Source organism: Labrus mixtus, chromosome 20, assembly GCF_963584025.1.
Source record: "Labrus mixtus chromosome 20, fLabMix1.1, whole genome shotgun sequence".
NCBI classification, from domain to species: domain Eukaryota; kingdom Metazoa; phylum Chordata; class Actinopteri; order Labriformes; family Labridae; genus Labrus; species Labrus mixtus.
The window spans coordinates 12218556-12359712 of record NC_083631.1 but is presented as its reverse complement, the minus strand read 5'-3'; the positions used below and the strand labels follow the sequence as shown (position 1 = coordinate 12359712).

Below are 141157 nucleotides of genomic sequence, written 5' to 3'. Positions count from 1 at the left end.
TCACAAACACAGCAACAGGAAGGCCTTAAACTACTCTGATTCTGAGATCAAATGAGTGTATTGTTAAAGATACTTTAAATAAATATTTCAACCCCTTTTGAGATGTCTGAAGTTTGATTCTATCTTTTTCCTTTTTCTTCTTTTTTCAACACCGTGGCTTTTTTAAAAACGTTAACCATTATGACTGATATGTTCCCGTTAAACAGTAATGTAAGTCCTGTTGTGTTTATCATCTTTATCCATCACTTTCATTCATCGTTAAATATCCCACTATATCTCATGAACTCAAATATTGACAACATGTTCTTAGTAACATATCTCTACAATGACATAAAACAAGCAACAACTCTATGAAGGGAAATTATGTTTTTTTTCTTTTATTATTTTTTCAAGTGCAAATTGGAGGACAATTAAGAGTAGCCAATTAACCTATGGTGAATGTTTTTGGATGTTTGGCAGGAAACCGGAGCGTCCCGGAGAAAAACCTACAAAGGTTTGGGGAGAACAGACAAACTCCACACAGGAAGTTCCCCGCTGGTCAGCAGGTTCTTCCTGTGAGGCCACAGTGCTAATCACTGTAACCACCATGCCCCCATAAGATGACGTGAAGTTTTGATATGTCACCTTTTATCAGTTAGGGGGTTTTAAGGTTGGGGTGGAGGTGGGAGGGTCGAGGAAGAAGGTTCTTTTCTTTTCTTCCAGCGTTGAGGTTTTACGAGCCCCAGTGAGTGTCTGAATTGTTTCAGCTTGGACATCTGCTTCACTGGCTCTTGAGGCTTGTCTTCAGATGCTGCTGCACCCTCCTCCACAGGTTCCAGCTGCAATGTTTCTTCAGCTGGAGATCCCTCAGGTCCTGAAGTTACATCAGGGACGGTCACCTCCATGCACAGCTCATCTTGAGTCTCCTCGCGGCTGGCTCTCTTTCTTCTTGGGAGCATGTAGTCCTCCCTATTGGCCTTCAGTTCACTGGAAAGCTCCATGTTTTGTGAGGTGAGAAGAGTGATCTGTGTTTTGAGCCCCTCCACCTCTTGACATTGGATGCTCTCCTTCTCCATGAATAGCTGCTGCAGTCCACTGATCTCCTGCTCCATCTTTTGCTGGAGGGCACCATTTTTAGTCTTCAAATTCCAGATTAAAACTTGGCTCTCTGCAATTGTGTTGTAGAGAGACTTGTTTTCCGTCTCAAGCTCTCGCTGGTGGTTTTCAGTCTGCTGTTTCAGAGCGAGAACATGGGTTTGGTCTCTCTGGCTGAGCTCGTCCGTGGACACTCTTAACTTCTCCTGTTCTTGTTGGAGAAGCGTTGTCTTGTCCTTCTCTTGCTGGAGCTCAGCTGTGAACTTCTCTTGGCTGGCTTTATAAGCCACTTGCAGCTTCTTATACTCCTCCTCGATGGGCTTCTGATTGCTGAGCTGACTTCTGAGGTCGTCCAGCTCAGTCTGGAACTTGATGTCCTTCTCAAAAGCAGCCTGCTGCAAGACAGCAATCTCCTCGGTGGCCTTCTGACAGAGGGCTTCCTGCTCAGCTCTCAAGGTCCAAATCAGCTGCTGGTCTTGGGACACTCTTTCTGCGTGAGCCTGGCTTTGCTGTTCCTTCTCGCGCAGAAGGGATTCCACCAGCTGATTGGCGGCGACCTTGTCAGCTTCATACTTGAGCTTGAGCTCATGGTGTGAGACTTTGAGGTTGTCTACTTCACCTTGAAGGACATTGTTTTTCTCCTTCTCACCCTGGAGGTCAGCAGTGAACTTCTCAGTACTAACTAGGTGTGCCACCTTCAGCTCCTCATAGTCAGCATGAAGATCTTTCTTCTTCTTCTGCCTGGTGGTGTCATTCACCTTCTGGGCGATCTTAAATGCGGAGAGGGTCTCTTCGTTGCAGTACTTTTCCAGCCTCTCTAGCTCTCTTCTGGTGTCCTTTCCCCTGTTGATGTACATTTCTTTGAGGGCTTTCTGCTTTGCAAGATTTTCCTTTGTCTCCTGCAGCTCTTGGATCATCAGGATTCTTTCGTTCTTCTCCTTGCAGCAGTGTTGCCTCTCTCTCTCCAACAGTTCAGTGAGCTGCCCCACATCCCGGCGGAGTCTTTCAAGCTCCATCTCTTTACCGTTGCCCTGCTGTCTGAAGTAAACAGTTCTGTTGTTCCCTCTTGGTTTGGTTGGTTGCTGCATTTTCTTTGGCTGGTTGTCGTAGACACAAAGAAATGCTGCTGTTAGAGTTTGAAGATTGTCTCTGATGAACAGAAATATCTAGACAAAGTCTTGCTTAGTGATCGTTGAGTAGTCTCTCTCTAAGTGCTGACACTTGTTGAAAGGAACAAAACGATATGACTGTCTGGACAGCAGCTGTCTTATTTAGAGACCTGATGATGTCATCAAAGACAAATAGAATGCAATCTGTCCTTTGAAAACTCAGAATGATTCCATTCTTTGTGGCTTTGAGGAGTTCTGAAGTTCAATTTCTTCATCTACTCTCTTTTCCCAGCGTGTTTACATTTAAAATCACAAAATGTGATCTAAATGTAAAAACAAGGGCAGCCCCACTAACAATATATGTATATTATTAAAATCTATTACTGATCCCAGATTGACTGAAAACTATGTTTTATTTTGAGAAATCTTTCCTGTATCTCATGTCAAACATGCTGTATAATGGCAACACATGGTAAACGAATGCTTTTGTTTTTTGTAATACCCCAATATGGGTGTAATTCACACCAATGTGCATAAAACATCTGTAGAAGTAACACAACAGTTTTCATGTAGCTGTAAGTGTACAACCCAGTCTTAATCATAAAGAGTATGTCATAATGTGTGCTTTATATTGCAGACAAACATTGAAGTATTCCACATGAAGCAAAGAAAGGATTTATTTCAAAGTCAATTAGTCAGTATACAGTTTCATTTTTTTGACACAAAGACTACAGAAGCCTAAATGACGCTTTCTATTTACATAACCTGTTCACCTGATGAGAACAAATGTCAATATTGTCACAAACACAGCAACAGGAAGGCCTTAAACTACTCTGATTCTGAGATCAAATGAGTGTATTGTTAAAGATACTTTAAATAAATATTTCAACCCCTTTTGAGATGTCTGAAGTTTGATTCTATCTTTTTCCTTTTTCTTCTTTTTTCAACACCGTGGCTTTTTTAAAAACGTTAACCATTATGACTGATATGTTCCCGTTAAACAGTAATGTAAGTCCTGTTGTGTTTATCATCTTTATCCATCACTTTCATTCATCGTTAAATATCCCACTATATCTCATGAACTCAAATATTGACAACATGTTCTTAGTAACATATCTCTACAATGACATAAAACAAGCAACAACTCTATGAAGGGAAATTATGTTTTTTTTCTTTTATTATTTTTTCAAGTGCAAATTGGAGGACAATTAAGAGTAGCCAATTAACCTATGGTGAATGTTTTTGGATGTTTGGCAGGAAACCGGAGCGTCCCGGAGAAAAACCTACAAAGGTTTGGGGAGAACAGACAAATTCCACACAGGAAGTTCCCCGCTGGTCAGCAGGTTCTTCCTGTGAGGCCACAGTGCTAATCACTGTAACCACCATGCCCCCATAAGATGACGTGAAGTTTTGATATGTCACCTTTTATCAGTTAGGGGGTTTTAAGGTTGGGGTGGAGGTGGGAGGGTCGAGGAAGAAGGTTCTTTTCTTTTCTTCCAGCGTTGAGGTTTTACGAGCCCCAGTGAGTGTCTGAATTGTTTCAGCTTGGACATCTGCTTCACTGGCTCTTGAGGCTTGTCTTCAGATGCTGCTGCACCCTCCTCCACAGGTTCCAGCTGCAATGTTTCTTCAGCTGGAGATCCCTCAGGTCCTGAAGTTACATCAGGGACGGTCACCTCCATGCACAGCTCATCTTGAGTCTCCTCGCGGCTGGCTCTCTTTCTTCTTGGGAGCATGTAGTCCTCCCTATTGGCCTTCAGTTCACTGGAAAGCTCCATGTTTTGTGAGGTGAGAAGAGTGATCTGTGTTTTGAGCCCCTCCACCTCTTGACATTGGATGCTCTCCTTCTCCATGAATAGCTGCTGCAGTCCACTGATCTCCTGCTCCATCTTTTGCTGGAGGGCACCATTTTTAGTCTTCAAATTCCAGATTAAAACTTGGCTCTCTGCAATTGTGTTGTAGAGAGACTTGTTTTCCGTCTCAAGCTCTCGCTGGTGGTTTTCAGTCTGCTGTTTCAGAGCGAGAACATGGGTTTGGTCTCTCTGGCTGAGCTCGTCCGTGGACACTCTTAACTTCTCCTGTTCTTGTTGGAGAAGCGTTGTCTTGTCCTTCTCTTGCTGGAGCTCAGCTGTGAACTTCTCTTGGCTGGCTTTATAAGCCACTTGCAGCTTCTTATACTCCTCCTCGATGGGCTTCTGATTGCTGAGCTGACTTCTGAGGTCGTCCAGCTCAGTCTGGAACTTGATGTCCTTCTCAAAAGCAGCCTGCTGCAAGACAGCAATCTCCTCGGTGGCCTTCTGACAGAGGGCTTCCTGCTCAGCTCTCAAGGTCCAAATCAGCTGCTGGTCTTGGGACACTCTTTCTGCGTGAGCCTGGCTTTGCTGTTCCTTCTCGCGCAGAAGGGATTCCACCAGCTGATTGGCGGCGAGCTTGTCAGCTTCATACTTGAGCTTGAGCTCATGGTGTGAGACTTTGAGGTTGTCTACTTCACCTTGAAGGACATTGTTTTTCTCCTTCTCACCCTGGAGGTCAGCAGTGAACTTCTCAGTACTAACTAGGTGTGCCACCTTCAGCTCCTCATAGTCAGCATGAAGATCTTTCTTCTTCTTCTGCCTGGTGGTGTCATTCACCTTCTGGGCGATCTTAAATGCGGAGAGGGTCTCTTCGTTGCAGTACTTTTCCAGCCTCTCTAGCTCTCTTCTGGTGTCCTTTCCCCTGTTGATGTACATTTCTTTGAGGGCTTTCTGCTTTGCAAGATTTTCCTTTGTCTCCTGCAGCTCTTGGATCATCAGGATTCTTTCGTTCTTCTCCTTGCAGCAGTGTTGCCTCTCTCTCTCCAACAGTTCAGTGAGCTGCCCCACATCCCGGCGGAGTCTTTCAAGCTCCATCTCTTTACCGTTGCCCTGCTGTCTGAAGTAAACAGTTCTGTTGTTCCCTCTTGGTTTGGTTGGTTGCTGCATTTTCTTTGGCTGGTTGTCGTAGACACAAAGAAATGCTGCTGTTAGAGTTTGAAGATTGTCTCTGATGAACAGAAATATCTAGACAAAGTCTTGCTTAGTGATCGTTGAGTAGTCTCTCTCTAAGTGCTGACACTTGTTGAAAGGAACAAAACGATATGACTGTCTGGACAGCAGCTGTCTTATTTAGAGACCTGATGATGTCATCAAAGACAAATAGAATGCAATCTGTCCTTTGAAAACTCAGAATGATTCCATTCTTTGTGGCTTTGAGGAGTTCTGAAGTTCAATTTCTTCATCTACTCTCTTTTCCCAGCGTGTTTACATTTAAAATCACAAAATGTGATCTAAATGTAAAAACAAGGGCAGCCCCACTAACAATATATGTATATTATTAAAATCTATTACTGATCCCAGATTGACTGAAAACTATGTTTTATTTTGAGAAATCTTTCCTGTATCTCATGTCAAACATGCTGTATAATGGCAACACATGGTAAACGAATGCTTTTGTTTTTTGTAATACCCCAATATGGGTGTAATTCACACCAAACATCTGAGATAAACATATTTGTATCAAGTTATTTACTAAATTATGACAACAAATTTAATTTCATAGTCCTCACTGTGACTGCTGGGGGATATCCAGCTTTCCACTGATCCTCAAGTTAACAATCAACAAGGGTCATGGGGTCAGCAATTAGCGCAAGTCTAGCGCAATTTCAACATACAGTTATTAAAAACATACAAATAGATTTTAAAAAACCTAACAGGGTGTTCTTTCGAAAGGTCTCGCTAATCCCAAAAGATAGTCACAAAGCAGAGCCCTTAATATAGCCTATTATTGTGCGAGTGTGTATTTAATGGATCAGTGTTTTATACTATCTGTTACCATTAGCCTACATATAGCCTCATACAATAGTTATTTCTTCAAAGAATAGCTCAGCAAAAATTATTTAGTAATGTGTTGGGAGAATATTGTGGTTTATTTATTTTTTTCGCTTGTATATCATTGTGTGTAGATTTCATTCGAGTAGGCCTCACAGTTGTTTGGATGTTTCTTCAGTAATATTTAATTATTCGGGATGGTTCTGGGTTATACCTTGATTTAATTAACTGATGGCCCTGCCCCGACCCCTTCCCCCCCTGTCTCCTCCCTCCGGGCGTTCCCTGCGTGAAGATCCAACACCCTGACTTCTGGAGGCAGCCAATCAGGTTGTCTCCTTGCTACGTCACCACAGCTCTGACACAACAACAGCTCGTATTGATTTGTTTCCTCTTTAGCATTAGCATCCGCGACGTAGCCACTGATAAACTGAACGTTTAGAAAACTTAATCGGAGGTCCAATGTTAATCTGTGGTCTATGTTATCTGTGTTTTGGCGTTACTGTCCGCTAAAGGCAGCAATAACAGAACTGCCGACGCGCTGTTAGCTGCCAGGCTGCTAGCTAGCTAATAGCTAACATCGGTGATCCAGCAGAGAAAGATGGGGTCCATCCTGAGCCGCAGAATCGCTGGTGTGGAGGATATCGATATCCAGGCTAACTCGGCCTACCGTTTTCCACCAAAATCTGGTAAAAGATCGACAGTGTTTCCTGGTTTAGTTCAGATTAGACACACGCATTCATCATGTGAATGAGAGGAAAACATCACGAACGATAGCTTCATGTTATTTCTCTTCTGTTGAGTCGCACCAACTAACTGTACACAATATTGCATTTGTGATTGTAAAGATGTGACGTAATGAGCCTGACTGTCGCTTAAATGTCATGCTTTATGCTGGAAGTAAGATATTTACAGTATACAGACACAATGCTTCTGATGGCGACGTTCAGGTGATCTCCGTAATCACAAGGCATGACACATTGTATGAACAGCACTGTTGCAGAATATACAGACATGTACCAAGTTTCTTTTATTATTTTAATTTTTAGTTTAGATGTTTATTGCCATTTGCACAGGTACAGGACAGTACAGGTACATTGGAATTCTTGTGCGTTTCTCCCTGAGTCAGCTTCTACAAAAAAAGTTAAAATTATATATAAAATAGACTAGCATTGTAAGAAAAAAAGAAAGAGTGCAAAAAAGTAATAATAAATAAGTTGTATTAACAGCTAAGCAAAGATATAATACAAAAAAAATAACAAGGGGAACACTGTACAATGAAATGAAAATATAAATAGGTTTTCTTATTGCACCTGAGGTTATTGCACACATATATTTTCACATTATATAATTGCACTGTTTTTTGTTTTTAAGGTTAATATTGCACACTTGTATTGCACTGTGAGGTGGTCAACTGTCCATTTAGTCTGTGAGGTGTGGGGTGATGTACTTCCTTCCCATCTTAATGTCCTGTGCTTACAAGTCTCACGGCAGCAGGGGGGAAAAAAATGAGTTATAGAATTGCGTATATCCATAAACATGCCTCTCATTTCTCTAAATTATTTCAGCGTCCTAAGAGGCACGTTTTTCTCATGTCAAATCTGTGCAAAAGAAATGCCTTTTGGTCTTTTGTTTGAACTATTTCACCTTGCAGAAATGATTCCTTCAGGTGGTTTAAGCCTAGTAGATGGAGATGGGTGTGTCACTGTGAAATGAGGAAATGTGACTCAGCTTAAACAAAGTTTAACACCATAAAAGACCAGGAGACATTTTATTGTCACCTGGCATTTCAGGTGATCATATAATCTCTGTAGCCTCTGCATACAAACACGAACCAATGTGCTGATAATGGACTTCCTGGAAAGAATAAATTGTGTTTTTAAGGGTGGTTTAAAAACTACATTTGAACAATAAAACATTTTGAGTAATTCATTTGATAATTAGATTCAAGCTACGACCCATGTTGACCCAGTTTAGTTATTATTTTTCAGGTACATTTTAATTGTCTTGAACTGTATCTTGTCACTAAACTGATTGTAGCACATTTATAACACTGTCCCTCCTGTTATCCTCAGGGAATTATTTTGCAAGCCACTTCTTCATGGGAGGAGAGAAGTTTGACACGCCACATCCAGAGGGATACCTCTTTGGAGAAAACATGGACCTGAATTTTCTTGGAAATAGGCCGGTACAGGTGAGAATGGATGATACATTTTATTCATCCCAGAAGAGCAGTTCATCTTTTTTACACTCTGTTGTTCAGACATGCTACGCACACAAAGGCTGAAATACACACACACACACACACACACACACACACACACACACACACACACACACACACACACACACATGCACAAACAGGTAGCCTATAGAGATGTATCAATGGAGAGATGTAAAAGTGAGAGGGCTGACATGGACGAGTGTCTCGGCCTGGACAGTGCCCAGGAAGTGAACTTGCACCTGGCTGCCCAGTTTCAAGTTATTGAAGAGGTCTGAGGCACTCAGAGGGGGAGTAGACAAAAAGGTTTTATTTCATCAGCACTAAAGACTAAAAAGAAAATGCCAACATGTTTCAGGCATACAGGCTGTACTTTGCCCTGGAGAAGGCAGGTATGGCTGTGACTACCCCTCTGTGGCTCAGACCTAATCAATACTAAGTTGGATCCTCACACTGAAGACCACCAGGGGTTTTATCGTTTTCCACACCCATGCTTTTTTTTGCCAAATTTCAAGACTTAGACTGTGCAGAGACTTGAACTGATGACCCTCTGGTTTCCAAGCAGAGTCCCTACAGACTGAGCTACTGAGTCCTTGTTTCCTACAAGATCTTCTGAGATTTAAGAACTGTATTATCGCCACAGCTTTAAAGCCCTTTTTTTTTTATAAAGGGCTTGTTTTTGCTCATAGAATGAGTCATGATTTCTAATCATGATCCTTTACATTACTCTCATTATTTCACCAGTTTCCATATGTGACACCTGCACCCCACGAGCCAGTGAAAACTCTGAGGAGTCTTGTCAACATCAGAAAGGACTCTCTGCGTTTGGTCAGGTAACGACAACAGAGCAATACAACATTATGAATCACCGAAAAAGTCGAGTCAACACTAAAGTTTTGACCAACCTTTTGATCTTGATTCTAGATACAAAGACGACTCTGACCCAGTGGCTGAAGACGGGGGAAAACCAAAGGTTCAGTACGGCGTGGAGTTCACCTTCGATGCTGATGCCCGGGTGGCCATCACGCTCTACTGCCAGGCGTTTGAAGAGTTCTCCAATGGGATGGCAGTGTAAGGACTAAAGCGCTTTCATTTTAGACAGGAGTCGCAGAAAGTGTTTTCTTTTCTCTCTCTCTCTCTCTCTCGCTCTCGCTCTCTTTCTCTATGAGAAGACTGTTACCATATAAATCATTAACCCATTTTTAAAATTATCTGACACAGCAGGATTTGAGTGTTAAAAACCAGAGACATCTTAACTCTGTTTCTTAGAGCACAGCGACCAGAATAGATACGCTGGGTCCTTAGCAACCACCGGTAACCATGGATACTGCAGATATGATTTAGGAAAAGATGAAAGCAATATTTGAAACTGAAGTTCTTTTTTTCATAATGAGAGTGAAAGATGAGATATTCCTTCAGGATCATAGAGAACAGATCCTGCTCCTCTTGTGCTCTGCTCTTGAGTTGTTGTTGTTTTTTTTCTTTCTTCCTGTCAGTCAAACTCTTGTTGTCTTTAACGCTCTGTGTAACATGCTGTCTGCAGGTACAGCCCGAAGAATCCATCACTGGTGTCTGAAACTGTGCATTACAAGCGAGGGGTGAGCCAGCAGTTCTCCATGCCGTCTTTCAAAATCGATTTCAGCGAGTGGAAGGAGGAAGATGTAAGTATCTGCTAGGGATGCAACAATACAGTCGGTTCAATACGTACCTCGGTTTTTTGGTCACGGTTCGGTTCTGACGGGCCCCCTATTTATTTTACTTTGAAGCAAAACAAATTCAGGTGCTCTCCTTTCAGCCTATTGCAAAGGTCAGATTAGATTTGAACATGAAGTAAACTACAATTAGCTCAATGAATGTCAACAAAAATTGGTGGCATACTGTCATATTTCTCTTTTAGTTACGATTATCACGCCTCTCTTATTCTTGTAATGTTCAGTATTGTAAATATTTTGAGTATTAACAGCAGCTCAAACGATTTAAGAACATTTCAAAAGACATCAAACCCCAGTTCAGACGTGGTTTATGACCAGTTTAGAGTTTGTAATAAGAGCAGTGAGGGTGATGCGCAGACTCACAGACAGAGGAGCACTCAGTTGATGTTGAAAGACATCAGTTAGTGAACAGACAGCAGCCTGCCATGTAGTTCACATACTTCACTGTTTAACATGTAAACTGTAGAGCAGATGATCAATTTCACTTTTTGTTTCTTGTCTGTCCACTTATATGCGTAATGGCACGTTCCCCGACTCTCGCTCACCCGTATAGCTCTCTCTCCCTCTCACGTTCTCGGACCCGCAGTTATCTTTTAATGCATGTTTTTGACATAATGAGGGAGAGAGGCTTTCGGAAAAAAGGGTGTTTGTGGTCATTAATATACCTGGACGAGTGGGAAACACTGCGCAGTACATCTTTTCCAGGCGCACACGCTCGCTCCACACTATCAGATACTGGTCTGTAGTGTAACGCTACTTGAGCAATGACTGCAGCCTGTATGATCTACAGACTGTCACTGTACCGGCCCTTCAGGCAGCCCGGCCCACCGGGAATTGTCCCGGTTCTCCCAATTAGCCACTCCGGGCCTGTCTGCTCCTCACTGCTCGCCACGCTAAAAGTAATGTTGTCAGCGTCACCAAACTTTAGCGCGTGGTGATTGGCTATTAACTCACTTGGTGGGCAGGGTTTCGTCATCCCTGCGCGCTGACTCACAGGCACACACAGACAGAGCCAATTTAGAGAGAAATACAATGCGCGGAAACTAGTTAAACGCCAAACTGTTAAAACCGCAATTCACAAGTCAGCATTGAACCGTGGATGCCGTACCGAACGGTTCAATATTTTATTGAGAATTGTTGCATGCCTAGTATCTGCAGCAGTAAGTTTATCGCCAGTGTTGTTGGCTTGTTTCTGCTGATACTGAGGAAGCACATAATATGATATACAATATTTTTCCCTTGAAGCTGAACTATGACCTGGACCGAGGAGTGTTTCCCATGGTGATCCAGGCCGTGGTTGATGAAGGCGACGGTGGGTTACTATGGCTACATAACATTCAGATAGTTTCTATTCTTTATTGATACTGGCTTGCAAAAAGTTTAAAGACTCAAACAGCTCAATATTTGTATCAAACATTATTCTGTCTTTTCTTTTTAAGATTGCCTCGGACATGCACACGTGCTATTGGCAGCCTTTGAAAGAGTAAGTATGCATCATGTGAAATTAAGATACTTTCAGTCATACTGAAACAAGATCTAATCCATGCTTGTTTGTTTTCTCACCCTCAGCATGTTGATGGCAGTTTCTCAGTCAAGCCTCTGAAGCAGAAACAAATCGTACGTTTATGAGTGCCATTCTTAATCGATTTATTAAGATGTATTGTGAATTTACTGATATTTCACTGATTTTTTTTCAGCCGTAATCCTTGTCTGTAAATTAAGAAGCACATTCTGAATGTGCTCCAGAATGTGGTTAATTCAGTGCTTGAAGTTTTTTTAACACAGAGCATCAGAGGCCCTCGTTCTCATCTGCAGCGTTAGAAAAATCTGTGCCGAGCCTCGTGGGAGTCGCAGTAAAGCAGATCTTCACAGACCATGTTGAATGTAAACTTAGATTGCAAAGAGCTCAAAGATTTTTTTTTTTAAATTTAGACTCTCTGGTTCATTTGGAAAATGGACCATCTCAGCGATTTTATCACGGCTCACAACATTCAGAAGTGAAATATGTGAGCTTTGGGAAACATGAAACGTAAAATACTTAAGTTTGCGTCCCTTTTTTCCAGGTGGACCGTGTGAGCTACCTTTTACAGGAGATCTATGGCATCGAGAACAAGAACAACCAAGAAACAAAGGTCTCGATTAAAATGCTTCCTCGTGCTCAAATCACTTTGCTGAAGGAGTCAAATCAAAGTTGAATCTCATTCGAGTGACTCTGGTTTGATTTTTCTTTTCTGTCTCCAGCCGTCAGATGATGAGAACAGCGACAACAGCAACGAGTGTGTCGTGTGTCTGTCCGACCTGCGAGACACACTCATCCTGCCCTGCAGACATCTGTGTCTGTGCAACTCCTGCGCAGACACTCTGCGTTACCAGGCCAACAACTGTCCCATCTGCAGGCTGCGTAAGACCTCTCACTTTGTTTTAATAAATCTTTCTTGTAAAGCTTTATTTGTTGAATAGCTAATGGTTCATATATATATTATTTACAATGTTGTGGTGTTCATTTTAAGCTTGTGTTTCTCTCCTCAGCTTTCAGAGCCCTGCTGCAGATCAGAGCGGTGAGGAAAAAGCCCGGCGCTCTCTCCCCCGTGTCTTTCAGCCCCGTTCTGGCTCAGACCATGGACCACGACGAACACTCGGTGAGTCTCATGCACACCTGAGTATAATCAGTTAAAAATCTGCGTGAAATTTGCTCGGATGTGCAGCGACATCAAAGGGAATCTGGAGATGATTTAAAGCGCATACCGTATTTTAAAGGTTTGTTGTGATATGATGTCCTGCAGTAAAAACGATGAAAGGGACAGCGTCCATAGAACAGCTGGAAAGCCTAACTTAAATGATGCCAACACTTCCAAGTAATAATATACAGCATGCAGCTGCTTCATAGCAAAGTCCTGAAGCTGCCAAACTCCTGATTACACTTTGTTGTACATTGGCAGAAAACACATGCACATGAAATGCAGCAGAATGTTTCACACTCATACTGCAAATTTTGAGCCCTGTGAAGCACGTAGCGTTAGCAGTGAAATGGCTATCATCATTCATTTTGCTGATTGATTTTTTTAATCACCACTCCTCCTCGACTATGTTCTTCTCTGCAGGGCACAGACTCGGTCCCTCCCGGCTTTGAGCCCATCTCACTGTTGGAAGCTCTGAACGGTCTGCGGTCAGTGTCTCCTGCCATTCCATCCGCCCCCCTCTATGATGACATCAACTTCTCGGGGGGTGTGGGAGGTGACGGCCGGCAGCTGAGCTCCCCCGAGCATTTAAGTGACGGCAGTCTGCAGAAAGGCAAAGTCAGCAAGTCGCCTGACAGGTAAGCATCTCAGATTGAATGTGAAAAATGATCAGGATAGGACGGGAAATAAAGAGATATCCTTGCATGTGTAGTCTTAGTGACACCTCACATTACATCAGACTCTGTGAGTTCAGTTAGTTCTGAGGACAGTTTACTCATGATGTATATTTTTCTTATGATTTTCTTTTAAATATTGATTCTAAAAGCTACACTTTCTGGAGGCCATTGTCATTTTTTTTTCAACGGTACAACATCTGTCCATGAAGGAAGCTGAGATTTATCCTAAATCTTTGTTATGAATTTTCTGTTTTCTTTAACCTTTCTGCTTTCTTCTCGACTGCAGCACCCTTAGGTCTCCATCCTCTCCCATCCAGGAGGAAGATGAGGAGAAGTTGTCCGAGATGTCCGACGCTCAGCCACACACGCTGCTGTCCAGCAGCCCCGCCCCCACAGACGTAAGCTGCCACTTCCCTTACCACTTACCACTTACCTGGCATTTAAAGAGGTCATATTATGCCCTTTTTGGGGTTTGTATATTTAATCTATGTACCTACTAAAGTATATTCACAAAAGCTAAAGTTAAAAAAAAGTGTCTGTTTTCATGTACTGCCGCTCCATGCACCGGCTCGCTTCTGACTCTCTCTCTAAGGCTCTGAAGTGCCCACGTTCAGAATCCCCACGTGTGCCAAGTCTGATCTGATTGGTCGGCTCTGCCGTAATTGGTCAGTCGCTCAGCACGGTTCTCGGAAATGTCACGCCCCTTTTACCACATTGGGAATGAAGCCACTTTGGCTCCGAGGAGAGCAAAAACATTAGCACCTTAGCACTACTGTGCTACCGCAGGCTACGGCATATCGTGGGCGTGCTACAGAAGTTAACGGGCGTGCAACATGAGCTGCAGGGCTTGCCACAACGAGCCAATGGGCTTAGATCAGTGATCTCACACTGACAAGACATCACACTGGCAAATGTTTTTCGAGGGGGGCTAGAACCGAGCGTTACATGCGGCTAATGCTGCAGCTAACAGGAGGACGTAGGAGAAGCTGCGTTTCCACAGACTTTGAATTTTTGCACATAGATGTGCCTAAACATGCACAGGACACTTGGAAAACACACTAAAGGGCATATAAAACCAGAAAAAGCATAATATGACCCCTTTAAACTCACACCCTGCTGCTAACAAAAAAAACTTCAAAAGGATTTGTCTCATTCTCCTCCTCTCAGGCCACAGCGACCGAGGACGCTGCAGAATCCCTATCTCCAGATGATGGTGAGTACGCTCAACCAAACAGTGACAGTTTCTCAGGGATTTTATCTGTATTTACATTTTCTCTCATGTGTGCTTCAGAGGACAGGCCCCCTTCTGGAGAAGACATCCTTCAGGACTGCAGCAGTGAGCACAGCAGCTTGACCAAAACAGAGAGCGACCCAGCGGGTGACTTGTCTCTGCCAGGTGAGAAAAACTAAGAGGAAGAGTCAAGGACAATCTTCTTTCACATCAGCTTCGCAATTGATAGCAATCAAAACTCAGACTGCCTGTTTCTTGCTAATTTTTAACTTCTTTAAATGTGATTAATCTTTGAATGTCTCTGATGTCTCTACTCTTAAATTCTTCTGTGATTGCCTCTGCTTTGTATTTAACCCTGAGCTCTTGTGCTCCTGTTTCCTAACCCTCTTCTGTTTCCTGCCATTCTGTGCCTTCTTACTGCCTCCCTTTGGGCAGCTCTAGGTCCTGATTCCTGCTCTATTGGTATGGAGGAATAACTGTGGTATGTAGGCTTTCCTATCCGCTCTGCTTCTCTTGTGTATGAGCTCAACCCTGTTCTCTCAGTGAAGGAAATGATGGGTTATTTATTTCCAATGACAATCCAGTTTTTCAACCTAGACTTCTATCTAATCAAACAATGTTTCTCCATTCATGTGAAGTCTGATCGGATAGCTTCCTCGCAGCCAATCAAAGTTGAATCTGTTGCATCTTTGTCTCCAGGCTCATCCGAGTCAACAGAAAGCCTGAAGAGTCAGAGCACAAACTGCTCCAGCCAGCCTCTCCTGTGTCCCGCGAGCAGCCTTCATCTGGAGGACGAGCACCTCGACCCCTGACTCTAATGCAACATTTACACCCCCCCCCCCCCCCCCCCCCCCCCCCCCTCGTCCTTCAGAACTGATTTCCTCTCTACAAAAAAGATCATTCAGTCCCTCTATTCCTTTCCCTCTCGCAATCCTCCCGTGTGGTCAGAGCTGACGTCGGGCCCCTGAAAGGAAACCCCTCAGGACATGGGAGGACTCTTGTTCATTCCTTCAATGTCTTTGACTTTAGAAAAGAAATTTGACACCACACAAAGATGTTCCCTGTGTCCCAAAACATTTCAGCTCCTGTCAGGTGGTGGTGAGTTGTGTGTGTGTGTAAGTCGGAGTAGCCGTGTAGTAATAACGTGGATTCCAATGAAATTTCACTACCGGTTATGGTGGTGCTTTTTAAGCACACTTAAGAGAAATGAACTCTGTATCAGCTGTTTGACACCAAGTTCAGAAGAGTTTGTAAACTAAGTTTAGATATTGTATCCATCAGTGACATACATGAATAACTTTAACTTGTTTTTTCCAGCAATTTGCTTTGAGTTATGAGCAGAAATCTAAAAAAAAACTAAAAAAAACATGAATTATATGTCTGTGTGTCTATTTGAAGTGATTTTGCACTCCACAACAAAATCGTTTATAATCCATTCCTTATAACAAAGAGTTTATAATGAGACTAGTTGAAGTCGTATGCAGTCTCAAACATCTTCATGTCTGTTTTTTTTTATTCTATCTATGTGATATCTATGTATCCTAACTACTAGAATCATGTATAGTAACTTCCAAATGGTATACTATATTGCTTATTCAAAGAGATAATGAAGAAATAGAGCTACGTTCAAGGACGATGCACATTATTTAAGCGTCAACATGCTATAGAGTTACATCCTAACAGCTGAGCACAAAGAGAGCTAACAAACTGCAACAAGCGTAGATACTCCAGCTACATACATGCTGACACATTATGACACATTGTGCTTGTCGTAGATGTGGCAGATGTCTGTACAGTCTTTTTGTGGCAATGCCGGTGTCTGCTTATGTGGTATAGCTTAAAAAAAAAAAAGGGGGGTCAGGTGCTTAAATTTCTTACCTTGGTCCTGTATGTGTAGCGCCATGCATATAGATCTTTGTGCCTTGACTTGATTATGGCTGCCTGCTTGTTGCATTGGACATTAGTGTTCTTATTAATGCCACAAACAATACATAGCTGTTTCCAGCCCATAGACAGGATTTTTGATGCTGATGTACAGAGCCCTTTTTTTTTTTTTTCTATCGCAAACCTCATGCTACTGGAAAAAAAAAAGTATCGTCTTATTGTTTTTTTTGCAATATTAATTTGAAGTGTTCGTTGACTTTTGTTATGACTGTGTATCAAATATGCATTAAAGGTTTGTATTAAGGTTGTTTGATCGGAAAGGAACACACCCAATGCACTAAATGCAAAACGTTGCATTTCAACAATTTGGGCTAGCATTTGCATGTGAATTTGTAAAGGTCTGAAACATTTCATTGCTTTTTTATTGAGATGGTTATTTTGTCTTTTTATCCCTCTTTTCTTCTGTGCCATTTCAACTTGACACCGTGCCTTCCTCTTCCTGTTCTGACCACGGTTGACCTGGTATCCAGGATCACTCCACAGTAGGTGGTCTGTGGCTCTCTGTTCAAATCAGTTCCTGTCTCTCCTCGTGTGTATAACAGCATGTGAATAACAATAAAGACCAATGATTCAGTACTTCAGCTCCCAGTTGTCTTCTGAACTCATACAATTTTGATGATTCAAATCTGTTGAAATATCCACAGATATCAAGACAGTGGCTGAATTACTTAATTTAAATTACATTTGACCTTGATGTCCTGGTCTGAGATTAACAGGATTTTTTTTTCTAATTCAGGTTATCTATGATTTATTGATTTATCACTAATTACACACTGGGATTACTTGTGGGAAGAGGTGGGTTAAAAGAAAGATTAATATGCCTCAAGTCAAAGGGCGCAATGCATAATAATGTAAAAAAAAAAAAAAAAAACGTTTCAAAAGTACTGCCAAGGTATGAATAAAATACTATTTATGATCAGTGACACTATTTTTTGTTTGTTTTTTCTTGATTGTGAGCTTCAACATGGAAATTTAGTCTCCTTCACACATATTACTACATTGATACGTCATGCTGTAGTTAGAACAAATCAAATATTAAATTGTTGAAGTCGGAGGAATTTGTTCTGAGCCTGCCTTACCAGCCGTGGTTGACGTAAGTCCTCTATAGACAAATCAGGCAAATCAGCGCCCTCTGCCTGCAAAGTAACAAACACAATTTGGACCATGAAGCCAGGCTTGTCAGTTAATTAACTGATGAATAAACAAAGTCTGCTGGCAGCAGGATGAAGGATAAAACACAACCTGCACTGCAACAAGTTCATTAGATGCAAACCCCAGTTAAGAGGATGAATAATACACACACACACACACACACACACACACACACACACACATACACACACAAGCCTCTCAACAAGTGTCTTTGAGCAGGTAAATAATAGCAATCAGACTTCCTGCTGACTCTGTAGGTCTATTATATAAAATGCGATACAAAGTGAGTAATCTGCCTGCAGCAGTTGTTTTCACATTAGTACAGTTGTTATCAGTCACAACCCCACCTACAAGAGCCACACTTACACTTAATTATAAACATGTAAATATTTGAACATGTTTTTTAGTCATCTATATCAACAACTTTTGTCACAGCTGCTTTGTGCTGATGTCATTTCGGATTGTCTATCATTTTATTTAACATTGGTAATGAATGTTTTCTTGTATGGCTAATCATTGTTGTTGACTTGTTTCTTGAGGTAATAAAAAGCTAACTTCATAGCTAAGTATTTCAAATACAGTTTTTTCAAACAAAGGCCACAATGTAATCCCCCTAGTACTGTATCATTTTAAGACATTAGTCAATAAATAACTTTAATGTAGGTTTATAGGCTTTGAAATTGATATGCTTAAAAGTATGTTTGTATCAGGACTGAAGAGGCTTAGGGCAACTGAAATGTTTTGGGGAGGGTTCTGACTTTAAAAAATAAAAAAAATTTAACTTTTAAAAAACTCAGACTTTTACCTGAGGGTAAAAGTTAAAATGGAGTGTCAGAATTCTGACTTTAATCGCAGAGTCAGAATTCTGAAAATCAGTGGCCCTAATCCTTTCAAGTACTTTCTAATAGAAGCATTTAATGCTCAGAACATGATGGATTGGTCTTTTACATTTGTGACAATATTCCAACTAGTTTTGTTTTTCACTTTACGTATAGATATTTATAGAGAGGTTTTAACTATAAGTATTTGTTATAACCAGCTCGTGTCGGCCCTAACATTCAATGGAGGTCCACACAGTCAACTTGCTTCTTAAGTTTTAGTTTATTTCAGAACAACACGAAAATACAAGGGCAGAGGGAAATACGTCCATTCTGTCCGGAGGAAGAGAGACAGAAAGTTATGGCAACCTGGCTTATATGCCCTTCCACTCAGGTGAAGCCCATCTGCAATCAGCAGGTAGGTGGGCGGGTCTCCCAACGACCAGCAGGCATGCCACCACCAACCGCCAGATGACGCCAAACCCTGAAACACAAAACAACAGCAGTACCAGGCCAAACACCATGGCCAGGGCCGTCACAGTATTAAAACATGAAATATGCTAAAAACGTGCTTTACTTAGATCAGCCGTCTGTGTGTGACAGTTCATCACAGTTTGATACAGTATCTACTGTGCGCTCTGAAAGTTTCCTACGGTGTTTCACGTTACAAACAAAATGCCATTCTTCAGCAGTATTGGTTGACTGCAGCTCAGCTAGAATGACAGGTGTACATTAGTGTACAGTTTAATAAGTATTCTGGTTTCAGTGTTGCCTCAAGCTTGCCTGTAAAAACATAATACACTGAGAAAATGTGTATGCAAGTTTATTTGCATACACACATGCTGTTAATGTGAAAACATGATCCGTATCAGTTTAATGTCAAATGTTACTTATCACAGTCTCAATTTCAAAATTCCTGTCTCCATTTGAATTCTTTAAAAAATATTTTTGGCCTGTCTGAAAATCTGAAACATGTTTGGCATTACAAAAAGAACAGTTTGTCAGTTGGTTGGGTAAAACGGGCTGTTTTAAAAGGCCATGAGGTCCACCACTTTTTACAAGCTGCACAGACTGACAAAGCTACAGGTCAGAGAAGGTCACTTCATCCCTGGACAAGCTATGTTTTTGCTTCTGACCTCTGATTATCACACGAGGAAAGAGGATCTCATTTTCGATTGGCCAGCTGTGCAGATGATGTGGCAGATTTCCCGTTCATCACCGTAGTGAAATCCAAAAAGATTACACTGATACAAAACAATTCTAAGTATTCCTCTTGAAGCTCTCAGGGCTACATTCAACAATATGAGAGCTGAGCCTGTGGTGTGAACTCAGTTTTTCAGCAGAAAACTTCCAAAAACAGCTAACAATACACTTACTAAATATTACTAAACAGTGTTTGCGCAACCATAATAAACTACAAATATATGACAGGACTATATTATGTATTAAATGAGAAATGATTGAACAGGGCTTTAGGATTATCAAAAAATATATTGTGAACTTTCCAAACTTGTTTGTGTGTTGACAGCCAAACAAAAGTCTGTGTGAACAGGTGCACCTCAAGGCAGTCAGAGCAAGTGCTCTCTCATTTAATTAGTCCGTGCTAAACCTCTCTGAGGCATGAAATCATCCCTACAGCGATCCAGACAAATCTCTCTCTCCCCCCCCACTCCCCCTCACTCCCTTAGCCCACACGCCCTTGATCTCTGAAAACGTGTATCGCTGCATCCCATCACACCCAGGTCTCTCTAATCCTGACCCTGAATAACACACACCTGTATTTATAGTTAGTGCACGTGACAGTGTATACTGCTAGGTATGATGTATTCATGATGATACAGAAACTGTTGAACATTATGGACAATAACATGCATCCAAAATAATGTTTTTAGTGGGAGGCTACGGCAGCTAAGATGCAAAAAGGACAGATTTAAAAATACATTTTTACCCACTGCAATTGCACTTTATAACGACTCCCCTTTAAGTAAGGACAGAAGACATTTAAACTTTTAAACTTTAGCCCGAGTTGCATATATCATATATCAAACTGTATTGTGGGCTCATGTTTTTTTGGAAGGGTGGGATATGTATGTATATATGTGTTGTGTTGTGTGTTTGTATGCTGGCTGCTGGAACACCTAAATTTCCCTGCTGGGATGAATAAAGTATATCTTATCTTTTATCTTATCTTAAACACTAGTTCAACAACAGCTTTTCCTTTTGAGGAGCGGCCGCATAATTCTTATCCATAAAATGGCATCATCACAAAGTAACACAATTTACATAAAGTCTAAAAATATCCAACACTTTCTTAAACAAGGTACAAGATTTCGGTTGAAAACCGTAGCAAAAGTGGGTCAAACTTGAGAAAATTATTTTAAAAAAGAATAATGAGAAGCTTAATTCACAGAGCTGTCTGTCAAAATAGAACACTCATTGTCATTCGAAAGCAGGGGGATTTAGAGACTTTGGAGACACGTGCAGCTTTCCTGCTTTGAGACACCTACTTTACAGCACGAGATCTGAGACAAAGAAAAGGAGGTGGAGGAGAACGCAGGAGAGACAGGAGGCTCAGCATCTTGACTGAGTGAGTGAGTTAACTTGTAGTCAGAGCTGTTGGACAAACAGAGAACAGAGAGGGTTTTTTTGTTTGTTTTGGCAGGGCATGACTTTCTTTTGGAGCATTGTTCACTGCATCAGTATTCGGCTGGAGTTAAAGCAAACAAATTGAGAAAGTATTCCTGACAAACAACCAGAAGAGCATTTTCTTGTGTTATTGAAACATCATGGCACAGGTCTGCGGCTCACCGTTCCTCAAGCCTTTTTTCCTGAAGACGCCCAAAAGAGTGGTGAACCCACTGCGACAGAGAAGACACACACTCCCTGCAAGTGAGTTCAGGAACCTCACACCACAGGACGCCATCAGTGTGTTTGAGATTGAGAGAGAAGGTACGTCAAGCTTAAACAATAAAAACATCATACTCCGTCAAACTGTATTTGGCAAATTAATCACATAGTAGGCTATTTTCAGTGTCTCAATGAGGAATTTCTAGCATATCTTCAATACTGCTTTTGGATTTTCAATAACCTTTTTGAGAAGACTCATTAATTTAATCCTCTCTGTTCTTGTTCTTTGTCCTAATTACTCACAGAGCTTAACCCACAGTCTCAACTGGTTCTTTTCTCTCCGCAGCATTCGTCTCTGTGTCTGGAGAGTGTCCTCTTACCCTTGATGAAGTGCTTAACTTCCTTGGTCAGTGCCCTGAGCTGTCGCTGGGCTGGTTTGAAGAGGGCCGGCTGGTGGCTTTCATCATCGGCTCTGGCTGGGACAAGGAGAGACTATCACAGGTAGGACTGAACATGGACTATATCAAAAATATCAGACAAATCTGGTTTCACCCTTAAAGAGTGATAGATCTCTGGTAGCATTTTGGCTCATGGGTGCTTTAAAATCATTATTGTAATCCCCTCCCTTACAGGAAGCGATGACTCAGCATGTCCCAGACACCCCCACTGTGCACATCCATGTGCTGTCCGTGCACCGTCACTGTCGCCAGCAAGGCAAGGGCTCCATCCTCCTGTGGCGCTACCTGCAGTACCTGCGCTGTGTGCCGGGCCTCCGGAGAGCTCTGCTGATCTGCGAGGACTTCCTTGTGCCCTTCTACCAAAAGGCTGGTTTCAAGGAGAAAGGGCCATCGGCCATCTCCGTATCGAACATGCAATTCCAAGAGATGGAGTACATGGTCGGCGGGCAGGCGTACACAAGACGGAACAGCGGCTGCTAGTCTATCAGGTCCTATCCCCCCCCCCCACACACATTCTGTCCACTTACCTCTAACCTGAATTCACGGCAGAAAAGATTAACAAAACAAAGCTGACAGATGGACAGATAGTGGCAAAGAGCCAGTGTGCAGCAATAGACCTCATCCAATATTTGTTACAATGTCTGTCTGTCTGATTGTGAACTCCTCACGTGACCTCACTGAACAAGGATGACTGTTGAAGGACTGAGGGAACCAGGAGGGGTTCCTGCACAGAAATATAAACAGTTGCTTTGCATTAGATGTGAAACAGACATCAAATAATGTCCCCTCTGTTATCAGTATTATATTGGCTTATTCAGTTTAATATTTTTTTATTGTAATTTGTCAAATAACTCACAATCCAGTGTTTGCAATGTGATTTTTTTCGCATACATTAGGTATTGTAAACCATAGAAAAGGACAGCTGTGATGAATCCTTCCTGTAACGACTGATACAGGAAGTAACCTAATGATGTACATATTGATCATGTGGCCATAATAAATATTGTGTTGTGAACTGTAAATATGTATGAGCCATTTGATGTTTAGATTTGAAATAAATCAGTGATGATCATGATGAATAAGCATTTTTCAGGGGACGACAGTAGCATCATGGTTAGTTCGCATGCCTCATGTAGGGAGGCTGTAGTCCTCCAAGCGGGCAGCCCAGGTTCGGCTCCGACCTGTGGCTTTGTTTCCGTGCATGTCATTCCCCTCTCTCTCTCTCTCTCTCTTTTCTCTCAATGATTTCTGACTCTATCCACTGTCCTACCTCTAAATAAAGGCATAAGAAGCCCCCCAAAAAACCACCTTTAAAAAAAATGAAATTTCAAGCCATAAATAGAAATCAAAGACCATTTTAATTTGTACATTTTCTTTTTTTCTGTTTCAGTTACATGTGAGTAGACAGGTAGCTAAAACACTACCATGTTCAGAACAATCATCACTTCTTGGGAAGCAATACACCAAATAAAGAAAACATTCGAGTGCTCAGCGTAACGTAACAAAAATATGGCAGTAGTTGGTACATTTTTCAACAAGGCACCAAAGGTATCAATGTAAGATGTTTGTCCCTGCTTTTGTATGAAGTTGCCTGAATAACAATACAACCTTTGTCTTGTTTTTTTTTTTTTTTGAGTGTGACTGTAAATTAAAAAAAAAAAAAAAGATATTCCTCGTCTCTGTACCAGCGGTGGCTTCTCTTATTCCTGCCTCACGTGTGTGTAGGGCAGCTGGGAGCTTTGATGAAGTTCGGAATTGTGGTACCTTTGTCCCACTAGACAGTGAAGGCAGGACAAAGACTGCACAGGAACAAGGAGGGGATTAAAGGGAGTCCTTAAGAGGAGTGGCATAGGTATTGATACTGACAGAGTAAAAAAAAAACACAATTATATTGTCACAGTCACAGAGAGTGGGGAACAGAGTAGAGATACACGGCTTTGAACATCTGTTAGTCCGCATCCTTTGACCTGATGCCTCCCTGTTGTGCTCACGCCGCCCACAGCTCAGTGGAGGTGAGCGTTGAGGTCGTACTTCTCGCAGAATTTGTCCGTGAAGGGGATGCAGGTGAGCAACTCGCACCAGTCGCACTTGATCGGGTAGACGTAGAAGAGCACCACGAGGCCTGAGAAGAGCCCGACAAACACCAGCAGGAAGACGATGATCTGACAGCGTTTGCGGTACAGGTCCATGCGGCCGAAACTGATGTAGGGTAAGAAGGCGAAGGACAGGAAGAAACCGGAGATGAAGCCACTGATGTGGGCAAAGTTGTCGATCCAGGGCAAGAGCCCAAAGGCAAAGAGGAAGAGCACCACACACAGCAGCTTGGTGAAGGCTCTCCAGGGCTGCGCCAGGATCTGCCAGCTCTGAAACAACTCGACAAACAGGCAGGCCAGGATCCCGAACTGAGAGCCGGCTGGCCCCACCTGAGACAAAGACAGCAGGGAGATGTTTGTTTGAATGTTATGTGCATTTTGAGATGTGCCAAGACAATTTGCAATACATTTAGAAAAGTCTAAGATAGTTAATAAATGTAAAGGTTATAAAAGGAAGCTGTCAATCAATAATAGTAAGTGTATACTTCTGGTGAAAAATTGGACACATCATTTGTGATATAGTTGCTGATCACCTCTGCTCTGTAGGGCAGGAAGATGGCAGAGGCTAAGTTGCCAGTGATGCCACTGATGATGTAAATGATTGAGATACGCAGCCAGCCAGCCAGCTTCTCCAGGTCCCTCAGGATGGTCATCTGGAAAGCCACCGACACCAGGCAGTGAAGGATCCTGGGGGAGAAATGGACACAGCGCTCACGTGTGTGCAATGTGACCTGCTGTATGTCTGCCTAAGTATGTTGAAAAGCCTTGACGTGTTGGGAGGATAATTCCCCTGTGTACAAGAGGGGGAAAAAAAAAAAAACCCTCAACAGCCCATCGACAAAATCGCTCTCCGTCTCTGTGAAGCTTAATGAGTTCGTGTAGTGAGGGCACTTTGTTTAATTACCCAGAGGACAGATAACAGACAAGCTCCAAGATGAAGCACTGCTCCTCTTCACAGCGAGGTCAGCTCCTTGTGCTGAGTGTCTGTCTTTATATATCACAGGAAAATACATTTCCAGACACCGCTGATAACCAGTTATGTAGATATAGCTAGTGATGGAAATTCTGTCTCTTTTTAGTAGAGGTGGGGGGAAAAAAATCGATTTAGGTAAAAAAAAATCTTATCTTCAGAGATTTTAAATAGATTCAAAACTTCAAAAAAAAAATCGAAAGAAGAAATTTCGTGTCAAGAAATTCAGCCAGTCTCACAGATGACTGGAGTTGATCCTGGAGTATGTCCTAATTCCAAAATAGACTTTAAATCCATGGATCCATGAATCCAGAGTCGTTTTGAATCAAAAACAGATTCTGAATTGAATCGTGACCCTAAGAATCTAAATTGAATCGAATCGTGAGACACCAAAAGATTCCCAGCCCTACTTTTTAGTGATCCGGATCATTCGGCTCAGCTAAGAGAAGAGCAGTTTGACTCAAAATTGGCGCTTCTCTTGGTCGCATTTTAGCTTAATCAGCCAAACATTTTACTGAGAGCATTCATTGTAATTACACTAAATGGTGTATTTTTCAGTGTCACACTATTTTACATGCTGTTTGGAATACACATTCGTGTGATACCACTGAGCAGTAGATGTGGAAATGAAAGATCATCCCTTCATTCTGTTGTGCTAAATAACAACAAACAGGAGCCGGTTGGTTCCCATTGTTTGCAGTGTTTTTCTGTCTTCTGTCTAATTTCTGTCTATGTCTTTATCTTTCAGTACATTCCTTTTGTTGTGACTATGAGTACAACAGGAGCTCCTGACAATTTCCTTGTTTGTGACAGACACGACTCTGATTTGGATCTTTTAATAATCCTGCTCCGTCACTGTTGTGTACAAGCACAATGATGCAGTACATCCGTATCAGACTGTCTGTCCTTTTCAAATTGTGCTTTCACCGATCCATAGCATGACCTTAAGAGATAAATGGTGCTTCAATAAGATCACTAAATAAAATCTCTCTAAATAACACTCAGTAGTTATAATATGAAAACCTTTCTCCTTTTTTTGCCCAACTGTTCTGCCAGGTACATATTTTAAAAAGTACATCTACTTTCAATGATCTGGACAGCTTCTGACTCACCCAGCATGAAGGAAAAGTGACAGCCAGAGTCTGTAAAACTGATCTGGGATCTCAGGGTTGAGGAATGGCAACAGTCCACAGACATCATCCATGCAGTGCACCTGGAGAAAGTTTCAAAGTTTCACCAAAAAAATCTTGTTTGGTGTTCAGTAAGTACACATATACACACTAGATTTCAAATAGCAGCACATGCAGCCAAAAAAAAGTTTGTCATTTTTGTGGAGAAGGTCAGCAGCTTACTTGAGAGCAGAGTGTTGCCTCCTCGTGAAAGTAGCCCTTCATGAAGTCGCAATACTCCCGAGATGTGATTTCACACCTTGAATAATAAAAAACAACAACAAAACACATTTACTAAATCAGTACATCCTGAGTCGTACTAGTCAAAAAAGAAAAGAAAAAGAATGCTTGTCAAAGGTCAACTCGCTCTCCTCACCTCCCTTTGGTTCCGATGCAGCAGGGTCGGCCTGTGATGGTACAGTCTATGTGAGGCAGGTTGGTGTGGTTTCCCGTGTTGTACCTGGTACAAATCTGAAAGTCAAAGCAGTTTTTTATGTTGTTTTTTTTGACGCAGGGATTTCAATTTGTATCGTTTCAAATTGTAAATCCATAAATAAAGAAGAAACATAATAGAGCATACATGTCGATTTGAAGTGATGTGAAACAGTCCTAACAAGCAGAGTGAGAGAGAAATAACTTGAATATGCCGCTAGTAACGTCAAAGGCAAATGTATCCATTGTTTGCATGGAATACATTTACAGACAGAACCTGAGAGCAGCGATTATTTTGAATGTTTTTTCAAATTTTTTACATTCTTCTGATGCAAATTAAGCTATTTTTAAAATACTGGAACAAGAACAATGAATTCCTTTCAAGCTTTTCCTCAAGGCCCAATCAAATTGCGGATCTTATTCTCTTTCTATTTCCGTGTATAACATTAACCCTTTTCACTGTATTATATGAAATTCCTGTTTTATTCTTTGCTCTTGTTATTGCACCCTAGACCTCTCTGATGATTTTATTTGTATCCGCCTCTTCTCTCTTCTCGAGGATTTAAAAATACAAAATGATAATGTTGATGAAGATGAGGATGAGATAGGAGTCGCTGCTTTACGTCTTTATACCAGACGGGGTTTTCTTTTTTACTCACTGGCCACTTGGTGATGTCGTCCGGCCATTCATGAGGTGATACTGAGGCAGGCTCTAAACATATCCTGTAGTGAAGATGGACATATCACATTTACCAAACCGCTATCAGGACATTTCACCTTTAACCTGCTATGAAAAGTCTCTTACCTCGGATCCTGGTGGCACACAGAGCCGTGTTGTCTGTCTTCACCATTTAACTTGGGCGTGCTGGAATGCTTGGGCCATTTCACCCACACAGCTAGAGTACTCTGGAAATGAAACCACAAACAGAATCGGTTAGAAGGAGTAACCCGCCACTGTATTTATTTCTTTTTTAATTAAAAAAGTAAAGGAACAAATAAGAATTTGGGGCGTTCACACACCGAGCATTCCTCCTCTGAGGTTTGGAGGCATCCAGAGCGATCGTTCCGCACACAGCAGGCGGAGTTACGCTCGACAGCGCTCTTTTCCCTGATAAGATCGTGCACCTGCTTGTCCTGCCGCATGCACGGAGAGAATTTGGCCCCCAAGTGGATCAGAGATTCCTAACACAGGAGAGATGGAGGAAAAGTCAAAGTGAAGTGGACATCGACGAACAAGTGATTATTTGTTTGTGTGTTATTTTCAGTGCTTACCGAGCTCGGCCCGATCCAAAAGTTCTCCTGCTGTACAAACTTGACATTTTCATACACACCTTTGTTTCTTAAAACCTGAATAAAAACAAAAACGAAGAGTAAAGTCAATATAGAATGATGTGACGATAATAAATGAAGATATTATAACAAAAATGTTCATCCCAACAGAGCTGTAACTCACAGAATCAACCGTCTCATGCTGGGAAAAGCCCACTGGTGCAATACCATAGATACAAACAGCCAGGATGGTGATGAGCAAATGGACAAATGTAATCCAGTATGTAAAAAAAGGCCTGGAGGAGACAGAGAGGATGTATATTTTTAAACTAAAGCAGTGCTCATTATGAATCATTGAAGAAATCGGTTATTATGCTGAGAGGTGCGGTACCTGTGGTCATCCATGTCCTCGATCTGCCTCTTCACATAGCTGTCGATGCGCTTGCGGTAGGTGCGGTTCGTGAGCTTCCCCACCATGCCCAAACCATAGGGCCTCTTTTCTCGGGCGAAAAGCTTCTTGACGGGTACAACGATGCGCTGGCCACGCCGCTGTCCAGTCACACTCACCACCTCCTGCCGTAAGGGCACCTTTGGTGGTCCGGGAGTTCCTTCTTTGGCTTTCCGCCACCCTCGCTCCAGAGGTCTGAAAGAGTACACAGCAGATGAAGAGAAGTCTGTCATCTATTCTCTAGTATTTTAAAGTAGATTTAAAGGGGACGTATTATGAAAAATCCACTTTCACAGTGTTTTTGAACATATATTTGGGTAACCTGAGTGTCTACCGACCCACAAAATGTGAACTAAATCCATCCAGACCTTTTTTTGTGGTCCGCACAAGTCTTACAACACAGAGAAAAATGCTCCGTTTCAAATATTCTCAGTTTGTGATGTCACAGTGGGATTCTGGTAAAAAATTCTGGTATCTCCACCCATGGACTCCATCCCCAGCCTAGAACAAAACTTTTGCGCAGGTCTGCCACTTAGATTCTTTCTACAGAGGAGTGATGTATACCGGGAAAAACTCATAGGGAGCTCATTGCATTTAAAGACACACACCAAAACGGAGCGTTCTGAGAGAGCTGGTTTATACAGGGTCACAAACCTCCTCCGATGCTTGATTCATGTTCTATTTTGACCAAAGCACATCACAGATGTTCCATTAAGACCACAGGGGACTGTTTGAAAAGGTGGAAAAGGGCTATAATATGTCCTCTTTAAAGCTTGTATGGGCAATAATGCGGCTACAGTTCAGTAACTCACAGCATGAGATGACTTCTCTCCAGCTCCGACTTATCCAGGGCGCTTCCTGTCAGCTCCGTCTCATCCTTCTTGCCGCTGGGCTCGACGTCTTTCATGGCGGCCTCAGACGGAGACTCGAACACCTCGTCCGTGTAAGTGGACAACTCCTCCTGCATCAGAATGTCCTACAGAGAACAATCATCATCCCCGTGGTTTTGAAAATTAATAATAATATTCAACTGTTACATGAAAATGGTTACATAGGAACTCCCTCCAAACATTACTGTTGTTCCCCCGTCTTACTCTGGCAAAGAACGACGTGTCCAGCTCATCAGGAAAGTCGACCATGTCCTCGTCCATGAAGCTGGCCGGGGTGAAGCTGCGTCTTTGGGCCCGTCTCAGCGTGCTCTCCCGTATGGAGCGCCCCTGAGATTCAAAGTAATACAGTATTAATGAAGTCCAACAACGAACACTTATGCTACAATTTTTTTAGGCTTTTGTTGTCCTGTTGATAAATCGTATTTGTTATTTTTTGAAAACTTTGAACATATTTATTTTTAAACTGTTGATCGTATCCCTCCGGCTTACCTTCACCAGTGCTGCCGCCGCCCTGAAGCTCATCTTGGCCACTGACTCCCTCTTCCGTCGACGAGGCAGTCGGTTGAGACCTGAGCGGGAGCTGGTGAAGGAGCAGAGGGAGGCAGCTCCAGGGGTTATGGGGGTCTGAGGCACGCTGTAGCCATCCACCTCCTCCACCATGCGAAAGGCCCGTCCTCGCGCCAATGGGTCCACAATCTGGAGGACAAAGAGTTCAAAACGTGGTAGTTCCAAAGCGTATTTGATTATCATGTGGTAAAATTGAACCTTGAAAATTCACCACTCGTCTTTAATATGATTAAACACAGATTCAGATTCCTCAAATATTAGAAATACTGATCCAGGCAGAAAAAAATCTATGTTTTTCTTTTGTAACATAAAACTGTCCAACATCTGGCATGACACATTTTAAGAAAATTAAAGGAACAGTATGCTGCAAAATAAGCCCTACTTCTTTACCTTTTGCATGCCATGCTGTGAGGAGGGGACATAGAGAGGAGGCGGGGTCTCCGTGCTGGTTAAGGAGATGTTGTCCTGGCTGGGCAGATCCATCTCTCGGATCACCTGCGGTTTCAGCTTTCCATAGCGCAGGCTGCAGTGGCGCAGGCTTTTCCTCTGCCATTTCTGGGAGGAATCGCCGTCTTTACTGACTCCGAACCAGTCAGCTGTTCCCCTAACACCACAAACATCTCGACATCTCAGGTGGGGGTTCACACAAAAGCTAACACGCATGCTTCATTTCTCACAGAGAGGTTTAATGCTATCTGGTCAAACGTGTCAAAGAAGTAACGAGGCATGGGACTAATGAAACCACAATTTCAAAGGTCATAGAGAAGTGCTCTAGATAGTACGAGTTATAGGCAGAGTAGACGGGACAAGCCCAGGCATGTTTATTTCCAGACACATGGGATACACAGGTAGCAAGTAGAGAAGGGAGTGTGTCTTTTGAGTGAGCCAGATCATTTCACATGGCTTCCAAATGACTCTCCATTCAGCACTTCTTCTGGAAATTTATAAAAAAAATGGATCTATTATAGAAATATGAGCCCATATACTTCTTTAATGTTTTATACGATCCCAATTCCTAAAAATTTGGGACTGAAATCCAATATTTGATTGAAAAAAGAGACAACATGTTCAAGTTTGAAACTGAGGAGTTTCATTGTTTTTGCATAATGAAATATCCATTGAATTTGATGCCGGTGATACATTTACAGAGTAATGTTCACCGCTCTGTTGCATCACTTTTTCTTTTATCAACACTTTGTAAGCGTTTTGGAAACTGAGGCGACCGATTTCTTTCATTTTGAAAGTGGAATGTTTTCCTATATTTGTCTAATATAATATTTAATAAACGTCGCACAAAAAGTAAGGACATTTGTGTTTGGTAGATTATTTATTTTTTGTAACAATGCTTCTAGGCAATAAATCTTATACCACTGGAAAGCCTGTTTATTTCCCTTTTAAATGGTGCCACATTTGAAAGGAACATGCATTTGTGGGATAAGCAGCAGAGCTGAGTACGTGGGTTGCACCCATGAAAAACTTGCCAAATCTTCTCTGCCAATGCCGAACAGCGCCCTCTTTTTGATAAGTGTCTCGTGATAATATTTGTTATGAACTGGCGCTATATAAATAAAGATAGATTGAATTTGCAGAGAACACCAGAACAAAACAAAATCTGCTCTTAAGTGTGAGTCGGCTTTCAGCATTTACTTCAAGAAGCCTACTTGTTCAGTACGACACATCATTAGAAGCCAGGTACACACACTGCTACGCCTACCAAGTGTCAGTGGACATGAACTCAAAGTCTACATGTTCAAAGACAAGGAGAGAAAGAGGGAAATTACTTGAGTTCTGATGCTGCGGTTACATTCCAATTCATTCAGATGTTACTTATCTACACTGGCACAAACAGACAGCAGGTTCAATAAACACACACAAAGGAAGCACATTTTTCATCTTCTCCTATCTCCCTTTTATCCCATTCCACCCAACCGTGCTGAAAATGTACACAATCGCGTTGTTGAAGTTGAAGTCCTAATGAGTACCAGAACAAACAATGTTACTGCACCCTGAGGGCAGGAAGTGGAAGTGGAAACATTCTTCAAAGGAGAGTTGAGGCGAGCTGGCTGTTAATTACCAGGTGCAGAGTCAGTGTTGAGGAAAGTTCAGCTATTTTTCACTAGTTAATGAAGCTCTTTTAAAAAAAAATAACAGTACGTGTTAGCGACATGACTATACAGTCCATACTTTGGTCTTTCTTTGCCACAGCTGGCATGACCATGGTTACATAAGTATCAGTAAGTATGACTGAACAGAAGACATATGTAATCTCCAGATTCGTCCAGATGTTTGATATTTGACAGATTTGAGTAGAAGTGGCTTTTCTCCCTTTGCCAGGTTGGTCATTACTGTACTTCTAAATTAAGAGAACTGTGTTACAGGGAAATGACGGCTATTTTGGTTTCAGGTTGTCTTGTGACTCATTTACTCAAAAGAATGTTTGTGGCTACTGCATGACTCACAGATGCAATACGTATCACTGTCTGCATAAAGCAGCATTGGCATGTCAGAATTAACATTGGATTTCTCCGGCTGTACCTGAGCAGAGTTCTGGAGAGTGAGTGGTGTTTCCTGGTGCCGCGGCGAGCAGCCCGCTGCCCCTTAATAGGCACCGTGTTAATCCGCTCAAAGTGCACCCTTCTGCTGCTGTGACCAGGCAGAGCAGGGCAGGAAGGAAGGAAGGAAGGTTGCAAAGGGACAGACAGAGGGAGAAAGAGAAGAGACAACAAGACGCAGTGAGAAGGAAAAAAAGGTGCAGCTGGACAGTGCTGTAGCCACCATGCAGACAGAGCAAAGCAGATTGTTAGGTCGTCTTTTTATTTATGCATACAACGTTAGGGTAGTTATTACAATGAACCCAAGATTTTATATCAGATACAGCCATGCAATTTAGAAAAAAAAGGAAAGGAATGAAGAAGGACACAGGCTCCCAACTTCCTTCATTTAACTCATGGGTATTGTTTGAGCATTCCAAATGTGCAAAATACACACAGTGTGGCCTATAAAATGTGAAAAATAGCAATAGTTGCATGTTTTTCTGCAAATATTGTTACTCATGTTAGTCTTCAAATATGCTGAACCCCCTTCAAATCAAGAAATCAATGCATGAATCCACTGCATGATTTACCTCTTTATGGTCTGAGTGATGGATGACTGGCGTTGTAAGACAGGTCGCCGGGTGTCAAAGAGGTCCCGGGGTGGGGACTGGAGGTGAGAGGTCTCCACTGGCATGCTGATGCTGCGCAGGAACCCCTGCCTCTTCATCGGCTGCACAGGAAAGGACGAGGAGGAGGAGGAGGAGGAAAAAAGTGTGAACACAACGGTACGAACAAAGTAAAAAGACTTGACGATATTGGTTGACAGTGTTGAGAAGTGGATCTCCAGCCAGGGCGAGCACCTGAACAAACGTGGGAGGCTCGTCCAGTGACATCTGAGCTGTGGGAATGTCCAATCGGAGCCAGGGAGGTTTCTTCCTCTGCAGGCTGCTGGTGCTCTCCCGCCGTGGTTCAGCCATGTTCTCTGTCCCACCCCAGGCCTGCCAGCTACACAGGAAGAGAAGAAGATGAGGAAATCATTAATCACATGTTACCTCTAGTTGCTCTCATGACAAATCGACATGTAAGCCTGTTGTTTGCGGCTATAAACGGAATGGTCAACATAATTGTGTGTTGCAAAATTGTTTCACAAGAGGGTGCTAAGGCCCCTTATTTGAATCAAGCATGGGTGTTCATATATTTCTGTTCAATACAGCTGAACTCTTGTCCCTTGTTTTGCTCACAGTGCCTTTGAAAAAAAGTTATAAATCATAGTGCTCGAGAGTGAGGAAGTCTCTGGTATTAAAAAGAATCCCTTAATCATAGAGTTCAAATTAAACGTAATCTCTTTGTTTGGTTAAACGTTTTTCCTCTTCCAGGAGACATCTACAAGAAGCTAACGATTGTGCTTGCTTCCCAAGACGAGGCCTGTGGGCCTTTAAAAAGGCTGCTCAATAAAAACCGCATCAGCAGACCGCCCGGCCTGTAGCTGCAGCCTTGTTATCGCACCACTCTAGTTTTATTGTCCCACCACCCTAACCTCACTTCTCCGAGGGCCCGGCGGTTCATTTCCCGTCATCTTCTTAATTCCCATCATTCCCACGGAACAACATGAACTGCTTTAACAGCACACACAGCCACCTTTGCAATTTCAAAGATCCTGCTGTTTCCTTAAAAAAAAAAAAAAAAAAAAAAAAATGCGTCCATTATTTATTAAAGCAATCCGACAAGAGGAATGCAAAGAAATCTGCCGGGAACAAATGTGTGTTGATCTGCGAAAAATGGGTGTTTCCTCCACCGTGGAGCTGTTGCTAAACCAAATGAATTTGAAAAATGCCTTCCCGTCAGTAAGTTATTTCTGCTTCAGAGTCCCATTGAGTTTAAACAAACGCGGCCTCATCGCACACTAATTCTTCCGAGGTCAAATCGGGCACTCACAGGAGCAGCCACAGTAGGTCACGTCCTGACGTCTCTTGTTACAAGTCCAGCTCTTTGGAAGAGAAGTCTCCAGTTTCTAATGAACACATCTGCTTCACGTCGCAGTTTTTAAATGCACCACAGGCTTCTGTTTTAGCCAAAGCGATGACAGGAATTGTAGCCAGTGGATTTCAGCAGAGACTGGAGTAAAAAAAACTTCAGTCAGTGGGCAGCAGAGGTCATCACCTGAGTGTTCATCTTGAAACACAGTCAAGCTTTTGCTTACAGATGTTTTCTTTATTCTCTAGTTCACCCGAGGACACGGGTGTTATTTGCTGTCTCTCGCTGCAGGTATTTCTGCTTTAATAAAGTCTGTGAAAGGAGAACGTCTAGGCTGGACGATGTTAACTCAGCAGTGTGTGCATCTTCATGTTGGAAGCGCTAGTATTCATCCTTCATTCATCGTCTCACTGGATGTTTTTTGCATTGACTGCCAGGATTTTATATCGAATGCTGTTTGACCTTACGTGACATTGTCTAGACTGAACCAAAGCATGCTGCTGCTGCTGCTGCTGCTGCAGAGAGAGGTGGTCAGACGAGGACAAGTAAACAAAGTGCAAAGAGACACAGCCTGCTAAACTCTGCGTTCACTTGCGAGTTCATCTCAGCATGACTTCACTCGTTCTTTTTTAGCATTTCTAAAGAAAGCCCCGCAAAGCCGCTTGCCTCTAAATGCACTGAGAAGCATCATCGCAAGTCTTTATCTATCTCGCGCACTTGCTCACTAACATTAGAGAAATGCAAATCTGCCACCAGTATCTCTGCACAGCAGCCATCTCTCCTGCCCCCGGGGCCACAACACCCAGCATTTAATTACTTTCGCCATCAGTTCAAACAGCGGGACTCCTGATACAGAGCAGATCAGTGAAGGGAGGAGGGGGGGGGGGGCATCAGCTTCATTGTTGTGGATTGGAACAGAGTGGGAATGAAGGGAAAGCAGACAGTGGGGTCCAACTTTTCCTCCATGCTAAACATGGTTTGACTGCTTTAAGTCTGTTTTCCCTGAATGCTGTGTTGACGCTGCTCCGCCTGCAGATGCCGACGGAGCGACGGCGGAAGCGAACTAAACAACACTCATTGTTCCTGCGCGGCGCTTCCTTCTCCAGCTTTAGCCTCTTTTCCTGTCTACTATCTCCCACTATACCTTTCATCATTACTCACACGCAGAATCTGTGCGAGTGTTTTCCACTTGAAAAAAAACAAATAGCTGCACTGTTGTTTTTATTGCCTGTTGTCTTATTGCTATAGCCAGATGAAACCGCCTCACAGGAAGATTTTAAAATGAAAGGAGAGCATTGCCTAAAATATGCGAAAGCTTTAAATGACAACATCTTTGTCTCACACATCACTAGGAAACATTTTCTGACATGAGCCAGGAAACAGAAGTCTTGAAGACGATGCCAGCAAAACTTGAAACAGCAATGAAAGCATGTAGCTACTGTTGTGGTCGTCTGTTAGGCCTCAACCAGTTGGCCGGTGCCCAAGATAAAACCTCCAAACGTTCAACATACAGCAAAGCTGAAGGCCTCCGTCACCCTCTTTCTCTCGCATCTGCTTCCAAAGTCAACATGGCTGCTGAACTGGCACGGGCACTGCAACTCGTGTCTCAGGAGGAGTTTATATACCCCTGAACAGTTGGCACGGCCGCTGCTCGGATGAAAGAATCACGGCTACACGACTGAGTCAGACTCCGGTCCCACTGAGAGAGAACTCTGAACGCCACTCTCTCCGTCAGGTGAGGATTTGGAAACCACTGCTCGGAGAAGGCCGGGCTCAAGGCCGGTTGCTGTCCGAGAGCGACGAGTCTCCATTTGCAGGGTGTCCTTCAGAAGGACAGATATCCTTGGAAGAAGGAGAGTTGATTGAATTTTGTGTTTGGCATTTATCCAGGCTGGAGGATTAGCCCTCCAATAACAGTGCATGTAGTCTGTTCATGGTCAAGTTCGACTGTCGTAGAAAGTCAAGTGTAAAGCAATAGCTTAGTAAGGCTAAACTACAATGATATATACATTAAGCCTGAGCAACTACATACTGTAGCTACTACAGAATCCAGTCTTATCTGACCTTGAAGGATGATCGCGTTCGTTTCTGGCTGAGATCTCACATGGCAACATTTCAAAGCGGGTAATAGTTTCCCACAGTGTTTACATTTCCAGCACTGATTCAGCGCTCTCATTCTTTGCGCTGTGAGCTTATCCAGTTTATCAAAATCTTTTGTTTTGACGTCAGGATTCACATCTGAAGAAGAAGCAGCAGCAAAACCACACCCATAACTTTGCACAAGAAATGGCTTCCTGCCGTCTCCCCCCCCCCAGTCCCCCCCCCCCCCCCCGTCCTCATTCGAATCCAACACTTCCTACTCAATCACGAGAAGTCTGTAAATGCTCTGGGCTGACATTGTCTCTGCAGGCCACTTCTTCTCTCCATTAAGCAGGGGGAAGACAGACAGGCGGACAAAACACAGAGGACAAGCTCTCCAGGTGCGGGGGACGTCCAGCGGGCTTTAATGACTGGAGCTGACAGGCATAACCAGCGCTCTCACTCTCTGTCTGCGAAGCCACAATCTATTGTAATACGCCCCGCATACAAACTCGCCGGCACAGAGAGGTTTTTTTTCCATGCCATCATTTAATGTAATCACTTTGTAATGGTCTCCAGTCAGGCACTGGCTTATTACAAGAGACGGCCAGCTGTCACAGGTGAGGCTTAAAGTCAAACAGAAGAAGCACTCAGTGGATTGAGTTTCAAAACGGCACCCTTGAAAACACTCAATCCAGAGTAAGAAAGAAAGGCTCAGTGAAGTTCAGGGGCAGTGCTGCTGCTTCATCTGATGACTCTTACGTTTCAAATATGTCATGAGGCTTGCATAGCATTGCCCTCCTGTTTCACATTAATCATTAAGCAAACTTTAATCCGGCTATGGCCTGTTTTTTTTTTTTTTTTTTTTTTTTTTTATTGGATTCCTCAGAATTTTCCTTTTCCTAGTTTAAAAATATTCAGTCAATCGTCATCACTGCTCATGAAGAGAAATGATCAACGTAAAGACTATTCCACTTTAAGCATGACTCTACAAAGTGCACAGCTCTACCATTTCACGTATATCTTGGAAGAGTAGTTATTGAATATTAGATTTCTGGGAAGGTCTTGTGAAATATTTGCACATTCTTGAAATCTTCATGCGTTTCTAAATCCCAGCCCATGCCATACCCGCATTCCTTTAGCTCCTCTGGCTGAAACCAAACCGGGCTGAAATGGCAGAGGAGGAAACCGCATGAAGTCTAACCATAATGGACAGGAGCTGGCTGGATTCCGGGTACTTTGTGTGCTCTGCTGCTGTGTGCTCCTCTGCAGGAGGCAGGCTGGTTGCAGCCGTGCTGAGGGAAGCTGACAGAGGCATTGAGGTTGGTGAGGCCTCGGACTGATGGCCAGGTAGGACTCTGCTTACACTTGGACAGGGATTACAGAGTCAGGGTGGACAGTATGCGAGAGGAATTATGGCATAGCATGCAGGGGCAGGCGCCATGATGGATGACCTCATTTATTTAAGGAGTGAGAAGTCCGGATACCTCATTCTTAAGAGCTGCGGCACTTCCTGCCCTCAAGCATTCGTTCTTCCTTTCTCTCATCCTCCCTCTCTTCCTGCATGCCGCTTCTGATTATTGTCTACTTTTTGAACACTCTGGATTGAATCGCCATGTAAGCGTTAACTTCACAGTTTACGATTTAAGTTTTAAATTCAATCGTTTCAGTATAATGGACAGTGTTTCCCCTAGGTTTACAGCTTTTGGGGGGGGGGGGGGGGTGGGGGGGTGCGCGCGGGCAGACGGACGCCGACACAAACACTTGAAGGAATCTTGGTGTTCATGCGTTACTTTTAATGACAGCGGGCCTGTTCTATCGGAAAGGTATCCTTAAATGACTTCTTTCCCTGATTTCCGACTCTATCCACTATCCTATCTCTACAATAAAGGCACAAAAAGCCAAAAAAAATAAATCTTTTTTTAATTTTTACATTTTTTTTATTAACTTCACCTTCAAGGGGGGGCAGGCCGCCCCCCTAATATAATGGTAGGGGAAACACTGATGGAAGCATGATCCAGACGGACAAACTTTTTACTCTCTTCACCGAAAACCAAATAGCACCAACAGGTTATGTTGGTTTTGCTCATTCTCTACCTGTTAGTCACTTACTATAACTGCTCCTACTCTCCATTGTTTCTTGCTTCACTCCATGCTACAGGCTTTGCTTGAAACTGGAAACAATGGAGGGAACTCTACTCTATTCAGGGAGTCACTCTCTCAACTAATAATACAAGAATCTTTTTTGGCAACAGCTCTCCGCACAGAAAGAGAGAGAAAGAGAGAGAGAGAAGACGTTAAAAAATGAATCAAATGAGACGCTGAACGTTGTCTTGTGAAATAAACCTCATTATACCGAGGCTGTACTGTAGTTCCCCTAAACAGGATTTTGTAATGATGAACAGAAACTCGTGACCTCATAGTCATTCCAGTGAATGGGTGGAGGTATGTGGGGAAACAAATAAAAAGCAACAGCCACGTTTAACATTAATGTTTGACACTTTATAACCCTGCAGGCATGAGTGTTGTGAGTTTGTTCTTCCTTTGCAGGAATCTGAGGCACATCTGCGCATTAATTGCAGAATGAGGCTTTTGATCTTTATATAGCACATGGTGCTTCTAAGCGGAACGAATTAAGAAGCTGAAAAAACTACAAAAGCTACTGATTTTTCTTTCAGCTTGGTAACGGGGAAAGGAACAGAGCAAAGAAAGAGGCACTACAATAAATGTGTTGCTAGGTGACTAAAGCCATTGTGACAGTGAAAGTTAAGTTAGATCTATAACATAAGCAGGGGAGTCATTATGCATTGCTGTAATGTGTCTTCTGATTTCTAGCTGCCCTGTTGACTGTGTAATCGATGTGAAAGTAACTTGTAACTTGTGATTTCTCCCTTCAATAAAAAAGGTCAAACTGAGCTGCTAACAGCAGTCAAAGCTTAAAGCCTCTCTCTATCTCTCTAACTGCCCGTCCTACTCCACAGAAACAGCCCCGGGCCACTGAGTGAAGTGTAACTGAGCTCCAGTAAAGCCGCAGTCATCTGAATTGACCCTACTGACATGTGACAGGCTGTCACGTCAAACCAGCCCCTTACGACATTAAAAAACACACACAGCAGAAATATCCGTCGCAGCTGACCCTGAGATCAAGTGTCAGAGCAAGCTAGCTGCGGGGGAAGGCTTTGAGGCCCGCCGGGAGCTGCTGCGACTGGCAAGTGTGGGTGGTTGAGGGTGGGCGCGGGCTGGCAGACCCAGCCAAGAAGGGTGGAGCCGCTCATGCCTTTTTTCCCCCCCATGTTTTTCCAAGACCTTTAGCTCGAGGCTGCCAGCGCTCGCTGGGGTTTTAACAATGGAAACTTAACCTATTCGTCTCAGCGGTTACTGTCTGGAGTGACAGATTTGCCTTGATATCCAACGTCAGGCTCCCCCACTGTCATAACAGTGTTTACTAAATGACAGGATCCAGTGCCAGAGATATGAATAGCTCATGAAAGTATAAATGGCCTCTCCTAACGGCAGGCTCTGAGCATGTGGGGTATTTATAGTGAGCGCTTGCAAATGTACGTCTGGATGAAACTGTAGACCAACATACAAAACATCCTGCTCCAGATCTCAGCTCAGTGGGCTTTTTTAAATTTTTTTATATCAAAAGCAAACGTGGCTACACCCTTCAAAAAAAAAGCTCTGCACATCACACACTACAGACACACCGTGCGTCCCATTATCTCTGCGAACGAAATCAAGAAGAAGAAGCAATATCTGCCGACACCATCACTCCTGTCTCCCCTTACAAAGCCTTATATATTGCACGTAGAAAATTGTGCTTGGACGTTTTATCAGCACAGGACAGAGCCCTTTGTACGTGCAGCAATATCCTGCACCGGAAATCAATATGGCGGCGAGGTGAGGACACGACACAGAGAGCAAAACATACAATTACTTGGTATAAAGGAAGAATATCGCCTCTGCACAGCACAAAGTTGAGTTCATTTGTGCGACTCAGGTGAAATACTGTTGTACGTGTTGCTAATTCTGCACCTGAATTATTTAGTCATTCTGCACAGGTGAATTATTTACTGCATCCATCCTACTGGAGCCGCTGCACACACGACTGAGGCCTCTACGTTTTAATTTTCTCAGGCTTGTTAGCGCGTCTGTTTTAGCTCACAGCAGATGGTAACATCCTGTCTTCACTATAGTGGAAAAAATAAGGCTTGCAAAGCAAATCTGTGGTATGTCTCTGTACAGTCTGTGTGTGTGTGTGTGTGTGTGTCTCTTATCTTGAAAGGAAGACATTGACAGTTTGAAAAAACTCCCTCATCATGGGCTATATATACCTCACAGGCTACTAGATATGGCTCTATACAATAACAAGAGAGTTGTGTGTACACTGCATGAGCGCTTGAGTTAGATCAGGTAACACCCTGTTGAATCAGCTCACAGTGAAAAAAGCCTTCACCACTTTGGGGAAAAAAAGCAGTTGATAAGCAGCTAGCTCTCCAGCTGCCAGACCTCTTTGTTTGTCTTCGAAGCTTATCTCCCCCTTACTGTATCTCCAGCTGTACCCTACAAGGAAGCTCATGCCCACCCCAGAGTGGGAAAATCCAAAAAAGCTTCTGAAGCCATGCCGTATAACAACTCCACGAAAGAAAGAAAGAGAGCGAGAGAGAGAGAGCACGACAAACCCGGTCAGTTAATGAAATTCAACAGGAGCGTGACACTCCAGATGACCTGGCTAATGTCAGAGGCTAACAGAGAGCCGCGGTGGATGTTTAAACATTACAGCTAAAAAGCTAACCGCATAATGAATATGGTTACAGTCGCATGTCTGGCTCTGTCTTCTGTAAATACCACAGTTTATTCTGCGCACAGGGTTTGAGGGATGTTGGAAAAATTGGATGAAAGTAAGAATTTGTCTGCATATTGTAGCAACGAGTAAGTAACGAATGATGAAATTATATTTTTAAAAACTGGAATTTGAAACGTCTTTCTTTGAATGGCGTGTTATTTGTTATTTGACAGGGTAAAACAGAGACGCATGAATCTAAATGTCCCTCGTCGAGAATGGAATTCTTCGATTTGTGTTTTAAAATGTCCAAAATAAGCACAGAATCGAACCATTCAGACCAAAGCAATGAACACTTTGGGGTCGTGTGCCTGCTCTTGTCGAGAACGTAAATATAGAAGATCTTTGTTTGCACTACCAGTCAGAAGAATCTATTAAATTGATCAGACCTTCTAACATGCTTGTAATGTATTTCTCATCCTTTCACCTTAGAGATTTGCTTTGCTTGGGGCGCAGGTTTAGCCACTTGTAAGTGTGGTTTGGCCTTTTAGTGTTTTTTTTTTTTTTCCTCACAACAAGGGAAGGTGATTGGAGCTTCTCATTGTGGTGTTGATTGAACGCTGCATCATGTTGGTTGCTCTATTTGTGTAGTTCCCCTGTCTTCCTGCAATATTTGCGCACAGTTTTTGTCTTGTCTGTTATCTTCTCACCTCTTTCATTTTCTGTTTTGGGGAAGCCAAAACGCTTCCACAACTCCAATTTAATGGAGACGATGGTGCGTCCTAATTTCCAAAGTCTTGCTCCGCAGCTGCCAACCGTTCTGCTCTACAGCTGCTGACGCTCACGCTATTATTGGGATTCATTTTGATAAGTACCGATGTGAAGCTTGACACCTTTGAATCGATTTATCACGATTTTTTTTTTTACGATGAATCTTTACATCCCTAGTCCTCGTCCTGCTGGTCGCTGTTTGCTGCACTGTATCCTCCACTCTCTCAAGAAACAGTTCCTGTCTGTCCAAAGCTGATCCATCAAATACCGGTAAAATCCCCCCCAAAAAATATACAAGGGAAGTAAGCAAAAGTTTCATCCAGTCCACCAAAATGTGTCCTGAGACTGCGACAACAAGAAGCACATTGTCTACAAGAGGTTTGACATTCTCTCATTAAGTGAGTAATAGGAGAATCTCAGAAACAGTGCGCCCCATCAACATGTGATCCCCATCTAAATAGTTTCCAGCATGATATCAGCCTGAATCAGGCTTACAAAAGGCTCCATTGTGAGTCCGAGTGTAGACCGTGCTAAACAACGGTCATTGTGCAGCCTGATTGAGTCAAGAAAAGCAAAAACAGACTCAAGTTTTCATTTCTCCATCAATGGAAGTGGCACACTAAGCAAATTCCCGGCTGGGGTGATTACATTGAGTTAAGTCAAGTTATGGTTTAGCAGGGATATTATTTTAGTGCGTATGATTCATGGGCAAAATGTGTATCCAAGGTAATCTTATCAGGTCATAAAAACAGGTGGTGATGTTACAAAGACAACCCTTCAGGTTTATCTTTGTCATCTTATCAATCAGCAGGATTAAAATACTCCACAGCGGTGATCCATCAGCTCTGTCACCTCACATCCTCTCCCTGCAGGAGACCACCAGCACAGAGAGAGATTGGCTTACTGCTTATTTTACTATTTTACTGAGGAGCTCCAGAAGGAAGGAAGTGCAGAGAAGAAGAAGAAAGGGGGGGGGGGGGGGGGAACGTGCAAATCAAGGCAGGAAACACACTACAGACCAGGCGCATTCTCCATGTCCGGCCTACAGAGCCAAGGAAACAACATACACTCGCTAACATGCACAGGAACACATCCACACTGCGCACGTAAACATACACATCCCCTACCAAGGCCGTGATATCGCAAACGTCACTGTATGTGCATATAATGAAGGGCCTTGTGGCCTGCCGCCCACTCCTGCCTGATGAAGAGCAAAGCAGAGAGTTCAGAGTGACATTGGAGCTGACACGTCTATTGGAGGAAGTGTGGCCTGTAGAGATGGGACGAACAAATTAGCATGGATTCACGCAGAGAAGAGAACGGAGGATGTCAGGTCTTCCATGTTTTCCAAAGTCAACGTCAGATTTTGGCATTTTAAAAGGTTTCTGAAGGCAATCAAGAGTCATTGGTTTAACTGACTTTTTTTTTTTTTTTTTTTTAATTACACCATCAAATTAAAGTTTTTCTTCTCAAGAGTATGAATGACTTTATAGAATTTAAAAAGCTGTACCAAAACATAATCAAGACAACAAAATGACTCGTGCTTACAGTGAATAAATGCTCCAATTCTTCGGAATCAAAGTCCGAAGAATTAATGAAAGTGTACTAGCCTGAAGTTTTTTGTTTTTTTTCTCTGAGAGTTAGCCAAAGACGACTGAGCGAGTTGGAAAACCCCTCTTCGGCTAATTTCGTTATCTTGTTGAACGCAGCTGTTGCCCTTAAAACGCCCCAAACCCCTTTCAGGATACCCGTAAATGAAACCTGAATAAATAAGACAGGAGGGACAACCGGCAAACAAAGACGAAAAAAAACAACTATTACAAATTGTAGAAAATGAAAGCATATCAAACATTCAAAATGCACAGTATGTAAAATAAAAACAAAGGTTTGATTCAAAGCTGCTTGTATTTTTCACAGGTATACTGAACCTGCATATCAAGGTCTAATTGGGGCTTTTACTCCCCGTCAATCATTCAAACAATTCACCTCATACCATTTCTGAAATTCCCTCAGCGTCTCTGACGGATGTAACCTTCACATTCATTTCTCAGAAAATATTTCTCCAACAGATTAATAGGACTGTGACAGCCCTGACTTCAGATTATTGAGTGCATTGATTTTCACCACTGCAGGGTGTGAATATGTGTACACATTCACACGCGTGTGGGCGGGTGAGTGTGGGTGTGTGTGTGTGTGTGTGTGTGTGTGTGTGTCTGAGTGTGCAGTGTTTCTGTGTAGGTGTTCACAGCATCAGTTGAGAGTCAAGTGAAGGACGGAATATCAATTAACGCTAAAGCCGTGCTTCTGCACAAAAACACACACAGTTTCACACTTTAGAAACCAGATTGTCTTACAGGTAGGAGGACTTTCATTTTTTTTCGCTGAGTCAACACTTAGCAGAAACCTAATTATTTGACAGGGTTCACAGTATTCATCACATGGAGCAGCACACATAACAACTCGGTTATTTAACAAGAGATCCTGTGTTTTGAATCTGTTTCATCTTTTACAACAGCAAATATATGGATGAGATAAAAGCGCACGAGGCAGCGCTAAAGTGTCCTCCCTGCGTTAAGTCTATCTGGTAGGGCACGACTTGTGGAAGATAAATGGGTGCTTCTTCGCAGCTACAGTATGCGCCCTCTTTCCCAGCGCTGCATGTGGTGCAACGAGCACACACATTCATTTCCCTGACCATCTACCACAACATCCCCTCTGTTCAGACTTTTCTGTAATAATGTAATAAAATTAACTTAACAAACAAACACTGTCTCTGGTATTTGCTGCCCACAGGATACATCTGAGGGTCTGATCTGATCATTACTCAGTCAGTGCTGGGGCACACATTCGGGTCATGATACATCTTGTCACAGGGTGTGAAATAGTCAAGATTGTGGAGAAATGACACAAACGGATGTTTGGTGAGATTTGGGTCTCTGTATCAAACGTGGGAATCTCATCATTTTAGCCCCTTTTTTTTTTTTTTTTTAAATTGGAAGAGATGTTTCAACACCATTTTCCCTTCCTGATACTCATTCCTATGACTAGACTTGTGCGTTTGTCTCTCAACCGGAAAGGTCTGGGATTCATTCCCCAGGACCCCCGCAGCCACATGTGGAAGTGTCACTGGGAAAGACACTGAACCAAACCAAATTGCTCACACTGTTGCGTCAGCAGAGTATGCATGTGTATGAATGGAAAGAGATAATACTACTGGAGACTTTACGTAGCAGCCTCTGCCAACAGTTAGTGCATGTGATGTGAATGGGGGACTGAGACGTGAACTGAAAAGCACTTTGAGTAAGCTAGAAAAGCGCTAAACTGCAAAATAGCACGAGTCCATTTAGGCTACTTGTTTATATTTTGGTACCAAGCAAAACTAACACATGTTAAAAAAGTTATGTAGTTAATATTATAATTATTTAACAGCCATATATGATTGCTACCATTGTTTTATGGCCATTGTTTTAGTGAAAACTGCAGGACAAGCTGCCAACTCCAAAACAATCTAGGCTAACATTAGCAGCGGCTAACTTAACTCTGCATGTAAATATACCTAGACTACTTATTCTGACATTTTGCTAACTTTGTGGCGACAGTAGCCCAGACTGTAGGGACTTGGCGTTGGTAACCCGCAGGTCACCGACTCCAGTTCTGAACTGCCTGTGCCTGTCAGTGTGGTAAATGTGAAATGGACTTGAGCTTATAAAGCGCTTTTCTAGTCTTCCGACTACTCAAAGCGCTTTTACACTGCATGTCACACCTACACATTCACACACTGATGGTAGTGATCGCTATGTAGTATCATCCATCAGAAGTAACTTATCCCATTCATACACCCCCACCGAAGCAGCGGGAGCAATTCAGGGTTTGCCTAAGGACACAGCGGACATGTTGCCCAGCTGGGGATCGAACCCTCGACCTTCCGGTTGAGAGGCGACGACTCTACCAACTGAGCCACAGCTGGTGCAGCCCCCTCATTCTTACACTTCTCTATTGATTTGCATTAAGTCCAGTTTGCATGTGTGTATTACAGGACTATGTGTGTAGCACATTTCATTTATAGCAGAGAGATAAATCTACCTCCCTTACACTTCTTAAAATCTTCTTACACTCCCTGCTTGCACTTTACTGTTTTCTAATGGAAATAAAACATTATAGGGGTTACTTAATTAAGGTATTGAAAGGTGAATCGACTGGTGTACTTGTTGCTACCTGACGTTGAACTTAAAGAAACATCAGAGGCATTCCTGAAACTGGTGTATCGGAAAGTTTGATAAGCAGCTTTCAAAGGAAGTTCTCAGAAAAAAAACAACAACTTTAAAATAGTAACAAGCACTCATAGGATCAATGAACACAGGACTAACTGCACTCATTCAGAACATTCGCATTAGATGGCCTAATTAATTATAACATGAAAACTATTCTAACTTTTTCAACCTGCAAACTCATGCAAGTGTAAACTTTACCCCAAAACCAGCCACTTTTGCGATGTGCTACCAGCATGTAGGAGACAAAAATAGCAACAACTGTGAATGATTGCATTCAGGCATTTATTTGCAGTCAGCACAAAAGCACAGGCTGAAGAAATAATCTAATCTGAACAGACTGGTGATCACGCAAATAAAACACTAATGTCCAAGGTTTTTGTTAATGATAACGATAATCTCACGGCAATAATCAGTTAACGTGCAAGACACTGACATAAACTGCTCTGAGAAAGTGAGCGAGCATCCAGGGAAACACCCAGAGGTGAAGCCAAGGTCTCCAACTTGGGACAAATTAAAGCTAGGGTGACTGGGGAGGAAGAAGGGAGAATGAAGCCATGCAGCTGGGCCACTAGATCTGTGGAAAACTCCTGACAAAAGGCACAGGAAGAACCGAGAAGGCCGGGGGCAGGTCCTCTGGGACAGTCACAAGCCCAGTGAGGGGGAGGCCTCCTCATTTGCTCTGTCCATTGGAAATATGGTCAGTTTTCCTCCACAAGTCCCACGCTACTTCATGGAGGGACGCAATCTTACTCTGCTAGTGTTTGAGAGCAACAAACACTGTGGTAGCAGCAGCAACAAACAATGGGAAATGGAATACTGTGAGGCGACAGATGGTCTAATTCAGGCAAAATGAGAGAAGTGAAACTAACAGCGTGGGCGTAGAAACCGAGACAATCTACAGGAATAAATGACTTAAGAATTGCACTACAGTTGATGTTTGTGTTTGAATGAGTGAGTATGCTTCACCGCATATTCAAAGTCAGGAGCCTTCACTATAAACTGGGCGTGATCGACTAGGCACCATAAATGAAAGGGCTTTACATCATTTTCCCCTGGCATGCAGCGTTACAAGCGCTGTCAGATGGCAAATGGAAGGGAAAGTTGGCACAGGAGTGATATAAAGAGAGAGGGAGTGGAAAAGGGGAACGCTGAAGGTTACAGGAATCAGGTACTTGTTCAAAAAGTGTTTGACTTGATGCCAATTCAATCTGTCAAGACTGACATATATCAAGCAGATTGACAAATATATATTTGAATAAAAAGTACGACTTCATATTTATAGAGGAGTCATGGTGCAACCCCTTCTCTGCACTGATTTTTTTTATTTTTATTTCAGGGGTCCAAGTTCGGGAAAAACAGAAGAGCATTCAAACTAAGATCCTCCTCTTCTGAAAAAAACCCCCAAAAAAAACAAAAACAGTGAAAGACAAATCAGAGAGGAGGTTAAAAACACACCCTCAGGAAGCTACTGCAGTGAGTTTGTTGCATGGTACGTGATGTTTGTGAGACTGCCCCAACGTCTCTGGCACTGTCAGCCGCCATATACGTATATATAAATACATATCTGTGTGTGTGTGTGTGTGTGTGTGTGTGTGTGTGTGTGTGTGTGTGTGTGTGTGTGTGTGTGTGTGTGTGTGTGTGTGTGTGTGTGTGTGTGTGTGTGTAGCTACATTCACATTCACTTGCAGTCTGGTTGATACACAAAGCCTCTGGGTATGACGGCTGACTGTGCCAGAGACATTGGGGCGGGAGGAAGAGTGGAAGGGGTAATGGGTGGAGGTGGTGGTGGTGGTGGTGGTGGGGGGGGGGGGGGGTATCCTATTTAAAACTGCACTCTCATAGCTGCTGTTACACTGCTGGGATACTGTATCAGTCAGGGTGTTCTTGGATGTAGTCCTCTGGCCTGACAATGATCTGAGAACGAGTAAACAGACACAACACAGTGTTGTTACAGCATGCATTGGAACGCACTGAAAGTACAGACGTAACTCTTTTCAAAGAATGTGACTAATGGCTTTTATTCATGTTAATATGAACAACGTTTGGGTTGCCATAATGTGAAATATGCTGTAAATTTGTGCACATCTTGGAGTAAAGCTTAAATGGTCATCTGTGACATTTTTATTTTACAAGTTGATCTTGTTGTTCTAGCGTTGGAACAAAAACCTTCCGTCAAAGGACGTCACCCCGGCAAGACGACACAACTGCAACATACCTGACAGCCAGCAACATATATTTCTCTCTCTCTCTCTCTCTCTCTTGAGGCAACCGGTCAAGACAGATATTTATTGAGTTACCGCCAAACACGCCCTCTGCGGAAGATCAAAGTTCAAAAGAGGCATTGCTCGCCTTCTGAGGAAAGAGAAAAAAAAAACCACAGCATTCCCACAGGCCCGGAAAATGAGCTTTGTCCTGGGGTTAACCAGCCAGTCAATGAGGGGAAAAAAAAAAAAAGAAGCTATGTGAGCAACGACACCCTGTAACTATACCAACCCTAAATTAGATGTTTTCATCCCTGCCAAACGCCTAATGTTGGCCTTAACCAGATAACTGTGAAAACAATTCATAGTAACCTGTATTTTTCAAAGTCACCACACCTCGGATTTTCCTCCAAACCCTGTGTGTCTGAAGGTGTCTAGTAAATTCTGTGAATGGTTGCTTCATGAGTCTGTCAGGCTTCATGACAGATGAGGTGCTGAATGAGAGAAAGGGGCAGGGTGGGCTGCTGGCAGACGGAGGCCTCGGAGGCTCAGAGGTGGACCTGAAATAGCCCTGCTGCTGCATTATGGCATTACATCACAGCTGACTTCAACATCATGGCGGCCGCTGCATCATGCCAGCGTTAAGGTGTCATGGGATGTGAAACAACTGACCGCGACGGCTGTTAGTCACACAACCAAGCAGTGAGAAGGGGGGAAAGCACTCCGAGATCGAGCGCAGTACCCTGTATCCAAAAAGGATGATGAAATCTAATTAACGTGTAATTCAATGAACAACAAATGCACATATTAGTTCTCCTTTCACTCTGGTATAATTGCGTAGTGTATCTTTCATTCCTTCTTGCATTCATTTGCACTGCACTCACACATGTCTGTTTCTTTTCCCACACACACATAGCACATCACCTGACACGTGGGGGGGGGGGGGGGGGGGGGGGGGGGGGGGGGGGAATCACAGCTCCCACTCCTGACAACTCTGTCAAAACCGTGACAACATCAAAGACCAGAAAGTGTGAAATGATCGAGCACCGGCACGGTTGAGATCAAACACCGCCTCTGGGCGCTCTCTCACCATCAATCCCCGACAAACCATACCCGACGTGCTTTCTCGAGCTACAACCTCGGTTGGAGTTCAGTTGTGGGAACCCGTTGTAAGCATTATTACTCTGCAGGGAGGCATGCACATTGTCTCTGAAGTAGCAGAACAAGTTGGTTAAGATGTTTGACATCTCTACTTGCTGCTGCCGTGCCCCATATTCACAAATCAATGCAATGCAGGAGACAGCTCACTAGAACACTTCTCAACACAAAGACGACAGATATATGACAGTCTGAAAGAAACATTTGACCCTTCGCTTTATTAATACAACTCATTGGGTGTTTTCAAACATTTAAGGGTGTTCAAGAATCTTCAGAAGGAGATCAATGCTTCTTGAGTTTTAATACATGATCCAATATTATGAAAAAAGAATCAGATAGAAAATGGGAGATTAAGTACAGTAAATCAGTCCATAGAAAAAGAATCATTTTAACATACTTTTCCTTGATGCTGAAATTTTAAAACGGGTCAATTTGACCCGAAGACCCTATAGGAGGGTTAAGTGAGTTGAGGAAAGACAGGAAATGTTGGGAGGAGAGAGCTGACATGCAGCGAATGGCCGAGGTTGGATTTGAACCAACGGGGGGGGGGGGGGGGGGGGGGGAGAATAACAGCTAAGGCTATCTAGCAGCCCGTGCATTTTATCTTTCTAATGCTGAAGTCAGCCTTCAGACAGATTTCAACTAAATGTGAACAAGTGAAATCGCTAATCGACGAACAAGCATGCAGTATAGAATATAATACAGTAGTCTCATTCAAGACATGCATTGCCATTAAATAGTAGAGATAGCTAGGCAGACCGAATAGCAGCCTATTACCACATTTGATTTGATTTTTTGATATTTCCCACAACACGATACATGTCGTGATCTACGTCCATTGATTTTGTATAATGATCATGTCCGACACAGAATTCACCACGACAGCTGTTCTTCATTGTTGAGGATAGCAGCAGAAGCAGAAGCAGAAGCATCCTACAACTTAAACACTCTTCATAACACAATTCAGGTCCTCAGAGATCCTAGAAATATATGTTGTTAAAGTGAACTGCACCATATGGTCGACTGTCTTTCAAAACTGTCATCGCAGCTTTGCGGCCATAATCGATTCTTTCACATCCGCGCCAATACACGTATTTGCAAGGCGCACATGACGATATATCGCACAGCCCTACACCTCACCATATAGCATTACTTGTTAAACGTGTGTTCTTAGCAGATTTCAAAACATGCAAAGTTTAGGTCCCCTGCTAAACTAGATTCTCAAGTGGACAAGTGTTGTCCTCGTGATGCAGATGTGTTTGCTGGTGAAACAGCCCGAGGTTATTTTGAAAAGCATGTGCTCAGCACACACACACACGGGACTGTTTAGCCCAGTTACGCTCATTTCGTCTTGTTTGGGGAGAGAGAGAGCACTCTGTCCACCCTGGACTAAAGACAATGACTAACAATCATAAAGAGTACACCCATGCTAGGAAGACGGGCAGATTTCAGGGGGGGGGGGTTCTTCCAGTAAATGTGTGGCTGCTAATGTAATCCAACTGACGCCGGCAATCTGGACATCAGAAAGTGTGTCCTGCCTTTGGGTGCATCGTCTTGAAGTGATTAGGCCACGAAACAGTGCTATAGTGTTGAGAAGTGATGCATGCTTTGGGAGATATGGAAAGAAAGTGTTCTTACAGAATGAATAGAGGAGGGCTGGAGCTCTTTTGAAGGCAACACCATGAAGCAGTCGTACAAGATTGTGCACTTGGCCAGCCTGACAGATAGACAGATACCGCGCCATGAGTCATGCAGGCATGACTACAGTGTGCCCCCCCCCCCCCCCCCCCTTCAGCAGCCCCCCTGAAAAAAACTCACATACCAGCCGGTCAACACAGGCCCGCCTAGATAGTCCACCTGCCTCATCAGAACTACACCCAGCTCACTCTCCAAGTATCACATGCACCCACATAAACACACACACACACACACACACACACACACACACACACACATTGGGAATATTGGAGGAGATACAGTGGATGAGCATGCCTGCCACTATCACACATGAAGGCCCAGCTTTATCGGTGCGATTACATCACCCGGAGCCATGATAACCCCTCCCTCCATGTGATACAGTTTCAGGAACACTGGGCACACAAACCAGGCCATGTGGTCCTGTGTCCCTGTCTGCCAAAATAACTCAGCAGTTTCTATTACAGTACGTTCCACGGTTTCACTTCAGTCTGGCCAGGTATTGTAGGACACTGGAGAGCGTAACCTTCCCCCATGACAACAAGTTTGCACTTTTGTTTGCTTTCATCCTCAGATGAGTCAAATCTAGACATTCAGGTGGCCCCATGCATATGATTTAGTGGAATTTCTTCCCTTTGTGCCTGTCTGCCGTGACTCACTTGGAGTCGCTGTGTGTTACTGCCTCATGAAAACCACATTTCAGAAGGAAACAAAGATCTGAGGAAGAGAGAGTACTTTAAGGTTCAGAGGTCAAGGGGCTAAATTCCGTAGGGTGCTCTTTTTTTTATCCACATGGTCTCGACCAGCGTAAAACATTTGTGAGACGATAGAATTGAGTGACAATGAAATCAAGCGTTCGAGGGAAATGACGGCGATACAGCTGATGACTATAGGAGAAAGGAGGCAGAGTGGGGAGGAGGAGGAGGAGGCGGGTGACAAAGATGCGTGAGGTCATGGTGTGACTTTGTGTGTTGCAAAAAAAACAAAAAAACGTTCAGTTGTTCAAAAACACAGTCATGCAATGAAACCACATGCAGGTTAAATGGAATCACATTGCAGTGAGACGGTGATGACCTCCATCTGTCTGACAGAACGGCCCACATGATGTAATGTTGCTATACCTTTAAGAGTATTCTTTTGCTTTCTAATGCTGGTTCTGACACTCACAAGAAGTCTACTTCTGAATGGGGCCATGTTTGAGTAAAAGAAAAAGTAGACTATTCTTATTTAGCTTCTCAGCCTGTGTCTTGTTTTTTTGTGAATGAGGCTCATTTCACAGTTCATTGATTCCACTTCAGCATCTCTTAAATGAGTATTGGTTACACACTTTTATAAAAAAGGTGATTAGGCCTAAAGGTAGACCCTATAATACTGTGAGCCCTTTAAATGAAGCACTTTTTCAATGTTAACTTCCCAAAAAGCAGCACAAACGACCAGCTTCCTGCTCACTTTGCTTAAACCTGTCAGTGAAGGATTCCCAATTGAACCAAAAATCCAATCGACTGGTAATCTCGCGTCTCCTCCACGGTCACGACGCGTGAGCGCTTCCTACGGCCGCTGCCTTCCGTATGGCAGCCCGCAGGAGACATTCGTGGAATAATGACACAACTTACCCTTAGGAACAACCGGCTCAGATGATCTCCAGCAGTAATAATAAAAAATCACTAAAAAATCACTAAATCTGATTCCACAGATTTTCTTTTCCCCGAGCAGCCAATGAGTGATTCGTCACATCATTACTGATCAGCAGCAGGAATAAACGCGCTTCTTCTTCTTCTGCCGACCCACAGATGTTTTCTAAGCCCAGCCCGGTGCCGTGGTGTTCAATCCGGTCGCTCCCGATCACAGCAGCAGCAGCAGAGGCAGTCCAGGCTGATGTATGAGGCCGAAATGTGGCTGCCGTCCGGTTCTCTGCTCCCCACCTACGGATAGAGCATTCCCACACTGCTCCATGGATCGACCCGGGCTAAGTTTTCTTCTGCCGGTTGTAGGCTAATTCAGTTTGACGGAGAGTCAGCCCCGCCCTGGACTGGAGACGGGTCTGTGGAGAAGGGAGAAGGCGAGCCCGTCAAGGTCTCCAACCAATCGGTGTGTACACAGGGAGGCGCTGCTTCTCCCGGTGAACGGCGGTGACTAAGCGATACTCCGCCAGAGAACTCAACCCGGGGTTAAACTCTCTCTCTCTCTCTCTCTCTCTCCAGCTGCCGCGACTCCACCTACAACCTCCGCGATCCTCTTTAATGAGCTGTTATCACAGCAACCTGTTAACGACACAGACAAATGTTTGAACACGGGCTTGATGTGTTGTAGCCAATGTCTGATAGGAAATCAGCATGAAAAAAACAACAAAGTCCCCTAAAGTCTGGCTTTGATTACAGAGGAGAAAGCAACACATACATAGTTCTATTCGCTTGTTATGATTATTTGTAGTTTCTAATCACTGCCTGACCAAACCTGAAGATGAAGAACCTTAAAATTAATCATTACCTTGACCAAAAAAAAAATCACGTGACCTGGTACAAAGGTGAGTATGTTTTCTCTGACTCACAACCTCAATAGTTTGGCTGTAAGCAAAGACCAAAAGTTCATTCTACTGATGACATACTGTAAAGAATCAATAAACCTATGTTGACTTAATGCAGGTTATTGCACCGTGCATCAGTTTAAGCTCACTTTCAGCTGAGAATAATAAATGCAAACAAATAAATTATGTTATAGGCCTACATTTCTTTCTGGGTAAAATATATAATAAAACAAATGTGTAACCTTCATAGAACAAAACATCAATTTTGACACTTTTTGGTTCGTGTTTACAAAGACCGCGTAATGGTTAAAAATCCTAAGCATTCTCCACAAATCATTGAGCAGCCACATGCAACATAACACCAGTGTAACAACATCCTGGGGATGGGTCTGTTTATGCTACTTATGAGGTTAAACTTCAAACCTCGTGGGTATATCCAATAAAAGAGACAATTTACAGAGCTCAAGGCATTTCAAATACCTCAACCTTTCTCTGTGGAGAAGCCTAAAATCCAGTGTCCTCAATCATTAGTTAGAAAAAAGAAAAGAAAAGAAAAAAAACACTTAATAAGTTGGCAGCTTCAAAATCATTTTTGCATTCTACAGGTAAAAAAAATAATAATTTGAAATAAAGCCACTTTTACTGCATTAGGTATTACTCGCTGCTGCTCTAATGAAAAGACCATTTTCATGCATTCCATCATAGTTTCACTGAAAGCTCGGAGCCACCTGGGAACATTCTCCAGGAGAGAGATGGATGTGAGGAAGCAGAGGGTTTCTGAGGTGCTGACAGGGGGCACCAAGTAAGCACTTCTCCTCAGATGAAGTTTCGAGGCACAAGCGACTCGGGTTCCTGGAAACGTCTCTTTCATGACTACTTTGATGTTCTTCTCGATTAAGACCAATCCCACGCTAAATGTGGCTGCCAGGGCAGGTCTGCTGTAACAATAAAGGAAGACATAATATGACCCCGTTTCTTTTTCTGCTGACAGGGCCACTATGTTTGTGTTCCTAGAACAAGTGATCACTAGAGTGCAGCTTGAGTTTTTCAGATGATATTCTCTGCAGAAGTAGCAATATGATGACTGAATTCTTCAGACTTTTTACATGTGTAAAATATTCAAATCATACTGATACAAGTCCTGCATTAAGTTAATAAAAGCAAATAAGAGGAAAATATCACAAACACAACTAAAAGTACTCATCACGGATGAGTCGGCCTACTCCTTTCAGAGTATTATTTTACCTGCATGGTGCCAAAATGAATCGCAAAAATTTTACATAGGCCTACTTTTCAGTTCAAATCTAATAATAATGCATCATGTATTTTAATAAGATCACATGTTCTGTAGGCTTATATAAAATCTTAATGTGCAAAATAGCTCTTGATAAAATTAAATTGCTGGAATAAATGTTGCCTTGTGAATGAAACTTGAAACATAATGCAAACACTCACTTAAAGTAAACTACCTTAAAACTGCACTGAAGACCTGTGCAGTATTTCAGTCAATCTATTTAGCAGCTATCCACCACTTTTCAGCAAATAATTGTCAATGTTGTTGTTCCAAGTATAGCCCAGGCATAATCAGCAATTTTACTTTCATTTATATTGGTTTGCTACAAATCAGGATGTCTTAATATGTTTCACTTTTTTTTTTAATGATTTTTATTGTTGTTAATACTATTATGGTAATGTTCTGTACAGCAGTTTGTGACCTCGCTCTGTAAAAGGTGCTATACCAAATAAAAATTATTATATTTATTCAAATGATGCTTTTCCTGCCAAATAGTAATGTGTAGTGAAAAAAATGTAAATTCAAAGTAAATGAAAAGTCTTGTTTTGTATAAAGTGTGGGTTTGAAATATTTGCATATTACCTCTGCAGCTCCTCCACAAATAAACAGTCAGCAGCTCCCCTCCCTTGTAGTAATTCAAATCTGTCGCAAGAAACAAATGTTTCCTCTTTTTTTTGTTTTCAATAGCTTCAACAAGAAAGAAATCTGTCAATTTAAATGTGATTGTAGACACACAAAAAACTGCAGACAAGCACACAACATGCACGTTTTACACACGTATAGTTCACTACATGAAAAGGAGAAATCTTTCCTCTCACCTCGAGTCTTCTCTCCGTCCAGCACCCACGGGTCTCGTCCCTGTCAGCATGAATGATAGGAACAATTAAAAGAGAGCTAAATCAGACACTTGCTCCTGAATGTGCCAAAAGACGGTATTTCCACCACAGGAGTGACTTTATCGGGCATCATCGACTCTTACATAGCACTCTGCTATGTAAGGGCTGTTTACAGGCCTGCTGGGACGTTCTGATTGATATACCATGAAGTAGTGGTAATTAATGGCAAACTTTTCCCCCTGGAAGGCTGAAGACGGGGCAAAGGCAACAATTAGGAAGCGACACAGGACCTGTAGGAGCACTTAAGGCCCCCTGAAGACCCATCAATCAGACAAGGATAAAAGGGTTGAGTGCGAGGGTAATGTTTAACCGAGAGGACATCGTCAAACCGTTTCCTCCTTCTTCAACCAGGAGAAATGGAGGGGAGATCATCACTGCTGTGTAAGGAAAACAGAGAGGCACTGGGTTGTATGGGTGACAGGGTTTACTATGCACCAGGTCAAAAAGTGTTAACAAGCATGTTACCTTCTGAAGGATGCTTCTGTGGTGATTGTGCCACGGTAAGAAATGTTGGGCCATTCTTTATGGATTAAGGTATTTTGAGATTTTGCGTACAGCAAAGACATCTAAATCCCCAACAAAATATTTTTAAATTGAGGATTACTTTGCAAGGAGAGCACTGATCACAGTAAAGGGAGCACTTGCAAAACTCAACCTACAGCAGTGCTGCAAAGAAACGCAGCAGAGGGAGGCTGTTAGAGAAATCAGAAGGGGTTTGCTGTGTGGTCATGTTAAGAAGATTTACACTCCCTTGTTTTAGTGATAAGAGCAGTACGATCCTGCAGACGGCCCTCCCTCCGTGCCTGCCTGACTCATTGCTTGCTCCCTCTGAGAGCCACAGGTGTGAGATGAGACAAGGAAGCTGTTATCAGAGCAGACCAGGAAAGGTCAGGGGGCTGGAGATTACAGCAGGCTCAATCAACAAACCAGACAGGTGGTAGGCTGAGTTTTCCTCTTTTAATGGTCACCTCAAAAAGCCATGTTGGTGTATAAACCACACCATGTAGTTTAAAAGAGATTCTGCAGCATAACTTCTGTTTTACAAACATGTCCGAGGCTTAACTAATTTACCATATTGCAGAAACAACAAGCTTAAATCTGTGGTCTAAGCAAGCACAAAGGACAAGGAGTGTGCTACATGCATATATTTATATAGTTATTCTGTTCAAATCTTTGGGGCATAAGATCCCAGATGTAGTTCTCCATAAACCTCTGTTGTCCAGGTGTGTGAACCTGGCCTCACATGGGCTAATCCCCCTGCTTCCCCCTCCCAGTGAGAACTCATCCACCTGCACTGCCAACAAGAAAAGAGACTCATCATGAATCATTAATTGTCATCGCTTAATAATTAATCCCATCAAACACTGAAAATGCAGATGCCTACCAGCTGCTGCCCCTCATTGGCTGTGTGTGTGTGTGTGTGTGTGTGTGTGTGTGTGTGTGTGTGTGTGTGTGCGTGCGTGCGTGCGTGTGTGTGTGTGTGGGGGGGGATAATGATTGTAGTTAAAGATGCTGCAAGAAGGGTTTCTTGGAAGCAATTTGAGAAAATATTATGGATTATTTGTACCATTCCATCAACCTTTAAAATAAATCGAATTATATAGCAATGACTTCCACCACTTGTAATAGGTTGAGGAGTTTGTAGTGTAATTAACACGTAGTGAAGTAGATGCCATTTAATCAACTTAAGAGTCACGTCAGTTTGCCATAGATTTGTGATGGCCTTTTTAAAAAAAAATAATAATAATCATGCCACACTGATGCAGGTTACTAGTTTGCAGATCATGCAAGTTATTTCAGCTTTGTAAAATTGGTATCATTAATAATCAAAGACATACAAATAAACAAATAAAGGCTAGATAAAATTAATAATTTGGGATATTCTCTTTAAATAACCTAATAACTCATGGAAAGTATTTCAGCTTTTGTAATGGACATACAGGGATTCAAGCATCAAACATTCTATACAGGAAAGCAACTTTTTTTTCCTGTTTTATTTTTATTAAAACAAAATTCACATAAACATTTAGAAATATATTATAGCAAAACCAAAACAAATACGTGGAGGAACCATCCTCTTCAAACTGCAATGAGGAGAAAACATTAAACCCAGCAGATCAACCCTGATTCTTCCTAGGATTCTCTGACTCATCGAGTAGTAAGAAGCTGCATTCTGCTCGTCCATCTGCACACACAGACGAGTCCCCGGCCCCTGCTCAGCTTCACTATCACTGCCCGCTGACTGCTGGTGTTGAAAGTGATCCAGAATGCAAAACCTCAGCCAAGCTGTGGCTGCTAAGATTATCAGAGCAGCAACAAAAGAAAGCTGCCCGGCCCAGACCTCCCCATCACTGCTGACATTCAGTGGAAGCACAGTCAAAGCAAACAATGGCCTTCACTGGTCCAGCAGCCATGACAAAGTCAACAGCCAACACCAGGACTGTTTGACTGAACATGCTCAGCAGATCTCTGTCTGGATAATATCCTGGCTCAATAAGTCAGCTGAGGTCTGTGTGTCCAAAAGTGGTTACATGATAAATTAAGCGACTGTGATTCTACAGAGACATCATGTTTAACACCATCTGTGAATAAGCAATTACTCTACCGTTTGAGAACAGATTCAAAATCAAAGAGACAGAGCGCATGACTTGAACAGGGCCATTTCTTTTCATTGTTGAAGTTTATGAACCTATCCTTCATCGAATGATGTGTGCACTTGCAACACGCACACATAAGGCAGCCAAATTTCAAATGATTTTTCTAAATAACTGAATATTTTTTTTAACTTGTATAAATCCAGAAGGATCTTAAAAAAAATTATAATAATTCAGAGCTGACCTGGCAAACAGCATACCATGAAGAAGTTTTAAAAAATATGTACAAATGAATAAAACAGACTTAAAAAAACATTTCTGCATCTGAAGAACATATTTGGACATCATAAGGTCGAGGCTGTTAAAGGAGGGTGTTGTGAATAAACCCTATAAAGTGACAAACTAACAGGATGAACAAAAAAAAGGGCCAATTCATTATTTAACCAGCAATGTGGGGAAGAAAATCTGTCTCCCTGCAGTCTCAGTCTGCACAAATTGCAAGATTTAGAAGGTCAATCTCTGGCCCATAAAAGCATGAAATACAGCACAAAATAGTTTTTATGCGAGAAAATGCTTTTTCATTATACAAAACACAGAGATAAATAACTGCAAGATAGGCTTCTCTTTAATGGGTCATGTGTCTGTGCTCAATCTTAATTATGTATGAATGCATCATCTGTGCATTCATTTAGCAAATATGTCTTATTTTTGTTTTTAGTTCATGCAGTCATTAGCTTCAGAATATTTTTTTTTGACCCACACAGCACAGCAGCAAACTTGTAGGCTCTTCTGATAATGTTGTTGTCATCATCGCACACAGTTTGTCTTCCAGAAAGCCAAGTGGACCCACAGTTCATTGCCTGGGGCCAAACTGGCGCCATCAACTTCCTGGGCACAGACATGAGCACGAGCACGAGCACGACATCTCTATTTTTAACTTATTAGAGCAGACCTGAAATGATAAGCCATCAGCAGGAAAAGGTCAGTGTTTGGGTGGTTTGAACCTACAAAGCAGAGTGAGGCTGTTGTGTTTGGCAGGAGGAAAACGTACACTGCAAAGTCGTGCATTTGAATTTTAAAAAAAGCAAGTATGACACGTGAGTGACATGGAAATGTAGCATCGTAAATCATTAAAACAATACGTTCTTTTACGTCAGGCAAAAAAAGCTGCACGGTCCCTTTAAGAGATACAAAACAACATCCTACTTCCTGTATAGTAGCATTCGCATTGAACTTCTAAGTCATTTATGCATTTAATTATATAAAAAGCGCTGCTGACATATGGACAGTGCCGTTGTTGTCGGTGGTGTGTTTTTACATTTTCAGACCTAGCTGTATATATTATGTCTGAGAGAAAAAGAAAGAAGGTAGTATGGACAGAAGCAGCAGTCGCACCTGAACACATTTTAGACGAACATACACACCAGACGGATTTGACGCCAGAGAAGCAGACTAAGCATGAAAGTGCTGTGGTAGGACGAAGCCATTATTTTACCACCAACAACAATGATCTGCAGTCCAGACTGGGGGAGGATTTTTTCCAACAACCGTGCATCAGTTTGGCTAAAGAGTTCCTCGGCAAGGTAATATCACACCTACATCTTTCACCCAATTTGTAAGGATTCTGTAGGGGACATACAGTATGTTACAACCACTGACTTGCAAACTTTGTGTTTCGTGCAGGGTTGAAGTGACCTGTCTATTCCGCCTCTTTAACCCTTTACTGAAACACCTCACTATACGCTACATGGGCTTGTAAAGTCCAAACACTATGCTATATAATCTAACAACTCTAATTTCAACTAAAAGTGCAATTTTATACAGAAAAATACAGTTTTTGTGGTCTTAAAAATGACAGCAAATGCAGGTTTTGAGAGCCTATGATCATAGCTTAATTTTTTTAAATCTACCATCAGCAGTTCAAAACCAAAAAGCCATTAAGTTTACTCTCATAGAAAAGGTTTTTGTTTCATGAATTCATTATATCGGCCAACAGACTGAAACAAAATCTGTCTTGTTCCTTGTCCCTGCAGGTGTTGGTGCGACTGTGTGCAGATGGCTCTGAGCTGCGAGGAAGGATAGTGGAGACTGAGGCGTACCTTGGAGGAGAGGACAAAGCCTCCCACTCTGCAGGAGGCAAACGCACTGAGAGGAACACTGCTATGTTCATGAAGCCCGGCACCATCTATGTGTATCCGATCTATGGCATCTACCTCTGTATGAACGTGTCCAGTGAAGGTAGAGCCACAGGTGTTCCTTATGATAAGCCCTTTTTTCTGCTGCATGGTAACAGATCACTTTTAAAGGTCCTTTGAGGTCGATGTGAATTCTAACAAGTGTGTTATATGAAATATAATTTTACAAGGGACTTTTCAATCATCAGTGGGTGAAGGGCAAAAGGAAGGAGACAGATTGGAGCCTCACTGACTGATGCATATTGTGTGCCGTTTTTTTCTCAGGAGAGGGTGCCGCCGTGTTGCTGCGCTCCCTCGAGCCCCTGCACGGTCACCCAGTCATGAGGCAACTGAGGGCAGCCAGACGCAAAGAGGGAGCCCGACAACTGAAGGACAAAGAGCTCTGCAATGGGCCGTCTAAGCTGTGCCAGGCTCTCAATATACCCCGCTGCTTTGACCGTCGAGACCTAGCCACAGACCCAGAGGTGTGGCTGGAGAGGGACCCAAACAGCGATCCAAAAGCAAACCATGATGTAGTATCAGCACCACGTGTCGGAATCGAGTCCCACGGGGAGTGGGCCAAGAAGCCTTGGCGCTTTTATCTCCGTGGCCATCCCTGTGTAAGCGTGGCGAACAAAGAGGCAGAAAGACAGTCTCTGTCTGGTAAAGTGATGAACAATTTGGGGCCCTCCGATGTGCAGTCTGACACAGGACAGCACAATGTCAAAAGGACTTAACAGGAATAGTCATCAGACCATTCAGCCATCTGTTCCCTTTTACTAAGCCAGTATGAAAAAAATGTATGTTGTCTATCCAACATGTGAAATGAATAAGTTTCAAAATGCTTCCATAATATTTATTGGCAATGACTCAAAGTTTAATGAAAAGTTACGGATCAGAACTTTAATAAGGTAGATTGAAACTTAATTTATAAGGTTTAATAAAAAAAAAGTTCTGAAATGTACTTTTAGTCACTCATAATTCTTTTTTTTTGTTTATGTCTAACAATCTGAATTTCTCCTCTCAGTGGTTCCACAGATGTTTGGAAAGATCTCTCTTTCTCTCAAAGGAAAAGCAGCCTGTGTCTGATGTTTAGAGTCTTGCCTTTCTCGCTGTCTTTCTCTCCCCCACCTTTGGGATTCCTGAGGAGAGGCAGTTGGACGTCTGGAATAATCATTACTCAAGTGTGCCCCTCTGGTCAGTACAGACGATCGGACACATCTGGGACAGGAAGTCGGAAATTAAACACAATTTCTTCAAGTTTAATAAACAACTGAGGCGTTTTTTTTTTTGTTATGTACAAAATAATTTAATATTGTAAACAAAAAAAAGGCTGATAAAAGAAAAGCTATTTCTTCATTGTGTAAATCTGCACACATAAATGTAATTACTGTGTCACTTTATTTTAAAAGAGCGTTGTTGACGAACAGCACTTAGCTGTGAGAACAGCAGGCTATTAACTGTCATCATTCCTGTGGGTGAGGGCTGGTACCATCCCTCTCGCTGTGGCACTACTCCATGGGGGACTGAAAGATTGAAATAATGGGATCCTCGTGGTTGGTCACCACGAGGACACTGCGGAACTTGTCAAACAGTGTCTTGAGCTGCGAGCGCCTCATGTTCTCATTGTACATAATCTCTTCCAGGTGGTGATGACCTCGGAAATAGTGAAGCAGCCTGGAAGAAGTCAACATAACAGAGAGATTACACAAGATTAGTTCAAATCAACCATGACACAGTACGTGTAGATCTGCAGACATTTTTCATTCTGTGCAGCAGGTAGCACTGAGCAGTGACTCCTGCACTGGCAGTGGTGGTTCTAGAGTCTGCTGGGGCCCTTGGCAAAAAATGATCAAGGGGCCCCTCCAAAAACTATTATTTCAAACATTGTCAAGGTGCTCTTCCTCTTCCAGTGATTTTCATTGAAGACCTTTAGTTTTCACAAGAGTAATACATGACATGCTAAGCAGGGCAATGAGAGGGAGTGCTGTCAGATGGGGCCCCACTAGGGAGGTTTCCCACTGTCATTGCAAAATTTGCGTATTCTGAGCTACTGCCGTGGTTTAGAGATTTTCCGCCCTTTGGGGCCCCTAAGTGGTCTGGGTCCCCAAGCAGTTGCCTGCCCTGCCTGTTGACAAGCAGCGCCTCTGTGCATTGGTTAACTTTCTAAACATTTCCTATTTTCAGTGTGCGCTGAACTGAAAGCTGGCAAATCAATCTTGATTCTCCATTTTCTATTACAGTTTCCTGACATTCAATAAAAACTATTTTAATAAGGCCACTCTCCAAATGAATGCAGATGTATTTCCTCAGAGACAAGGCATTAACAGTGATTTGTAACATAATTTATCACCAAAATTCAGCATTGCTGTTAAGGCGCCTTCAGGCTACATGACATAAGCAACCATGAAAGTTCATTTGAAATGACTGAGAGAGACGGGTCTTATAAAAATCTTGTTTTCAATTTGTGGCAGATTGCACAATATCAATATGAGGTTTGTTAGAAAGTGGAATGAATTTGTGGTGAATTATAAAAGCCTAATGCAAACAAGAAAAAAGCAAACGAGAGCAGAGAAATATCAGTTTTTTTTTTTTTCCTTAAAGTATGAAGAACATTTTTCGTCTCCCCTCTATTGTTTTTTACATGTTTTTCCCCGCATTAAGCATACAAAAATGGCCTTTAAGAAATGATGCAGTGGTGATTGTATCTTGTATGGTTTTCTGTCGGGTTCTGGTTGTTTGGTTGGTAGCTGTCGGTCAGAGTCAGAGTCTCAGTGGGCGGCAGTAGCTCAGTCCGTACGGACTTGGGTTGGGAACCTGAGGGTCGCCGGTTCAAGTTTCTATTCCATAAGTCCTGTTTGTGCATGTGTGTGATTCGGGGCATGTCTCTCAATAACAGAGTGTAAAACCAGAATTCCCCTCAGGGGTCAATAAAGTATATAAAATTAAAAAAAACAAAAAACCGCCAATTTAGCCCTACATTTCTCATAAAGACTGTCTTCATTTTTACAATCTCACTAAAGGCAGATAGTTGGACTGAACTGAAAGACATTAAATGACAAAAACTACAGTTAATGCACAAGAAGTCTGTAATAGGTCTGATTTATTACCTGGCAAACATCCGCAGATCCTCTTGATTTTGTGCAGCAGGAATGTTCAGGATCACCTGCCTCTCATGCTCGGACAGACTTGCTAGCAGCGTTTCTGTCATCCTCTTGTTTAGTGGAGAGTCCCCACCGGGCAGTAACTCTGCACTGGAGTTGTCCATGCTAGGACTGGTGAGGGTCATGTCATCACTGCTGGCTGTACACAGGAAGCAGACAGAGCATCATAGGCTGTCTTGACCCTGTTACACGTCTAAAAGCTTGGCACAAGAGAGAGCGGAGAGAGGACTTACTCGGGGAGCCGAAGCTGAGAGCGCTCGGAGTACTAAGACTGCGGCCTCCGACTCTGGTGGCAAGTGGTGGGTCTTCATCCCTCAACCCTGGCTCGTCCTCGCTGGGCGGAACCAATAAGCAGACGTACGTGTGCAGCTGGATCAGCAGGCGCCGCTGGAGCATCCACACCACCATCTGAATCAGCTGGGCCTGGTCAGGAGCACAGCAGCAAACTGCATCTCAGCTGAGCACAGGACAAACACGTCAAACTAAACATGCTTACCGGTATGTCCAACCAGGGCAAACAGCAGAAACGCTTTAAATGGGTTTCTGGGTACCAGTCAGAATCAAAATAGAGTAACAGCCATCGCCTTGATCTTGTTCTCATAAAAAATGGAGGCTGCAGGAGCTGGAGCTGATGTCCCTCTGCCATTTATAATTCATCACCATCACTCTAGCAGCTCTGCCAAAACAAGATGGGTCGTGGAAGAACACCAGATGGTTCTTGCTCTTACTAGACAGTATCTAAATTTACATTAGTAGTCGGGTGTATGCTAGGGATTCAGCAGGAAAAGTCACCTTTAATACTGTATGCTTTTCCTAACTGTAGTTCTAAAGTCAGTTTAAGTTAAATATGAAGGTTTCAAAAGCAAACAATTCATTGATGGGGCTCGTTTGTTCATTTCTGTGAGCGTAAAAAAATTATTCTTTCACCAACACTGGGAGGAACACATCGTGAAAACACGATGGACTTTTTCACCGCCGTACATAACTATAGTTTTTGCACGTTTTATAAGGTTCTTATGTACTTTAGTAGTTAATACTACTTACTAGCTTGTTTAAGGTACTTTTCTGTGTAGTGTGTCTATGTGTTCAACTGTGGAGGTGGAAGGTCATATTTGTGTATTTGTACTTTTAAAATAAACCTACCTCCTGTGCGGGAGCTTCCAGGGGGTTTCTGAACTCGGCCAGTGAGACAGGCAGAGAGAACTTGGCTAACATGGTGGGCAGATCATGGCCAGGAAACTGCAGGGAAAACTGCTCCGCCAACGGTGAGTATCTGTCCATAAAGAGATGCCACATATGACTCTGGGACACAGATTTTTTTTTTCGTTTCTTACATTGACACAGGCTTTGGAAATCTTCATCTTAAAACTATTAAGATGTTATGAAGACTTTTGTTTACAAGGCAACAGTAAAACTGTGAAGTGCAGCATTATCAGTCCTTAGTCAGTACTGCCCTACAAAGGCAAAAGACCTTAACTCACCAGAGTGTAGAACTGAGAAAAATGACTTTAAAGTCTTTTTGTTGTCCAGCCAAATGAGTTGCAGGCAGAATATTGGAAATGTGGCAATTCTTTGTCTTTTTAATGAGGTTATTAATGTACATAAAAATCTTGAGCTTAAACATGACCTTTGACCCTTATTTGGAAGTTAAGGTACTCTGCCGTTGCATTGCCTGTACAATAATACGGGGTCATGCCAAGGCAAAAGGCAGTAACTTCCATTTGTTAGCTCCCTTGGTTGCTGATCACTATATTAAATCAGTATATGATAATAATGATAACATATACATGAACTCTAGTGATCATGGCACAATTAAGTGCTTGATGACAGATATTAAAACAAAGGCATAACACCTTAACTCCACTGCAGTGAAACAGTAACTTCACTTTGATCTGCAGCAAAACAAAGGTCTGTCTTTACCTTAACTCAGTTTGAACATTCCTGAATGCTGCAGTTCAAAGGCAAAGACCCTGATGAGTGAAGTTACTGGACTCTGTCTTGGTTTCTCGAGGGCTTTTGGAAGTTAAGGCAAATACAACCTACTATTTTCTCAAAAGAACAGCACAATTGACTCAAGATATTTGTCCACATGATAAAGCACATCTGTAATGTTCCAAAAATGACAAAAACTCATTTTCGAAAAGTTACTGCCTTTTGCCTTTGTAGGGCAGAGTACAGCCCAAGATGGCTTCCTTCACATCATGAACACTCACAGGGAGATGTTGGCATGAGGAGACAGCATGTAGACGTTGTTCTCACACAGAGGGTAGATGATGATCGCTTTGCCCCAGTAAACCAAGTGAGCTGCAATTTGAAAGATCTGGGGGTGAAAATGTTCTGTAATTAGTATAAAAAATGTGAAAAAAGACAAATCACACCACAAAGAGTGCTGCAATTAAAAGCCAACACTTAAAGAGTGGGGGCAAAAAAATGTACAGCTCAGATTTGTACCGTCTCGGATCTGCTTTGAATGACCATTTCCCCCCACTAGATGGCAGTAAGACACCATCAACAATTTTTTTTTTTTTTTTTTGTTAATCAAGACTCTGGTGTCCTTAAATGCAGCGGGGATGCAGGCAGTGTGACAGCTCTGTACCTGCAGTAAGGCCAGGTCAGCATCCTGAGCGAGCTGCTGCAGGTTTTTTACTGCTGAGCACGTTTTGATGAGGCGCACCATCGCAGGCGAGCAGTCCACGGGAAGCTGGCTCAGCAGTGCCTTCTCACTTTCCAGTAGCAGCAGGGCATGATAAGGTCTTAGGGAATGGAGAAAAAAAAACAACATTATGAAACTGTTTGCTCCAGAGAGATCAAGACTGCATCCTCAAAAGAAGAGCTTAGGATTTATTACCAGGCTTTGAAACAAAACAAAACAACCCATGTGCAATTAAACTAGTTGCATTTAACCCTCAGAGGTAGAAATGAGGGAGACATTGATAACAGCTCTGATGTCAGTACTCTGAAGTATCTATAGGTGGCAGTATGGCCCACAGAAAACACCCATGGTAACTTGAGGGTAACTTGCTTTACATAGCGAGTCAGCACTGAAACTTTCGAAATATTCAGGCCCTAATCAGCTGTTAAAGACATACCTCATTTAAGATAAGAAGCTGTTAGGGGAAATTTCAGTTAGTTTCAAGAATCTGAGACTTCTTGTCAGGCTTGTTGAGTCAGACAAATGTGACCGTGTGTAGGACTAAGCACTGCAGCGTGGCCAATTAAGTGTTCGTGCAATTTAGGATACTCTAAATCTGCAGTCAGCATAAAAATAAGACAGTTCGGATGTAACATCAGAAAATCGGTCGAAATATTGCATTAGAAAAAAACTTTCTCTGTAATAACGCTCTGTACTTGTGTTCATGCTTTTAGAAACGTGCCAAGTATCCCTTATAAGCTGCAAGAGGCCTTTTTTCATTATCACAGTCAACAGGTGCTGATAGGGGTGTTGCCAGAAGAGGAAAACATTTTCACTGTACACAAGTAGCTCTTAGAAGGCTAATCAATTAAAAAAAAATTCAGTACAAGACCAAAAAAACAAAAAGAAGCAAGGACCCACCTTATAGCCTTAAGGCTGTGCTCTAAGGCCTCTGGGGGGATATAAGTGCCACCTATCACGTGGATCTTGTGTGGTAAACAGAAGCTCACCTCCAGCCAGTTGTTTATGTGCAGTCGCACCACGCCAGTTGTACAAAGGCTGCATAAAAACAAAATCATTAGAGTCATCCGTCTGAACAATCTAAATTTTGAATGGTAACAAAAAGAGGAAAAGATCACACACCTGTCATAAGCTTCTTTCAGGTCTCTGGCCAGCTTACATTTGGGAAGGATTTGTCTAAATGGGGATTGGGGGCTTCCATCTGCGTAGATCAGAAAACAGAAAATACATTCATATGTATCATTCAATCTCATGAATTCAACAACGATGTGGGAATTACAAACCAAACTGTTTTGTGATTTGTCCCTTTTTTTTTAATAGACTGGCAAAGCTGTACTTTGTGGTCATCAACAGCGATGTGTTTCAAGTGTGTATCTCACTCTCAGTCATGGTGGTGATTTCATCCTGGACTGCCAGCATCAGTTTGGCTTCTCTGGTCAGGTACTGGCAGCGCCGCTCCTCGTGCTGCAGAGCTATCGCGATGCGGCGGGACAAATTGTGCATGCAGTTGATGACGGATGGATCAGCATTTGCCTGTAAAGAAACACACATTAAATGAAGTGCTTATCTTTTATTTATCTTTAGCCACTGGCATAGTAGCATTTTTTTCCTCGGGTCCACTCATACAAACATGACATTAAAATCAACACAGATGACATCACTAATAGTCTGATGTAATATGGAAAAACCCAAAAATAATGAGAACAACAAATATGCCACTGCATTTACAACACTGCTTTCACTTTTAGCTCAGTAAACTTTCAGACTTTCAAACTTTACCGTCCTGTGAACTGTTACCTGTCAAATATATAAAGCATGTTCTTTTAGTATTTAAGATTATTGTTGTAGTACTCAAAATCATTCTTGGTCTCAAGTCCGGTCTTGAGACCACTTTTTGAAGGTCTCGGTCTCGTCTCGGAATAGAAATCATTTTTACTCAGCCTCAGACTGGGCGGACTCAGGATTTTAAATCAAGACCACCACTCAGAGGCTATTTTTCCCACGTCATTACAGTGATTAGAAGATGTCTCTGTCTCGCCCTGCCTTGGTCTTGGTCTTGACTCGGTCTCAATCCTTAATTGTCTCGGCCTCGGAGCCCTCTGGTCTCGGGTATGTCTTGGTCTTTGTGTTTGTGTTAGCCAGGCCTCCTTGTCTCGTCTGCAGCTAGTTCAAAATGCTGCTGCTAGGCTCCTTACAGGAACACGCAAGCGAGAGCATATCACTTGAGGTCTGCTGCATCAGTCACTTCTGGTTGCACCTAACGCTAGGCTGAAGCATAGGGGAGACTGGGCATTCTCAGTTGTAGCCCCTAAACTGTGGAACCAGTTGCCCCCACAGGTTAGGCTGGCACTCACATTGCCCGTGTTTAAATCTCGTCTAAAAGCTGTTCTGTATGCTAAATAAGAGTTTGTTTGTTTCTCTGGTATTATTCTTTTTTGTTTGTTTTGTTTATTGTTATTTGTCTTTGTAAATACATTTGTTTTACACAAGATGTCTTTCTTTTTTTGTTTTTCAAATATTACGTTGAGGTGAATCGACTGAGTGAACAAACAAATACTGACAGATAATCCAACTTTACTGACAATTGTGTCAAATGTTTTTCTCTCCTCAGGAAGGTAAATAAAGCTGGACAAGCTACATGAAAAGATTTGAGTATGAATGAGTGAATGAAACGTTTGAATGTAAGTACACAAAGAGAACGCAATAAATCTCAAAATGATGATTGAACTCTTACTTTTTAAAAATACACCTGACTCCCAGATAACCAATAACCACACACCACTGTTATTTTGATGGAGATTCAGCTGCTAGGCCGATAACCCAAACAAGATCGAGCTCTATTTCATCCCATCTCAGCTGTGCTGGGACTTACTGGGTACAGTGACTCAGCATGGGCAGGGCCATGCTCGCCTAGCTGGGCAGCATGATTAAGCAGTTTAGAGTCGCTCCTCCCTCAGAGTTCCCGTGCTATCACAGATAGAGAGTATACTAAAATATTATCACACACAAACATCCCCTCCATTAGTAGAAAACAAAAAATGCACGTGCCCCGCCCCACAGGCAGCCGACTCAATTGTGCCATTATTTCAAATAAAGGAGTCAGATTCATCATATTCAAATGGTACAAGCACAAACAACCCAACAACAAAAAGCTTTCCATACCCTCAGAGCAAACACCACATTGAACAAGATCATGGTTGGCATTTCTCTCTTGGGTGAAGGATCTGTCTTTGAAACCTGCACAGACACAAAAACAAAATTTCACTTTAGACATATAAAATAAAATAAAAACACAAAAACTGTAATTATACAACATTCAACATAACAATGTTATGACTTTCTGTTTCATTCCAGAAGTCAATTCAAGCTGGACCTCCATGTTTTACATCAAGGAGCAATAGTTTATCTTGTCTTTACTGGATAGGACAGCTGAAGAGAGACCGGAAATGTTGGGAGGAGAGAGAGAGGGGGCTGACATGCAGCAAAGGACAGAGGTCGGATTCAAACCCACAGCTTCTGCGATTAGGACTGTAACCTCTTTACACGGAGCGCACGACATAACCACTCGGCTAGTGGGCGCTCTGAGGAGCAATAGTTTTACTATGAATCAGCTTTAGTATTTAGAATTCAATGACAATGTTTACATTCAAATATCTAAATATGGAGCAGAGAGAACTCCCATGATTCCCCGCTAGCCTCAACGTCATCTCTTGTTATTGTTTTGATTGAGAGTCCCCTGCCGGCCGATTTTACATACTCTGCGTTTTAAACCTGAAAACAATCTTGTTTCTGTTCAGTCACTGATATGTTCATCTGTATTACAGATTCTACATAGAATTGTAGAATCTGGACACAGGTGTCTGAATTGTCAGCATGGGAAGTGCTTTGGTTTCTGTTTGTAGTACATTTGTAGTCCGAGCTAATATTGACCAATTTCCTATCAGCAGGCTTTGGTGAAAACAGGAGAAACAGTCGATGTCAGAAAACACTTGCTGTATCAGATCATGTTGAAACGCAACACTTTTATTATTACTATAGCGACCACTACTTTTACTACTACTACTAATAATAACAATAATAATAATATAACTCAGGCAAACTTGATATACTGCAAATGTCTGTAGCTGCTAATAAAAACGGGGAAAAATGGGATCAATCTAAAGAAAATCTTTGCTCTTATTGAAAATAATCTTCGTTAAAGTTCTGAGAGCTTTTACTTGTGTTGGTGGATCGTACCTGAGTGATGGAAGGATGCTGAAGAAGAGTCGGGTGACCCACAAATCGAACATTGTCTATCTTCAGTTCAAACTTCTTCCCGCAAATATCAGATTTGGTGGCCAGGATGGTGGCCAGTATGATGTCAGAGAACCTTTAGGGAAGGAAGAGCGGACTCAGTAAAAACAGAAGAAGAAAAGAAGGAAGAAAGAAGTGTGCAGGGGGGGGATGAGAGGGCCCAGCACAGACACAGCTGGGACAATTAGGAAAGTTCAAATTAGCTCTGTGCGTTTTGATTCGTCACATTCCTGTCTATGAGAGGGGTTGCGTTAATTAGATGCATCTGCCTGGAATATAATTCAACACTGAGAGTATCAAATACAAGCGCTTGTGTGGCTACTGGAGAGGAGGAAAGAAGAAGAGGCCTCCTTACAGAAGCAGTGAAGTCGCTGTATGAATGAAGAGTGTGAAAGACTCATGCTGGTTTGTCTTAAGTAACTCATGCTGCAATCAAAAGGGATCCAAATCAAGACGTTAAATTCCAGAAGAGAATTAAACACACTTTAGACTTACCCACCAACACAACGTGAACAGAAGGTGTTGTCCATTGACTTTATCGTCACTTCAATTGGTTTCCAATGCTACGACTAAGTGCTAATGGTAATAAAATCAGAGATTTGATTTCAGTTGTAAACTAAAGGATTTCTTTTAAAAAGGCAAACAAGTGCAGAAGGAAAGCAAAACTGACATCAAGAATTAACCAAGGCACCGATTCACTAGATCTAAGAACTGCTCATTTACAAGGATTGGACTGAGATCAGGGTTGGGGATCCGTAGGGGACACAAAAAAAAAGGAGAGAAGGGAGTAAAAAAAAAGACAGGGGTGATCTAAGCGAAGGAAAGGTGGTTGAAGATGATTTGGTCTTACCCTGCTACCAACTGTTCGTCAGTTAGTGGAGATTGTTCTCTGAAATGGGAATGGGGCCATCAAAAAGAAGAAAAAAAAAAGCAAACAAAAGGGAAAATGCAACACACAGTTGGGCTGAATGCATAAAATGGACATTAAAAACAAAGCACCCAAAACAAACATGTGATACTGTGATATGAAAGAGCTGGTCTGCATGTTCATTCAAGCACATCACAGGATCCTCCTTCATTTTATCATGCAGAACAGCTACCATCTTAGATGAGTTAACGTGGACACATTACCCATAGTGCATATAAAAAGATGACGTAAGGATACTCAGGAACTGCTGCAGTTTGTACATTAAGATAAAAAAATAACTCGTATACCACTTACTGTATTGTGTACTCAAAAAAAGAAAGAAAAGCACTTTTACAGTAGAAAAATGTGTCTGCCATTAAAGTGAGATTTCGTGATGATACCTTACGCTTTCTGCTAGAGCTGGGCAACTAATCAAATTCAAGTACGATTTTTAATTCCCACGACAAGGTGACGGAGATTAAACCATTAATGCACTGCATGCTGGGATGTGCTTGCTTTGTCCAAAGGTTTTGTCATGTGTGGTTAATGTTTAAATTGGTGGTTGTTATAGATATATAAAAAATACAATGTGCATATATATATATAACAACCACCAATTTTGGCACATGTTTAGCTGTGTTGCTCATTCCACGAATTGACGATCCTTACAAGTTATACCTCGTTAAAAAGGTGACTAATCAGGCTTTCCAACGATATATAATACAACACCAATTAGTATTATTAAAGGGGTGAAATAATTGACCGAAATAATGTTTCCAAACTTTTTCTGAGGAGTTTCTACATATTATCTTTTTTTATACATTCACATTTTTGTTCACTTGTTTCTTTTCATTTGTTGCTTGTGTTTCAGTGTTCAACATGTTCAAGTGTTAGGAGTGTTTCAGTTTGATAACAGCACGTGGTGCAGATGTTGTAAATTTGATGAGTCATCATGATCTCAATATCAGCCAGAATAACGGTGATCAGGACTTTCACCATAACGGAGCAGCCCTACTTACTGTATTGACTGTGATAGCTGGTTGTGTCCTGTAAAATACTGATGCACTATGTTGAAATGTCAGTACATTATAGTTGTGAAAACTACCGTCTACTGTATATCTGTACTTATTTTGAATAGTCTACTTAAATAACGGACTCCCATTGTGAGCTTAACATTTCAATTGGAAAAGAAAATTAAGTCATTTAGTGAAATGAAAAAGCTCTGTCAGTGTTGCAACAAGGCTGCCAGTAGCTTTCATTGTATTTTTTAAAGTAATGAGTATTTTACAAGAGATTTGAAGTGGAGTGAGGGGAGAATTAAACCGTGCAAAAGAATAACTTTGCTTTGATTACAAACTAAAATAATCACTTGTTGCTGATTTCTATTTTATAGCCGTGACCAAAGGTATTTCAATCCACGAATCACTGACCACTATTACCATCAATTAAGCTGCAGCATGATGAAAACTACATGCTATTCAATACAACCAGCAGCGGTGAAGGGCTCCCTTATGATATTTGAATGTGCAAACAGGAGACGTTCAAGTGGTTTGGCATATTTTGCTGGTATTCATTAAATACACTCAGTTCTGATTACTCATGAATGGCTAAGGGGGAAAAACTCTGAGGGAACCGTCTGAGCTGAAACGGTTTCTTGCGTTTACATTTTTATATGATGCATGTTTACTAGCTTTAGCATTTGTAGTCCTCCCATTGTTGCAAAGTCAGTTAGTTTATATCTTAAACAACAGATGTCCCTTAGTGTAATCCTCTTAAATGGTAACCATGTTCACATGGTGTAATGATAATCTGCTGCGTCAGCATACAGCGCTGTCACTCTTTCAGCAATTCATCCCTCCTTTTTAGTCACTTAGGCTGTTGTTAAATCATGAACTGCTTGTAATATTACCACTTTCTATTAGTGACAGCTACTTGTTCCAACACTCAGGAAAAAAAAGTCTGATATGGTTAACATTGCATAAAATCACAAGCAAAAAAGAAAACAACCCACAGTGCCCACTTTTCTATCTGTACCTCACAAGAAGAGAGACATTTGACATAAGAGGTTTCTTTTTTTTTTGGCTTGGTAGAATATTAAAATGTTTTTTTTTTCATCTTTATACCCAGATACACAAAATGAAGGACAAAAAAATACCTTGAATCACCATCCTGATCTTCAAGACCCTCCCCGTTGGTGTTCAGTGCATAAGGACTCCGTTGTTTTGCTTGTGGACAGAAAAGATCATTCACATTATTGACGTCATTATAAAAGGAATGCCAAAAGCAACAAGACACAATTAATACAAACATGTTTCAATACCAATCCAATAAATGTAACAAGTATAAATGTATTGCAGGGGTGTTTCGTGATCTCCATGTGTCTCCTGTTGAGTTATGAAGCCATATTTTTTTCTTACCACTGTAACTTTCGCTGCTTTGCTAAAGTGCTCATGATGGATAGGCCGGCACTTTGTAACATAGCAATAAGTAAGGTCTTTTACCTGCTCTTTTGTAATGTTAACAGACAAAGAGTAAGGTCTTTTTACCTGCTCTTTTGTAATGTTAACAGTCAATGAGTAAGGTATTTTACCTGCTTTTTGTAAAGTGTCTCGAGATAACACTTGTTATGAGTTGACGCTATACAAATAAAAATTGATTGATTGATTGATTGATTGATTGATTGATATAGTGTGTTGTTGTTAAGGGTCTGCATATCAGTGAGGGTCTTTTAACATTGTTGTTCTTAAGCAGTCCAGTTTTCTAGTGTTATGAATGTAGCCTAAATAGAGAGGAATGAGGAACACATCTAAGCGGCTCTATGTTAAAATACACAATATAAATACAAATATACAACCATAGCACACTGCGCTCTTGTATTTTCCTGGAGTGACTTTCTCAATAAGCTGGTTGTAACTTAATCCCTTTTACATACGAGTTATCAACACATACTGTGAGAAAATTACAACTTCAGATATCCTTCAAGGAAGAGGAAAACTGTTTTTAAAAAAAGAGGAACAGGGGACAGCAGTGACCCTCCTCAAAGACACCTCAGTTTTTAAATGTTTCAAGGTGGTTAACAGGTTTCAGAAACTGTGTGATAATGCAAGCATGTATATTCTATTCTGTTTGTGCTGACTGCTGATAAACTGTATATCTAGCCTGCGCAGACAGTTTCTTTGTTATTGTAAAATCAATGCCTACCTGTAAGAGCTGACGGACACTCAGACACTCTTTGAAAAGGGTATCTGAAAAGGAGTTTATTCCCCCTGCTGCCAGAGCTCACCAGTATGACACTAATCGGGCTGGTTTTATCACCAGTTTTGTACACACTTTGCTGTGTTTGGCTGTACATTGATTTTCGGTCATCTGGCAACCCGGCTGTTGGGTTAAACATCATGTTAGCATCCTAGCTAGCTTCACGTTAGCCAGTCGCAAATCGGTGACGTAGCGTAAGACCAACCAATCAACGTCAGCTTGTAACACCAGGTTTCAACATGTGCCACACAAAACCCTCGTTTTCATCTCATGAAAGTCGTATTCGTTATAATTCGGAGGCCTGTCCATACACTTCTCTGTACAACAACAACAACAACAGTCGCACTGGCAGGGCTTGTGTGTCACTTCGAAGAATAGTCGACAGGAACAAAGAAGCCGGGATATGGTTCCGCCTGGATCGACACCTTTGAATTGACTTCAAACTATGGGTTACAAATGTAAACAACCTATGAAAGCAACCCATGCTACAACTAGGAAATCATATCGCCTAAAGGAGTGTCGAAAACAAAATTATGTAGACGGTAAAATTAATTAAAAAATTACCAATGTGCACGCTGCTGCAAACAGCCTAAACACAAAACATGCAGTTTGGTTTGCTATGTAATTTTTTTTTTTTAATGTGAGTTAAATTTGAATTTTTGGGGCAAAATAACTTTTTCACGCACACTGGTCACTTCAGTGCTGTTTTCTGCTAAATGCACGGGTTTTGATGCATGATTTCAACATCAGCCACTCCGGTGGACTTCAGCAGGTCAGCCCAGTTTGTCATTCATTGGCCAGCAGTTGTAAGTGTACCAAAAATGTCTTCCAAATCAAGAAGGCTGACGAAAGACACAAATGTCACGGTTCAGGAATGTCTTGCAAATCCTGTTATTATAAAGGAGCCTTTCAGTTTATTTATTTTTTAAACATCAAGTAGTATTGATAGTATTTTAGTTTAGGTAAAAACATCAAGTAGTATTGATAGTATTTTAGTTTAGGTAAAATACATGGTTGATCAGCTGTCCACTAAGTTGGACATCATGCATTGCTGGCTACATTTCAATGACAATTAATATTAGGCTAATACTGAGACTTCAGCTGATACTGAAAATAACTGTGATTATAACAGTTATTTTTCCTCATTAAATGTCTGCTGCGTGCTGTTCTGTCAGCCTCCAGGTAAAAATATGCAGGTAGTTTGAGCTCATCAAGCATGTTTTTATATTTATAGTTATTTATTTAATTTGTGTTTTTACGTGTTTTTAATGATGTTTTGGATGCAATGTATTTTGCCTGATTTACTATACAGCACTTTGGTCTGCCTCGGCTGTTATAAATGTGCTATATAAATAAAGTTGATTTGACTATATTGTATTAAACAGGAAAACTCCAAAACTCAAAGATGATCATCCATCGAATTTAAATGGTTTTTTTTCCAACCCCACTGGACATGTGACAACTGAAAATGTGTCTTTGAAAGGGAAACAAATCTGTTATTTTAATTATGCACTAAAAAACAAATGAATAAAAGTATTGTTTTGAATTGTAGCGTCGCATGATGTCCGCTCCAGTGGGCGCCTTTGTAACTTCTCCAGGATTATGAATATTAAATAAAATAAAAAACGAATGTCCCTTTGCATGTCCTAAGAAGTAGCCAAATGTTTTTTTTTTGTTTTTTTTTTAAATCTGGCTACCTGATTTTATCATTCATGCATGCAAGGGTTTAATTGCAAAATAAATAGCCTACCGTCGCTCAGAAACCATCAATGTATTTGAGTTTTGTTCTATAAGTGTTTTTACAAGTGAAGTGTTGTCTTTTACCTATAAAATGACCTTAAAGATAATGTTTATAAACATGTAAAATATGCATGAAAAAGAATAAGGGGGAATTCTAAGAGTTATAGCGTTTTTCCGTGGAGGTATAGCTAGTGTGCTTTTAAAAAATAGTTTTTTGGGTTGGTTCAGTAGCCTATGGGTCTATAACAATAGATTAATTACAAAAGAATAAGGCTTTTCAACAAAGTTTCAGTTAACTTTTCAGTCATAAGGCTGTTTAAGTGAGAGGCTTTAGTCAAGTAAATAAACTGAATGGACCAAATAAGGCTGACACTCGATGTGTACTGGTAGCTGTTTCTCAATGTTTCACCCTGATGATACTGCATTTCATTTATTGTTACTGAGGACCGCAGCCATAGTCTACACATAAAACCTAATTCCAAGCAACCCGGGATATCCGCAAGAAATATTTCCCTTCGCAAATAATGTAGCCTAATTCTCAAACTCTCAGGTGAAACATCGAATTACGCCAGTGAAATCAAACTGATTGTTTATAATTGTAAATGTAATTTCAAGGAAGATCATTTTTCTTTATTAAGAATTAACCTATACTTCATTTAAAATATGGAACTGTTCATATTAACTGTTAAGACTAACATTAAAGGTTGTTTAAAAAATGTTTTTTTTTTTACTAATTTCAGCCTATTAATATTTTTGTTGTAAGTTTGTATTCAACATCAACAGCTTCATGACAGTGGCATCAGTGTTAGTCTATTGCTGAGGCTATAAACCCATTTTCGGTTAAAACAAATGATCTATAGGCCGAATACATTGGTCGGTACAAAATTACTGCGATTCTAAAAGAAGCGTATAAAAGCGTAGGGAGCTGTCCGAGGTCCTGCAGAGACGAACATGTTGCAGGTGTTCGCAGCTGCCTACGGAGTCTAATCACGATGTCGATGTCTTGATATTGGGATAAAACATAGGCCTATAAATTCACGTTTTTCTTGTCTTTTTTTTTATTTCAAACGTGCCATTGTGTCAGGAGTATGTAATCATTATTTACAATATAAAGGGGGATTATCAATACATGGTCAACTACAGGTCAATCAGAATCACTTCAAAAAACGAATTTAAACACCTCATGACTAGTCTTTATACTGATGGGAATGATCGTCTGATAGGCTTCTTGCTATATTGCAATTAGGGATGAATCAGAAAAGCAGCCATTCGGAAGTGATTCGATTTTTTAGTGTGGGATATGTATTTGAAATGTAGGCTAAATTGTATCTTGTTTTTTCCCCCTTCTGTCCTTCCGACTGAGGTTTTCCTTTGGCTGGTAGCCTACTCAAGCAAATTCTTGATTAACGATCAAACACAGCAGGTTGTGCTTACACAACCAAAGCGGACTATTTCCCCACCTCTGAGCACAATCTTGGCAGTGCAGATATGTCCTTTTCGCGTAAACTTTGTAAATCTGCAGAGCAATTCTTGGTCAACCCACTTCCCCTTTCCGTCCAATTGAATATCTTGGGGAGGAGGAGAAGAAGAGGTGATTTAAAAGTGGCATCGGGTACTGACGGACGTATAGACTTGTGTTGCCAAGCAGGCCATCATGGTTGAATGGACAGATTTTGAGCGCGCCACCATCCAGGACATCTTCTCCAAGTTGGACTACGAGTTCGTTGGACCTGCAGCTCTTTGCAGGTTTACCATCTTATGTGTTTCCTTAACATTAATGGAAGTACGTTGTGCATGCATAGATATATATATATATTTTTTTTTTTTTACATATACATCCTTTGACATGTTTTCTCAGGTGTCTGGTGGTCTACCCCTGGACTCAGAGATATTTCGGCGGATTTGGAAACCTCTACAATGCCGCCGCTATCGCTGGGAACCCAATGGTTGCAGCTCATGGAAAAGTTGTCCTGCACGGTTTGGACCGGGCTGTGAAGAACATGGACAACATCAAGGACACCTATGCAGAACTGAGCGTGCTGCACTCCGAGAAACTGCGCGTGGACCCAGACAATTTCAAGGTAAGGCTTACTTGGCAAAAATGAAGCTGGAAATGATATCTATCACTGATCTCATGTTTCTTGTCTTGCAGCTCCTGTCTGACTGTCTGACTGTTGTGGTAGCCGGTCAGATGGGTAGTGACTTCACTGGTGAAGTGCAGGCAGCTCTCCAGAAGTTCCTGGCCGTGGTGGTGTCCTCCCTGGGCAGGCAGTACCACTAGAGCGCTTCAGCACAAGTCCATCCATGTAGATCATTTAATTTATTAAAACATTAAAGCTGTAATTTTTTATTGTGTCTCAAAAGATAAATAAAGTCAACTATATGCTTATTTAAACAGTTTGATTTGCCTGTGTGTCTTTGATCAAAAAGACAAATGTGAAAACCCTTTACAGAGTTGTGGTGGCATCCTCTCATTCCAAATATGAAGCTCTGTTGAGTCCATTATCGTTCCATATCAGACACACCTTTCAACGTAACATAATGTAAACCCATGAATCTAATGCAATAATTACAGCTACAAACTGCTTACACTGAGGTAGTAGAAAATGCATGAAAGTCTAATTTGGATGGTAGTCACTTGTCTGATGGGCCAGTCAGGGCAGGACCTTTCACCCGGACTGGGGGATGTATCTACTGTATGAATGTATGTACTGGGCTACACTCCCATGTTGGCTACACTGCCATGTGAATCTTAAATTCAGACGTTATTGGAACCTGTCTCAATGTATTTCTATAAAAAAAGAGAGGTTGCCAGGCCCCCCTTGAAATGTGATTGGCCACCCCTGGTGCAACCCCAAAATCCTGAACTGTGATTGGCTATTTGATTTGTCAAATCAAGATTTCAGGCTTTGGTGTAACAGGCTGGTAGTCCTTATCTTTATAGCCAATGTAGTTTTTCTTACTTTAAATTGTCAATAAATGATCTATTATGAATCATTTTGCACATCTTTTTTGTATAAGATATGGTAAAGGCATCAGTCCATAAAAATGCTCCCAAACCCCTGCATTCTGTCGAACTTGCAATTAACTAAATGTTTCAGTACCAGAACATTGCCAATATTTTGAGCTAAGAATTTTTAGATTTTTTTTTAGATTTCTTTATTAAAAAGGGACAACACACATTAATTGACAAGAGCAACAAAGTCACACATGTAAATGTGCCAGATTTAGCCATGCAGGCTAATTTTCATCTGCAGTCCCTGGCAGGTTGATGACATTTAAGAAAACATTAAAAAGCATACAGGAAAATGCAGCACAAAAACATAGACACAAGAACACATAAGCATAACAAATAAAACAACACAAGTGTTAGTTAAAACACAACACATACGCATGGAAGCAATTGATAAAGCAGCACACAGACATAAAATAAAAATGTGTAACATATAGCACATTTAAATACATGAGCATTTAAACACAGACAAAAGCACCATGGACAGACAAGGAGCATAAGCGCACAGACTACAAGTAAAGACAAAGTACATTAATCCAGATTATGGCAGCATGTCTGATTTTTGTCTGACCAATTTACAATTTTTGATATAGAAAGGGTAAGTGCCTCCTTGTGGGTTTTAATAAATACTGTATCCATCCCATATATATCTTTAGCCCTTGAACCATTAAGAGAAGAGATAATCATATTTACTTTAGAGTCTGTCACTTCTCTGAAGATTAAAGTGGGAGCATCTTTGTTTAAAGGGGTGAGAGAGTAATTTGATCCAGAAAAATTCTGAGATAGAGTTTTTGTAGAATTAATAAAATAACAATTAAATGCGGCTGCCACTTTACTCGAATCATGAGTTCAATTTCCCTCTATATTAATTTCGATTGGTCTACTAATGGCATTTGGTTTCCCTGTCAATTTTTTAAAATTCTGCCAGATTTCTTTGATATTTCCCCTGGCTTCACGAATTGCATTAATAAAAAATGTTGCTTTTGCCTGCCTGAGCTCTTTTAAAACCTTATTTCTCAGTGTAGTATAACAACGTCTCTCATGGACCAGTTTATTTTTAAGAGCCATTTTAAAGGCATGGTCCCTCTGTTTCATTAGTGACTGAATAGTCTCACTTATCCAAGGTAGGTGTTTTTTTTTTTTACATGGTTTACACCTAATTTTTCTCTTAAAACTGTGTATGATTGTTTCAAGTTTAACCATGAAAGAATTACAGTTATCATCAACACTTTTATGGACTAGATGTTCATTCTAATTGACCTCTTTAATTGCCTTATCAAGTCTGGGAAATTGACTCTTAGCAATTCCATACTGATCTAACTTTGTGTGGGTTGATAGATTTGATCTCATTTTAGATAACTTTCTTACTATCAAAATCATATTGGGGTCAGACAGTCCTGTGATGAAATTGTAGGATGTCTTTATTCTTTCTGGCCTGTTTGTGAAAACCATATCAATAAGTGTCTCTAGTTATCCTAGTCTGCCCTTTGATTACCTGTTTAAAATCAAAATTACTTGTAACACGTTTTAGCTCTTTCCTTTTAGCTTTATCACTCCAATTTATATTAAAAATCTCCTAATAAAATAATCTAATTTTAGCATCACATTCCTTCAGAAGGGCATTCAATTGTTCATAAAAAACAGTTTTTGTGGATGGTCTATACATTCCAATCATAGTGAATGACATTTGGGCTGAGAGATTTAATTTGAGAACAATACATTCCACGTCATTAACACAGGAAAAGTGAATTTGTGTACAATTTATACTGTCTTTGACATAAAACAATACACCGCCACCCCGACCATTAGATCTGCCTCTTCTAAACAGATTGTAGCCGTGAACATTGAATACGTCAGCAGGAGAATTTTCGTGCAACCATGTTTCTGACAAGCAGAGGAAGTCCAAGTCTGATTCATATAAAAGATGCTGTAGCTGATCATTTTTAGGAACAGCACTTCGGATATTTAAATGTCCCCCTAATAATCCGCTTGGTTTAGCCTGAGGATCCCACAGCATGCGAGCGTGGTTTACAATTCTGAAAAGTTTAATACCGCGGTGTTTCACAGTTGCACGATTTATTTTGCACTTTGTCCTGTTTATTGATCCACAGTTATTTTGTTGCACATGACCGCTGGTGGTGTAGTGAAGTCAGTATAAAACTCACCCAGACTGGCGGCTTCGGTTTCAAGCAGATTGTTGTTTAAAACAGTAAACTCGCCAGGGTATGGCGTAAAATCCAACTCAGGATAGTGATGGATATTCTCCGCGAGTGCGTCTCGATGGCAATCTGGACCCACATCTCCCTCGATTGGCCCGGGATTAAGATGAACATCTCCCGCAAGCAGAAGGGTAAACAACAGGTAGCCAGAGAGTTTCCGCAGTAAGTTGGGGAGCCTTGCGCGTAATCGTTTTATTTGGAAAAAGTAGTATTTGGGATGGTCGCTTTTCCGCTGTTAAGGACTTTGCAATATAAAGCAACATTTCCGGCAGGAAAACACATGTCAGCAGTATATCCACAGAACAAAAGGAACTCAAAAAGTTTGGAACAGCTGTTGTCATTCCCCGTGCGCTGACTGAGTGCACTGAAACACGGCCGTACTGAATTCGCAAAAAGAGCGACAGTAATAGATGGATCAAAGTGGTAATCTTGAAATAAAGGAAGGTGCCTCTAGATACATTACCACGTTTACTGTATCGCTTGTTCAGAGAATGAGTTTGAGAGTTATTGAGTTTTTTTTTGGAGCTGAATGGCAGCGAGGCAGCACCTGCCTGACCGCACGACGCCCTGTCATCCTCCTGATTAATGTTGACATTGTCTTATGTCACTTAATAGTGAGTAAGATCAGCAGAGACAGAAAGAGCAAATATGACATTTTCTCATGAATGTGTGCACACACACACAAATTTTACGCCAACCCTGCACAAGTCAGTGTTCCAATTGGGACAACCCAGTCAAAAAATAAGGACACGGACCCTGACTTGAGGGTAGATGTACAGTAAGGTTTTCTGGCACAACTTCACCAACTACCAAGGTGCTGGGAGCGGGAAAGGCTTGACGAGGTCAGAAAGCTCCAGCAGCAGTATATGAAGATCGATTTGATTAATAAAGTCCCATTAAGGGTCCAGTAAAGTTAATAAGATTGCTCTTCATACTACAAGTGTTGCTGGAGCTTTTTGACCTCTTACGGTAGATGTACAACACACAACTGAACAATCTAAAATCCGTCTATACCGTATTCATAGCATCATAGAGATAGAGAAAGTGTTCATCCGGGTTATGTCCAAGAATTCTTAATATTCTTTCTGCGTTATTTCCCGCAAATTCATTCAAACCTGCATGTAGCATAATCTATATCAATGCTGTTTAAGTTGTGCGAATGTGTTGCTTCAATTAACCCCCTTCTAAAAAAAAACCAGACCAAACAAATAGTTCAACTGCGTTTGATACTTTATTTAAATATTCAGACTGACAGGGATTATCCAAGCTGCCCGTCCGTCTTCAGCTGCATGCTGCATGTTGCTGTTTATCGGTACTTCTCAGACAGGGCACGAGCCAGGGAGGCCAGGAACTTGTCCATGCACACATGGACCTCGGGAGTGAATTCGGCGGGGAACATGATGGCCAAGACCACAAGGATGTTGTGAGCGATAATCTAAAAACAGGAGAGGAAATACATGGTAAGAAATAAATCGGGAACAAAAATATCAAATCTCATTGTAAATAAATGTAATAAGTTTGAAAACCAGCACGAATCATCTATGCCACACACCTTGAAGTTGGCAGGGTCCACACGCAGAGTGAAGGCGTGCAGCTCGCTGAGGGTCAGAAGACCAGCTGTCAGATCGTCAATTTTTTTCACAGCCTCTGCAACTCCACCCATCACAGTAGCTCCGTGCTTCTTCACCTGGGGAGAGCCGGGGCTCAAGTCTTTCCAGTGGGAGAAGTAGATCTTGGTCTGGGGGTACACCACCAGCATCCTGTACACCAAAATTGGGAGAGTAGATGAGTAAAAAGGAAGACTGAAAAACAAGTCACTTCAGTCTGTTTGGGTTGATATTTACCTGGACAGAGCATCAGTGCCGATTTCCCCGGCCTTGCCAGACACTCTAGCCCAGAAGGCCTGGACTGTTGCCTTGTCTTTGGCGGAGAGACTAGTCATCTTGCTGGTTGTTTGGTTGAGGTTGAAGGTGAAATGCCGTGAAGAGCTCTGACTCTGGGTGCTTTTATATCAAACAGGGCATGGGCACACCCGGCCCACCTCAAAGATAGCGCGGCATTTGGAACAGTTTCATATCTTGCAGCTTGAATGAGATAACGCCAAAAAGACTTCTCAATATGACTCTGAAAAACTACGAAACCAAAAGTTAATCTTCAGTAATTCCAAACACTCTTTGGGCTTCTTAAATAACTCACAAATGTCAACGAATTCCGATAATAAACTAAAAGAAAAATAGTGAGCCTAATCACAAATTAAGCGGCAGCCATGATGACACAGAAACAAGTCAAGGCGGGATCATAAGAGAAGTTAGAAAACGATGATCCAAAAGCCAAAACTGACTAATTTGTCAGGGATTAATACCTTCATTTAAATTAATTCCAGTTGTCCATAATATGTGTGTATTTGTATTATTATAGGCAGACTTTAAACAATAAAATATTTCATTGTTATAACACACGAAACAGACAACATTTAAAGCCATTCGCCTAAGAAATAAAATATTTTTTTAATGACGAGAATGTCGTTTAAAATGTGGATGTGCGAACCGTGACGTTACAGTGCATATAACCTTCTCATGACTCACTTCAGACCTTTTCATTTAGGCTCTACATTTATTATATAGGCTTTTGGGTTATCTGTTTATAGCAACATACATGGGGTCATATGCGGTGAACCTTCCTGCCAGTAAGGGCTTATCTACAGGGCAATGCGGGCTTTGAGGGGAGGATCCGCTCAGAGGGGGCACAGATAAAGTTTTAAAAGCATGAAGTTGTTGCTTCACTGTCGTTCATGCCCCGTTGACTTTAATCGTTTGCGATATCGTGGATGTCTCATCCGCATACTGCAATTTTAGCCCGCTAGTACTTAAATAAAGTTTGATTGGTTTGTGCTTACATTGGTCAATGTTCCGAGCGATCCTCCAAGACGATCAGGGGAGAATTTGTTATACAACAAATAGGCTACTAATGGGCTAAAATATCTGTTCAAACTGGTTTTAGAACAAGAAAGACGGAAACGTACTAAACTGCAATTACAGGTCTATTGGACTCACTGCTCACCTTTTCCAGGTAAAACATGAAACCAATCAACCAAAAGACGCGCATCATGTATTATTATTATTTTTTTAATTTCAAGAGAGATGTTATTTTCAGTGTCAACTCAATACAGCCTAACTAAAGAAAAAAAACACGAGATGAGATGTTTACATCCCTTTTTAAATACAAGAGGCTCAACACTCATTCTTGCTTCCAAATTACATATTTCCTTTTATGGATTTCCTTATTGGAGACGTTGTCGTGTACAAGCACTTACATGCCATAAAAGCATGACAAATCAATGTCGCCAAAAAATGCCAATAACAAACCTCAATGCATTTGCGTTGATTAAGTAACTCTCGTTTTCTACATGACGTCAATACTCCTGGCTGCAATTCAGGCAATCTAACCAAATGCAGTGATTTGTCTATAGGCACAATCAATTCGTTAGAATTAAAAATACTGGTAGCCTATCATAAGCTAAATTCATTCGCTTATGGCTCAATCCAATATGTAATATTTTCTGATGCTCTTTAATGTTAACATTAAAAATGACTTTATAATCCACCATATATAAATAACTATATAAATATTGTGATATATATTGTACCCTATAGAAACTTAAAATAGGTATTCTGATAAGATGAGAAAAAGTGTAAGTGTAAGTCATAAGGTGACTCAATTGTCCTCGAAATCGCCATCTTTTCTGCACGGTCATTTTTAAATATAGACATATATAGCAATCAGATTCCTGCGCTATTATTCAGCACAATGATTCAGATACAAAAATCAGCTCACATGGCAACGAATTAGTATGAACATTAGCCATAATGTTGCTGGGAAAGGTCACAGTGGATTTGTAACAGGCGCAGCTGGGGTAAGAATCCTGCAGCTGTCCGAGGTCCTTACGTCCTATCAGTGACCATAGGGGGGCAGCAGATATCACTCCCCCTCCCCTCAGGTTCACCTGCCTCGGTATTTTCTAAGAGCAGCATTTTGTAATTGTGATCCCTGCACCATTCTACTTTTGACAACAGAAGTTCCTTTTGATGGAATGTGCCAAAACGTTTGGGGTTGTTGTTGTTGTTGTTGTTGTAAAGCTACAGTGAGAGATTTGTACTTGCTGTTGTTGATGAGTAGGCTATAAAAACAACTCCCCAATGATCTTGTTGGGATCCACTTGTGGGATCGTAAAAAGCCCATCACACTGTTGCACGAGGCTGTCTTGTAAAAAAAAAAAAAAAAAGAAAAAAAAAAGTAGGCTACAAATATTTTTACAATTTAAATAATACAATTAAAGTGGCTTAAGGGAAATTAACCATGCCGAAATGTTAACTCCTAAATGTTATTTTAGGCTTCAGAAAACTGTAACCAACTGTTTTTGGAAATAACTTTATTTTGTATGATGATATCATTGTAGGCCTATATGCTATGCTCCCGTTTCTATTATCTAGATAGGCCTATATTCTGTTTTCTCAAACAGACGGGTATTGACAACTGATGCATAAACATACAAACAATGACAGGTAAAAAAAACAATAATAAAATAAACAGTTCAGATAGGTCTTTGGATTCTACAAAGCATTACAACAACAAAAGGGGAACTGTTCACAAACTAAAATGTAGGCTCTTCCTTTAGTGGAACAAGAAGTCTTTGCTTGTCTTAAAGTTCTGTGACGTCAGTGTACCATTAGAATGGTAAAAATGGTTAAAATGTTTGAGCCACCATTTTTTTTTTTACATAATGAGTTCTGTTTCACCATATAGAAGATACTAACAATGGCAACGAAGGTCTATTTGTTTATCACGTCCAAAGAAAGGGCTGCAGGTAAGTTGGGATACACCCTCTACTTGGGTTGAAAGCATTCTGTCTCAAAGCGATACATCTCTCTGGAGTCATGAATTTAGTATGTTCTCAGCCCTTTCTGATGGGGTTGACATTGTAAGAGCATCTCTATGTCTTTGTTTTTGTCAATAACAAGGGGAAGCTACTATCTAAAATTGACCTGGAATAATATACGACTTCCGAGTAGTTCAAGCAACATTAATATTTTTCCCATCTGAACAATCAGAAACTAACCAATCATCTATAAATGTACAGGTTTGATCAGACCAGACCATAGAGTTTAGTATTTCATGGTTCTTTTTTAAAATCCATGTATCTACTCATAAATCTCTCAGAAAACAAAATGGACTGGAGGAGGAGGAATGTTTTGTTCTAGGTGGCCATCCGTCTAAAGTGATGATGAAGTCACCACCCACTAAAAATAATATGTCCATGTGAAATCCACCCTTAGCAACATAATTTGGACGATACTGCTAATAGCCTACTAAACATACTTTTACCATTGTTACTGACATTGAAACGATATCTTACAGCGGTAAAATTGTCTCTGACTCTGAGATAGAAATGGAAACACATTTAGTGGATCAGCACTCTTGGCTTTAGGACTACCTTTCCTAAAGTCCTTTCCTAAAACTATGCAGACCTATTATGTTTTTTGTTGTTGTTGTTGTTTTTAAATAAACGATGCAGCTAAATGTGAATCTACGGAAGCGTATTGCATTCATGTGGAGAATTTTTTTTTGTGCCAGGTTTCTTGTTATTATGAGATAAAGATCTCATTATAACGAGAAAAGATCTCTTAATTAGGGTGTTGGTTGTGGTCTTTATTGTTGTCCTTCTCTGCCCCACAGGTTATGTTATGTAGCAGTAAGTTCTAGCATTTTGTGTGCAAAAGAGGAAGGAATGATGCTAATGCCATCCCTAAAACATCAGCGTTAACGTTACTATATCTAACTTTATTAAGCTAGCGTTAATGTTCCAGTTTTTCCCTGCATATCCCACACATAAAGATCCAGAAACCACCAGCTGTCTGATGAAGATGGCGGTCTCTGGAGCGGGACAAGGTTACTAACACAGCCGTTAGGCAGATATTGAACGATTAAGTTACATATGTAATGTTATCGCTAAGTTCAAGTGGGTCTGGCTAACTTAAAGGCTTACTATGTGTTTTGATCCAGCAGATGTCGCCCTTGAGCACCAGCATGAAACCAAAACAACTCGCGCTGCATTGTTGTGTTAGCATGCTAATGCTAATGCAATCTTTATTCTGCTCGTATCTTCATACTGCATGTAAATTTACCCGAAATGACCGTGAACTAGAAACACAGTTAAGCAGTGAGTACAGTATGTTATTCTTCTTTTCTCTAGTCCCTCAATTAAACAACTTTTATACGTGAGGGGATGAGCCGGCCGCCCCAGTATGACAAGCCTGTAAATGCACCAACTGAGGAGTGATGTCTCTTGTTAAAACTGAAGCTTCTCATTTCAATATTTTCTTTCAGCTGCTCGGTGAATCACCTGTTATCATAATGGCATACGGTGTAAACAAAACGCATGAAATCTTATTTGAGAGTCTTTAGCGTACTGCTAATGAATATTGTCAAAAAGCAGAAATAAAAACTCTTCTCAAATGCTTTTAGGAAAAGAAAGGGACATTTTTGGATTGTGGCTTTTGCAAAAAAATGTTCGCCAGTGTGGCCCTTGAGTCCAACAAGGTTGAGTACCACTGGTCTAGAGGCTTCTCAAAGTCCAAACCCCGCTAGGTGCACAAATGCTTGGCGCAACAAGTGTAAACTCCACCAAACTTTGCAGAGGGGCACAATCCCACATTATTAATGAAAGAATGACATTTGAAATGAAAATGAGAAGTCACTTCATTGATTGTGACTTTATTTTGCCAGATATTAATGCCTTCATTATTCGTGCAGCCTCCTGTCAGTGTAGGAGCGAGCTGCCTATGCCTTAAAGAGACATATTGGATACATGAATTAAATATAAGTAGGCCTATAGCCTGCTGTTTATGTGAATCTCTCTGTGTCATTATTTTTAATCTAGATTAAACTGACATTAATAAGTGTTTTGGTATTGTTTGCAATTATTATTTACATTTAAAAACAATTATTGCTACTGAAAATGTTCTATAAGAAATAAAAGCAATACTAGTTCATGTCTTTGAAACGTACTGTCTTCTTTCCTCCAAATAATGATAGAAAAGTCTTGAAAATGGTATTGAGTAAATCTTGAATTGTTAAGGAGTCTCAATAATGTTATCTATGTTGATAAAAAGTAAAGATCCCTAATCGTGTATCGAAACATGTATTGAGTGTATCATCACACCCCTAACGTGGTGTCTTTATGTTTGATAGCTTTGGTATGAATATGATATACTTCTACTGGAAGACATCAAATAGTGCTACTGAAATATATTGACATTTAGATGGACTAAATTATGTTTTACTTCATTACAGATTGACACCTCCAGTAGCTGGAGAACTGAATGATGCAGCTATGGCTGTTTACATTCCGACGTACGGTGACCGGACTGCTGCTAGGCGGTTCTGCTTTGGAAAACTAAAGAAAAATGAAGATGACGCCAACAGACTATCCTTGCTTGGCAAACTCAGAAGGAAGATGAGGACAGCCAGCAACAAAGATAAGGGTGAAGAAGATTCTGATGAGGAGAGTTGTACCATCAAACAATCAAGGAAGCACCTAAGACATCATAAATTGGCTGCCAAGATGACAAGAAAAGTAGAATTAGGATGGATACATGACGGAAAGCAAGTGAGAACACGCTGTGGTGGAGGACGCAGAATCTTTGATATTAGAGAGTGCCACAAAAAAAAAGACATTATATCACATGCAAAACAGCTGTTTTTCCTCAAATGGGAAATCAAGAAAGGGAAAATGGGAAGAATTCAGTCACAACATTGTTGACTTTCAGGAAGCAGAACTTGAGGATACTGTTAATGTGGGAGAGCTGTATGAGGCACTGAAATTGGGGCTCTTAAGATTTTACTTACTGACGGAGCTTCTGGTAGACAAAGATGAAAATTTAACAGAGATTCATGATGAAGTTGAAAAACAAGCTGAGCCAATGGAAGAAACAAAACAGACAGATACAGTGGAAACAGATAATCAACAGACAGAGACGACAGAAACAGATAAGCAAAGTAATACAGAGACCACTGTTTTCTCTTCTGCTGTTGTCATTATTGATCTCTCCTCTCTCAGTGACATATCAGAAGTCATCATAGGTCCATTGCTAGGTGGACCCTTTGCAAGTCATCTTGATGATACTCTTTTACACCTGCCTATCCTTCAGACAGACAAAGAGGAACTAATCTCCATCCCCTCCACTTCCACTCCTATTCCACCTGTTTCAGATTATGTTGTACATGCTGCCCCACCAAGTCCTGGCTATGAACTTGTACATGTTAACCTTCACAGAGCGAGTCTCTTACAGGAAATGGTTGGCCAATTCAAAGACCCTGCGATAATGGACCACACCTTGAAATACAGCTTCACCAGTGATGACATGTATAGCCGCATGTCATCACTCAACCGCTGGCTGTCGAGGTGGTGTCCAGCAAACGTTATGGGCTTCATAGATAACTGGCAGTCTTTTGGGGGGAAAACCTGGTCTGCTAGCTAGAGACGGCATCCATCCCACTTTGGACGGTGCAGCTCTATTATCTAGAAACATAGCAGAGGTTATTAGTCCAAAACCTTGACAACAACACAGAGTTCAGACCAGGAGGCAGAGCTGCAGTCTTACACGCTTCTCTGCGCCTCCCTTAGCTCTGTCTCCCAGTCACTATAGCTGTAATTCTGAATCGAACTGTAGTTATACTATAGGTACTGTGTCTGTCCCCCGGCCCATCCAAACGTAGACAAAAAAGGCGTAAATCGTCAAAATGGACGCAACATACAAGCAACATTAAAGTGATAGCTGGTCAACACATGTAATAAGAGAGGGAATATAAACTTAATGAAAATCAGCAGGAGCAAAACATCAGGTTAATATATTGATAATGTTACATATTTTATGACAGAAAAAATGGGAAAATATTGCCATACTGGATGACTGTATTATGATGCTCTCACTCTTGCCCTGAGAGCTACTTGCATAGTGACTGCCCTTCACATCACCCCTTAGTGGAACATGGTAAGCCCTGTTCTGCAAATTCATCTCATTTATAAAAAGGGACTGAAGGTTGGGAGCACGGGTTCTTCATGTTTCACTGAAGCTTTATCAAAAAGTTAAAACAGAACATAGATATAGACAAGCAATTGTGTTTTTCTTATTGTTTGCACTGCTTCTTTTGTCTGAATGCTAAAATATCATCTGTATTTTAAAGCTGATATTTAAAAAAAAAAAAATTCTTTCCGAGGGGGGGGGGGGGGGGGGCATGCCCCCGGACCCCCCTAGGTGGTTTGGATCCATGTCACCTTTTTCATCCCTGATCAGTTTGCACCCCTGGGGTAAACGTCCTGGATGCATCCTGGATGTAAAAACAATGGGGCCTGAATTAATTGGAGTTGGAGCAGGTTAAATCATTCAGTCATGGGTCATATTTACCTGGCCAGAGCATCGGTGCCGATGGCCTCCGCTTGTAAAGACACTGTGTTCCAGAAGGCTCTGACTGTGGCTATGTCCTTACCAGTGAGACTGGTCATTTTGTCTGTTCATTCAGAGTTGCTGAAATCCGCAATGCAGCCAAACCGTTCAGGGTTTTTATGCCTGAAACAGAGGTGGGACACACCCCATTGCCTGCTCAGATGCAAGTTAGGCTGCACAAGGTGTATCACAAGAAAAGGGTGTTTTAATGGGCTATTCTTTCAATAGTTTGAGTAAATTATTTAAATCAGGAGAGACAAGTAAAAGAGGGTCGCTCGTAACGATGGCATGAATGAACTAGTGGAAGAGAAAGCCATTTTTTAAAAGAGACAGCAGCAATGTGACAGGCTAACAATGAGGGAGTGGAGCAGTGCTATTTGATAGATGTGACCAGGTGATGATTACGAGAAGTAATGAGTGAGCATGTGTGGAGGAGTGATTTGACATGGTATGAACATAAACAATAAAACGAGTGTGCAAAATATAGTCTTCCTGTCTGAACTTTCGCTAGAGCTACATTTAGAAAATGAGATTTAGCCTATCACTTTATCACGATGACAAACGCATTTATTTAACTTCATTTAGAAGCAACGTGTCAGTGGAAGAATAAAAACAATGTTGTCAAAATGTAGGTTTGTTTAAGAAATACATGAAGGCCTATCAAAAGATTGCTTACACAAGACAAGGGATTTCATTTAAGGCACTTAAAATTAAAATTTAATGAGTAATTTGAATATAATCAAAAAAGGATGATGCAACAGCTTTGATTTATCATCCGTCCTTGTTTTTTTTTTCTTAAATGTATTAATTTATTTGTGTTTTAACATTAGGCAATGGAAATGTAAGAGCCAACGTTGATCGCTGTCCAAGGTGCTGATACTCCATTTGCAGTAGTTTTAGATAGCTAACCTATACAGTGCAGGTGTGGCCTCGTCTTATCGTAGCATACATACAACACAGATGTTGACGGACCCACCACTCATCCAATCACACGCTCCGTAAGGGGAGAATAGTTGAGTCGACATCGTGGTTGAATGGACCGACTTTAAGCGCGCCACCATTCAGGAAATCTTCTCTAAGATGGACTATGAGATCCCACAATGCTTTCTAGGTGAGATATGCGTGTTCCTTTCACAATAGAGTTAAACAAAGAAAAACGATGACAATAGACAGGAAAGCAAGGCCACGAAGGAAACAACACAAAGACATCTTGCGTTTGAAACTGCTGGATTTGAATTAAGGAAAGAGAGGTCGCAATCGCCGGTTAAAGGCTTGACAAATGTTGGTTAACAGGTAGACATTTGTCTTGGATCTGTATTGTGTGGTCGGCCCATCACTGACAACATGCAGTACTGAAGCAGAGGGATGTTGGTCCTTGAGGTAAGTAAGAACTTTTGCTAGATGAGCCCAGATAGCTGAGGGGTCATGGTGAAAAGAGGAGATGATAGAGCAGACTGCAATGACACCTTTCTTGCTTTAGGCCACACCAGTGTGAAGTGAGGCCTGTTTGTGTGAATCCCCAAAATGAACTGCTTGGATTTCACTGCTGTATTTGCAGAGGAAGTTCTCTGCAAAGTCGATGAGCAGGACAATCTCATCTTCACTGACATTTTCCTTTACACCACGACGAACGGTGTACTGGTGTCTGATATTGAAGACATGTTTCCCTAACTTTTTCTTGAGACCTATAAGAAAGTCTTCCATCAAGGTGTGTAGAGTTTAATCCTCCTGCACCGTTTTCCTTTTTTTTGCAGTTACCACATACTTCAAATACTCAGACGACACAGCCATAGTTGCACATAGTTGAACATCACTAACGCTGGTTACCCACTAACACAATGCTACTGTTGAAATGTTGAATCCTTCAAATATCTTGGACTCACACCACTGACACTCATAAAAGCTGCCAGAAAAGACTTTAGGCCATATGAAAACTTAGAGCCCCCCGTCTGTTTCGCTTCACCTTCTGAAAAAAAGCATCATCAAAAACTGCAGTTCCTCGAGTGTCCACTTGAGGCTGGCTCCAAATAAAGTCACATACACACCTTGTAAGAGGTGGTGTAGGTGTAGTGCTGCACACTAAAACACCGGACTTACGTAAGGCTCTGTCATTAGTTCTAGACTGATACGGCAAAATATCAGAACAGTTCTGTACAAACTAAAGATTCAAGCCGTAAAAGTCCAGGGGCCTCATGTATCAACAGTGCGTAGAAAGTGTTCTAAATTCGGTCTTACGAATGAAATTTAGAATGTTTCTAAGTACAAAAAAATCCGTATTTCTCAAACATGCGGACGGCGATCGTACGCACAGCGGTAATCAGTGTTGATAAATCCCACATGTTCTTAACCAGCAGGCTCGTGCATGTTCGGGGACATTTGCATTCAGAAACGCCTCCACTAAACCATTAATGGTAACAACACACCTCTTTAAAAACCACGTGAACACATTTAGCCTACCTCGGCGGAATAATACGAGAGCAAAGGAAAGAAGCTTTGTAACAGAAATGTAAGTGGATGAGGATGAATAAAAACTGGTAATAAATAGATAAAATAAGGTTAGTAACTCTCGCGCTGTGATCCAATTAAATTATAAGACCTCTACGGTACCCGCCTCACCCGCAAAGCAACCGGCATTGTGCGTGACCCCACCCACCCCTCGCACAGCCTCTTCAGCCTCCTGCCATCGGGGAGACGGTAGCGCAGCCTGCGGGCCGGCTCCACCAGACTGGGGAAACAGTTTCTTCCACCAAGCTGTCAGGAAGCTTAACTCTCTCCCCTCTCTTCCTCCCCCCCCCCCCCCCCCTCTGCCCCCACGAACACTCGACGTTGAAACCCCCTCCCGTTTGCCACCAAGAACTCTGGACTAATAACTCTGGGGGTAACTATTCAAACACTCAGTTTACTGCACATTGCACATATTGCACAAGTATACTTTTTCTTTAAATGGTATTTTATTTTATTTACCATTTTGTACCTTTTGCACAATTTAGAATTTATTACTGTAAATATTGTTTATCTTATTTTACCTCATTTTATTTTATCTATTTTACCTTATCATATTTTACCTTATTTTGGTTGTATTGCACCGTGGGACGGAGACAAACGCAATTTCGATTCAACTGTATGTCTGGCATATTTTGAAATTGACAATAAAGTTGACTTTGACTTTGACTTGATAAGTCTTTTGGATATGCAGAATAAGGGGCAGAAGCTGAACAGTGACGATTAAAAGTTTGGGTTCGTCTGGTAGAAATGTGATGATGAAGATGGTTCATAGCAAGACCAGCGTCTCATCACTGGGAGAGCTGGGAGTGCAGGGACTGAGTTTGTGAAAGACAGTAAAAGGAAGTTGTCAGATGAAGCAGTTGAGACTAGATTTGGATGAGGAGGAGTAATGCTAGTTGGGTGCTAAAATAAAGATAGGAGAAAAACATGAATTGTCTTTGTTCTTATCTTCTTCTCTTCTCCTCTATGAAAAAGAGGGTGAAGGGGGAGGTAGAGCAACACATGTTAAAACATTGTTATCTGAATTTTTAGGCCTGACAGATTCAAGTAAGAATTCCTGATACATCAGCTACAATAATAGGGGTTGATGTGAAAAAATCTCAGCAGCAGATCCTTCACAATCTTCACTACTAACAAAACTACCCTCATGACTAAACAACAACTTTAGTGTCTTCTTATAAACTATCACTAAAAACCCACATCCCTTTGATATTTACCCTCAGTGTAAAGTCAGCTGCTGAGTGAGTCCCTCTCAGCAAACAGAGCCTCCTCTGTGTCTGCAACCAGAGAGGACGACATTCCTCTGCCCAGGCCTCAAATAAAGACCCAAATTCTTGCAAAAATAATTCAGTTTCCCGCTGGGACTGCAAACCTATCCGCTGCTCCTGGGTATAGCTGCCTCTCTCAAGGTGGACAATCAGTGTCTTTGTAAAGCCGGGCTAATGCCAACAGCTAAACCCAGAGCAGGTCACTCTGCTAGCAGTCAGTCATGCTGCCTGAGCGGTGCAGATGCTCTGCCGTGCTGTGGGAACAGGATTATCGCTTGCAAACATCATTCTCTTTACAGCTGGAATACTAGACAAACTTTTGTTTTGCTGTTGGATTATGGATTTTCCGGATACTTATTTTCCAAATGGATTTAACAGCCAAACTAAAACATCACTTGGACTAAGGGAGAGCTTGACAACAATGAGTCTCCATCAAGTGGGAGGTAGGCCACAGTTATTCTTGTTTTCTGACCCAGATATACAACAAGCTGTCAAATTAGTCAAGCTGCATTGAGCTGCTAATTTTATATTGGCTACAGCATGCTAATGATTTAAGACGAGGCTGACAATTTGATTGATCACCTCTGGTGGCAATAGTTCTTCAAATGTTTTAAACCATCAACAATCAAGAAGCAAAATGTCACAGTGACTCAAGGCATTTACGTTCCATCATGAGCACTCAAAGAAAACAAGGATCTTTTTTAGCTCTGAAAAGGGAATAACCTGCCACAGTGGCACAGGCAATTTATACCATCCACAGGTACAAATTAAACAACACACTAACAACAAAAACATTTTTAAGGTGTTTCGTAACTCCTGTTTCCTAAATCAGTCACTGTACAACTGAAACTTAGGTAAAAAAGCTGCTTTAATTCAAGACAGAAGGGGGTAATCAGCCAGTCACTCAGGGAATTAGGAAGGATTCAATGTTAGACCACTTAACATGCTTTATTTCAGCATTCAAAATAATTAAAAACATCTCAATTTATTATACATATACAAAATAGGTACAGATCCTTGTGTTGTTTTTCACTCAATGGTGTGTTTGTCTTCTCTCACAAACTCTTAACTGATGGCTGTTTCTTGTGCATTTAAAAAAAAAAAAAAGAATCTCTTGCCAAATAAGAAACAAACTCCAAACAGATTTGTGGATGAAGGGGAGGAGAAGAATTTGTACGACAGAAAGGTGTTGGGGAGTTTGAAAACATCAAAACCAAATTCAGAGCATAGGCAGCTCCGAGACAGAGCAAGTAATTGACCGCCAGCTCTACCAAGACTGCAAACAAGACAAGTTTGTCTCATCCTAGACTCCAAGAGTAAAAGATGTGGTTGACTTTTAGCACCAAGAGGGCCCTGCTACTTCAGAGTGACCTCAAAGAAAGAATAGCACCTTAAGTTTGAGCTGTTCCTGCTTCTGTTAAAGTCAGTAAACACCGACTACCCCACCAACCGCCACAACATCTGCAGGCATCACTTCAAAAACACTGGGCCCCCACACCCCCCCCCCCTTTTTTTTTTTTTTTACAAAATGAAATCCTTGCTTTTGTGAGGTAGCCAGAGGATTTTTTTTTTCTTTTCAAAAAAAGAGGTTTGAACCCATGTTTCTCTGCTGGTGGTTTTAATGTGACTTCTTTAAAAGAAAGGGTAAAACTGAAAGGAACAAACAGGAAAGCAACCACAACACAATCAAATCACAACAGCTACAACATCAGCGGATGAGGAGGAGGGAGTTGTCAGTGTTGTCTTAGGAAGGTGGAAGGGATGGGCAGAACAACAGAGACAAACATGGCTGTCAGTTTCACCGTTTATTCATCAACACCGGAAACGTGTTACAAAGCAATTGGGTTCTGTCTGTTGGGACTGTCCTTTCATTCCTCTCACTGCAGTGGTGTATAAAAATACAAAAGTCACCTTTGTGTTTCTGTTGGTTTCTGTAAACTCCAGAAGGGCCTGGTTCGGCTGGTTGAAGAGGGGAAGTAAATTTTTACACTTTACAGAAGCATATATTATTTTCTTGTTGCCAGTGAAACAAAACGTCTTCTTTACAGGATCCTTGGTGTTGGTGATGATAAAAAAAACAAAAAAAAAACAAAACAAGAGTCAGAAACAAAAAAAAAGTAGTGGTCCCGAACACGACAATGCAGACTCTGCCACATTGCCGCCATCTTGTTGAAGTGCAGGTTTCAGGCAAAAGTGGACCATTGGAACAACGGCCGAATGGAAACTCGTAGAATCACGAGCGGAGGGTCGATTTCAGAAAAATGGCAATAGAGAAACGTTTTGGTGGGGCTTCTTTTAGAGAGAGATGACTGCTAGGAAAAATAAAACACACACACACACACACAACAACAATTTCAAGTCCAGATTTCTCTTTTTACAAGAAACAGACGGGTCCAACTTCAAGGCCGAACTCTTGGTCTGGAGCACCAACATCCATAGGAGCGATATCAATGATGGGAAGGCGAGATGTTTTCGATGTCTTGTAGTCGATGACTGTCTTGCCCCATGTACCGGTGTGTGACTGAAGGGGAGAAAAGAAGAAAGGCGTATAAGTATCGACATTCTAAGTGATTCCTAGGAAATAAATGGAAAAAATCTCCATTTTAGCTTTTACGTTTGACCAAAACAAGGAGCAAGACTAGTTGCAATAGCTAGCATGCATTTTTGTTTTTGTCAACTGTGATTCTTAATTTGCTCTCTATCTGACTCACATGTTTGTGTACCACCAGGGAGGGAAAATATCTGTTGATTGGTGATCCCTGACCGTTAACTTCCAAATAACTGGTTTCTCAGCTTTAACGGTTTAGCATTAAGCATTTAGCAACCTTTTAGTTGTCAATGGGACTTGTGGGAGAGAATCAACATAAGTTTTCTCACCGTGCATCCATCCTCCAGGACGCTGTAGGTGAAACGGCTGTTGCCCTCTGCTCTGATCTCGATCTCGTTGGAGCCCTGGAGGAGCAGGGCCTTCTTGAGGTTGCCAGCGCTGGCGTCCATGTAGGCAACGCTGTTCTTGCAGTGGTAGGTGACATTCTGGGTAGCCTCAGTGGACATGAGACGCAGGAAGGTCATCTGGATGTTGACATCCTCGGGCTGAGAGCCCTCGCTACCGTACTCGAACTGTGGAGGCAAGAGGAGTGAGGACATTTTAGAGACTGGTAGAGATGGATTTAGATGCCAAACTGAACAAGAGAAGACCAAGTCAGGCTAAGAAAAAGGAGAGAAAGTGCTTCAATTATTTACCTGGAATCCGTCGGACATGGCCTCTCCGAACCAGACGTGCTTCTTCTCCTTGATGTTCTTGCTGACGTACCAGTTCTTCTTGGCAACCTCAGGCTGAGTTGGTGTTACGCAAGTCTCTCCGGTCTCCATGTTGCAGTAGACCTTGATGGCATCCTGAGTGCAGCCCTGGTCAGGGTCAATCCAGTACTGTCCTGAAGAGGGCAGAGTCAAGAGAGGCAAAGATCAGAAAAGTCCGGTATTTGTCTTCCAGTTTTCATCCGAAATGCTGCTATATACTGTTATGAACACGTTCCACCTCCTCTAAATCCCTTTACTCACCGCTCTTCCAGTCGGGGTGGCACATCTTGAGGTCACGGCAAGTTCTGGCAGGGTTCTTGCGGGTTCCATCAGGGCTGCGGATCTGTTCGATCTGCTGGCTCAGGCTCTTCAGGGTGCTATCAACCTCCAGGTCTCGATCGCGGAGAACGTTAGCGTCATCAGCACGGAACATGCGGAAGGGATCAGGAGCCTTCTCCTGAGGCTGGGAGATGAAGCCAAGGTCGAATCCGCCACCAGGGGCACCGGGAGCTCCGGCGGGTCCAGGAGGCCCGGGAGGACCCTGGCAGATGAGAGAGGAAAGAGGAGGAAAAGAAGATGGAGGTTAATTTACTGCTGTCAAAGGCTGATGTCATACATTTCCTCAGTGAGGCCCTCAAAGTGAGTCAGGAGATAAATGGATGTGTAGATAAACATTTAGTCAGACTCACAGCAGGTCCCATCTCTCCAGATCGTCCACGAGGTCCAGGGGGTCCAGTAGGTCCAGGAAGACCAGACATACCGTCCTTTCCAGGAGAACCAGCAGATCCAGAAGCTCCCTGCAGACATCATTAAGAAGAACTTTAAAGTCTCTGAATGCCACTCACTCCAAACACTTCAAGACCTTGGTAATATATAAATGCAAAACATTTTGAACTGCTTAAGGTTAGTTAACTCACTCTAGGTCCAGCGGGTCCAGCAGTACCGGCGGGTCCTGGCTCTCCAGAAGATCCCTGCATTGTTTAGAATAGATGTTAGGCTTTAAGTCTGTATATTGAATATGCTGTTTAATTTTAGGTATAACTTTAGAGTTACATACAGGAGATCCAGGGGCTCCCTGCATTCCAGTGAAACCTCTGTGTCCCTTCATGCCTCTTTCTCCAGCCTCTCCAGACTCTCCCTTGTCTCCACGGAGACCAAGAGCTCCCTGAAAAGAGGATTAACTCGAGTGAGGGTGTTGGATTTATTTCCTCTGCAAGCATGTTTCATTTGATTTAAGTGGTCTCTCAAAAGAGGTGATGTTGTGACTTACAGCAGGGCCACGAGGTCCAGCAGGGCCAGCAGAGCCAGCGGGTCCAGCAGGTCCCTGAAAGAAAATTCCAAAAGTCAAATGTAAAATGTGTCGATGGCAAGGCAGGCTGCCTCAAAACAATCTATGCTCTCACCTACAGTAGATCTAGTATCATCAGCTGCATTTTTGATTTCTTCAGGACAATTGTACTCACACTGAATAAAAATAAAAAGTCATGACACTCACAGTCTCTCCACGGTCTCCATTCTTTCCAGCGGGTCCGACAGGTCCGGGGGCACCAGAGGGTCCAGGGGCACCAGGGGCTCCAGATTGGCCAGACTCTCCACGGTCTCCCTGAAATGCAAAGAAATTTTTTTTCACTTTTACTAGTCCTATTTTTAAGGGATTTGAAGGGTTACTGTAGTTAAAAAAGATGAGATAAAACAAGTGTTCTCTAAACAAGGGACTAAAAGTTGTTTGGAAATATATTTTTTACCAAAGTAACTTCACACGTAAAAAGATTTAGTGATTCATGCCACTGTTATCGTCACACAAAAAATACTTGCAGATGGTATAGCTGGCAGCTTTATTGGTGATTTTTTTTTTTAACCCATGTCAATAAAAAACAATGTTTGTCTTTTGTTTGATAGCTTTTCAGCTATTATACCACAACAAATGGTCAGTATCCAGAAGAAGTTACTTGAGGTAACATTCTGTTAGCTCAACTATCTTGCATACTGGTCCTCCAAACGCTTGTGTCAGATCCTTAAAAAACCTTTCTGACTTTTCAAGATCTATTCTGCAGAAGAAGCAAGAGCTGCAATCTCTTATGTATCGAACTCTTAGGATTCCAAATCTACCTCAGTTGTCAACCATTTCATTTGTGAATGCCTTGGCTCTTCTGCAATGGTGAGTTGGCAAAGATGTCATGTGAACTCACCTTGGGTCCAGCAGGTCCATCGCGACCAGATGATCCCTCGTTACCAGGGCTTCCCTAAAGAAAGAAGGTTGACTGATTAGGAAACACCTTCAGGGTTAACTGATATAGACTTTAGTGTATACAAATCAAAAAGAAAGCCTTAGTGTAAGGCTAAAATTGTTTCTATATACCTCACGTCCAGCCTCGCCGGGGGCTCCAGCCAGTCCAGGGGGTCCCATGGGTCCAGGAGGTCCGCGCTCACCACCGGGTCCGGAAGAACCTTGTTTTCCGACCTCACCCTGTAAATGACCCAGACACAGTCAGTCAATCATGGTTTGCTTAGTGTTGAAAGTTATTTCAACACTGATTTGAATTTTCTGGATTTGAACTGCTGTGTGCTTCACAACATCATAAATGTTGTTGAAGGCTTCTAGATTCTGGCTTCATTAAAGTCACTGTCAAGTACACTTCATAGAGTAACACCAAGAACTTACAGAAGGTCCGGGCATGCCAGGGAAACCTCTCTCTCCTCTCTGTCCAGGCAGACCAACAATACCACGTTGTCCAGCAATACCTGAAGGTCCAGGCAGACCAGAGCTACCCTGTGGAGGGCAACAAGGAGAGTCAAAGAGAAAGTGGTTAGACATCAAGATGTAGGGTTACAGAAGCTGAAAAGGTCTGCAAGCAGTCATTTGTAATTTTGAATACTTTTTTGTCTATGATTTAGAGGTAAAATTGGTTAGTAAATATTTTGAAAACCAATCATTTAATGTGTTTTAAAATAAAACAGAAGGGGCAAATTTCACCAGCATTTTAATGCATTCTGATAGTTTTGAATAAAAGATAACTTACAGGAGCACCCTCAGCACCAGCGCCTCCCTTCTCTCCTGCAGGTCCTGGGGGTCCAGCAGCGCCCAGCTCACCAGTGCGACCAGCAGGTCCAGTCTCACCACGGTTTCCTTTTGGTCCCTCCTTGCCAGAAGGTCCAGAGGGTCCGGGAGGTCCAGCGTTGCCCTTTGAGAGGAATAAAACACTGCTTTAAACTATCCTGGATGTTTAGAGCTGTCCCAGGAACAGGAAGTGCTACTACAATATTAGAGAAAGCCTTACAGAGGGGCCGGGAGGTCCAACTCTGCCAGCAGCACCAGGGAAGCCAGTTGCACCCTGGGGAGACAAACAGAGATCAGTAAGCTGAATGTGTTTGGGATTTGGCAGTATTAAATCAATGTTAATGCAAAAGAGTGTGATTACTTACGGGAGGTCCACCAGGTCCGCGGGCTCCCTTAGCGCCAGTGTTTCCAAGGGGACCCTGAAAGGACACAATGTTGAGTAAAACATTGAAGTGGACTTTATAAGCCAAATAGTGGGTCGCAATATTGGAAATGCACACTAACTTTCAGTCAACCTAGCACGGACTAAGCTAAGACTGAGCTGGGCACAAGGCCTCCTGGCTAACAGCTTCAATGCAAAATGTACTCCCCATATAGTGTGTGTATAAAGACATTAGCTTTTTTTGTACCATGCTGTTAAACATGTTTATTTTGTCTGTCAAAATATGCAATTCAATATGAAACCTAATGGGGATTCATGGTTTTTTGAGCAAGCCTCAAGTTGACACTCAAGTGTAGTTTTTTTGCACTTCTGCATTTGCTTCATTTTTCAACAATGGATATTTTCCCACTTGGTCACTGAACATCTGAGAATCAGTGCCAGGTAATGTAGCTATTGAGAATGGCAGTCTGATGCTTTTTCAACACTCTTACTGTACAAGGTGTGAATGTGTTGGTTTACAAACCTGAGGTCCAGGGGCACCAGTAGGTCCAGCAGCGCCGGGAACACCAGCATCTCCCTTAGCACCATTATCTCCAGCCTCTCCCTTAGCTCCAGGCTGTCCATCAGCACCCTGTGGATAAAGAGAGAAAAAGAAAGAATCCTCAGTTCTATCTTGAAGCTATAAACAAAAAGGAAAATAGTTGGTGAAAGAAGCTAGGACGTTTCTGAATACTTACAGGAGGTCCAGCGAATCCAGCGGGTCCAGATGGTCCGGACTCTCCACGCTCACCCTGAGAAAGTAAAAGGAAGAGTCAGCCAAGGATTGCAAAACGTTCTTGAGAACTTTAAACTGAGGCTTCGTCTTCTGCTCCCTAAAGAGCAAGACAGATTCTTACAGGGGCTCCACGGGCTCCGGAAGGTCCAACAGCTCCTGGGGCGCCAGGCTCTCCTTTGTCTCCAGAGGCTCCAGCAGGTCCAGGAAGTCCAATAGGTCCAGTCAAACCACGGACACCATCCTTACCAGGAGCGCCATCAACACCCTTGCCTCCTTGGTCACCCTGTGATATAAGTTGGAGTCTGAGTTATACAAGTGGTGATCATACGTCAGTCCCTGTAATATTTTGAGACTCCTGTGGGTGGTGCTGTTTGTTGTTTGTGAATAAAATGAATTTGCAGTTGGTGTGATGGTGATGGTAATCTTGGTGCTAAACATACTGTAAAGATACTTAAACTCACAATCCTGTAAGTGGTCTAAGAGTCATGCTTTGGTAATGTACATCACTGTAACAAGAGACACACAATTCTCTGTACTGCTAATGTTGGAAGTTATAGGAATATTGTTGTAACAACTCACTCTGTCTCCTCTCAGTCCTGGAAGACCACCGGCACCACGCTCACCAGGCATTCCCTGCAGTCCAGGAGGACCCTGAGCTCCAGGAGCACCAGGGGCACCAGCATCACCCTGAGGAAAAGGAGAGCAAGAGGTTAAACATCAAATCAAGGACAACTTAACAGGAGATTGTTTCCCTTCATGGGGTTTACCTTAGCACCATCGTTTCCAGCAGATCCAGGGGATCCACGGGCACCAGCGGGTCCAGCAGCGCCAGGGGCACCACGCTCACCAGGGAATCCTCTGTCACCCTGAGACAAAGTAGTGTCAGAAGGTTAGGTAAGTCATAATGCAATGAAATAAGTCATGAAAAAGAATCATACTTGATCCCCTCAAGATTATCTTGATAGGTATGATGACCACAAGTGACTTACTCTAGATCCAGCAGGTCCTGGGGCTCCAGCTTCACCGGGCACACCCTAAATAGAGAGAGAGGCAATTAATAGGTTCACTGATTATGAGGTATGAAAGTGATTCAGAAACACAGTTGATCATATCTTGGTCATTACCTGCTCTCCAGACTTTCCACTCTCACCAATGGCACCTTGGGGTCCAGGAAGACCCTGGAATCCAGGACCTCCAGCAGCTCCCTGCTCTCCTCTCTCACCAGCAGGACCCTATGGATGAGCAAGAGTAGAGCTGTTACAGCTAACAGAAAGTTACCAAAGGTAAGGCATTTTTGGAGTATGGCTTGCTGTTGAGATGATAATATATTTTTTTTTTGTAATTTGTGGTAAGACACTATCAGGCCATTGAGGGATTCAGCTTGATGTGGGGTTTTTGTATTCATTTTACTTACAGCAGGTCCAGAGGGGCCTTGAGCACCAACATCACCGTCCTTTCCAGGAGCACCCTGTTTAGATAGATTGCAGGCTTTTAGACACACAGGCTGTAGTTGTTATGCATTAAATTTCAACTTTAGAGTGCAGGACAACAAGAAGGCAGACTTTAAACAACTTACACCAGGGCCAGATGGTCCCATGACACCTCTCTCACCGGGCTTTCCACCCTCACCCTACACACAGGAGGAGAAAAGCACTTTAGCAAAATACGTGGAGACAATTTATTCGGCCTATTTCTAATTTCCAAATGTATTGATGCTGTGTAGCAGTAGCGACATGTTACTCACAGCAGCTCCTTTGGGTCCAGGGAATCCCATGACTCCAGGCTGGCCTCTGGCTCCAACAGGGCCAGGGGGTCCAGGGCGGCCATCTTGTCCAGAAGCTCCCTTTTATAAAACAATGGGTTAATGTTTAAATGAAGTTGTAGATTAAAAGGAAAATATAATAATGTAAATAAACTTACAGCAGGTCCCATCTTGCCATCAGGTCCAGGGCTGCCAGGGCTACCAGTCATACCCTACAGGTGAAAGTCAGTGATCAGAACAAGGCTCATACAGTAAACATTACAAAGTCAACAATGTTTCTGGCGATTATGTTCGGGCAGGATGCTCACCTTAGCTCCAGGCAGACCAGCCTCACCAGTGCGGCCAGACTCACCAGTGGAACCTTTAGGTCCAACAGCACCAGGGGCACCACGCTCACCATTGGCACCCTATGATGTTGGTAAAAAAAGTGTCAAGTCAAAAAGTGATTAAACTAAAATAATGAGTTTGATCAATAACTGATCTGAAGTATATCAAAGTTTGTAAGTGAAACAGAACCAAACAAAAAAGGTCCGTGCATTTGACTCACTTTGGCTCCAGAAGGGCCATCAGAGCCAGGGAATCCACGACCACCGGGGCCGCCCTGTAGAGAAAATCAACACATCTTGGTTAACTCTTTTAGCCATAAACAATGTAACAACAGCAATGTAACATCTGTACAATCCATTTAATCCTAATGCCAACATCTCCTGCACTACCCTAGTTCACTTAAACTTTTTCTGGCCTACAGGGGGCAACAACGAATTTACTTACATGGTTTAAAAGAGCCAGATGAGTGTCTGCAACATTTATGGCTTATGCTATGTATACTTTCAAATATGGGTAGATAATATTTGTTTTAATAATGTCTTGAAACCAAGGAGGGAAGAACGTTTTACATGCACAAAAGTATGACTCATTTTAAGTTCCTTCAAATTAAAGAGACATAGCTGCCTTAGAATAAAAAGTGCCAATACAAATATTTTAAGGCAGCTTTATAAAGGGTTGATTTAATTTCCTTAAAATGTCCACTCCACCTTTCCCCTGCTCATTCTTATTAGTACACAGTATAATATTGTGAAAACGAATTGAGTCGCATACTCTCTCTCCGGGAGCTCCACGGCCTCCTGCAGCACCAGGCTCTCCTCTTGCTCCTCTCTTGCCCTCCTCACCAGAAGGTCCTGGGGGTCCTTGAACTCCTGGGGCACCCTTGAGAACACACACACGCAGACGGCATTAGAGACTGAGTGTGTATTCCTACACGAGTGAATAAAGAGGGGTACTCTATGCTGAATGTGGCGAACTGCAACTTACGCCCTCTCCCTTGGCACCGGACTCTCCCTTTGCTCCTGGGGCACCAACTTCACCCTAAGTGGGGGAAAATGAGGACAAACGACAACATGAACACCAAGAAAAATAACCAACACACAATTCACCAATGAAAGATAAGAGATCTACTAAAAATCCATAAAAAGTTAGAATAACAAACAAGATGTTGGTAGGAATAAAAAGGGAATTATTAGTTTTACTTTCATCAAATCTCTAAAAATGGACAGATTTCCTCAAATACTTGTTTTGCTTAGTTCAGTTACGTAGAGAGCTTTACTTACAGTGTTACCCTTGGCTCCGGGGGCACCAGCAGCACCCTGAGGTCCGGATGGTCCTCTTGGTCCGGGGAAACCAGGAGCTCCAGCAACTCCAGCAGCACCCTGCAGGGGGCAGCAGACAGCAACAAAACAATCACATCATGCTGCAAAGCCAGTTCTGAGTAATTGTGGTCTGAATGAATATGTCCCAGCTTGTACACTGGGCTGCTTTGTCAGTTTCTCATCCTTTTGAGACAGGAATTCAAACCCTCAACCTTGATAAACATGTTATGAGAGATACTCACAGGCAGACCCTTAGCTCCAGCAGCTCCATCAGCACCGGAGTTTCCCTGAAAGAGAAGAAGGAAGATGTCAAGTTATTTTGTTGGTATCTCATCTAATCTTTTCTTGGGATCTCAGCAAATACTTGAGGAGTCTTTTTATAGGAAATTATCATGTGTCCTTACAGAAGGTCCAGAGGGGCCAGCAGGTCCTGGGTTACCAGGCTCACCACGGGATCCAGCGGGACCCTCGGATCCACGAGCACCCTGAGCTCCGGCGTCTCCCTATTCAGAGGGGAATAAAAGGACAGGATTCACTGAGTGTGACCAAATCTAATCGTGAACAAATTAAGATGTGAAGAGATTGAAGATTTGTAGCAGGGGCGGACAAAGAGGAATGTATTTTGAATTAAATGGGGTTGAAAATGATTACAAATCCATCTGGTGGTGTTTTAAAGAGAATAGGACAGCTTTCAAAATGCTCTTGGAATCAATTCCGATGCAAAGCAGCAAACAAGTACTCAACATTTTTTTTAAACTAATAACACACATCATCGTTTTATTGTAAGGTAAACTAATTCTAGTATAGTTTTGAGCAGTTGCAAATCTTAAATGAGAAATTAAATGTAGAAAAAAATGTGTCCAGATATGAGCAAACTTTCCATTGCTGCTTTATTGTACTACTGAGGGTGAAAGGTCCATCAAAAATTAAAGAATCCTGATTTAGGCCTGCAACTTTTTAGATGTTATAAGAGGTTACCATGTTTTGGATCTAAACTAAAGGTCAGTTTTGTGTTTTTTATCAGGAAAGTTAGATCCCTGACTTCAATATGATTACTACAACCCGTAGAGAGTAGCGTGGGGAAGAAGAAATGGACATTGAAAAAAGACCCGTGTTTTAGTATTTTGGATGGTTGTGGTGGATGATGTTGCAGTACCTTGGCTCCAGGGCCACCAGGGAATCCAGGGGGTCCAGCAGGGCCAGTAGGACCCTTAAAAGAAACAATAAGACAAATAAATTTAGACCAATGTACCAGATCCATAAAAACAGTATCATCACAGCTATCAGAGAATGTCAAAACTGCATCTCATAAAACGATCACAGATACTTTATTTAAGCTTCAGCGAATTAAAAACTTACAGGAGGTCCAGCAGAGCCAGCAGCACCATCGTTACCACGAGCTCCCTGCAGCATATAGAAAAACAAGATTGGTTTATCCGTTCAGCAATTAAATAATTTGTGTGTGTGTGTGTGTGTGTGTGTGTGTGTGTGTGTGTGTGTGTGTTTGTGGGTTTGAGTGTGAACTCACAGCAGCTCCAGAAGCACCAGTGCGACCTCTCTCACCAGGCAGACCACGGGGTCCCTGAGACATAGAAATCAAGAGTTAGTTAGTCAGATACATTATTTTAATTATTTGGAAGGCAAGGACAATCCAAAATGTTAAAGTCATGGTAAATATGGAGAAGAGGATGCTTGATTACTCACCATAGCACCGGGGGTACCGTTCTCGCCAGAAGCTCCAGCCTCTCCCTAAACAAACATGAAAATACAGACAGGTGTTAAGAATAACTTCAGCAACATTTAAAATGAATTTCACTAGCCAACATTGCTGCTTCTAGTCAGTGTGCTGCAACATGTATGATTATGGCCAATGTGAGCAAATATGGCTGCTATTAGCCAATACCTAGCCCTCATATCTCCTATTAGCTACTACTAACCAGTGTGTAGACGACTCTAGCCAATATGTAGCCAACATGGCTGCTACAAGCCAGTGTGTCGCCTTAACTAGCCAATGTGTAGCCAACATGGCTGTTAGTAGCAGATGTGTTGCCAACATGGCTGCTTTAGCCCATAGGAAGCCAGTGTGGCTGCTACTAGCCAACATGCAGCCCATAGGAAGCCAGTGTGGCTGCTACTAGCCAACATGCAGCATATATTGCTGCTGCTGCTACAACTGCTACAATGGCTGCTACCACTGTTTTTTGTGACTCTGCTATGACCACAGCAAGTACTTATACCCAGAATTATTTCCAGGGCCAGTCTGCCAATGTTACACATACTGTATTGTCTGTTTACTAGTCATTATTACAAAATTTGTTAAAAAAAACATGGGCATTTATGAAGCAGAACATATCTGAAGGAGAAATGCCATGGGATGCTTTTTCAATACAGGAGCCCAATTGAGCCAATTTTAGGGAAAAGGTCAGGATAACTTATCTACTGCTGCCACCAATTTTATCATGTTTTTTTTTAAATCTGTGTCTTATCTGTGTCTCTATTGTACTTATTGTACTTGGGTGTTCAAAATAGATATTTCTTTTACACTGTGATTGAGCATGAAAGAGCAAGATAAAAAAAAACATTCACCTTGGGACCAGCTGGGCCACTGTCTCCCTTAGCACCATCCAGACCGCTGAATCCCTACAGAGAAAGACAAAACACAAAGAAGTTAACTGAATTGTCTTTATATGATTCATCTGTTTTCATCCACATGAGGCGATGTTAGCTCTGACTCACTCTGTGTCCCTTGATGCCGGGCAGTCCAGGGGTTCCGGGGAAACCGCGAGCTCCCTGGGGGAAAGATAAGAGATAGGAGACACAATTCATTATCACAACTCAGGTGGTTTTTTTTAAACATGAAATCCCTGAGAATTACAAAGCTATTGCAATTTACCTGAGGACCGGAAGGTCCAGTCTCACCACCGCGTCCAGGTTTGCCAGACTCACCCTAGGAAAAAGAAGAGAAAGGAATCATTAGAGGGATAAAGTCATTCTTGAATCCAAACTGATAGAATTTATAGATGGTGAATATGATCACATTCAGGCTGTCCTACTTACATCCTCTCCATTCTTTCCAGGGGGTCCAGCAGCACCACGGGGTCCCATGGCACCCTGTAGAGAAAGACATATTTAAAAGGTAAGAAAGGCAACAGACTCCTATGGTAGTGTGTATTTGTGTCCATGTTGCTAATACTCACAGCAGATCCGGGCTCTCCAGACTCACCAGGGGGACCAGTGAATCCCTGAGGTCCCTGTAGGGAGAAATAAACACCATCAACACTCCACTTAAACCAACATTAAAACATGGGTCAAGTTATTGTAACACAGGCATGATCTAGCTGCTGGTGAATCATGAGGGTATCTTTGTTTCATGGCTTCTTTCAGCTCACTCGGGTGGGAACTGCTGCAGAATTTTTAATGCAGTTGTGATTACAAAAACCAAACACTATCTCTCTCTTAATTTGACAGTACTCTCCATACATTATTTTTAAGCAAATATTGTATTTTGAATTACTATCAGATAGCTAAAACTCCATCAAAGACCTACTTTCGCCCTCTCGTTTATCCTTTACAGTAGCTTAAACCATTGAATGATGCTGTGGTGCTTAGACATTCTTAGCAAGAAGGATGTTGGGCAGAGTAAAAGTGCTGTCAAGACACTATTTGCTCCTGTCAAGGTTCAGCCTGTGTGAGCTCAAGTGTGCTCAGATGAAAAAGCAAATTGTTGTTTTTTAAGTGTCCATCCTTTTTCAACCCAAACAGCAATTGTACTGTGAAGATGGAAGGTGTAATAAGTATGAGATAGTTTGAGCCTTTACGCCAACTCTGAGTGCAGTAATGACCTACAGTACTGATGTTAGGATGACGTATGAAAGACTTTTTCTTTCTCTGCCCTTTCTTCCTTCATCCTCCAAGCTCCAAATATACGCCACACTGAGTTAAGAAAGGAGGAATTGTTGTACTTACACTAGCACCAGGAGATCCAGGGGGTCCACGGGGTCCCATTGGGCCCTGTCAATCAAACATGGCAAGGTCAGATACTGCATCAGTATGATTGCCTGTGGTTTTAAAGTGCTTGTGTGTTTGTGTGCGTTTATGTGCGTGTGTCTTACCATAGGTCCAGGAACAGGCATGGCAGGGGATTTGTCATCATAGCCACCAGACATTTGAGGGGAGAAGTTCTAGGAAAAAAGCAAACAGAAATGTAAATACTATAACCTGTCTGCTATGTGTAAACAAATATATTTTTTAAACAAAGTATATTTTAATGCATTCTGATCCATTGACACACCAAGCTCATGATTCATTTCTTTAGATACATTAGCTACAGATTTGATGTATTTAAAACAAATTAGTAAAAAAAATAAGTAATAATTTATTTTGGACATTTCAGCCAATGAGTTTTGATCTCATCACCTGAGCTGAGTTTCACTGGGAGTTGTGAAGCTAAATGAAATCTCTCTGGATCCTACTGTTGTTGTGTGACCACAAAAGCGACATAAACCATATGCTAGATCTAGCTTTGCTATTGGTGGTGAGCTAAATCTAGTTTAAACTGTTTTATGAGTCTCTGTAAGCAACCTTCAATATGTTGTGATCATTAAATCTCTTACATTAACATGCTAAACTATAGTCAGAGTCCACATGAGGAATATTTTGGAACTGCTGTGCAGATTTGGAATGAAAGTCATTAGCAAAGTAAATCACACCATGCTCCATGCTAAAACAGTGTGTGATCAGGTCGAGATTCTTTACACTATGAGATAGCATTTAATCTCACAAACATGACAGAGTACTAACCAGACATGCTGTTTTTGTAAGGTGTCCTAAGACAACTATTGTTTTCATTTAGCACTAAATTGATAGCATTGATTGACTGGTTAGCATTGATTGATTAGCATATGTGTTGATGATAAATTGAACCTGCAAATATTGTTTTGAAATGTGGACAGCAATTATAGCATGGTCATTTAGCTATAGCCTATGTTGTAAAATAGCATGTTAGTCATCAACATAATTAACTAGGATATGTTGGTATGTCCTGATAGCTTAGCTTAGTGAATTGGCTTGTTAGTCGATGGTAAAATCTAAATAAGAACACGTTTATTATCTGGAGAATTTAAGCTATTTATCCTGAACTACAGGAAGTAGTATATTAAAAATGGATTAAAGTTGATGGTTAACTTTAAAATTGTGCTTAATGAGATGGTTCATCTTTGGAGTTTTTATTATTAAATAAGAAGAATAAATAAGTGTTTGGGCATACTGGATAAAGTCTTTGCATGCTACTGATTCTCCATCTTATCCACTGAGCATCTAACCAGATGCTGATCTGACCTACTGACCCAGACTGACAACCAAACTCCCATTCAGAGCCTTGAATCTTAAGACAGAACTATAGTCTGTGAGAGAGTACTGAAAGGATCTTAGCTTAAGTTTAAGGAAAGAAAGTGGATTTCAGTTTCCAATTCCAGCACTTCTTTGATTTTGATATAAGGAAAAACTATGTTGGGACTGATGGATTGTTTTTGGCTGTTTTTCTAATCTTAATGATTCTAAAAAGCGCAGAAGAAGACATCGCAGTTACAGACTTTAAAAAGCTGATATAAGGCCACAACTCAATCTTTTTTATGAGCTTCATGTGTGAGCCTTGAGACTTTTATTTTCTGCCCTGGTTGACTTAGATTTGGACAATTTAAGCTAAATACATAAAAACTAAATTTTCCACAAAACTTACTCCACCGAGGCCAGGGGGTCCAGGGGGGCCGGCAGGTCCAGGCATACCAGGCTGACCGGGGATACCATCGTTACCAGCAGGACCAGGAAGACCCTGTAGATGGGGGGAAAGACAGAGGAAGATGGACAAGAGGGGGGGTCAGCCTTATGTGATACAATGGATTCAGAACTCCAATGCAAATGAAAAACACAGATGAAGAAGGGAAACACAGCAACCACTTTGTCACTGACTGTTTGAACCCTTGTTACATCATCAGTGCAGGTTCTTGTTTATAATATCTCAGTTCCTATGTGTGTCCTCACTTGTCCCTATAGTGACCATGAGGTGTAAGGATACAGGAAATGGGTAAAAAACTACATGTAAGGAATTACATCACCAGCAAAACCTTAAAATAACACGATTGGAATAAATTCTGCACAGAAAAATAAAGAAGATTGTGGATATAATATCATAATTATTTTTAAAATACATTATAAATTTGATGGATTCAACTAGCCAAATTGTTGAACTAATTATGACAAAGATCAAATCTATGTCAGGGTCAGTAAATTATTGAATTATTTACATTTGAGCAGAGATTTTCTCAATTTGCACAAACAGGTCCTCAACACTTAACAGTAAAACTAAAGACAAATCACATCCATCTACTTTTAAAGTTGACTGAATGCATCAGTTTTGTTGACACAACGTTACAGTATATTACTCAGTTTGAAACTTTGATGTACAATACTACAATTGTTTCATTTCAAAGAAGAGCCTTTCCCTAATTGTCTACAACTTTTCTAAAACTCAGCAAATTTTTCACTTTCCTGCTCCAAACATTTTCACCCACAGGCTGCATGTTTCAACCTGACCTCAGTCTGATTTCAGTTAATAATGAACCCTTTCTAAGCAAATGATGTGCTTTACTTCTCTCTGCTGATTCATAAAATCTTCAAAACAAGTGATAGTGAATTTATACATCAGTGGAAGTGACAAAGTACAAAGAAAAGTTAAGTTTTGAATCACTGTATGTACTATATACTTCTGTTACTGGGTCATTGCACACAACTGTGCTTTATGGTAAGTCTAAAGGGGAAAATTTGAATGCAAAATAAAATTTTATAAATGGTGTCTAATCATAACAAAAGCAGAGTATAAAATTATCTTGTTGCCATTTTGACAGGCTGCTGTTCAAACACAATTCAACACTTCTTACATTTTCCACACAAAGATTCTGAATATATGACAGGACTAGTGAATCTGAATCATGTTTCCACATGTGCCCTAATTTAAACATGTCAGTGAAACTGCTTGAACTCCATCTTAAAAGACAGTGAACACACCACCTGACCCAAGATTTCTCTAGAATGATAGTATGGCCTTACCCTGTCTCCCTTAGGTCCACGCTCTCCCTTGGGTCCCTGTGATAAAAATAAAAAAAAGTTTCTTAGTGTTTGAGTACATTTCATTATTCAAATGATGTATGAGAATGTGATTGAAATGATTAATGATGCTAATGATCTGATCAAAAAATGGGTTTAATTGTGTCAGATTTTGTTGAAAAATAAACAACATCTACTGATTAAAAAATAGAATTTAACACCTGATCATCATATTTCAAAATCTTCTTTCCAGTTATGTTTAATTATTAATAAATAGGTCAATATATACATATAACAGAGCAAACAAATACCCCTTTGTTCCTTTTAATTACGTTTGTAACTTCTATTGCTTGTTTGTTGATGGTCAGGATGAATATAGTATAGGAAAGGCATACGATAATATCGATTAATAAAACACTAAAGAAGAATGATGTGAACGAGGGTTGATGAATGATCAATATTTACCTCAACCTGAGGCCCACTCAAGCCTGCAGAGAGAGAGAGAGAGAGAGAGGACACAGACAGAGATTGAATTAAACAGACAAAATACACAATAAGAAGGTTACAAAAAGTATTTCATATGAAGTTTGGGGCTGAAATTATGGGAGAATTCACCGTTTAGAAAAGACTATAGCAGGAGAGGTAGTTCTCATAAGGACGGAAATGCAGATAGATGTCATAGTTACAGAGTGTGAGAGTTTGTGACGCATTGAGTCATGTAGGTGAAGTGAGAAAAGTGTGTTAGACAGACCGGAAGTGATGAAGGTTTTCGAGTTTACTTTTTTAGAGAGAAACAAAATTACAAATTAAAAACGCTGCATTTGTTTTGTGATAAGCAGAGAGAGAAAAATGAAAATGAATGGAATAGAAAGAAGGAACAGGAGATAGTTGAGGCATCATACCGTCGTCGGGGCAGATGGGGCAGCACTCGTCGTGGGGGATGACGGGGTTGGGGCAGTCAGCCGTGTCTTCGCAGATGACCTCATCGCACATCACCGTGCCGCTGTCGCACACGCAGATTTGGCATGGCTCTGGTTTCCACACATCCCGGTCCGCAAACACCTGGCCGTCCAAGGTGCAGCTTCCGCCTGTACCTGAGAGGGGAGGGGGCAAAGGGAGAGATAGGTGAGACACTGAGGCACAAAAGCCCAAACACACGCAAAAGTTTGAAAACTTGAAGTTGACGTTTGCTTAAAAATGAACATTGGAGAAAGAAAAGAAACATGAAGATAAAGATAAGATAAATAATTTGGAGTAAAAATAATTATTGGACCGCATAAAGCATTTCATTAACATAGCCTACAGTATCTGTAATATGATGTAACCTGATCATTATGTATCCTCAAGGGAATATGACATGAACTAAAATTTAAAATTAAAGTTAAAATAATCAAAATTAAGGACTCATTTTAGGCTATAGTCTCCCTTAGCTTCAATCTGCACGAGCTTTTGTTTTTGTTAAATACACAGTTCAAACAAACTATGATCAGGAACAGAAAAGGTGTTTCAACAGTTAGAGACGTAAATTAGTCGCATGAATGCTGGGGACAGATGGACAGGAAGTGGCCTTTAAGTGGCAACCGAAAGAAGCTGAGGTGACAGAGAGGTCACCGACGGTCTGCGTCCGGACGCATGTTCCATCACAGTTACGCACAGATCGCGTCTCCCGGTAGGCCTCAGTTAATCTCTTTAACCTCCATATATAAATAAAAGAAACTTAACGTTCCTATCTGCTCTGACCCAAAAGTCAAATTTTCCGACTTGAGCTGCATCACAGCTGTGAGTTCCTCAGCAAACCCCATAGTGGGGCTCCTTTCAGAGGCTTATAAATCTCCCAGCATGCCAGAGTGTTGAGCTCAGAGGGAAAAGCAGCAGCGCTGCAGACCATCGACTTGGCAGCTGCGGGTGGAAACAGCCCGCATATGTTTGTAATTAGAGGTAACCAAAAAGAGTGGAAAAGAAGAAAAGGAAGAGGAGGAGGAGGAGGAGAGAAAGGGAGGCGGTGAAAGGGGACGTGGCGTGGATGCAGATGCGGAGATGAGCCTCGGGGTGGCGCTGTGAGACCACTCAAAGGGTCAATAAACATCTGCTTTGGATAGGAAGAGAGGCAAGCAGACAGCTGAGTCCTTTCCAGACTAGAGGAACATCTGGAAAAACTGAATTTCAGTCTCTTGGTGCCTGTTTTCAGAGTTGAGCTGAATTTCTTTGTCTTCTTACAGGAAGAAAACGTTTGTTTTTTAAGCAACCACAGAGGCCTTTGTTCCATTTTGTATCATACACTGTGAGTTCTCTGTCTGTGCTACATACTTTTAAACACATCTGGGCTGCAGTTAAAAGGAAAAAAAAAAGCAAAGCTCAGGCTGAAGAGGTCAAATGTTTCCAGCAGACAAGACTATGCCTGCTGCCTCCCCCCCCCCCCCCCTCTCTTTTCCTCCCAGTGTGACTCCCTCTCTCACCTGGCCAACTCTACACTTGGCTTGAGGCGGTGAATTTCTCTGCCACATCAATCAGGCCTGTGAAGCACTTTCCCTGTCTGCCTCGTGTCTAGCTGAAGAAAGTAGCGATCTTTGCTGAAGCCCTTTTCTTTTGGCCTCTTACTTCCAGAAATCTGGAGTTTACCTCCTTTTTCAGGCCCACATCAAGCTTCTAAAGGATGGGGATCAGGCAGTTCCCCTAAGTTTGTTAAACTGATAACATGCAATGAACGGACAAATAATCAACTTTTGGTATTACAATGAGATTATTCATGCATTTCTGCTAGTCTAGACTTTGAGCCTTTGCCTAGAGGAAAGCTTAGAAAACCTGCAGCAACTCGCTCAGGGGGAGGCGGGGGGAGAGAGACACTAACAAACCCAAGAGGAGAGGTGGAGAGCGAGGCCTTCTTTGGATGCCCAATGCATTAAGCACACACTGTACAGTCTAAACTACAAACTAATCTATTGCTCGGTTTATCAATGTAGCTCTGCATCTAAGTTGAGATAAAGGAGGCACAAGCATCACAGGTCTTATCTCTAGTTCAAACATTTTCCTTTCTTCTCTTTCTAAGATCTCAGCAGTCGTCCAGCCAATGAAGAGAAAATCCACTTTCAAAAACCAGTGAGAAAAAAAACAAAAAAAGGGGGTTGAGAAGCTCCAGTAAACAATGGTGAAACTTACGGTCGTCCTCGCCCTGCGCCCTGACCAGGAGCACCACTGCGCCGAGCAGCAGCGCCCGCCGCAAATCCACAAAGCTGAACATATCTAGATGCCACTAGACATGTAGACTCTTTGAGGCAAGAGAGGAAAAAAGTTGGGGATGTTTTCTCTTTCTGCTACACTCCACTCATACACGGGTGTTTGGGGCAGGGTCCGCTTGTCTGTTCACAATCCTCCTGACCCCAGCAGAAAACTCCCTACTGCCTACACAAACTTTCCACCAGGGTTTTTATATGGGAGCTGGAAGAACTGGGAGGTGCTGGGGACCGGACTGAGTGGGGACGCACCCTCATTATCCAGCTGCTGCCGCTCACGTTTAGGGAAGACAAGAATGGACCCCTCCTTCAAAGAGAGAAAAAAACAGAAGAAAAGAAGAAGGAAAATCAGCAGGTCCCTCCTTCCATAATTCCACAGCAGAAGGGTTGGAGTTTGGATCAGAGCAGGAAGGGGGGCTGAGGAAACCTGATCTTGAGGAGCATCGGAGGGTCGGAGGAGGATCTCCTCCTACAGCAGCCATGGGTTTTAATCCAGATTTTAACTATACTCTAGTCTACTTCCTGACTCACTTTGATTTCAGTAGATTATTAGAAAACTTGAAGATGCATTTTTTCAGTTTTAGGTTTTCAAAAACATTTCTAGATCTTGATTCGGCTTTGTTCTCACACTTTTTAGTCCACACACAGTTTGTTCTAGGCTTTGTTGCAGCTAAGTACTTCAACTTTCTTTTAAAGTGGTCGTAGATTTTCTGATTGTTGTTTTAGGTTTCCTGAGGTTTTCCTGGGTTTAAGGTATCTGAGCGTTAATGTGCAGAACATGGCTGTAGGCTCAATAGTGTTTGTTCTACTTCATAGGTCTAACTCAGCTTGTGTTTTTGCTTCTGTTCCTGAATTACTAAAGATAATTTGGAAGTTTAACCTCAGGGTTGGAAGGTTTTTTGGTTCCTTCGTTGATTTATCTCTTGCAGCAAATTCACCCAGACATTTGGGTCTTTTTTAAATAAAGAAATTCTTTGACCAATTTTATTTTTCGGGAAATGTCTTTTCCCCGAGCTATAAAAAGACCCCACATTGTCAAAACAAATGTATTGGTTAAAACATCACACGTGTATTAAACATAATACAGACACGTTTAAACATGATAAAATAGATATTTGGCCACTTGGGACAGCAGAAATAATTTGTGAACTTAACATTTACTTAACTTCATCTTCTTCGTTAATTTGGCTAATGTGCTAGCTAGCGGAAGCTAATTTAAACACAGCACTTATGGAAAACATCAGCATCAGTCTGGAATAATGTGTTTGTTTTTTTTATTAATAAATAATAAAAGTCTGACATTCATCCTCTTTTTGTCTTTTGGTCTGTTTAAAGCCTCTACTAGCTCCTGATTATCTGCATCTCACTGTTCATTTTTTTTCACCAGCTAGGTGTCACTTCTACCTGTGTTCTGTGTGCTGCGGAGCATAAAGAGAAGAGCGAAAAATAACCCAAAAATATGCCATGAGATCTGGGAGAATCAACCAAAAACACTACATTTATGGGATGGATGGTGAAAGATTGAACTGAATTCGATATAAAGCTACATAAAGCCGAGTGGAGCCACTTCTCTGAAGGGTCATCACTAACAGTGATCCTTTGATACACAAGTATGCTATTCTGTAGTTTAACCTTGTTTGTAGTATAAACTGAATCACAGATTTGGTAGGCAGTATCACCTGATGGGAACTGTAGGATCCAGCTTCTTCTTTTTTTTCCTCCGTCCTTTTAAAAATCAGTCTTTTTATAAGTCCTTATGCGGATTGAAATGGCTATTTCAGATATTCTTTAAGGTCAAACCTCACACCTAGATTACCCAGAATGCTAGTTTTGCTGAGTGCTGAGTTGGCTCCAAGACAGCCTGACAATATACGAGACAATGAAACATCAAACCAAACAATGAAGTCCTGCTAATAGCTCCTGAATTCTCAAATGTTCATAACCCACTAAATACAATATTGGTAAATCAAGGACACACAAACGGCACCAAATTCATGAGCTTAAAGTCATTAAAAGCAGCATTTAGAGTTAAAAGGGTTAGTTTAAAGGCTAATCTGCAAGTGTGTATTTGTAACATAGCCTACCTAAGAAGATAATGAAGACACATGTCAGGGGTCAGGAGGTTAAATTTTGGATTTGAATATAATGTGAAACCAGTAGTTGTTTATTCTTGGAGACACATGTGTCTATAAGCTGTCATGTTCATAAAAAGCTGCTATTCATTTAAAAATATTATACAGTGCAATTGCTGACAGATAAAAAGTTATTCCTTCTCGTTTACTTAGAGAGTTCACATTTGACATGGTTTTGAACTTGATGGGAAGAGATGCACAAATTTATAGATAGATAGATAGACAGATAGATAGATAGATAGATAGATAGATAGATAGATACCTGGCTGAAGCAGGTAATTGTTTAAAAAAACCTTTACTGTTTCTCATGAGCAAACCAGATGTTTGCATTTTTAAAGACTGGCTGCCTCTGCCTGAAATACCTGCACAATTGAGGGGTTTGCAGACGTTATGATTGTTATTGGCTCTAAATAATAGAAGCCCTTTTTAAAACGGCTGCAGTTTCTCCCCCCCCGGTCCAAATAAAGGTTTATAAGTGGGATGCTCCGGTCCCCCCCCCCCCCCCCTCGCAGAAGGCTGTGTGCAGCGCCGGCCAGGCTGCAGGTGAGCTGTAATTAAGCAGAAAGCAGACATTATGAAGCAGAAGAGCTGCAGGGAGACCCAGAGGAGCAGCTTTCTGCCATCTGATCCACCAGCAGCAGACACGTTGCACAGTCTGGAGCTGGCCAAGCAAGCCTCTAATTCACTCCTCCTCTCTCTCTCTCTCTCTCACTCTCTCTCTCTCTCTCTCACTCACACACAAACACACACACACACACACACACACACACACACACACACACACACTCAAACACACACTCAAACACACACAGACTCACTCACACACAGACACTGCAGATACCTCCACATTATCCATGTGTCTGCCTGTTCCCTTTTTTTTTTTTTTTTTACAGGGAAGAGGATGGAATGCAATCCGTCTTTCAGGAAGAAAGGGAGGCAAAAAAATCAGAAGAAAGGGAGGAAAGCGCCACCTCATCATTCCCTGGTTCGACCTCCAGCTCTGATCAGAACTTCAACGTCACAAAGCAACCCCCCTCCTACACACACAGACACACTCCAATTTAGTGTCTGATGAAAAAAGAAAACACGTTTACCTAATTTCAGAATCACATCACGGAGACTTTACCCTATTGTCTACGACTATTCAAATGTATTGTATGTATGGTGTTTAACCTGCAGTCTACTAACTCTGAGTCCTGTCAGTCAGTCTTACTGTGTGCATCATACTGACTTTGGTTCAAACGTGAGGTCTTAAGGTGTACCTAAATAGGGAACTATTTACCCAGCCACAAAGACTTAAAACATACATCTAATACAGTAAATTCTTACAGTACTTGTAAGAAATAATTTTGGAAAACTTGCTTCTAAAGATGCTAGTGTCCTGCAAAACACCAGTTCAAATTCAAACAGAACCCCCTCTAAAATATTCTGTAGATTGTAATACTTTCTTAAGCCCTAACCTTACCCTGATGGAAAAAAGTTAAATTTAACGATTGGGAATGGAACAGATGATTGTATGAATGAATGGATGAATGAATGAATGAATGAATCAATCAATCAATCAATATTTGCATAGCGCCAATTCATAACAAATTTTATCTCGAGGCGCTTTACAAAAAGAGTATATGGGATAATATCCAGCAAGGATTTCTCATTTTGATGCCTTGCTTAAGGGCACCTCGGCAGTGCTCATTAAGTGAAATGGCTCTTGCTACCAAACCAATTTCCAGACATGGTCCACACTGGGACTTGAACAGGCGGCAATCGGTTTCCTGACCCAAATCTACCTCATATCTTGTTCTTAAATGCAGCGTGTGATGGTGAATGTTCTAAATGTGATCTTTGGATTGTTATTATGTTGCCCAAACTGCAACTGCCGGTCTGATTTTAAAAAGTAAATACCATTTTTTTGTTCTTTACTGTTTGGAATGAAACTGCTGTGATGAAGTTTAGGCGGCTATAAAACATGACTTCAAAATAGAAGGTATGTAGTGCATGCAGGTCACAACAGTAATAACAGACATGAGTACAAATGAATGCTGTTTTTAACATTTTTCTTAGAGCAAATTTGGTTCAAGCTGCAGAGCAGTAAAGCCAAGAAAGTTTTTGTTTTGCTTCTCTGTAGTTTGGTTCATATTTGTTGTTTGCGTGGGGATAATGATTGAGCCCTTAATCATTCCGTTAAACATTTAGATTTTAATTAAAGAGTACAGCATAATATACATTTGCATGTAAGCACTATAAATGTACATAAAGGGTTTGATTCCTAAAAAGTTTGAAATTGCACTCGTTGCATGCAAAGAGCACCAAGCTGTGAATTCATTGTCTGGGTAGGACTTTCAAGAGGTTTATCTTTAGCATGTTGCAAGGTCACATCAGGTCTTACAAGCAGAACAGCTTGTTTGACAAACTATACACACACACACATCTGGAGAGCCACAGTGCATATAAGTATAATCTAATTAAAGCACTTTGCAAAGCTGTGTGGCAATAAAGTCTGAGTGGACAGTGGAGAAAGGAATTCAACTCTGTAATTACAAACGTTTCTCCAGCAGAACACAATTAGGCAAAAAAAGTGATCTCATTACTATCAAGGACCAGAGTACGATGATGTTTTTGCTTACTGTAATTTTGCAAGGATAAACTTAGGATGGATCTAAAGCAGATATGAAGATGAATTATACACATTTCTTCACGCTCCTTATCTGCATAATACACATGCGTTGACAAGAGGGAAATAAAATGAAGTACTCAATCTGAATGAAGGAGTCTGTGTCCACTAATATGTTCTCATTTATGCAACGTCTATTTTCTATACAAACCCAATGTAGTGTAGTGTTTCCACTGCCAGCATCCTCAATGTAAAAACAGTGTCAGCTGTTTTTTTTATCACTACGCTCACTGTGCTCTCAGCTCTTATAGTTTTTTATTGGAACTTCCTTTAATAAAAGCAATGAATAAGCATACAGAGCAATTTAAAACAGACCTGATCAACACTACCAAGGGAAGCAGAAGTGCAGCGAGACAACTTTCATGACCTTGCAACAGTATATTGCTAAAAAAAAAAAAACCCTGACATGCATTAGTGGAGAGATGTCTCAGTGGGGCGGCTATACACTGCTACGCAGGGAGCGCGACAGAACTATAAGGGGGTCTGTGTCTTGCTCAAGGGTACCTCGGCAGTACTCAGGAAGTGTCCCTGGCACCTCTCCAGCTACCACACCAGCTTCAGCTTGAGCTGATGACCCTTCAGTTTCCAACCCGTCCCAACAGACTTACACACTCCATCAGGGATTCTCATATTAACTAGCTGAAATGCAGTCCATTGTTTTATTGGGTACATTGACTGTTTGAGAGGATTAAACACAAATGGTCCGTCACAAAGAATCAAACAAGGGGAAGCTTGAAATCACTTTCTGTCTAAATGTATTATGATCAGGTTTCAAAAAGAGGACAGTACACCAATACACTGCATGGAGGCGATACCTACTCTATGAGAAGAAAATAATGTACATGTGCAATACTAAGCATCTTGGCAGGAGAGGTTTTTTTTAAATGAATTATTTAAGTAATTTGCATTTGATAGTTGTGAAATGTGAAAGAAAGGTAACAGAGACATATCACACAAAAAAATCCATCTCCCTGAATAATGAAAAAAAATCATGCACAGGTTAAGCTAACACAATGTGAGGAAGGAGATGGAACTGTTGGCTTGTGTCAGTGAAATGAAGAAGAGACAAATTCTTTTTCATGGAAAATATTTGACAAAGAGCTTGAGGAAGCAGCAGCATATTTTAAAGTCTTCACAGCCTCAAGCACTGATATAACACATCTTACTCAGAAATACAGAGTATAAGTAATCCAACATAGGACATATCACAAATGTTATAATTAAGGAAAAGACAACATGGAAATTTGAATGAAAAAAAATGTTTTTTTCTGACTTAGCTTTACACACCTCAAATTGCAGCAGAGAGACACATTTAGAGGTTTTGATTACTAACAAAAAAGGCATTGATTGTGACATTTTAAAGAGTTGACCTGGTTGTTAAAACAGTAAAGTTATTGATATTAGAAAATGATGACAAATGTGTTCAGAATAAGTGGTGTAGGTGTTTTTCCCCCCAGGCCTTGTTAACTATGGCACATATTTCACTGCTTTGAACTATCTCTGCTTTCCTTTATTTAAGTTCTGACTCTTTTGGTGATGTCACAGGTACATTTGAATACATTTGATCATTTCAAACCATTCCCCAAACCATTCATCATTAGTCCTTTACTCACACAATGTCTGCAGACATTTGACCTCATTCACCAACCATTCTATGCAAGAAATGTTTTCTCAAAACCCACATGCAATTTTTGGTCTAAACTGCAAATGTTTCAATTTAGAATAAAAGTTGAATCAACTTTAGAATAGTTGCAAAGTCAATTCTGTACAAGTTCGCTTAGAAAGTGAAGGCCGCCAAATTGGAGTTTGGAGTTCACATGTGAAGCTGACTTGAGTGTACAAAGCAGGGGAGTAAAAGGAAGCTACAAGTGTTAAGAGGCTGTGAAATCTGTTTCACTTGTACCTGCTACACATTTCACATCTAAATGTCAACTTGCTCAGACAACACACACCCACCCACACACGCATGTTCACACGCACACATGCACACATGCACACATGCATTATCCTCTGCAGAGTCTTTGCATAAGTTTTCAACTCAGTTTGGAAGGAACAAAGATGTAACTGCTGAAACTGTAAGGTTCCATGCAAACTTCTTTGAAAGTGTTTCCCCTTTAGGCCTCATATTATACAATCAGTCACTACTGGTACTTCTGTTTCTGTTTATGTTGTTGCCATAACTGGTGACAGACAGATAGGTGGCTATACAGATGACTGTGTCTAATCATGTTTAACAGTATATTTAATCTAAATGTATATTATAAAATTCATGCCTTGGACAGCTTTTCAAAAAAGACAAATGAACTATAGAGACTAGAACCTTTCTTTTTTATTATAATTTTGTGCATTTTTGAATTACTTTATTCCTTTGCAGTAAATTTGGTTTCTTTTTGAAAGTTTATTTTCTATTTTTTGTTGCTTAATTTTTCTCTTATATTTATTTATTTATTGTATCTTATTTGATTGTTTTCTACATTTTGCCATTTCATTTTCTTTGGACATTTTTTGATATTGAATCTCATTTTTAGTTGTTTCGAGTAATTTCTATCATTCAATCGACTTTATACAAGAAATATGACCGATCACTTGTCTAATTTTCAAGAGAAGAGATCTGAGAACTATAAATCATGTCTAAAGCAAACTATGTTAGTCAACAGTTTCTCACTCCACCATCTGAACACGAGACCCTGTCTGAGAATTCCACAAATGCCAAACTTTTGGGAAATGACGGGTTCTTGTGGCAGAGTGAAGACTAATAACAGTGATAGTGCCAATAGTCATAATAATAACACTCAGGACGGAATAATTTAAAGGGGCAACACGACCATCTGAGAGCGTCTACAGGTTTACGAGGGAGCGTTGTATAAGTTTGTAAAGTGCTGTTGAAGAGCCTTTTGAGGAGAATCATGACCTTTTCATGGAAGCTGCTTTGGGACAAATCTCAATAACTGCAAAAAAAAAATTGTTTACTTCAATTTCCTGTAATAGAATCAAAATATGGGGAGTAACTTTATATCTGTATTAACCACTAAGCATTTTGTTATCATGAAGCGCTGACCTGGAATAACTATTCACTTGGGCTATTTGAATGCATTTTAAATATTTTATTCCGGATCTCTTGTTTGAAAATTTGTGGCTTTAATTTTGTTTTATTCTTCTGTGAAGCCCTTTGAATTACCTCACTTTATGGGGCTTGCCAATGTTTTTTAAATTTTTCATTATCGTGCACCACCTTCGTCAAATTAATGGGCCGCTGTGGCTCTCTGAACCAGAAGTTTGGGGGTTCGATCTCCAGCTCCTGCAGCATCATGTCCGATGTGTCCTTGGGCAAGACCTTTAAACCCAAGTTGCTCTGGCTGCTTCTTCAGTAGCATATGAACAGGATTAGTTACTTCTGATGGCCACTTTAGCAACCTCTGCTATCATTGTGTGAATGGGTAGGTGTCACATACCGTGTCGATATACAAGAGTCCGCCCTTCATTACACACATTTCTGTACCTCTATTTGATTAAAGATACTTGTATTGTTTTTATTTCTGGAGCTTGTATAGACCTTAAGCTGAAATTGAAGCACCCTTGGCTAGAAAACAGTCCAAGTTGAGAGCTTTAATTCATCTTTATAGACATATATGTGTATGCAAGTGCAACTGGTCCAACTGTAAATAGTGGCAGCTACATGTACCGAAAATAGGATCTTTGCTGGAAGTCCTTAATCGCTAACAAATATGTTCTTCATATAATGCTTGTAGCTGATATATTATTATTGCTTTTAATGCCTATTTGTGCTGTCCAAAAGTAGCCAAGAATATATTTATATATATGTTGCTTGAGATCTTCTTCAAAGTATTTCTGTCGAATTAGCATTTTTCACACAAACACAAAACCTTAAGTGATGGGCAGCTGTCAGTCCAGGTGTGCTTTTTGGTTTATGTTTTGCATCTTTCAGCAAAGGCAGGTGAGACGTGGGCTTGGGAGGGAAGGTGGTGAGGTGGATGGAGGGTCCTAAACCTTCATCTTGTGTTCCCCCCAGCTGTTTCCCCCCCTCCGGGAGCAGAGTTCCTCCTCATTTTACTTCCCAACTGTGTCGTTAAAAAACAAACAGATTGTGTGGAGGAGAGGAGGCGGTTGAGAAGAATGTGGAAAGGAGGGATGACAGCAGGATGCAGAGAGGAGGGCTTGAGGAGGAGCAGAGATAAATCACAGATACAGATGGAGATGTTTGAAGAGGAGACAGCTAGCCGTACACAGTAAGAAGCATTACCTGAATGTTTTAAACTCCTCCTCCAATCCAATTGGCTGGATGAAATACCCTTTTGTGTACATCTACACATGAGCACATTCGCTCTTCTTTTATTATACTATGACAGCGTGAATTGACAATAAAAAAGACACTCAGAGCATATATGTTTAAGAGTTGCATGCCTGAAAAGCTAAATGTACCCCGCACTCCCTACAAGTCACAAAACAACACAATTAACACTCTAAAATAAGATCTACTTGGCCCTTGTCCTGAGAGAAAGTTGAACTGGCATGTCCCTCGTTGAAACGTTTAAAATTCCTCCCAAGTTTTTTTTATCCCTCAACTTAGGATCTAAGGCTTAATGTAGCACAAGGCTTCGGTATATGTGCATGAGAGGCTGTGGCTAAGTAGTAGAGATGGTTGCCTCAAACCGAAGGTCGGGGGGTTTGATCCCCAGGCGGTTTGAAGACACACTTCAAAGTTTCCTTGGGCAAAACACTGAACCCCAAATGACTCCTGCAATACATGTATGAATGGGATGAGTTAATAATGAATCTGCTATCAGTGTGTGAATGTGAACACTTGAATTCCATCAAGTCCATTTTACCATGTGTGTGTGTGTGCGTTCAGGTGGGTACATGAAAAGGGCATTGGCTTGATTTCATTTCTGATTTGTGTTTGGAGAAAAAAACCTGAAATGTGACTAAATGTGTTATGAGTTTGTCAAATGAGTTTAGCAAAACAAAGGACTTGTAGAGCTGGTTCTTGACTAGACAGAGAAAGGAGCAAAATCAGGACATTTTCAACAATAAAAAATAAAATCATAAAATGCTTTTCTTTGAGATCCCGTGCCTTCTTGTCTTTCTTATGACAGTACTTTCAGAAATCAGTCATTCAGAAATGTTGTTCTTTTTTTTACAATGGCCTACAAATTGTCCTCAATACAGCCGCAAAACTAAGAACTCAGTTTTTGCTAAACTGTCAAATGACAAAAAAAAAAAAATGTCCTTCACATTGTGAGTTCTGGTCGGGATTTTGGGTCAAGCATAATAAACCAACAGCAGATATTAGGGCAGGGGCAGGACGGTAAAAAACAAGATTAAAGTGTATGAACAGACAGTGATGAAGAGTAAATGAGATGAAGGAGTGAGGAGGAGGATGATGATGTGGGAGGATGGCAAGAGAAGATGGTAGATGAATAGAAAGAAACTTGATTTAGAGAAGCCAAAGAGGGAAGAAAAAGGAAATCCAAAGCGACATGGAGAGAAAGAAAAGGGCGTGTGTGTCCTTGGTCAGAAGGCAGTGTATTGACCAAACAGACTGAAATAGAAGCACTCATTACTCCCTGTACTGCTGTAACTTTTCACTGACTCTGACTGCATGACTTTCGGACTGTCTGGTTGATGTCTGTCACTCTGCAAATAAGTCTAACCCCCAAATATATAAACACTTAACACTCACTTTTATCGTGATTCACAGCTTTCTCAAGGAGTCTGCAGGCTGAGGCACTTATTTATCCAGAGGTGGAATAAAGTTTGTGGGCACGATGACAGATTAAGAGCAACCGTTACATTCCTCCAGCATTATTGTGAATAACGCCTATCCTTCATAAAATCAAAAACCTGAGTTAACAAAAAATTCACCCATTGTACAGTGTGTGCTGATCAAGACATGAGCTAATCAGACTTATGTAGTATTTTTGAACCAGGCTAATTTCCAGTTACTTTGACTGGGTGTGTATGTGACTTCCTGTGCTTCTGAAGCCAGCCTCAAGCGGACACCCAACAAACAACTTCTTTTTTTCAACACCAGAGATTGCCGCTTAATTCAAAGTCACAACTCTAAGTCCTAACAAAAGGGAATGCACCACTAACAAAGTTACTTGCAGCCTGTTGCGCCAAAGACATACCTGCTGAATTCAACATACAGTAGGTCCTGACAAGGAAAATAGCCAATCATGGTTTCGAATTTTGTGGCCAAGAGTGGACAATCAGGTTCAGGTTATCCCTGACCACCCCCTGGATTCACCCCTGCTGCAGAGGCTGTTGCCACTGGTGACAGCAAATACATCTTATTCATATGAATTACTAGGATTATTACAGGAAGTTATTACAGCTAGTGTTCCGAGTGCTGGTACATGACTCCAGTACTAAGAGATTCAACCTAGAACAGCTACTAAGTGGATGTTACAGTGATTGCTCTAGCTCAATGCTTTATATATTTTAGTTATTTCATGTAGTAGCTTCTCTACGGTGGCTGGGAGGTGTCAGGCGAATGCATTTACAAAAACCCTTTTCAAACTCCACAACACCAAACGCAAACAAGCCGTAACACTACTCAGCCAACTTCTATTGCTGGGTGGAAAAAGGAATGGACAGACTGCTGATGTGTGTTAGCCACTCCTATCTCAAGGTCCAATTCATAAAAGGTTTTACTCAACTGGTTAGCCTTGCGAACATGCCCATAGAGTGTTGCAGCAGAGTGCATTTTTCCCTTGTTATGTTTATGAATGTAATTATTCTTGTGTCAAAGTACAAATTGTGGCTCTGGTCCAAGAAATAAAAAGGCAGGACAAAGGCAGTTAAATCAAGAGGTGATAATCTCCTTTGAAATATCTGCTAATGAGCGAGCCTGCTGTTACGATGCCTTTGCCTGGATATAATAACTCCTGCTTTGATCACCCAAAAGTGATGACTATGACTATGAACTCTGCACGTGGCTATGAGGCCTTTCTTTTTTCACTTGGCTTTTTTTTTTGTTGCAACAAGGAACATGATAACGACATACGTGTAAGCTAAGCATATGCACTAAACTTAAGGACCAGCAAGACACAGAAACTCAATGCAGACAAAACTGAATTTAAAAAACTGAAGTTATGTTATGTTATGTTAGCTGTTATTGATGGCATCATTCTTTCATCCAGCACCACTTTAAATACTTTCAGAGTTCTATTTGAACTCACACATGAAAGACATTTCAAGGACAGCATTTTTTCCAACCTCACAGAATTCCAAATATCAGGCACATCCTCTCTCAGAACCAAAATTTTTAAATCATGCAGAAAAACTAGTCCTTACATTTCTCCCTTCTAGGTTGGATTAATGTTATACCTGATTGTCAGGTTACTTTAATAAGTCTAAAATGCTGCAGCGTGTGTACTGACTATAACTCGTAAAAGATGATCATTGTTCTAGCTTCTCTGCGCTGGCTTCTTTTAAAATCTAGAATTGAATCTAAAATCCTTCTTCTCACCTACATACCGTAGCTCTTAATGGTCAAGCACCATCATCTCCAAGAGCTCCAAGAGCTCAGACCCTTTCATGGTTATTGGTAATATTAGTCACAATAATTTGATTAGTAAAATTGAATCCCTTTTTCAGGTCTGTAATATCCATATGTAGGACTCCCTGCTTGTGTGTCTGTCTCTCAATCTGTCTGTGTGTCTGCCGGTCTGTCTGTGTTCACCTCTTCCATTCTGTCTCGCCCTTTATCCCACTCCCTCACTTAAGCTGGTCATAGCAGATGGATGTTCACCAATGAGTCTGGTTCTTTTTGGGATTCAGAAAGATTTTTTTTTTTTTATTTTTTTATTTCACTCTTGCCCATTGAAGGATAAAGTTAGGTCTGTCAATAATGTTACAAAGGTAGCAGTTTAACCCTGCGCTTTATTAGTACATTGACATTTCAGTCAAAATGTCTGGACAACAGATTGAATGGCTTGGCATTTCATTAAGTGCAGATATGTGTGTCCCCTGCAGGATCAATTGTAATATGGGTTCTTATTTGTCCAATAAGCCTACTTTGAATTATGGCCAAAACAGAACTTTTCATTCTTGTGATTAATAAAATAATGGCATAGTCATTTGGCTTCAATTTGAATCAAAATTGCTGTTTTTAATCTAACATGGCCATTGTGTACTTATAAAAGATGATGATCATAACCTTTGATAGCTTCTTTGAGATCTTGTTATTGAACGGCTCATCAGGTGTGAGGCTGAGTACAGAGAGTATGCATTCCAGTCTTTCATGAATTAGAATAGAAAAGAGGTCTGCATGCTACCCTAATGAGTTTTTTTTTTAGGAATATGTGTTATAGCAATCAATGAAATTGTCTGTAATCACATATAAATTATGTCAGAGTTTAACATAATCACAGTACCCAGTGCTCGCAGTTATCATAGTGGAAACACCCAGTAAGGCCACTTTAAAAAGAAAACTACTTTGTAACATTAATGAACTTAAGTGAATGACTATTGAATGATTGTTTGTCATATGTTTTGGTGTAATGTTATGTTGCTTGACACTTTAGTTTATGTGAACATGTGCATAGTGATACTCTTTAACACACATTGTGTGTATGTTATTTTTGTCATATTTTATGTACATTTCTTATATTGTATTTTAAGCATGTTTGTTGTTTGTGGACCATATGAAGAGTACTGCATCTTTGGCAGCATTTAAATAAAGGAATACAGGATTTGAGGGCTGCTGGAGCAAAGGTTGACTGTACACGTCACCTGACCAAAAAAAAACATCAGTTTGTCGGCTGTTTGGTCTTCAATTCAGGAGGCCTATGTCTAACTGTATTTCACTGTATCTGACTGTATATGTTTGTTTGAGAAGAGAATGAAACTTCAGTTGTGAAATTAACTCAATTCAGCATCACTGTATCTCTTAATTTTTTCAAATTAAATGTGATGGAACACAAATCAGTTTCAGGGTAAAGTTTATTTGAGCTAACTTCACTAAACTGTACAGTAGCAGCCCCTTTGATGTTGCTCTGCTGTCGACTCTGCACTTCCTCTCAGGTTGTAAAACAAGAATACACAGCTGTCTGTCATCACACACAGCAAGACAGCAGTGTACATGTATGCTTTGAGAGAGAGAGAGAGAGAGAGAGAAAGAGGGAGGATGAAAAGGTAAGCCTACCTGCTGCTTTCTCATTAGTGTCTTTGGGAGCCTCCAAAATAGTTAAACATGCGTGTGTGTGTGTTTATGTGTGTTGTGTGTGTGTGTTTGTATGTGTGTGCGTGTGTGTGTGTGTGTGTGTGTGTGTGTGTGTGTGTGTGTGTAAATTGGCTCTTTTTGAACGGAAGCTATGAGTGTTTGAAGTTTACGCTACTGGCAAAGAGGGACGTTTAGGGTTTTATGCAGAGTATGTGTGTGAGTCCATATGCATCTGTGTTGAGGGGCCTTCTCCTAATAATCATTTACTGCAAGTGTGTGTGTGTGTGTGTGTGTGTGTGTGTGTGTGTGTGTGTGTGTGTGTTTGTGTGTGTGGAACGAGAGGTTTCCACCTAATAATCATGTGTTCACATGAGTGTGTGAGTGTGTGCGCCTTCAGAGCTCTACAGGAACTGACCACCTGCTAATTGGCTGTTTCTGGGGCTGCTGTATATCCCCAATGAGGTTGCAATGCTGGAAATAATAATAATAAAACAATGCTAGGTTAACAAAAAAACAAGGTATAGAGACAGACTCTGATTGCAAAGAATCCAGAATACCAACATGTTTTTTCACAATTTGGTTTATACAAAGTAAAAAATAAAGGATTTTGTTACCTTTGGGCATTGTCTACCTATTTCCAGTCTTAATGCTATGCTAAGACAGGCTAACCCGCTGCTAGCTTGATGTGTCGCTGCATGTAGCATAAAGACATTCTCATCTAGCTGAAAAGGTTTTACCCAAATTTGTGAAATTATTCAAAAATATAAAAACAGGAAGGCATTATGCGCCTATGCAGTCGATACCCCAAATACAGACACAGTATTAAAGCCTTCCACAGGTCCTAAACCTATAGTCCAAAACATTTTCTTTTGGGTGGATTACACTCATGCTAATAGCTGTTTCTTTCCAAAATCCAATTTCATACGCCAGGATTTTCCTTCACGGTTACAACAATGTGTAACAACTTTCCTGAAATAAAGATCTCCCATACCAACAGATGTAATGATTGTATTTTAATAGAACCCAGCTGAGGCTCTCTACCTATGTAATCACGTCTCTCTCCCCCCATGTGTCTGTTTGTGTCCATGTGAATGCTGCGTTTGGGTCGGCCATCCTCATACTTAGACTGCGATGTGTCTCGTCACACGCATGCCTGGGAGTTACATTTGAAGGATTACAGACGAGTGACAGACATCAAAAATGCTCTAGAGAGACTTCAAATTGCCCTTAAGGATGTAATAAGTTAATTCAGTGGGCGTGGGTGTAAAGTGCAGGCCTGTGGGCTAGACTAACTACACTCGACTGCCACCTGTTATTAAAACAACCCCTGGCATTACAACTGAGATAGAGAGGGAGAAAGAAATAGAGCCACTTGGAATTAGTTTTATATCAAGGAAAATTATGAAGGAATTTCCAAGGTGGAGAGAGAGAGAGAAAGAGAGAGACAGAGAGTGGGAGAGAGAGAGAGAGAGAGAGCGAGTCAACGTTGGGATGAAGTTCATCTTGGTCCACAGTCTCCTCTCTCCCTCTCCCTCTCTCTTCGCCAAAAACAGATAATTGAAGGCTCGCTCTGGTTTGGGAAGCAAAACGGAGGACGGACATAGAACTAGACGAAGGGATCGGGAGCGAAAAGGGGAAAGAGAGAGAGAGAGAGAAAGCAAGGGAAGCCACGTCCACATGTATGACTCACTCTTCCTTCCTCCCCCTTTTCTGTAACTCTTCCTCGACGTCCCTCTCCCAACCTTTCTTTCTTTTCCCCTTTTTTTCTCTGTCAATGAGGTCAAACTGTACTCGTAGCTGCAGAGATCCACCCAGAAAATCTTTCTTCTGCAGCATTTACTCACCATACTGTAGTAAAATGTACCTGAATGCAAGGACACATAAGAAACACACTGATTCCCTTTGTACACACAGACACAATCACACACAATCACACACACACACACACACACACGCACACATACATTCAGTCTGTTTTTGAAGTGCTCTCCAAGGTAAACTCAGACAGACTCAAGGAGGTTGTCTGGCATTTAAATATATGTGTGTGTGTGTGTGTGTGTGTGTGTGTGTGTGTGTGTGTGTGTGTGTGTGTGTGTTTGTGGCAAGTGCTCCATGATACTTTGGCAACCACAAGAAAAATAATTAAAAACCGACTGAGAACTTAAGAAGCCAACAAAGTGTATATCACATTAAGGTTTAGTCTGAGCTTTAAATGCTCTTCCGAAAAAGGAAAAATCTGAAGATATGCCACAGTTTAACGCATGTACCACTAACAAGCTATGCAGTATTGTATCACGAGTCTGACATTAAGAAGAGTGATGAATCAAAGCAAAAAGACAATGGGACTCAAATCCCGTTTTTAAGTGAAAATATATTCATTTTAAGTTGTTGTCGAAGTCACTCTCTGTCATCTATGACCAAACACAAAGAGCTGCACAACCTGTTACTTTGCGGATATGTTTTTTTTTAACTAGATAAACATATATAACAATGCAGTACCCAATTAACTATTAATGGTGCATTTGAAAAAATGCTATAAATGTGTGTGACTTTTGCATGAAGAAAATGAAATAAAATTAAAAAGACAGATGCAGCTGCAGAAGACCCAGCTTAGCGAGCAATACACTGCAAGAAAGGAGTCCATGCATGCCTTTTTTGCAGACATGGGTCCTCACCCACATGTATACTAAAGCTAAATTGCTGAACATAGCATGTTAGCATTGTCTGCTACACATACAGTCTTACATTCCAAATAACATTAAAGAGGCTCTTCACATGAAAACAACAAGAATAAAAAAAAAACCCTTAACACTTCAAGGTGGTGATTACTTAAATATGTTCTTTGTGAGATTAGCTCAAAGCACCACTGGGCCTATAGGTGCAGCCTCACACACATGCTACATACTTGTTTTATTATCACCCACGTGTGAAAAGACACCTGGACTAAGTTTGAAATTTGGAAAAAAGATATAAATCAATTTCTCTGTCTGTCTTGTGCAGTTTAGCTACAGAGCTGCTTGTTGAGGGATGCTGTAGCATTAGCATCCCAAAAAGCAAACCACACACACACAGATGTCAGTGTCTTCCTCACAGGCTTGACATCAGCAAAGAGAGACCCTGCGGTCAAAGAGCAACATCCACTCCTATGTAGCCAATCACACAGCTTGGTAATGAGGGAATCATCCTAATGCATTTTACTTGTGTACAGTAAAGGAGATGAAGTGAAATGCAATGAAGAAGGAGTCTTGAATAAGGGATGGGCTGGATCAAATAGAAGAGGGGAGGAGGCCAGCTGAGAGTGAACAAATGGAAAAGCAGACCAAGGAGTGACTCAGTACAGCCAGAGAGAACGAGAGAGAGAGAGAGAGAGGAATGTTTAACACACTTAATGTCTCTCTGTTGTACTTACTTTCCCAGTTTCCCAACATGCAAAGAATATCAGACCCATCCCCCCTCTCCTCACACACACACACACACACACACACACACACACACACACACGGGGCAGACACGCTGAGGATGGAAACTATGAGCACTGCGCTGCTGCCAGACAGCAGAGAGAGAGAAATGATCAACAGAAGGAAAATATCCAGTGATTCTCTGACTCAAGCTACTCTATTCTGTCCTGGTTAATTCTGTCTAACAAAGGAAATGATGTAGAACTGCAGAGTTAACGGAGAGCAATTTGAATATGTTTAATTTTTAGTGATATTTGATGAGATGGTTGTGGTTATTTGACTTATTATAGAGTCTCTGGGACGAGCTAGATTTTAGCAACATTTTCAGCAACTTGTAAAGAGATTTAAATGAGGAAAAAGGTCATATTATAGGGTATTCCATATTTACAGCAAGTAAACAATAGGGGAATATGTTGACGTGAAGGAATATTGCTTAGCATAAAAAAATAAGCAGTTAGCCTTGAATTATTGATCAGAAAGAAGATAAGGCAAAATGTCTTTTGTCCACTATATCAACCTCCGAAAAAACCTATAGTGCGATACTTTTATCCTCTTTTGACTTGTAAGTGAGCATTTGTTGAGTCGGTAGTAAGATTTTGTTACTTTTGGAAGCCATGTGGTTTTCCCCCCTGAAGTTTCTATGCGAAGCTAACATGGCGCTAACTTTAACAGATGTGAGATTGATCGTTTCATCTATATCTTTTCCAAAAATAAAACAAGTGTTTTTCTCCAAAAGGTCAATAACTGCTCTTCACAGATTTTGGTGAATTATAAAATATCCCCTGTGTAATTATAAAAAATAATTTACCAAACATGCACAGCCACATTGAAATATAACATGAACTCAACAAAAAATTGTAGTAAACGCTATAGCTTATAAATACAACATTCAATCTGAGCCCCTACTCTTGGGCTTACTGACCCCAGAAGCGCACAACTACTGCGGGGTTAGCGAGTTTAATGTTTTCTGCCTGTACCTACGGTGCAAGCAACCGCATGCTAGCACAAGCTAACCACCAGTGTTTGGCACCACCTGCCTGTCCAACAGAGGCCAACTCCGCGTCATGCCAACCAAAGCCGCTAAGTCCACGTCATATTCGCTGGTTATATGTAAATATTTTAGGAAAAAGCTACTGACTTTATATGTATGTAGTAATACTTTTTCTTTTGTATAACTCTCTGTATGACTGTAGCTTGTATGTAAACATACCTGGCTAGATTCCCACCACACGTCAAGACAAACACTGTGCCTGTGTACGCAAAACACCCCCACCCCAGGGCAGACATCCAAACAGGCAGAGCAGGAGTATGATAATGATACGGTGGTGTTAATTGCCATAAAATACGAGTATGCAATCAGTGTCTCTTCTTTCAAAGATTAGCTTGAGTCTGAGGATGTCAGACAGCTTTGAACGTGATGCTATCCAGGAACAAACACAGACCAACACTCACCCACAAATTCTGAACAGTACAACAGTCATCTGTCATTGGCACTGAGATTTATTGTGAATTGCTTCTATATGATAGCGTGATAGCGACTATACTTTGATGTCTGACACTGCTCACCACTGTCTTTATGGTGATTTAAAACCTTTGAGTTTGTGTTAAGATCACTTAACCTCAGTGACCTGTTGGCGGGTTATGCTAGGCCATGATGAAATGTTGTGTATTAAGAGTCAGATGACTGTCAGACAGAAAAGAATCAGCTCATTTGGCCCTGTAGGTTTGACTCCCACCCTTGGCCCTTTACCAAAATTCATCCCCACTTTCTCATCTCTGTTTCCTACTCCATCCACTGTCCTGTCCTGAGGCCAGGTTGCCCTAATTTTTAGCAGTTATTTTTTACTGTACAGGCAACAGTCATCTAGATTACATTCAAATTGAAGAAAATAATCTGGTTTGAGGATGAAGGGACAAGATCTTAGGTTATGAGGAATTTCCGGAGGTGTCTGGAGGTGGCTTGGGCCCCCTTCAAATCTTACTTTACACAATACAAATCAGAAATCCTAAACAATGATTAGCAATTTGCCTTGTAAGAGGCAAGACTTACAATATGATGTAAAATGTTGCAACAGGCTGCAATAGCTTTGTTTGCCTTTGAAAGTAACACATTTTTGTTAGTTGTTTATGATACTATACACTTTTAATGTCCCCTTGGGGAAATGTATCAGCTATCCATTCTATAGTGGATACAGAAAGGGTAAAAAACCCTTTGTAAATTTGTATATGTGTACACACCAATTTAATGCCACCCCTGCATTAGTCAGGGCCCCGGTCTAACCACCCCAGTCAAAGCATTCTGGATGTGCCCCTGCTTAAGTTATAACAAACAGTTTTACAATGACCCAAATGCATTCAGGGATTTGTGTCATCACTGGACATAAGAGTTCCTGCTGCTTGAGTGAGAGTGTAAATATGAGTATAACAACAAAAGCGTTTTTCAATCTCTCAACTTGTGCATGGCTTAAAGTGATGGGGCTAGTACCAGATGACCCACTGCTGTGTCTCTACACAGCTCACCACAGCACTGCCACACTGCCACACACATGACCAGTTATGGTTTCAATTGTTTCTCCATAACTCCGTCCCCTCTGAATGCATCACTGTTTTCATTATTATTAAACTCTGTATGTGTTTGACAGAGAAACACATCAAATGTGTGTGTTTGTATTTGTGCGTGTGTCTTAATGACGTGTCATAACCTCCTGCCGTCCCTCCATTTCCTGTGTAGTAAATCCACAGCCTCCAGCCTCCTGTCACACCTGTGTGAGTCTGTGTTTACGTGTGTGTGTGTGTGTGTGTGTGTGTGTGTTTACGATCGTTTGTGTATTTTTGTGGGTCTTCACCTCATGGTGCGCTTAGGCGCCATTTGCAAGCATTAAAAATGGCAGTCCTGCTGTGTGCTGACTGGAGAGGTGATGTTAAATTTGTCGTTCAGCTGATTAAGCCAGGCAAACCAAGTAGCAGACTTAAAAACAGCAGCGTAGTAACATTTTGGAGTACAGGGTTTCACCTGGCCACCAAACAGAGCATCTTAGCTTTTCAACATTCAATCATCTTCAGGAGCATTCACTCTTAAAAACGGTATTTTGTGATATGATTATTTGTATGAAAGGTTACAGTCATAATCTTAGCCATTTGTAGTCGTCTTTTAAGCAGCCTTGCTAACTGTGCTGACGTCGGTTTTAATATTACTGTGTGATTGGAGCCATTAGTAAAGCCTCCTGAATAAGTCGGTTTATTTTCTCTCGAGTGAAAGTCTTCTGTTACATTTTGACAGGCAGCCGGAGAAGAAGGAACAGGTTGAATCCTTCTGAACAGCATTAAGATCCAGTGGAAAAAGAAACAGCAAGAGGGAGAAATACAGCATACATACTGACACAGTCATTCCCTACGTGGCTGGATGAGTTGTATCATCACTTTAAAGAAAGCATGACAAGCCGAGTGGGAGTGGATAGTGCTACACCATCCCCTACTTTCAGATCAAATAACTCCTCCATGCTCATAGGCTGGTCTTCAGAGGCTCAGTTTTCTAGCTCTGCTGCCCGCCGCACTTCTGCTTAATATCGTTTTCTTCCCCCTGGCTGCTGGCCAAACCCACAAAGCCCTGGAAAAGGAAGAGACACGACACAGCAGGCACTGTAACATTTATCTATGCCACTTCTGCGGTTACAAACTAAGTGTACCTGCACCAACAAACAGAAGTTGGAGATAAGATACAATCTTATCCTGTTCAATGAGTAAATGCCATTCAAATAATGAGATAACAGATTGTACAGATTACAGACTGTAATATGATCTAACCAAACATGTGTTTGGATTCTAGTGTTTACCTTCCTCTTGTGAGTGTGTGATCATCTCCTAATATTCTTTAGATAAGGACTTCTTTTGTTAAATGTAAAATGTTGTATTTTATAAAAGATAGTTTGGTTTAGTTTTAGTTTTGTTTCATGGGGCTTTCGTTTTTTAATTGTACGGGATTATTCTGAGGGTCGAGACCCAAAAGGGATAGAAAAAGCCAGTGCAATAAAAACTCAAAACGCCATTAGAAATGTATTCATTCTGACTTTCCCCAGCGCCGCTATAATTGGAAACACTGATGCAGGACGTCACAACCTCACAAAATAAACGACATATTCAAGAAATTATTTGAAAAGGCTGAAAAATGGTTGCAGTTATTTATCAAATTTTTTGAAAATAGTTTTTTTTTCATTCACATGTTTTTGTCAATCAAATTTTCATTATTTCATTAGTTTACATTTAGGATTTTAATTTTGATTTAAATACATGAGAAAATTATCTGATGAAGAAATACAAACACTTCACCACTTTCCCTGAGTGTATTCACTTTCTTATTTAACTAACTCTCTTAGGCCTGTTCAGTGAAACACAACATTTTTTTTTTTTTTGAAAGATTTAATTTGTAGTACATTTGGTAAAGCTCAGCCTGGGTTGCTAAGGTAACAACGAGCAGATATAAAAAAAAACTGACGTGTAAATCCGCCTCTGCTTCTGTCCCTGAGAAGAGAAAGGCATGATGGGAAATCTTGGAGAAATCCAGCATGAACGGTCCTGGCTAGAAAGCCTGAAGGGGAAAGAGATGTTACGTCTGTGTTCACAAACTTCCTTATGGAGCATGCTGAGAGACATCACTGCTTATGCGCTAGAAGATGTCAAAGGTCAGGGGTGGTAAAGTGTTGGTGGGCGGAGGGGAGGGGGGGGCAGTGGCTCAGATTGACACAGTAAAAGGTTTACCAGCTGCCTCAGCTCTAGGCTTAGGATACCTTCATTAATTCTTTGTCATTTGTTTTATCACCCCTGAAGTACTAGATGGGTGGGGCTTTATGACCTAAGGTGGCTCACATGGCGTCAAGTGAGCTGTACAGTTTTCAAACATTTTTCATACTTTCATACTTGGGGTTAAGCTGACTACAACCACAATTTTGGACTTTACTTTAACAAATATGTTAAAAGATTTGTGTTCGGACCCTGCACTCTATCTGTCCAGGGCAGTGCAACATAAATCCTGCCTCCTGTTGGTTCCAACATGTGTTTTCCCCATCACTCCTGATTCCTGCACATCATTGGCTAAGAGGTCGGCGGCCCCACCAGCCTGGGAAAACACACAGTAAAGATGAAAGTCAAGGTGTGGATCCTGCTTAACAGTGTCATGCTAAACATTGCACCTCCTTTGCACTAAACTGACAAAAAAAATACAGACAGTATATAAGAACTTCATTTCCCAGAAGTCCTTATCTGCTGCAGACACAGAGATTACTGCAACTTTTCAAAGATGTTAACAGAAATAATTAAAATCAAAATGTTCATCCCAAAATGTACATGCTGTTCAATGTTAACTGATGTTTCCCCACCTGAAATTTAAACTACGAGAAAAAGCATGATAAGCATATCATAACATTTTAAAATTTGATATTAGGCTGAACACATATAATAAGTAACTGGTGCATTACGCATATTTTCTGATGTTGAATTCAGTACAAGAAAACCGTCTTATCTGCTTCTGATTCATGTTTTCACCAAAGATGTTTGAACTTTTCCTGCTTCAAGTTTTCAGACTGAGTCACTATGAGGACATGAGGACCTTAAGGGAGCCTTCCAGACTGCTCTGCCTGTACCACTCTTATGATGAAGCCTTTTTTTCATTCCTTTCTTTCTGCATGTTAATGCTTGCTATACAATTTTCCTTCACCGGCTCTTCTACTTTTCTATGCCCTTAACTCTCTCATCACCACATCAGAACAACCAGTCACTGCATGGACAGAGGAACCAGGATCGACTTGAGCCTGTATTGTGTTCTTCTAGTCTTCTAAATACTCAAAGCACTTTTACACCGCAGATCAAATCTACCCATTTAAACCCATTCACACACTGATGGTAGAGGCTGCCATTAAAAGTGTCCATAACTAATCCCATTTATACACATTCATACGTCGCTGACAAGTTAGTGGGAGCAGCTTGGGGTTAAGTGTCTTGCCTAAGGACACATCAGGCACATGTGGCTGCAGGAGCTGGGGATTGAGCCCCCAACCTTCTGTTTGAGAGAAGGCAGACTCTTCCACTGAGCCACAGTCGCTTCCTTTCAATAATAAGCCTTTAGTTCCTTCGTACTGACGCTCTGTGCACCCTTACCACCTCCCAAACATCACTCGTCTTCACAGAATCATCAGCCATCATTCTCCACCCATCCAGCCTCAGCAAGTCATCAGACTCCACCCCCCCCCCCCCCCCCCCAGTGCCTGGGCTCCATGGGGGAATTGATACTGTTGCCGCTCAGAACAGTCATTCTCTGGATACAGAAACCATCAAAAAGTCCAAGCGCCAAAGACCTTTCTGTAAATACACATTCCCATGTTGTCTAGTGTAATGATTGTGAATTGTAACATATTTTCTTTATTTACTTGTCTTTTCCAGATTGAACTAACAGGTTGTCGCATAGAAAGAGCTCCAACATGTGATCAGAACACACCCGCATGCCATCTGTATAAGATAAACTAGCCCCTCTCTGCTCTGATAATTATAAACTATAAAGGGGTCTGTGTGATCATGATGTCTGTGGAAGTGGGAGCTGCTGTTGATACTCCACGTATGAACAATCCTGCAATATGAATTTGCACATTCACATCCCCAAATATGACATCCAAACCTATTCATTGGTCTCCAAATAATGTGTTATCTTTAGTATTGTAATTACAGTAGTGGCTCAGATGTATGGTTGCCATGTTTTTTTTCTTCCGTTGGGGTTGGGAGATCGGCTTTTAATTCTGCATGTGTTCCACAGTACATGTGTCACTGTGCCTTTGAAATAATGTTAAGGGTTTACTCTGTGTTTTTAATTATGACATGTCAGCCTCAAGTCCTTGTGATATTTGCATTCAAAGGAAATTCCCCTCCATGCTTCTTCATTTCAGTAGTTTCTTCTTGCTCGCAGCCTCACATCAAAAAAAGAACTCATCGACTCTCACTCTGTTTCATTACCTCCCTTGACCTCTGCCTTGAGTGTATGAGAAGAAGATAGAGAGAGAGAGAGAGAGAGGCAGACTCCTCATCCTCGACGTGGCAGGGTGACGTTGCAAAACCAAAAGACTAATCCACGGTCTGGCTGACAGACAGCAGCTACAGAGAGAGAGAGAGAGAGAGAGAGAGAGAGAGAGAAAGAGAGAGAGAGAGAGAATAAAAGAGAGAGTGGGAGGAGAAAAGGGTGGCAATTTTTTTTCTTCTTCAGAGTTTATTTACAGACGGAGGCATTCATACCAATAAAGTTTTTTCAATAAACTATAGAAAAAGAAAAAAAGGCGGTGATGCCTTGTGATCCCCCTTTCAGTTTAGTTTAGTTGCATGCGTGTGAGGGAAAAGAAAAGAGACGGA

The 141157-nt window shown here is 41.4% G+C and overlaps 8 protein-coding genes and 2 long non-coding RNA genes across 15 annotated transcripts; 6 read left to right on the top strand and 4 right to left on the bottom strand.

The window, feature by feature from the left end:
* Window positions 1-6360: 6360 nt before the first annotated feature.
* mgrn1b (mahogunin, ring finger 1b) lies at window positions 6361-17064 on the top strand. Of its 3 annotated transcripts, XM_061027418.1 has the most exons (17): window positions 6361-6714; window positions 8101-8219; window positions 8991-9079; window positions 9171-9317; window positions 9790-9907; window positions 11204-11270; window positions 11398-11441; window positions 11528-11575; window positions 12022-12090; window positions 12200-12359; window positions 12488-12597; window positions 13060-13274; window positions 13600-13711; window positions 14481-14526; window positions 14605-14709; window positions 14980-15025; window positions 15244-17064. In XM_061027418.1, exons 1-16 carry the CDS (start codon window positions 6627-6629, stop codon window positions 15018-15020), a joined length of 1578 nt encoding a protein of 525 aa, XP_060883401.1. In that variant the 5' UTR covers window positions 6361-6626; the 3' UTR covers window positions 15021-15025; window positions 15244-17064. The 3 variants fall into 3 exon arrangements, with proteins under 3 accessions (XP_060883401.1, XP_060883399.1, XP_060883398.1); XM_061027416.1 differs by lacking the exon at window positions 14980-15025 and having other exon boundaries at window positions 11204-11264; XM_061027415.1 differs by lacking the exon at window positions 14980-15025.
* A 3850-nt stretch (window positions 17065-20914) lies between these two features.
* On the top strand, window positions 20915-22783 carry aanat2 (arylalkylamine N-acetyltransferase 2). Its single transcript, XM_061026463.1, has 3 exons — window positions 20915-21407; window positions 21652-21806; window positions 21938-22783. Exons 1-3 carry the CDS (start codon window positions 21245-21247, stop codon window positions 22241-22243), a joined length of 624 nt encoding a protein of 207 aa, XP_060882446.1. The 5' UTR covers window positions 20915-21244; the 3' UTR covers window positions 22244-22783.
* A 319-nt stretch (window positions 22784-23102) lies between these two features.
* Window positions 23103-53200, bottom strand: rhbdf1a (rhomboid 5 homolog 1a (Drosophila)). Of its 2 annotated transcripts, XM_061065322.1 has the most exons (19): window positions 52681-53200; window positions 32996-33140; window positions 32726-32865; window positions 32137-32244; window positions 29992-30205; window positions 29524-29730; window positions 29239-29361; window positions 28957-29120; window positions 28088-28339; window positions 27881-27992; window positions 27700-27774; window positions 27448-27609; window positions 27233-27333; window positions 27087-27150; window positions 26372-26466; window positions 26179-26254; window positions 25939-26039; window positions 24390-24543; window positions 23103-24186 (listed from the first exon to the last, which is right to left on the bottom strand). In XM_061065322.1, the coding sequence occupies exons 2-19, from the start codon at window positions 33110-33112 to the stop codon at window positions 23767-23769; spliced, it is 2685 nt and encodes an 894-aa protein (XP_060921305.1). In that variant the 5' UTR covers window positions 33113-33140; window positions 52681-53200; the 3' UTR covers window positions 23103-23766. The 2 variants fall into 2 exon arrangements, with proteins under 2 accessions (XP_060921305.1, XP_060921306.1); XM_061065323.1 differs by lacking the exon at window positions 32137-32244 and having other exon boundaries at window positions 52681-53198.
* Window positions 53201-59590: 6390 nt separating this feature from the next.
* mpg (N-methylpurine DNA glycosylase) lies at window positions 59591-61832 on the top strand. Of its 2 annotated transcripts, XR_009677015.1 has the most exons (4): window positions 59591-59958; window positions 60409-60613; window positions 60835-61349; window positions 61577-61832. XR_009677015.1 is itself a non-coding variant. In XM_061065332.1 (3 exons), exons 1-3 carry the CDS (start codon window positions 59719-59721, stop codon window positions 61284-61286), a joined length of 897 nt encoding a protein of 298 aa, XP_060921315.1. In that variant the 5' UTR covers window positions 59591-59718; the 3' UTR covers window positions 61287-61832. The 2 variants fall into 2 exon arrangements, 1 of the variants encoding a protein (XP_060921315.1); XM_061065332.1 differs by having other exon boundaries at window positions 60835-61832.
* Window positions 61831-75192, bottom strand: nprl3 (NPR3-like, GATOR1 complex subunit). 2 transcript variants are annotated; one of them, XM_061065329.1, is made up of 14 exons: window positions 74768-75192; window positions 73722-73791; window positions 71510-71548; window positions 70603-70735; window positions 69529-69603; window positions 67746-67899; window positions 67489-67567; window positions 67267-67404; window positions 66310-66466; window positions 65927-66033; window positions 64857-64986; window positions 63947-64136; window positions 63660-63852; window positions 61831-62226 (listed from the first exon to the last, which is right to left on the bottom strand). In XM_061065329.1, the coding sequence occupies exons 1-14, from the start codon at window positions 74961-74963 to the stop codon at window positions 62061-62063; spliced, it is 1827 nt and encodes a 608-aa protein (XP_060921312.1). In that variant the 5' UTR covers window positions 74964-75192; the 3' UTR covers window positions 61831-62060. The 2 variants fall into 2 exon arrangements, with proteins under 2 accessions (XP_060921312.1, XP_060921313.1); XM_061065330.1 differs by lacking the exon at window positions 71510-71548 and having other exon boundaries at window positions 74768-75191.
* LOC132954085 (uncharacterized) lies at window positions 65513-65842 on the top strand. The gene is made up of 2 exons (XR_009665711.1): window positions 65513-65621; window positions 65675-65842. It is a non-coding gene; the product is annotated as an uncharacterized LOC132954085 (long non-coding RNA).
* Window positions 75193-78147: 2955 nt separating the features above from the next.
* Window positions 78148-78956, top strand: LOC132954505 (hemoglobin subunit beta-2-like). Its single transcript, XM_061027062.1, has 3 exons — window positions 78148-78307; window positions 78420-78642; window positions 78714-78956. Exons 1-3 carry the CDS (start codon window positions 78216-78218, stop codon window positions 78840-78842), a joined length of 444 nt encoding a protein of 147 aa, XP_060883045.1. The 5' UTR covers window positions 78148-78215; the 3' UTR covers window positions 78843-78956.
* Window positions 78957-83005: 4049 nt separating this feature from the next.
* On the bottom strand, window positions 83006-83798 carry LOC132954300 (hemoglobin subunit alpha-1-like). Its single transcript, XM_061026836.1, has 3 exons — window positions 83638-83798; window positions 83346-83553; window positions 83006-83228 (listed from the first exon to the last, which is right to left on the bottom strand). The coding sequence occupies exons 1-3, from the start codon at window positions 83733-83735 to the stop codon at window positions 83100-83102; spliced, it is 435 nt and encodes a 144-aa protein (XP_060882819.1). The 5' UTR covers window positions 83736-83798; the 3' UTR covers window positions 83006-83099.
* Window positions 83799-96861: 13063 nt separating this feature from the next.
* On the bottom strand, window positions 96862-116388 carry col1a1a (collagen, type I, alpha 1a). The gene is made up of 49 exons (XM_061026796.1): window positions 116250-116388; window positions 113996-114187; window positions 113559-113581; window positions 113097-113132; window positions 111730-111822; window positions 110105-110173; window positions 109959-110003; window positions 109190-109243; window positions 109050-109103; window positions 108886-108939; window positions 108729-108782; window positions 108579-108632; window positions 107697-107741; window positions 107521-107574; window positions 107352-107396; window positions 107149-107202; window positions 106397-106495; window positions 106235-106279; window positions 105954-106052; window positions 105658-105711; window positions 105445-105552; window positions 104894-104947; window positions 104655-104753; window positions 104505-104558; window positions 104329-104427; window positions 104161-104214; window positions 103999-104052; window positions 103709-103816; window positions 103574-103618; window positions 103352-103450; window positions 103164-103271; window positions 102706-102867; window positions 102547-102600; window positions 102333-102440; window positions 101793-101846; window positions 101648-101701; window positions 101390-101551; window positions 101032-101139; window positions 100729-100836; window positions 100559-100612; window positions 99865-99972; window positions 99640-99693; window positions 99427-99534; window positions 99287-99340; window positions 99059-99166; window positions 98631-98910; window positions 98313-98503; window positions 97947-98189; window positions 96862-97590 (listed from the first exon to the last, which is right to left on the bottom strand). The coding sequence occupies exons 1-49, from the start codon at window positions 116329-116331 to the stop codon at window positions 97444-97446; spliced, it is 4344 nt and encodes a 1447-aa protein (XP_060882779.1). The 5' UTR covers window positions 116332-116388; the 3' UTR covers window positions 96862-97443.
* Window positions 108992-117628, top strand: LOC132954268 (uncharacterized). The gene is made up of 2 exons (XR_009665734.1): window positions 108992-109128; window positions 116140-117628. It is a non-coding gene; the product is annotated as an uncharacterized LOC132954268 (long non-coding RNA).
* Window positions 117629-141157: the final 23529 nt, after the last annotated feature.

What these genes read in the sequence shown, in the direction of transcription:
- nprl3 (XM_061065329.1), bottom strand. Translation starts at nt 74,963, where the DNA reads ATGATGTTTAACCCAACAGCCGGGTTGCCAGATGACCGAAAATCAATG. An exon ending in GACGAACAGTTGGTAGCAGG is followed by an intron (nt 70,736 to 71,509) that starts GTAAGACCAAAT and finishes CCTTCCCTAAAG; the next exon opens with GTTCTCTGACATCATACTGG. An exon ending in AATCACCACCATGACTGAGA is followed by an intron (nt 67,568 to 67,745) that starts GTGAGATACACA and finishes TGATCTACGCAG; the next exon opens with ATGGAAGCCCCCAATCCCCA.
- LOC132954300 (XM_061026836.1), bottom strand. Translation starts at nt 83,735, where the DNA reads ATGACTAGTCTCTCCGCCAAAGACAAGGCAACAGTCCAGGCCTTCTGG. An exon ending in GGCACTGATGCTCTGTCCAG is followed by an intron (nt 83,554 to 83,637) that starts GTAAATATCAAC and finishes TTTGGTGTACAG; the next exon opens with GATGCTGGTGGTGTACCCCC. An exon ending in TGGACCCTGCCAACTTCAAG is followed by an intron (nt 83,229 to 83,345) that starts GTGTGTGGCATA and finishes TCCTGTTTTTAG; the next exon opens with ATTATCGCTCACAACATCCT.
- LOC132954505 (XM_061027062.1), top strand. Translation starts at nt 78,216, where the DNA reads ATGGTTGAATGGACAGATTTTGAGCGCGCCACCATCCAGGACATCTTC. An exon ending in GGACCTGCAGCTCTTTGCAG is followed by an intron (nt 78,308 to 78,419) that starts GTTTACCATCTT and finishes ATGTTTTCTCAG; the next exon opens with GTGTCTGGTGGTCTACCCCT. An exon ending in TGGACCCAGACAATTTCAAG is followed by an intron (nt 78,643 to 78,713) that starts GTAAGGCTTACT and finishes CTTGTCTTGCAG; the next exon opens with CTCCTGTCTGACTGTCTGAC.
- mgrn1b (XM_061027415.1), top strand. Translation starts at nt 6,627, where the DNA reads ATGGGGTCCATCCTGAGCCGCAGAATCGCTGGTGTGGAGGATATCGAT. An exon ending in GACTCTCTGCGTTTGGTCAG is followed by an intron (nt 9,080 to 9,170) that starts GTAACGACAACA and finishes TCTTGATTCTAG; the next exon opens with ATACAAAGACGACTCTGACC. An exon ending in AGAACAACCAAGAAACAAAG is followed by an intron (nt 12,091 to 12,199) that starts GTCTCGATTAAA and finishes TTCTGTCTCCAG; the next exon opens with CCGTCAGATGATGAGAACAG.
- rhbdf1a (XM_061065322.1), bottom strand. Translation starts at nt 33,112, where the DNA reads ATGGCTGAACCACGGCGGGAGAGCACCAGCAGCCTGCAGAGGAAGAAA. An exon ending in AGCCTCCCACGTTTGTTCAG is followed by an intron (nt 32,866 to 32,995) that starts GTGCTCGCCCTG and finishes TTTCCTGTGCAG; the next exon opens with CCGATGAAGAGGCAGGGGTT. An exon ending in AGCATGAGACGGTTGATTCT is followed by an intron (nt 27,775 to 27,880) that starts GTGAGTTACAGC and finishes GTTTTTATTCAG; the next exon opens with GTTTTAAGAAACAAAGGTGT.
- aanat2 (XM_061026463.1), top strand. Translation starts at nt 21,245, where the DNA reads ATGGCACAGGTCTGCGGCTCACCGTTCCTCAAGCCTTTTTTCCTGAAG. An exon ending in GTTTGAGATTGAGAGAGAAG is followed by an intron (nt 21,408 to 21,651) that starts GTACGTCAAGCT and finishes TTCTCTCCGCAG; the next exon opens with CATTCGTCTCTGTGTCTGGA. An exon ending in ACAAGGAGAGACTATCACAG is followed by an intron (nt 21,807 to 21,937) that starts GTAGGACTGAAC and finishes CCTCCCTTACAG; the next exon opens with GAAGCGATGACTCAGCATGT.
- mpg (XM_061065332.1), top strand. Translation starts at nt 59,719, where the DNA reads ATGTCTGAGAGAAAAAGAAAGAAGGTAGTATGGACAGAAGCAGCAGTC. An exon ending in CTAAAGAGTTCCTCGGCAAG is followed by an intron (nt 59,959 to 60,408) that starts GTAATATCACAC and finishes TTGTCCCTGCAG; the next exon opens with GTGTTGGTGCGACTGTGTGC. An exon ending in TATGAACGTGTCCAGTGAAG is followed by an intron (nt 60,614 to 60,834) that starts GTAGAGCCACAG and finishes TTTTTTTCTCAG; the next exon opens with GAGAGGGTGCCGCCGTGTTG.
- col1a1a (XM_061026796.1), bottom strand. Translation starts at nt 116,331, where the DNA reads ATGTTCAGCTTTGTGGATTTGCGGCGGGCGCTGCTGCTCGGCGCAGTG. An exon ending in GTGGACCTAAGGGAGACAGG is followed by an intron (nt 111,823 to 113,096) that starts GTAAGGCCATAC and finishes CCCCATCTACAG; the next exon opens with GGTCTTCCTGGTCCTGCTGG. An exon ending in AGGGAGCCCCTGGATCTCCT is followed by an intron (nt 99,341 to 99,426) that starts GTATGTAACTCT and finishes TAAACAATGCAG; the next exon opens with GGATCTTCTGGAGAGCCAGG.